Genomic DNA, 144,179 nt, shown 5'->3' with positions numbered 1-144,179 from the left:
GAAACTCCACAAACATTCAATATGCAACAGAAGTTGTGTGTGTCCACATGTCAACAGTGCTTGACATCTGATGATTTTAAACACTGTTTATCTCTAGCTTGTAGAGCTGTGTCCACTGTAGAACCACTCACAACCAGGAATACCCCAAAGAGAAGCACTTATGAACACAGGAATCATGAGTAGCTTCTTTTTGAAGTGATCCTAGATAGATATCCTCATGAAAATTGTTTCACTACATACAGTTGATTTAGTCAAACAAAACTGCCCTAAAAAGAAGCACTTACTGTAATCAACCATCAAGTTAGTGCTCAATTTAGGGTAATAATAATGACATACATTTGTATGAAATGACTTGCTTCATCCAACAAAAAAGAGTGGAAGTGGCAGTGCAAAGGAAATATTTCAAAGAAAGCTGTGGTAGTCACTGACATTGCCTCAACAAATAGCACTTGCTGCTTTCAAAACACGAGTCAGTGCTATTGTTCAGGCAATGTTGGTAACAATTTCTTGCATATTAGTCAAAAATGAGTTCAAACAGACAAACATCATACAATACGCAACAGATGTCGTGTGTGTCCACATGTCAACATTGCTTGACATCTGCTGAATTTAAACACTGTTTATCTCTGGCTTGTAGAGCTATGTCCACTGGAGTAATAATGACGATTAATCAATTAAACACTCAAGTGGGACAAATAATACAAACTTGTGATGGCATCCTTGCCGTAGTTTGGAATGTGCTCTTACACAAGACCCCTCTCTCTGGCAATTCCAGAGCTGTGTCCCCGTTGCAGAAGAAGTGGCATGTCTTGTTGAGGTCAGAAAAGTCTAGCTGGCAACATCCACTGAAGTGTTCGAGTTGCAGTAAAACTGGTATTTGCTGCAAAAATGTCCTATCCTAAATACACATGGCAGCCATTCCCAATTCCCAAACTCCACCTCCTGTTTGCATAGTTTCAATGGCGTTAATTACAGTAAACAATTAGATCATTGTGATTGATTAGCATCGCCTTCAATTCATATGAGTTGTTAAAAGTTGATGATGGCTCACTTGCACAACAATGAGTTTCCAGGTGGTATTGCCCAGAAGAAGCTCTTTTAATTCAATCTATGAGGAAAACAAAGAAACTCCACAAACATTCAATATGCAACAGAAGTGTTGTGTGTCCACATGTCAACAGTGCTTGACATCTGCCGATTTTAAACACTGTTTATCTCTAGCTTGTAGAGCTGTGTCCACTGTAGAACCACTCACAACCAGGAATACCCCAAAGAGAAGCACTTATGAACACAGGAATCATGAGTAGCTTCTTTTTGAAGTGATCCTAGATAGCTTTCTTCACGAAAATTGTTTCACTACATACAGTTGATTTAGTCAAACAAAACTGTCCTAAAAAGAAGCACTTACTGTTATCAACCATCAAGTTAGTGCTCAATTTAGGGTAATAATAATAATGACGTACATTTGTATGAAATGGCTTTCTTTCTGAACAAAAAAGGGTGGAAGTGGCAGTGCAATTCAAAACTTGGTAGTCACTGACATTACCTCAACAAATAGTTCTTGCTTCTTTCAAAACACTAGTCAGTGCTATTGTTCATAATGATTATATGCTCTTTGTTTGGCCTTTGCCACCTCTACCTTCACCTTACCCTGCATCTCCCTGTACTCCTGTCTACTCTTTTCAGTCCTCTCAGTGTTCATCTTCTTCTTAACTTCCTTCCCCGAATACATTCCTGAATTTCCTTGTTCCACCACCAAGTTCCCTTGTCCACTTTCCTCTTTTCTTATAACACAGCAAGTTCTTTTCTACCTGTCTCCCTGATCACATTAGCTGTAGTTGTCCAGTCATCTGGAAGCACTTCCTGACCAACCAGAGCCTTTCTCAGCTCCTCTGTGAAAACTAACAAAATCAACTTTATTTATATAGAGCCAATTTACAGCAAAGTCATCTTAACCTTAATCTTAACTTTACAGCATAAAGTCAAGACTATAATATGTATAGTGGAAAGGAAAAACTCCCTTTAACACAAGAAACCCACAGCAGAACCAGGCTCAGGGTGGGCAGCTATCTGCTTTGACCAGTTGGAGTGAGTGAAAAGTGGAGAAAAAAAGAGCAACAAAAAGCAACAACAAAACATCGGGCAGGTTGCTATGACCAGTAGCTGCACACGGAAAAACACACAGCCCTAAAGACACGTGCTGAAAAGGACAGGCAGGGAGACAGAGAAGGAGAAAGAAACTATGGGAGAAATAATAAAGTTAGAAGTTGTCATACAGTGGTGATAATGTGGGGTGAGAAGAGAGGATTGAGGGACAAGAGGAGGAAAGGAGCTCAGTGTATGGGGGCGTGTGTGCCCCAGCAGTCTAAGCCTATAGCACGATGACTATAACTAACTATAAGCTCTATTAAAGAGGACATAAGCAACATAACTATAACTAAGTATAAGCTTTATCAAAGAGGAAGGTTTTGAGCCTAGACTTAAAAGTAGAGAGGGTGTGTTCAAAACTTGGTAGTCACTGACATTACCTCAACAAATAGTTCTTGCTTCTTTCAAAACACTAGTCAGTGCTATTGTTCATAATGATTATATGCTCTTTGTTTGGCCTTTGCCACCTCTACCTTCACCTTACCCTGCATCTCCCTGTACTCCTGTCTACTCTTTTCAGTCCTCTCAGTGTTCATCTTCTTCTTAACTTCCTTCCCTGAATACATTCCTGAATTTCCTTGTTCCACCACCAAGTTCCCTTGTCCACTTTCCTCTTTTCTTATAACACAGCAAGTTCTTTTCTACCTGTCTCCCTGATCACATTAGCTGTAGTTGTCCAGTCATCTGGAAGCACTTCCTGACCAACCAGAGCCTTTCTCAGCTCCTCTGTGAAAACTACCAAACATTCCTTCTGTTTTAAATTCCACCACTTCATCCTCTGCTCTGCCTTTGTCCTCTTCATCTTCCTCACCAACAGAATCATTTCACACACCCCTATTCTGTGTTGTCTGGCTACACTCTCCCCTACCAATACTTTGCAGTCACTGATCTCTTTCACATTACAACGTCAACACAAGATGCAGTGCTTCTACCTCCACTCTTATACTTCACCCTATGTTCCTGCCTCTTCTGAAAGAAAGTGTTCACTACAGCCATTTCCATCCTTTTTGCAAAGTCTACCACTATCTTTCCTTCTGTGTTCCTTTCCTGAAGACCAAACCTGCCCATCACATTCTCATCACCTCTGTTCCCATCACCTACATGTTAATTGAAATCTGCACCGATCACCACTCTCTCACCTCTGGGGATGCTCTGCATCACTTTATCTACCTCACTCCAGAATTTCTTGTTCTCTTCCAACTCACATCCTACCTGTGGGCCATAACCACTCATAACATTGAACATCATGCGTTACATCCGAGTTTCAGACTCATCAACCTGTCTCATACTGTTTTTCAGCTCCAGAACAATCCTCACAAACCACTTCACCTGGTGTCCTGGACACAGAGTATATCCACCTTACTTTACTGCATCATGTCAACCAACTCTCTAGCCTTCGCTGTCATAGTCCCAACATTCAAAATCCCTAATGTCAGTCCTACACTCTTGGCTTTCCAATTCTTTCTCTGCCTACGAACACACATTCTTTCTCTTGTTGTTTGACCTGTGTTGTACGTAATGACGTACATTTGTATGAAATGACTTGCTTATCCAACAAAAAAGAGTGGAAGTGGCAGTGCAAAGGAAATATTTCAAAGAAAGCTGTGGTAGTCACTGACATTGCCTCAACAAATAGCACTTGCTGCTTTGAAAACACGAGTCAGTGCTATTGTTCAGGCAATGTTGGTAACAATTTCTTGCATATTAGTAAAAAATGAGTTCAAACAGACAAACATCATACAATATACAACAGATGTCAGGTGTGTCCACATGTCAACATTGCTTGACATCTGCTGAATTTAAACACTGTTTATCTCTGGCTTGTAGAGCTATGTCCATTGGAGTAATAATGACGATTAATCAATTAAACACTCAAGTGGGACAAATAATACAAACTTGTGATGGCATCCTTGCCGTAGTTTGGAATGTGCTCTTACACAAGACCCCTCTCTCTGGCAATTCCAGAGCTGTGTCCCCGTTGCAGAAGAAGTGGCATGTCTTGTTGAGGTCAGAAAAGTCTAGCTGGCAACATCCACTGAAGTGTTCGAGTTGCAGTTAAACTGGTATTTTGCTAACCCTAACCCTAACCCCTATCCTAAATACACATGGCAGCCATTCCCAATTCCCAAACTCCACCTCCTGCTTGCATAGTTTCAATGGCGTTAATTACAGTAAACAATGAGATCATTGTGATTGATTAGCATCGCCTTCAATTCATATGAGTTGTTAAAAGTTGATGATGGCTCACTTGCACAACAATGAGTTTCCAGGTGGTATTGCCCAGAAGAAGCTCTTTTAATTCAATCTATGAGGAAAACAAAGAAACTCCACAAACATGCAATATGCAACAGATGTTGTGTGTGTCCACATGTCAACAGTGCTTGACATCTGCTGATTTTAAACACTGTTTATCTCTAGCTTGTAGAGCTGTGTCCACTGTAGAACCACTCACAACCAGGAATACCCCAAAGAGAAGCACTTATGAACACAGGAATCATGAGTAGCTTCTTTTTGAAGTGATCCTAGATAGATATCCTCATGAAAATTGTTTCACTACATACAGTTGATTTAGTCAAACAAAACTGCCCTAAAAAGAAGCACTTACTGTAATCAACCATCAAGTTAGTGCTCAATTTAGGGTAATAATAATGACATACATTTGTATGAAATGACTTGCTTCATCCAACAAAAAAGAGTGGAAGTGGCAGTGCAAAGGAAATATTTCAAAGAAAGCTGTGGTAGTCACTGACATTGCCTCAACAAATAGCACTTGCTGCTTTCAAAACACGAGTCAGTGCTATTGTTCAGGCAATGTTGGTAACAATTTCTTGCATATTAGTCAAAAATGAGTTCAAACAGACAAACATCATACAATACGCAACAGATGTCGTGTGTGTCCACATGTCAACATTGCTTGACATCTGCTGAATTTAAACACTGTTTATCTCTGGCTTGTAGAGCTATGTCCACTGGAGAACCACTCACAACCAGGAATACCCCAAAGAGAAGCACTTATGAACAAAGGAATCATGACTAGCTTCTTTTTGAAGTGATCCTAGATAGATATCCTCATGAAAATTGTTTCACTACATACAGTTGATTTAGTCAAACAAAACTGCCCTAAAAAGAAGCACTTACTGTAATCAACCATCAAGTTAGTGCTCAATTTAGGGTAATAATAATGACGTACATTTGTATGAAATGACTTGCTTATCCAACAAAAAAGAGTGGAAGTGGCAGTGCAAAGGAAATATTTCAAAGAAAGCTGTGGTAGTCACTGACATTGCCTCAACAAATAGCACTTGCTGCTTTGAAAACACGAGTCAGTGCTATTGTTCAGGCAATGTTGGTAACAATTTCTTGCATATTAGTAAAAAATGAGTTCAAACAGACAAACATCATACAATATACAACAGATGTCATGTGTGTCCACATGTCAACATTGCTTGACATCTGCTGAATTTAAACACTGTTTATCTCTGGCTTGTAGAGCTATGTCCATTGGAGTAATAATGACGATTAATCAATTAAACACTCAAGTGGGACAAATAATACAAACTTGTGATGGCATCCTTGCCGTAGTTTGGAATGTGCTCTTACACAAGACCCCTCTCTCTGGCAATTCCAGAGCTGTGTCCCCGTTGCAGAAGAAGTGGCATGTCTTGTTGAGGTCAGAAAAGTCTAGCTGGCAACATCCACTGAAGTGTTCGAGTTGCAGTAAAACTGGTATTTGCTGCAAAAATGTCCTATCCTAAATACACATGGCAGCCATTCCCAATTCCCAAACTCCACCTCCTGCTTGCATAGTTTCAATGGCGTTAATTACAGTAAACAATTAGATCATTGTGATTGATTAGCATCGCCTTCAATTCATATGAGTTGTTAAAAGTTGATGATGTCTCAGTTACACAACAATGAGTTTCCACGTGGTATTGCCCAGAAGAAGCTCTTTTAATTCAATCTATGAGGAAAACAAAGAAACTCCACAAACATTCAATATGCAACAGAAGTTGTGTGTGTCCACATGTCAACAGTGCTTGACATCTGATGATTTTAAACACTGTTTATCTCTAGCTTGTAGAGCTGTGTCCACTGTAGAACCACTCACAACCAGGAATACCCCAAAGAGAAGCACTTATGAACACAGGAATCATGAGTAGCTTCTTTTTGAAGTGATCCTAGATAGATATCCTCATGAAAATTGTTTCACTACATACAGTTGATTTAGTCAAACAAAACTGCCCTAAAAAGAAGCACTTACTGTAATCAACCATCAAGTTAGTGCTCAATTTAGGGTAATAATAATGACATACATTTGTATGAAATGACTTGCTTCATCCAACAAAAAAGAGTGGAAGTGGCAGTGCAAAGGAAATATTTCAAAGAAAGCTGTGGTAGTCACTGACATTGCCTCAACAAATAGCACTTGCTGCTTTCAAAACACGAGTCAGTGCTATTGTTCAGGCAATGTTGGTAACAATTTCTTGCATATTAGTCAAAAATGAGTTCAAACAGACAAACATCATACAATACGCAACAGATGTCGTGTGTGTCCACATGTCAACATTGCTTGACATCTGCTGAATTTAAACACTGTTTATCTCTGGCTTGTAGAGCTATGTCCACTGGAGAACCACTCACAACCAGGAATACCCCAAAGAGAAGCACTTATGAACAAAGGAATCATGACTAGCTTCTTTTTGAAGTGATCCTAGATAGATATCCTCATGAAAATTGTTTCACTACATACAGTTGATTTAGTCAAACAAAACTGCCCTAAAAAGAAGCACTTACTGTAATCAACCATCAAGTTAGTGCTCAATTTAGGGTAATAATAATGACGTACATTTGTATGAAATGACTTGCTTATCCAACAAAAAAGAGTGGAAGTGGCAGTGCAAAGGAAATATTTCAAAGAAAGCTGTGGTAGTCACTGACATTGCCTCAACAAATAGCACTTGCTGCTTTCAAAACACGAGTCAGTGCTATTGTTCAGGCAATGTTGGTAACAATTTCATGCATATTAGTAAAAAATGAGTTCAAACAGACAAACATCATACAATATGCAACAGATGTTGTGTGTGTCCACATGTCAACATTGGTTGACATCTGCTGAATTTAAACACTGTTTATCTCTGGCTTGTAGAGCTATGTCCACTGGAGTAATAATGACGATTAATCAATTAAACACTCAAGTGGGACAAATAATACAAACTTGTGATGGCATCCTTGCCGTAGTTTGGAATGTGCTCTTACACAAGACCCCTCTCTCTGGCAATTCCAGAGCTGTGTCCCCGTTGCAGAAGAAGTGGCATGTCTTGTTGAGGTCAGAAAAGTCTAGCTGGCAACATCCACTGAAGTGTTCGAGTTGCAGTAAAACTGGTATTTGCTGCAAAAATGTCCTATCCTAAATACACATGGCAGCCATTCCCAATTCCCAAACTCCACCTCCTGTTTGCATAGTTTCAATGGCGTTAATTACAGTAAACAATTAGATCATTGTGATTGATTAGCATCGCCTTCAATTCATATGAGTTGTTAAAAGTTGATGATGGCTCACTTGCACAACAATGAGTTTCCAGGTGGTATTGCCCAGAAGAAGCTCTTTTAATTCAATCTATGAGGAAAACAAAGAAACTCCACAAACATTCAATATGCAACAGAAGTGTTGTGTGTCCACATGTCAACAGTGCTTGACATCTGCCGATTTTAAACACTGTTTATCTCTAGCTTGTAGAGCTGTGTCCACTGTAGAACCACTCACAACCAGGAATACCCCAAAGAGAAGCACTTATGAACACAGGAATCATGAGTAGCTTCTTTTTGAAGTGATCCTAGATAGCTTTCTTCACGAAAATTGTTTCACTACATATAGTTGATTTAGTCAAACAAAACTGTCCTAAAAAGAAGCACTTACTGTTATCAACCATCAAGTTAGTGCTCAATTTAGGGTAATAATAATAATGACGTACATTTGTATGAAATGGCTTTCTTTCTGAACAAAAAAGGGTGGAAGTGGCAGTGCAATTCAAAACTTGGTAGTCACTGACATTACCTCAACAAATAGTTCTTGCTTCTTTCAAAACACTAGTCAGTGCTATTGTTCATAATGATTATATGCTCTTTGTTTGGCCTTTGCCACCTCTACCTTCACCTTACCCTGCATCTCCCTGTACTCCTGTCTACTCTTTTCAGTCCTCTCAGTGTTCATCTTCTTCTTAACTTCCTTCCCCGAATACATTCCTGAATTTCCTTGTTCCACCACCAAGTTCCCTTGTCCACTTTCCTCTTTTCTTATAACACAGCAAGTTCTTTTCTACCTGTCTCCCTGATCACATTAGCTGTAGTTGTCCAGTCATCTGGAAGCACTTCCTGACCAACCAGAGCCTTTCTCAGCTCCTCTGTGAAAACTACCAAACATTCCTCCTGTTTTAAATTCCACCACTTCATCCTCTGCTCTGCCTTTGTCCTCTTCTTCTTTTATTCCTTCCTCTTCTATTTTTATTTGGATTTTGGGACAGGTTAGATAACCGGTAACTCAATGGTTTCTTTTTAGTGGGATACAAAGCCTAGGAGAGATTCAGTACTTTATATTGTCTACATGTAACCCATACACAACATGTATAAAATGAGCAGTACTCCTCCTGATTAAGGGTGTATTGTTCACAAGCAATTGATAGTTTTTGTTTCTAGTGTTTATTCTGTTCCTTGCAGAATCTGCAGACTTCATGTTAAAGACCTAACTACAAAACCAGTCCAAAGTAATTACTTCTGGTGGTTTCTGATGAGTTTGCTGTGGCTGCGGTGAGGTGAATTGATTCAAATCAACTTTATTTATATAGAGCCAATTTACAGCAAAGTCATCTTAACCTTAATCTTAACTTTACAGCATAAAGTCAAGACTATAATATGTATAGTGGAAAGGAAAAACTCCCTTTAACACAAGAAACCCACAGCAGAACCAGGCTCAGGGTGGGCAGCTATCTGCTTTGACCAGTTGGAGTGAGTGAAAAGTGGAGAAAAAAAGAGCAACAAAAAGCAACAACAAAACATCGGGCAGGTTGCTATGACCAGTAGCTGCACACGGAAAAACACACAGCCCTAAAGACACGTGCTGAAAAGGACAGGCAGGGAGACAGAGAAGGAGAAAGAAACTATGGGAGAAATAATAAAGTTAGAAGTTGTCATACAGTGGTGATAATGTGGGGTGAGAAGAGAGGATTGAGGGACAAGAGGAGGAAAGGAGCTCAGTGTATGGGGGCGTGTGTGCCCCAGCAGTCTAAGCCTATAGCACGATGACTATAACTAACTATAAGCTCTATTAAAGAGGACATAAGCAACATAACTATAACTAAGTATAAGCTTTATCAAAGAGGAAGGTTTTGAGCCTAGACTTAAAAGTAGAGAGGGTGTGTTCAAAACTTGGTAGTCACTGACATTACCTCAACAAATAGTTCTTGCTTCTTTCAAAACACTAGTCAGTGCTATTGTTCATAATGATTATATGCTCTTTGTTTGGCCTTTGCCACCTCTACCTTCACCTTACCCTGCATCTCCCTGTACTCCTGTCTACTCTTTTCAGTCCTCTCAGTGTTCATCTTCTTCTTAACTTCCTTCCCTGAATACATTCCTGAATTTCCTTGTTCCACCACCAAGTTCCCTTGTCCACTTTCCTCTTTTCTTATAACACAGCAAGTTCTTTTCTACCTGTCTCCCTGATCACATTAGCTGTAGTTGTCCAGTCATCTGGAAGCACTTCCTGACCAACCAGAGCCTTTCTCAGCTCCTCTGTGAAAACTACCAAACATTCCTTCTGTTTTAAATTCCACCACTTCATCCTCTGCTCTGCCTTTGTCCTCTTCATCTTCCTCACCAACAGAATCATTTCACACACCCCTATTCTGTGTTGTCTGGCTACACTCTCCCCTACCAATACTTTGCAGTCACTGATCTCTTTCACATTACAACGTCAACACAAGATGCAGTGCTTCTACCTCCACTCTTATACTTCACCCTATGTTCCTGCCTCTTCTGAAAGAAAGTGTTCACTACAGCCATTTCCATCCTTTTTGCAAAGTCTACCACTATCTTTCCTTCTGTGTTCCTTTCCTGAAGACCAAACCTGCCCATCACATTCTCATCACCTCTGTTCCCATCACCTACATGTTAATTGAAATCTGCACCGATCACCACTCTCTCACCTCTGGGGATGCTCTGCATCACTTTATCTACCTCACTCCAGAATTTCTTGTTCTCTTCCAACTCACATCCTACCTGTGGGCCATAACCACTCATAACATTGAACATCATGCGTTACATCCGAGTTTCAGACTCATCAACCTGTCTCATACTGTTTTTCAGCTCCAGAACAATCCTCACAAACCACTTCACCTGGTGTCCTGGACACAGAGTATATCCACCTTACTTTACTGCATCATGTCAACCAACTCTCTAGCCTTCGCTGTCATAGTCCCAACATTCAAAATCCCTAATGTCAGTCCTACACTCTTGGCTTTCCAATTCTTTCTCTGCCTACGAACACACATTCTTTCTCTTGTTGTTTGACCTGTGTTGTACGTAATGACGTACATTTGTATGAAATGACTTGCTTATCCAACAAAAAAGAGTGGAAGTGGCAGTGCAAAGGAAATATTTCAAAGAAAGCTGTGGTAGTCACTGACATTGCCTCAACAAATAGCACTTGCTGCTTTGAAAACACGAGTCAGTGCTATTGTTCAGGCAATGTTGGTAACAATTTCTTGCATATTAGTAAAAAATGAGTTCAAACAGACAAACATCATACAATATACAACAGATGTCAGGTGTGTCCACATGTCAACATTGCTTGACATCTGCTGAATTTAAACACTGTTTATCTCTGGCTTGTAGAGCTATGTCCATTGGAGTAATAATGACGATTAATCAATTAAACACTCAAGTGGGACAAATAATACAAACTTGTGATGGCATCCTTGCCGTAGTTTGGAATGTGCTCTTACACAAGACCCCTCTCTCTGGCAATTCCAGAGCTGTGTCCCCGTTGCAGAAGAAGTGGCATGTCTTGTTGAGGTCAGAAAAGTCTAGCTGGCAACATCCACTGAAGTGTTCGAGTTGCAGTTAAACTGGTATTTTGCTAACCCTAACCCTAACCCCTATCCTAAATACACATGGCAGCCATTCCCAATTCCCAAACTCCACCTCCTGCTTGCATAGTTTCAATGGCGTTAATTACAGTAAACAATGAGATCATTGTGATTGATTAGCATCGCCTTCAATTCATATGAGTTGTTAAAAGTTGATGATGGCTCACTTGCACAACAATGAGTTTCCAGGTGGTATTGCCCAGAAGAAGCTCTTTTAATTCAATCTATGAGGAAAACAAAGAAACTCCACAAACATGCAATATGCAACAGATGTTGTGTGTGTCCACATGTCAACAGTGCTTGACATCTGCTGATTTTAAACACTGTTTATCTCTAGCTTGTAGAGCTGTGTCCACTGTAGAACCACTCACAACCAGGAATACCCCAAAGAGAAGCACTTATGAACACAGGAATCATGAGTAGCTTCTTTTTGAAGTGATCCTAGATAGATATCCTCATGAAAATTGTTTCACTACATACAGTTGATTTAGTCAAACAAAACTGCCCTAAAAAGAAGCACTTACTGTAATCAACCATCAAGTTAGTGCTCAATTTAGGGTAATAATAATGACATACATTTGTATGAAATGACTTGCTTCATCCAACAAAAAAGAGTGGAAGTGGCAGTGCAAAGGAAATATTTCAAAGAAAGCTGTGGTAGTCACTGACATTGCCTCAACAAATAGCACTTGCTGCTTTCAAAACACGAGTCAGTGCTATTGTTCAGGCAATGTTGGTAACAATTTCTTGCATATTAGTCAAAAATGAGTTCAAACAGACAAACATCATACAATACGCAACAGATGTCGTGTGTGTCCACATGTCAACATTGCTTGACATCTGCTGAATTTAAACACTGTTTATCTCTGGCTTGTAGAGCTATGTCCACTGGAGAACCACTCACAACCAGGAATACCCCAAAGAGAAGCACTTATGAACAAAGGAATCATGACTAGCTTCTTTTTGAAGTGATCCTAGATAGATATCCTCATGAAAATTGTTTCACTACATACAGTTGATTTAGTCAAACAAAACTGCCCTAAAAAGAAGCACTTACTGTAATCAACCATCAAGTTAGTGCTCAATTTAGGGTAATAATAATGACGTACATTTGTATGAAATGACTTGCTTATCCAACAAAAAAGAGTGGAAGTGGCAGTGCAAAGGAAATATTTCAAAGAAAGCTGTGGTAGTCACTGACATTGCCTCAACAAATAGCACTTGCTGCTTTGAAAACACGAGTCAGTGCTATTGTTCAGGCAATGTTGGTAACAATTTCTTGCATATTAGTAAAAAATGAGTTCAAACAGACAAACATCATACAATATACAACAGATGTCATGTGTGTCCACATGTCAACATTGCTTGACATCTGCTGAATTTAAACACTGTTTATCTCTGGCTTGTAGAGCTATGTCCATTGGAGTAATAATGACGATTAATCAATTAAACACTCAAGTGGGACAAATAATACAAACTTGTGATGGCATCCTTGCCGTAGTTTGGAATGTGCTCTTACACAAGACCCCTCTCTCTGGCAATTCCAGAGCTGTGTCCCCGTTGCAGAAGAAGTGGCATGTCTTGTTGAGGTCAGAAAAGTCTAGCTGGCAACATCCACTGAAGTGTTCGAGTTGCAGTAAAACTGGTATTTGCTGCAAAAATGTCCTATCCTAAATACACATGGCAGCCATTCCCAATTCCCAAACTCCACCTCCTGCTTGCATAGTTTCAATGGCGTTAATTACAGTAAACAATTAGATCATTGTGATTGATTAGCATCGCCTTCAATTCATATGAGTTGTTAAAAGTTGATGATGTCTCAGTTACACAACAATGAGTTTCCACGTGGTATTGCCCAGAAGAAGCTCTTTTAATTCAATCTATGAGGAAAACAAAGAAACTCCACAAACATTCAATATGCAACAGAAGTTGTGTGTGTCCACATGTCAACAGTGCTTGACATCTGATGATTTTAAACACTGTTTATCTCTAGCTTGTAGAGCTGTGTCCACTGTAGAACCACTCACAACCAGGAATACCCCAAAGAGAAGCACTTATGAACACAGGAATCATGAGTAGCTTCTTTTTGAAGTGATCCTAGATAGATATCCTCATGAAAATTGTTTCACTACATACAGTTGATTTAGTCAAACAAAACTGCCCTAAAAAGAAGCACTTACTGTAATCAACCATCAAGTTAGTGCTCAATTTAGGGTAATAATAATGACATACATTTGTATGAAATGACTTGCTTCATCCAACAAAAAAGAGTGGAAGTGGCAGTGCAAAGGAAATATTTCAAAGAAAGCTGTGGTAGTCACTGACATTGCCTCAACAAATAGCACTTGCTGCTTTCAAAACACGAGTCAGTGCTATTGTTCAGGCAATGTTGGTAACAATTTCTTGCATATTAGTCAAAAATGAGTTCAAACAGACAAACATCATACAATACGCAACAGATGTCGTGTGTGTCCACATGTCAACATTGCTTGACATCTGCTGAATTTAAACACTGTTTATCTCTGGCTTGTAGAGCTATGTCCACTGGAGAACCACTCACAACCAGGAATACCCCAAAGAGAAGCACTTATGAACAAAGGAATCATGACTAGCTTCTTTTTGAAGTGATCCTAGATAGATATCCTCATGAAAATTGTTTCACTACATACAGTTGATTTAGTCAAACAAAACTGCCCTAAAAAGAAGCACTTACTGTAATCAACCATCAAGTTAGTGCTCAATTTAGGGTAATAATAATGACGTACATTTGTATGAAATGACTTGCTTATCCAACAAAAAAGAGTGGAAGTGGCAGTGCAAAGGAAATATTTCAAAGAAAGCTGTGGTAGTCACTGACATTGCCTCAACAAATAGCACTTGCTGCTTTCAAAACACGAGTCAGTGCTATTGTTCAGGCAATGTTGGTAACAATTTCATGCATATTAGTAAAAAATGAGTTCAAACAGACAAACATCATACAATATACAACAGATGTCATGTGTGTCCACATGTCAACATTGCTTGACATCTGCTGAATTTAAACACTGTTTATCTCTGGCTTGTAGAGCTATGTCCATTGGAGTAATAATGACGATTAATCAATCAAACACTCAAGTGGGACAAATAATACAAACTTGTGATGGCATCCTTGCCGTAGTTTGGAATGTGCTCTTACACAAGACCCCTCTCTCTGGCAATTCCAGAGCTGTGTCCCCGTTGCAGAAGAAGTGGCATGTCTTGTTGAGGTCAGAAAAGTCTAGCTGGCAACATCCACTGAAGTGTTCGAGTTGCAGTTAAACTGGTATTTTGCTAACCCTAACCCTAACCCCTATCCTAAATACACATGGCAGCCATTCCCAATTCCCAAACTCCACCTCCTGCTTGCATAGTTTCAATGGCGTTAATTACAGTAAACAATTAGATCATTGTGATTGATTAGCATCGCCTTCAATTCATATGAGTTGTTAAAAGTTGATGATGGCTCACTTGCACAACAATGAGTTTCCAGGTGGTATTACCCAGAAGAAGCTCTTTTAATTCAATCTATTGATTTAGTCAAACAAAACTGCCCTAAAAAGAAGCACTTACTGTAATCAACCATCAAGTTAGTGCTCCATTTAGGGTAATAATAATGACGTACATTTGTATGAAATGACTTGCTTCATCCAACAAAAAAGAGTGGAAGTGGCAGTGCAAAGGAAATATTTCAAAGAAAGCTGTGGTAGTCACTGACATTGCCTCAACAAATAGAACTTGCTGCTTTCAAAACACGAGTCAGTGCTATTGTTCAGGCAATGTTGGTAACAATTTCTTGCATATTAGTAAAAAATGAGTTCAAACAGACAAACATCATACAATATGCAACAGATGTCGTGTGTGTCCACATGTCAACATTGCTTGACATCTGCTGAATTTAAACACTGTTTATCTCTGGCTTGTAGAGCTGTGTCCACTGTAGAATAACTCACAACCAGGAATACCCCAAAGAGAAGCACTTATGAACACAGGAATCATCAGTAGCTTCTTTTTGAAGTGATCCTAGATAGATTTCTTCCTGAAAATTGTTTCACTACATACAGTTGATTTAGTCAAACAAAACTGCCCTAAAAAGAAGCACTTACTGTAATCAATCATCAAGTTAGTGCTCAATTTAGGGTAATAATAATGACGTACATTTGTATGAAATGACTTGCTTATCCAACAAAAAAGAGTGGAAGTGGCAGTGCAAAGGAAATATTTCAAAGAAAGCTGTGGTAGTCACTGACATTGCCTCAACAAATAGCACTTGCTGCTTTCAAAACACGAGTCAGTGCTATTGTCCAGGCAATGTTGGTAACAATTTCTTGCATATTAGTAAAAAATGAGTTCAAACAGACAAACATCATACAATATACAACAGATGTCATGTGTGTCCACATGTCAACATTGCTTGACATCTGCTGAATTTAAACACTGTTTATCTCTGGCTTGTAGAGCTATGTCCATTGGAGTAATAATGACGATTAATCAATTAAACACTCAAGTGGGACAAATAATACAAACTTGTGATGGCATCCTTGCTGTAGTTTGGAATGTGCTCTTACACAAGACCCCTCTCTCTGGCAATTCCAGAGCTGTGTCCCCGTTGCAGAAGAAGTGGCATGTCTTGTTGAGGTCAGAAAAGTCTAGCTGGCAACATCCACTGAAGTGTTCGAGTTGCAGTAAAACTGGTATTTGCTGCAAAAATGTCCTGTCCTAAATACACATGGCAGCCATTCACAATTCCCAAACTCCACCTCCTGCTTGCATAGTTTCAATGGCGTTAATTACAGTAAACAATTAGATCATTGTGATTGATTAGCATCGCCTTCAATTCATATGAGTTGTTAAAAGTTGATGATGTCTCAGTTACACAACAATGAGTTTCCAGGTGGTATTGCCCAGAAGAAGCTCTTTTAATTCAATCTATGAGGAAAACAAAGAAACTCCACAAACATGCAATATGCAACAGATGTTGTGTGTGTCCACATGTCAACAGTGCTTGACATCTGATGATTTTAAACACTGTTTATCTCTAGCTTGTAGAGCTGTGTCCACTGTAGAACCACTCACAACCAGGAATACCCCAAAGAAAAGCACTTATGAACACAGGAATCATGAGTAGCTTCTTTTTGAAGTGATCCTAGATAGATATCCTCATGAAAATTGTTTCACTACATACAGTTGATTTAGTCAAACAAAACTGCCCTAAAAAGAAGCACTTACTGTAATCAACCATCAAGTTAGTGCTCAATTTAGGGTAATAATAATGACATACATTTGTATGAAATGACTTGCTTCATCCAACAAAAAAGAGTGGAAGTGGCAGTGCAAAGGAAATATTTCAAAGAAAGCTGTGGTAGTCACTGACATTGCCTCAACAAATAGCACTTCCTGCTTTCAAAACACGAGTCAGTGCTATTGTTCAGGCAATGTTGGTAACAATTTCTTGCATATTAGTAAAAAATGAGTTCAAACAGACAAACATCATAAAATATGCAACAGATATCGTGTGTGTCCACATGTCAACATTGCTTGACATCTGCTGAATTTAAACACTGTTTATCTCTGGCTTGTAGATGGCCGTTGCAGAAGAAGTGGCATGTCTTGTTGAGGTCAGAAAAGTCTAGCTGGCAACATCCACTGAAGTGTTCGAGTTGCAGTTAAACTGGTATTTTGCTAACCCTAACCCTAACCCCTATCCTAAATACACATGGCAGCCATTCCCAATTCCCAAACTCCACCTCCTGTTTGCATAGTTTCAATGGCGTTAATTACAATAAACAATGAGATCATTGTGATTGATTAGCATCGCCTTCAATTCATATGAATTGTTAAAAGTTGATGATGGCTCACTTACACAACAATGAGTTTCCAGGTGGTATTGCCCAGAAGAAGCTCTTTTAATTCAATCTATGAGGAAAACAAAGAAACTCCACAAACATTCAATATGCAACAGAAGTTGTGTGTGTCCACATGTCAACAGTGCTTGACATCTGCTGATTTTAAACACTGTTTATCTCTGGCTTGTAGAGCTATGTCCACTGGAGAACCACTCACAACCAGGAATACCCCAAAGAGAAGCACTTATGAACACAGGAATCATCAGTAGCTTCTTTTTGAAGTGATCCTAGATAGATTTCTTCCTGAAAATTGTTTCACTACATACAGTTGATTTAGTCAAACAAAACTGCCCTAAAAAGAAGCACTTACTGTAATCAATCATCAAGTTAGTGCTCAATTCAGGGTAATAATAATGACGTACATTTGTATGAAATGACTTGCTTATCCAACAAAAAAGAGTGGAAGTGGCAGTGCAAAGGAAATATTTCAAAGAAAGCTGTGGTAGTCACTGACATTGCCTCAACAAATAGCACTTGCTGCTTTCAAAACACGAGTCAGTGCTATTGTCCAGGCAATGTTGGTAACAATTTCTTGCATATTAGTAAAAAATGAGTTCAAACAGACAAACATCATACAATATACAACAGATGTCATGTGTGTCCACATGTCAACATTGCTTGACATCTGCTGAATTTAAACACTGTTTATCTCTGGCTTGTAGAGCTATGTCCATTGGAGTAATAATGACGATTAATCAATTAAACACTCAAGTGGGACAAATAATACAAACTTGTGATGGCATCCTTGCTGTAGTTTGGAATGTGCTCTTACACAAGACCCCTCTCTCTGGCAATTCCAGAGCTGTGTCCCCGTTGCAGAAGAAGTGGCATGTCTTGTTGAGGTCAGAAAAGTCTAGCTGGCAACATCCACTGAAGTGTTCGAGTTGCAGTAAAACTGGTATTTGCTGCAAAAATGTCCTATCCTAAATACACATGGCAGCCATTCACAATTCCCAAACTCCACCTCCTGCTTGCATAGTTTCAATGGCGTTAATTACAGTAAACAATTAGATCATTGTGATTGATTAGCATCGCCTTCAATTCATATGAGTTGTTAAAAGTTGATGATGTCTCAGTTACACAACAATGACTTTCCAGGTGGTATTGCCCAGAAGAAGCTCTTTTAATTCATTCTATGAGGAAAACAAAGAAACTCCACAAACATGCAATATGCAACAGATGTTGTGTGTGTCCACATGTCAACAGTGCTTGACATCTGATGATTTTAAACACTGTTTATCTCTAGCTTGTAGAGCTGTGTCCACTGTAGAACCACTCACAACCAGGAATACCCCAAAGAAAAGCACTTATGAACACAGGAATCATGAGTAGCTTCTTTTTGAAGTGATCCTAGATAGATATCCTCATGAAAATTGTTTCACTACATACAGTTGATTTAGTCAAACAAAACTGCCCTAAAAAGAAGCACTTACTGTAATCAACCATCAAGTTAGTGCTCAATTTAGGGTAATAATAATGACATACATTTGTATGAAATGACTTGCTTCATCCAACAAAAAAGAGTGGAAGTGGCAGTGCAAAGGAAATATTTCAAAGAAAGCTGTGGTAGTCACTGACATTGCCTCAACAAATAGCACTTGCTGCTTTCAAAACACGAGTCAGTGCTATTGTTCAGGCAATGTTGGTAACAATTTCTTGCATATTAGTAAAAAATGAGTTCAAACAGACAAACATCATACAATATGCAACAGATATCGTGTGTGTCCACATGTCAACATTGCTTGACATCTGCTGAATTTAAACACTGTTTATCTCTGGCTTGTAGATGGCCGTTGCAGAAGAAGTGGCATGTCTTGTTGAGGTCAGAAAAGTCTAGCTGGCAACATCCACTGAAGTGTTCGAGTTGAAGTTAAACTGGTATTTTGCTAACCCTAACCCTAACCCCTATCCTAAATACACATGGCAGCCATTCCCAATTCCCAAACTCCACCTCCTGCTTGCATAGTTTCAATGGCGTTAATTACAGTAAACAATTAGATCATTGTGATTGATTAGCATCGCCTTCAATTCATATGAGTTGTTAAAAGTTGATGATGGCTCACTTGCACAACAATGAGTTTCCAGGTGGTATTACCCAGAAGAAGCTCTTTTAATTCAATCTATGAGAAAAACAAAGAAACTCCACAAACATGCAATATGCAACAGATGTTGTGTGTGTCCACATGTCAACAGTGCTTGACATCTGATGATTTTAAACACTGTTTATCTCTAGCTTGTAGAGCTGTGTCCACTGTAGAACCACTCACAACCAGGAATACCCCAAAGAGAAGCAATTATGAACACAGGAATCATGAGTAGCTTCTTTTTGAAGTGATCCTAGATAGATATCCTCATGAAAATTGTTTCACTACATACAGTTGATTTAGTCAAACAAAACTGCCCTAAAAAGAAGCACTTACTGTAATCAACCATCAAGTTAGTGCTCAATTAAGGGTAATAATAATGACATACATTTGTATGAAATGACTTGCTTCATCCAACAAAAAAGAGTGGAAGTGGCAGTGCAAAGGAAATATTTCAAAGAAAGCTGTGGTAGTCACTGACATTGCCTCAACAAATAGCACTTGCTGCTTTCAAAACACGAGTCAGTGCTATTGTTCAGGCAATGTTGGTAACAATTTCTTGCATATTAGTAAAAAATGAGTTCAAACAGACAAACATCATACAATATGCAACAGATGTCGTGTGTGTCCACATGTCAACATTGCTTGACATCTGCTGAATTTAAACACTGTTTATCTCTGGCTTGTAGAGCTATGTCCACTGGAGTAATAATGACGATTAATCAATTAAACACTCAAGGCGGACAAATAATACAAACTTGTGATGGCATCCTTGCCGTAGTTTGGAATGTGCTCTTACACAAGACCCCTCTCTCTGGCAATTCCAGAGCTGTGTCCCCGTTGCAGAAGAAGTGGCATGTCTTTTTGAGGTCAGAAAAGTCTAGCTGGCAACATCCACTGAAGTGTTCGAGTTGCAGTAAAACTGGTATTTGCTGCAAAAATGTCCTATCCTAAATACACATGGCAGCCATTCCCAATTCCCAAACTCCACCTCCTGCTTGCATAGTTTCAATGGCGTTAATTACAGTAAACAATTAGATCATTGTGATTGATTAGCATCGCCTTCAATTCATATGAGTTGTTAAAAGTTGATGATGGCTCAGTTACACAACAATGCGTTTCCAGGTGGTATTGCCCAGAAGAAGCTCTTTTAATTCAATCTATGAGGAAAACAAAGAAACTCCACAAACATGCAATATGCAACAGATGTTGTGTGTGTCCACATGTTACCAGTGCTTGACATCTGCTGATTTTAAACACTGTTTATCTCTAGCTTGTAGAGCTGTGTCCACTGTAGAACCACTCACAACCAGGAATACCCCAAAGAGAAGCACTTATGAACACAGGAATCATGAGTCGCTTCTTTTTGAAGTGATCCTAGATAGATATCCTCATGAAAATTGTTTCACTACATACAGTTGATTTAGTCAAACAAAACTGCCCTAAAAAGAAGCACTTACTGTAATCAATCATCAAGTTAGTGCTCAATTTAGGGTAATAATAATGACGTACATTTGTATGAAATGACTTGCTTATCCAACAAAAAAGAGTGGAAGTGGCAGTGCAAAGGAAATATTTCAAAGAAAGCTGTGGTAGTCACTGACATTACCTCAACAAATAGCACTTGCTGCTTTCAAAACACGAGTCAGTGCTATTGTTCAGGCAATGTTGGTAACAATTTCTTGCATATTAGTAAAAAATGAGTTCAAACAGACAAACATCATACAATATACAACAGATGTCATGTGTGTGCACATGTCAACATTGCTTGACATCTGCTGAATTTAAACTCTGTTTATCTCTGGCTTGTAGAGCTATGTCCATTGGAGTAATAATGACGATTAATCAATTAAACACTCAAGTGGGACAAATAATACAAACTTGTGATGGCATCCTTGCCGTAGTTTGGAATGTGCTCTTACCCATGACCCCTCTCTCTGGCAATTCCAGAGCTGTGTCTCCGTTGCAGAAGAAGTGGCATGTCTTGTTGAGGTCAGAAAAGTCTAGCTGGCAACATCCACTGAAGTGTTCGAGTTGCAGTAAAACTGGTATTTGCTGCAAAAATGTCCTATCCTAAATACACATGGCAGCCATTCCCAATTCCCAAACTCCACCTCCTGTTTGCATAGTTTCAATGGCGTTAATTACAGTAAACAATTAGATCATTGTGATTGATTAGCATCGCCTTCAATTCATATGAGTTGTTAAAAGTTGATGATGGCTCACTTGCACAACAATGAGTTTCCAGGTGGTATTGCCCAGAAGAAGCTCTTTTAATTCAATCTGAGGAAAACAAAGAAACTCCACAAACATTTAATATGCAACAGAAGTGTTGTGTGTCCACATGTCAACAGTGCTTGACATCTGCCGATTTTAAACACTGTTTATCTCTAGCTTGTAAAGCTGTGTCCACTGTAGAACCACTCACAACCAGGAATACCCCAAAGAGAAGCACTTATGAACACAGGAATCATGAGTAGCTTCTTTTTGAAGTGATCCTAGATAGATATCCTCATGAAAATTGTTTCACTACATATAGTTGATTTAGTCAAACAAAACTGTCCTAAAAAGAAGCACTTACTGTTATCAACCATCAAGTTAATGGTCAATTTAGGGTAATAATAATAATGACGTACATTTGTATGAAATGGCTTTCTTTCTGAACAAAAAAGGGTGGAAGTGGCAGTGCAATTCAAAACTCGGTAGTCACTGACATTACCTCAACAAATAGTTCTTGCTTCTTTCAAAACACTAGTCAGTGCTATTGTTCATAATGATTATATGCTCTTTGTTTTGCCTTTGCCACCTCTACCTTCACCTTACCCTGCATCTCCCTGTACTCCTGTCTACTCTTTTCAGTCCTCTCAGTGTTCATCTTCTTCTTAACTTCCTTCCCCGAATACATTCCTGAATTTCCTTGTTCCACCACCAAGTTCCCTTGTCCACTTTCCTCTTTTCTTATAACACAGCAAGTTCTTTTCTACCTGTCTCCCTGATCACATTAGCTGTAGTTGTCCAGTCATCTGGAAGCACTTCCTGACCAACCAGAGCCTTTCTCAGCTCCTCTGTGAAAACTACCAAACATTCCTCCTGTTTTAAATTCCACCACTTCATCCTCTGCTCTGCCTTTGTCCTCTTCTTCTTTTATTCCTTCCTCTTCTATTTTTATTTGGATTTTGGGACAGGTTAGATAACCGGTAACTCAATGGTTTCTTTTTAGTGGGATACAAAGCCTAGGAGAGATTCAGTACTTTATATTGTCTACATGTAACCCATACACAACATGTATAAAATGAGCAGTACTCCTCCTGATTAAGGGTGTATTGTTCACAAGCAATTGATAGTTTTTGTTTCTAGTGTTTATTCTGTTCCTTGCAGAATCTGCAGACTTCATGTTAAAGACCTAACTACAAAACCAGTCCCAAGTAATTACTTCTGGTGGTTTCTGATGAGTTTGCTGTGGCTGCGGTGAGGTGAATTGATTCAAATCAACTTTATTTATATAGAGCCAATTTACAGCAAAGTCATCTTAACCTTAATCTTAACTTTACAGCATAAAGTCAAGACTATAATATGTATAGTGGAAAGGAAAAACTCCCTTTAACACAAGAAACCCACAGCAGAACCAGGCTCAGGGTGGGCAGCTATCTGCTTTGACCAGTTGGAGTGAGTGAAAAGTGGAGAAAAAAAGAGCAACAAAAAGCAACAACAAAACATCGGGCAGGTTGCTATGACCAGTAGCTGCACACGGAAAAACACACAGCCCTAAAGACACGTGCTGAAAAGGACAGGCAGGGAGACAGAGAAGGAGAAAGAAACTATGGGAGAAATAATAAAGTTAGAAGTTGTCATACAGTGGTGATAATGTGGGGTGAGAAGAGAGGATTGAGGGACAAGAGGAGGAAAGGAGCTCAGTGTATGGGGGCGTGTGTGCCCCAGCAGTCTAAGCCTATAGCACGATGACTATAACTAACTATAAGCTCTATTAAAGAGGACATAAGCAACATAACTATAACTAAGTATAAGCTTTATCAAAGAGGAAGGTTTTGAGCCTAGACTTAAAAGTAGAGAGGGTGTGTTCAAAACTTGGTAGTCACTGACATTACCTCAACAAATAGTTCTTGCTTCTTTCAAAACACTAGTCAGTGCTATTGTTCATAATGATTATATGCTCTTTGTTTGGCCTTTGCCACCTCTACCTTCACCTTACCCTGCATCTCCCTGTACTCCTGTCTACTCTTTTCAGTCCTCTCAGTGTTCATCTTCTTCTTAACTTCCTTCCCTGAATACATTCCTGAATTTCCTTGTTCCACCACCAAGTTCCCTTGTCCACTTTCCTCTTTTCTTATAACACAGCAAGTTCTTTTCTACCTGTCTCCCTGATCACATTAGCTGTAGTTGTCCAGTCATCTGGAAGCACTTCCTGACCAACCAGAGCCTTTCTCAGCTCCTCTGTGAAAACTACCAAACATTCCTTCTGTTTTAAATTCCACCACTTCATCCTCTGCTCTGCCTTTGTCCTCTTCATCTTCCTCACCAACAGAATCATTTCACACACCCCTATTCTGTGTTGTCTGGCTACACTCTCCCCTACCAATACTTTGCAGTCACTGATCTCTTTCACATTACAACGTCAACACAAGATGCAGTGCTTCTACCTCCACTCTTATACTTCACCCTATGTTCCTGCCTCTTCTGAAAGAAAGTGTTCACTACAGCCATTTCCATCCTTTTTGCAAAGTCTACCACTATCTTTCCTTCTGTGTTCCTTTCCTGAAGACCAAACCTGCCCATCACATTCTCATCACCTCTGTTCCCATCACCTACATGTTAATTGAATTCTGCACCGATCACCACTCTCTCACCTCTGGGGATGCTCTGCATCACTTTATCTACCTCACTCCAGAATTTCTTGTTCTCTTCCAACTCACATCCTACCTGTGGGCCATAACCACTCATAACATTGAACATCATGCGTTACATCCGAGTTTCAGACTCATCAACCTGTCTCATACTGTTTTTCAGCTCCAGAACAATCCTCACAAACCACTTCACCTGGTGTCCTGGACACAGAGTATATCCACCTTACTTTACTGCATCATGTCAACCAACTCTCTAGCCTTCGCTGTCATAGTCCCAACATTCAAAATCCCTAATGTCAGTCCTACACTCTTGGCTTTCCAATTCTTTCTCTGCCTACGAACACACATTCTTTCTCTTGTTGTTTGACCTGTGTTGTACGTAATGACGTACATTTGTATGAAATGACTTGCTTATCCAACAAAAAAGAGTGGAAGTGGCAGTGCAAAGGAAATATTTCAAAGAAAGCTGTGGTAGTCACTGACATTGCCTCAACAAATAGCACTTGCTGCTTTGAAAACACGAGTCAGTGCTATTGTTCAGGCAATGTTGGTAACAATTTCTTGCATATTAGTAAAAAATGAGTTCAAACAGACAAACATCATACAATATACAACAGATGTCATGTGTGTCCACATGTCAACATTGCTTGACATCTGCTGAATTTAAACACTGTTTATCTCTGGCTTGTAGAGCTATGTCCATTGGAGTAATAATGACGATTAATCAATTAAACACTCAAGTGGGACAAATAATACAAACTTGTGATGGCATCCTTGCCGTAGTTTGGAATGTGCTCTTACACAAGACCCCTCTCTCTGGCAATTCCAGAGCTGTGTCCCCGTTGCAGAAGAAGTGGCATGTCTTGTTGAGGTCAGAAAAGTCTAGCTGGCAACATCCACTGAAGTGTTCGAGTTGCAGTTAAACTGGTATTTTGCTAACCCTAACCCTAACCCCTATCCTAAATACACATGGCAGCCATTCCCAATTCCCAAACTCCACCTCCTGCTTGCATAGTTTCAATGGCGTTAATTACAGTAAACAATTAGATCATTGTGATTGATTACCATCGCCTTCAATTCATATGAGTTGTTAAAAGTTGATGATGGCTCACTTGCACAACAATGAGTTTCCAGGTGGTATTACCCAGAAGAAGCTCTTTTAATTCAATCTATTGATTTAGTCAAACAAAACTGCCCTAAAAAGAAGCACTTACTGTAATCAACCATCAAGTTAGTGCTCCATTTAGGGTAATAATAATGACGTACATTTGTATGAAATGACTTGCTTCATCCAACAAAAAAGAGTGGAAGTGGCAGTGCAAAGGAAATATTTCAAAGAAAGCTGTGGTAGTCACTGACATTGCCTCAACAAATAGAACTTGCTGCTTTCAAAACACGAGTCAGTGCTATTGTTCAGGCAATGTTGGTAACAATTTCTTGCATATTAGTAAAAAATGAGTTCAAACAGACAAACATCATACAATATGCAACAGATGTCGTGTGTGTCCACATGTCAACATTGCTTGACATCTGCTGAATTTAAACACTGTTTATCTCTGGCTTGTAGAGCTGTGTCCACTGTAGAATAACTCACAACCAGGAATACCCCAAAGAGAAGCACTTATGAACACAGGAATCATCAGTAGCTTCTTTTTGAAGTGATCCTAGATAGATTTCTTCCTGAAAATTGTTTCACTACATACAGTTGATTTAGTCAAACAAAACTGCCCTAAAAAGAAGCACTTACTGTAATCAATCATCAAGTTAGTGCTCAATTTAGGGTAATAATAATGACGTACATTTGTATGAAATGACTTGCTTATCCAACAAAAAAGAGTGGAAGTGGCAGTGCAAAGGAAATATTTCAAAGAAAGCTGTGGTAGTCACTGACATTGCCTCAACAAATAGCACTTGCTGCTTTGAAAACACGAGTCAGTGCTATTGTTCAGGCAATGTTGGTAACAATTTCTTGCATATTAGTAAAAAATGAGTTCAAACAGACAAACATCATACAATATACAACAGATGTCATGTGTGTCCACATGTCAACATTGCTTGACATCTGCTGAATTTAAACACTGTTTATCTCTGGCTTGTAGAGCTATGTCCATTGGAGTAATAATGACGATTAATCAATTAAACACTCAAGTGGGACAAATAATACAAACTTGTGATGGCATCCTTGCCGTAGTTTGGAATGTGCTCTTACACAAGACCCCTCTCTCTGGCAATTCCAGAGCTGTGTCCCCGTTGCAGAAGAAGTGGCATGTCTTGTTGAGGTCAGAAAAGTCTAGCTGGCAACATCCACTGAAGTGTTCGAGTTGCAGTAAAACTGGTATTTGCTGCAAAAATGTCCTATCCTAAATACACATGGCAGCCATTCCCAATTCCCAAACTCCACCTCCTGCTTGCATAGTTTCAATGGCGTTAATTACAGTAAACAATTAGATCATTGTGATTGATTAGCATCGCCTTCAATTCATATGAGTTGTTAAAAGTTGATGATGGCTCACTTGCACAACAATGAGTTTCCAGGTGGTATTGCCCAGAAGAAGCTCTTTTAATTCAATCTATGAGGAAAACAAAGAAACTCCACAAACATTCAATATGCAACAGAAGTGTTGTGTGTCCACATGTCAACAGTGCTTGACATCTGCCGATTTTAAACACTGTTTATCTCTAGCTTGTAGAGCTGTGTCCACTGTAGAACCACTCACAACCAGGAATACCCCAAAGAGAAGCACTTATGAACACAGGAATCATGAGTAGCTTCTTTTTGAAGTGATCCTAGATAGCTTTCTTCACGAAAATTGTTTCACTACATATAGTTGATTTAGTCAAACAAAACTGTCCTAAAAAGAAGCACTTACTGTTATCAACCATCAAGTTAATGGTCAATTTAGGGTAATAATAATAATGACGTACATTTGTATGAAATGGCTTTCTTTCTGAACAAAAAAGGGTGGAAGTGGCAGTGCAATTCAAAACTCGGTAGTCACTGACATTACCTCAACAAATAGTTCTTGCTTCTTTCAAAACACTAGTCAGTGCTATTGTTCATAATGATTATATGCTCTTTGTTTTGCCTTTGCCACCTCTACCTTCACCTTACCCTGCATCTCCCTGTACTCCTGTCTACTCTTTTCAGTCCTCTCAGTGTTCATCTTCTTCTTAACTTCCTTCCCCGAATACATTCCTGAATTTCCTTGTTCCACCACCAAGTTCCCTTGTCCACTTTCCTCTTTTCTTATAACACAGCAAGTTCTTTTCTACCTGTCTCCCTGATCACATTAGCTGTAGTTGTCCAGTCATCTGGAAGCACTTCCTGACCAACCAGAGCCTTTCTCAGCTCCTCTGTGAAAACTACCAAACATTCCTCCTGTTTTAAATTCCACCACTTCATCCTCTGCTCTGCCTTTGTCCTCTTCTTCTTTTATTCCTTCCTCTTCTATTTTTATTTGGATTTTGGGACAGGTTAGATAACCGGTAACTCAATGGTTTCTTTTTAGTGGGATACAAAGCCTAGGAGAGATTCAGTACTTTATATTGTCTACATGTAACCCATACACAACATGTATAAAATGAGCAGTACTCCTCCTGATTAAGGGTGTATTGTTCACAAGCAATTGATAGTTTTTGTTTCTAGTGTTTATTCTGTTCCTTGCAGAATCTGCAGACTTCATGTTAAAGACCTAACTACAAAACCAGTCCCAAGTAATTACTTCTGGTGGTTTCTGATGAGTTTGCTGTGGCTGCGGTGAGGTGAATTGATTCAAATCAACTTTATTTATATAGAGCCAATTTACAGCAAAGTCATCTTAACCTTAATCTTAACTTTACAGCATAAAGTCAAGACTATAATATGTATAGTGGAAAGGAAAAACTCCCTTTAACACAAGAAACCCACAGCAGAACCAGGCTCAGGGTGGGCAGCTATCTGCTTTGACCAGTTGGAGTGAGTGAAAAGTGGAGAAAAAAAGAGCAACAAAAAGCAACAACAAAACATCGGGCAGGTTGCTATGACCAGTAGCTGCACACGGAAAAACACACAGCCCTAAAGACACGTGCTGAAAAGGACAGGCAGGGAGACAGAGAAGGAGAAAGAAACTATGGGAGAAATAATAAAGTTAGAAGTTGTCATACAGTGGTGATAATGTGGGGTGAGAAGAGAGGATTGAGGGACAAGAGGAGGAAAGGAGCTCAGTGTATGGGGGCGTGTGTGCCCCAGCAGTCTAAGCCTATAGCACGATGACTATAACTAACTAAAAGCTCTATTAAAGAGGACATAAGCAACATAACTATAACTAAGTATAAGCTTTATCAAAGAGGAAGGTTTTGAGCCTAGACTTAAAAGTAGAGAGGGTGTGTTCAAAACTTGGTAGTCACTGACATTACCTCAACAAATAGTTCTTGCTTCTTTCAAAACACTAGTCAGTGCTATTGTTCATAATGATTATATGCTCTTTGTTTGGCCTTTGCCACCTCTACCTTCACCTTACCCTGGATCTCCCTGTACTCCTGTCTACTCTTTTCAGTCCTCTCAGTGTTCATCTTCTTCTTAACTTCCTTCCCTGAATACATTCCTGAATTTCCTTGTTCCACCACCAAGTTCCCTTGTCCACTTTCCTCTTTTCTTATAACACAGCAAGTTCTTTTCTACTTGTCTCCCTGATCACATTAGCTGTAGTTGTCCAGTCATCTGGAAGCACTTCCTGACCAACCAGAGCCTTTCTCAGCTCCTCTGTGAAAACTACCAAACATTCCTTCTGTTTTAAATTCCACCACTTCATCCTCTGCTCTGCCTTTGTCCTCTTCATCTTCCTCACCAACAGAATCATTTCACACACCCCTATTCTGTGTTGTCTGGCTACACTCTCCCCTACCAATACTTTGCAGTCACTGATCTCTTTCACATTACAACGTCAACACAAGATGCAGTGCTTCTACCTCCACTCTTGTACTTCACCCTATGTTCCTGCCTCTTCTGAAAGAAAGTGTTCACTACAGCCATTTCCATCCTTTTTGCAAAGTCTACCACTATCTTTCCTTCTGTGTTCCTTTCCTGAAGACCAAACCTGCCCATCACATTCTCATCACCTCTGTTCCCATCACCTACATGTTAATTGAAATCTGCACCGATCACCACTCTCTCACCTCTGGGGATGCTCTGCATCACTTTATCTACCTCACTCCAGAATTTCTTGTTCTCTTCCAACTCACATCCTACCTGTGGGCCATAACCACTCATAACATTGAACATCATGCGTTACATCCGAGTTTCAGACTCATCAACCTGTCTCATACTGTTTTTCAGCTCCAGAACAATCCTCACAAACCACTTCACCTGGTGTCCTGGACACAGAGTATATCCACCTTACTTTACTGCATCATGTCAACCAACTCTCTAGCCTTCGCTGTCATAGTCCCAACATTCAAAATCCCTAATGTCAGTCCTACACTCTTGGCTTTCCAATTCTTTCTCTGCCTACGAACACACATTCTTTCTCTTGTTGTTTGACCTGTGTTGTACGTGATGACGTACATTTGTATGAAATGACTTGCTTATCCAACAAAAAAGAGTGGAAGTGGCAGTGCAAAGGAAATATTTCAAAGAAAGCTGTGGTAGTCACTGACATTGCCTCAACAAATAGCACTTGCTGCTTTGAAAACACGAGTCAGTGCTATTGTTCAGGCAATGTTGGTAACAATTTCTTGCATATTAGTAAAAAATGAGTTCAAACAGACAAACATCATACAATATACAACAGATGTCATGTGTGTCCACATGTCAACATTGCTTGACATCTGCTGAATTTAAACACTGTTTATCTCTGGCTTGTAGAGCTATGTCCATTGGAGTAATAATGACGATTAATCAATTAAACACTCAAGTGGGACAAATAATACAAACTTGTGATGGCATCCTTGCCGTAGTTTGGAATGTGCTCTTACACAAGACCCCTCTCTCTGGCAATTCCAGAGCTGTGTCCCCGTTGCAGAAGAAGTGGCATGTCTTGTTGAGGTCAGAAAAGTCTAGCTGGCAACATCCACTGAAGTGTTCGAGTTGCAGTAAAACTGGTATTTGCTGCAAAAATGTCCTATCCTAAATACACATGGCAGCCATTCCCAATTCCCAAACTCCACCTCCTGCTTGCATAGTTTCAATGGCGTTAATTACAGTAAACAATTAGATCATTGTGATTGATTAGCATCGCCTTCAATTCATATGAGTTGTTAAAAGTTGATGATGTCTCAGTTACACAACAATGAGTTTCCACGTGGTATTGCCCAGAAGAAGCTCTTTTAATTCAATTTATGAGGAAAACAAAGAAACTCCACAAACATTCAATATGCAACAGAAGTTGTGTGTGTCCACATGTCAACAGTGCTTGACATCTGATGATTTTAAACACTGTTTATCTCTAGCTTGTAGAGCTGTGTCCACTGTAGAACCACTCACAACCAGGAATACCCCAAAGAGAAGCACTTATGAACACAGGAATCATGAGTAGCTTCTTTTTGAAGTGATCCTAGATAGATATCCTCATGAAAATTGTTTCACTACATACAGTTGATTTAGTCAAACATAACTGCCCTAAAAAGAAGCACTTACTGTAATCAACCATCAAGTTAGTGCTCAATTTAGGGTAATAATAATGACATACATTTGTATGAAATGACTTGCTTCATCCAACAAAAAAGAGTGGAAGTGGCAGTGCAAAGGAAATATTTCAAAGAAAGCTGTGGTAGTCACTGACATTGCCTCAACAAATAGCACTTGCTGCTTTCAAAACACGAGTCAGTGCTATTGTTCAGGCAATGTTGGTAACAATTTCTTGCATATTAGTCAAAAATGAGTTCAAACAGACAAACATCATACAATACGCAACAGATGTCGTGTGTGTCCACATGTCAACATTGCTTGACATCTGCTGAATTTAAACACTGTTTATCTCTGGCTTGTAGAGCTATGTCCACTGGAGAACCACTCACAACCAGGAATACCCCAAAGAGAAGCACTTATGAACAAAGGAATCATGACTAGCTACTTTTTGAAGTGATCCTAGATAGATATCCTCATGAAAATTGTTTCACTACATACAGTTGATTTAGTCAAACAAAACTGCCCTAAAAAGAAGCACTTACTGTAATCAACCATCAAGTTAGTGCTCAATTTAGGGTAATAATAATGACGTACATTTGTATGAAATGACTTGCTTATCCAACAAAAAAGAGTGGAAGTGGCAGTGCAAAGGAAATATTTCAAAGAAAGCTGTGGTAGTCACTGACATTGCCTCAACAAATAGCACTTGCTGCTTTGAAAACACGAGTCAGTGCTATTGTTCAGGCAATGTTGGTAACAATTTCTTGCATATTAGTAAAAAATGAGTTCAAACAGACAAACATCATACAATATACAACAGATGTCATGTGTGTCCACATGTCAACATTGCTTGACATCTGCTGAATTTAAACACTGTTTATCTCTGGCTTGTAGAGCTATGTCCATTGGAGTAATAATGACGATTAATCAATTAAACACTCAAGTGGGACAAATAATACAAACTTGTGATGGCATCCTTGCCGTAGTTTGGAATGTGCTCTTACACAAGACCCCTCTCTCTGGCAATTCCAGAGCTGTGTCCCCGTTGCAGAAGAAGTGGCATGTCTTGTTGAGGTCAGAAAAGTCTAGCTGGCAACATCCACTGAAGTGTTCGAGTTGCAGTAAAACTGGTATTTGCTGCAAAAATGTCCTATCCTAAATACACATGGCAGCCATTCCCAATTCCCAAACTCCACCTCCTGCTTGCATAGTTTCAATGGCGTTAATTACAGTAAACAATTAGATCATTGTGATTGATTAGCATCGCCTTCAATTCATATGAGTTGTTAAAAGTTGATGATGTCTCAGTTACACAACAATGAGTTTCCACGTGGTATTGCCCAGAAGAAGCTCTTTTAATTCAATCTATGAGGAAAACAAAGAAACTCCACAAACATTCAATATGCAACAGAAGTTGTGTGTGTCCACATGTCAACAGTGCTTGACATCTGATGATTTTAAACACTGTTTATCTCTAGCTTGTAGAGCTGTGTCCACTGTAGAACCACTCACAACCAGGAATACCCCAAAGAGAAGCACTTATGAACACAGGAATCATGAGTAGCTTCTTTTTGAAGTGATCCTAGATAGATATCCTCATGAAAATTGTTTCACTACATACAGTTGATTTAGTCAAACAAAACTGCCCTAAAAAGAAGCACTTACTGTAATCAACCATCAAGTTAGTGCTCAATTTAGGGTAATAATAATGACATACATTTGTATGAAATGACTTGCTTCATCCAACAAAAAAGAGTGGAAGTGGCAGTGCAAAGGAAATATTTCAAAGAAAGCTGTGGTAGTCACTGACATTGCCTCAACAAATAGCACTTGCTGCTTTCAAAACACGAGTCAGTGCTATTGTTCAGGCAATGTTGGTAACAATTTCTTGCATATTAGTCAAAAATGAGTTCAAACAGACAAACATCATACAATACGCAACAGATGTCGTGTGTGTCCACATGTCAACATTGCTTGACATCTGCTGAATTTAAACACTGTTTATCTCTGGCTTGTAGAGCTATGTCCACTGGAGAACCACTCACAACCAGGAATACCCCAAAGAGAAGCACTTATGAACAAAGGAATCATGACTAGCTTCTTTTTGAAGTGATCCTAGATAGATATCCTCATGAAAATTGTTTCACTACATACAGTTGATTTAGTCAAACAAAACTGCCCTAAAAAGAAGCACTTACTGTAATCAACCATCAAGTTAGTGCTCAATTTAGGGTAATAATAATGACGTACATTTGTATGAAATGACTTGCTTATCCAACAAAAAAGAGTGGAAGTGGCAGTGCAAAGGAAATATTTCAAAGAAAGCTGTGGTAGTCACTGACATTGCCTCAACAAATAGCACTTGCTGCTTTGAAAACACGAGTCAATGCTATTGTTCAGGCAATGTTGGTAACAATTTCTTGCATATTAGTAAAAAATGAGTTCAAACAGACAAACATCATACAATATACAACAGATGTCATGTGTGTCCACATGTCAACATTGCTTGACATCTGCTGAATTTAAACACTGTTTATCTCTGGCTTGTAGAGCTATGTCCATTGGAGTAATAATGACGATTAATCAATTAAACACTCAAGTGGGACAAATAATACAAACTTGTGATGGCATCCTTGCCGTAGTTTGGAATGTGCTCTTACACAAGACCCCTCTCTCTGGCAATTCCAGAGCTGTGTCCCCGTTGCAGAAGAAGTGGCATGTCTTGTTGAGGTCAGAAAAGTCTAGCTGGCAACATCCACTGAAGTGTTCGAGTTGCAGTTAAACTGGTATTTTGCTAACCCTAACCCTAACCCCTATCCTAAATACACATGGCAGCCATTCCCAATTCCCAAACTCCACCTCCTGCTTGCATAGTTTCAATGGCGTTAATTACAGTAAACAATGAGATCATTGTGATTGATTAGCATCGCCTTCAATTCATATGAGTTGTTAAAAGTTGATGATGTCTCAGTTACACAACAATGAGTTTCCACGTGGTATTGCCCAGAAGAAGCTCTTTTAATTCAATCTATGAGGAAAACAAAGAAACTCCACAAACATTCAATATGCAACAGAAGTTGTGTGTGTCCACATGTCAACAGTGCTTGACATCTGATGATTTTAAACACTGTTTATCTCTAGCTTGTAGAGCTGTGTCCACTGTAGAACCACTCACAACCAGGAATACCCCAAAGAGAAGCACTTATGAACACAGGAATCATGAGTAGCTTCTTTTTGAAGTGATCCTAGATAGATATCCTCATGAAAATTGTTTCACTACATACAGTTGATTTAGTCAAACAAAACTGCCCTAAAAAGAAGCACTTACTGTAATCAACCATCAAGTTAGTGCTCAATTTAGGGTAATAATAATGACATACATTTGTATGAAATGACTTGCTTCATCCAACAAAAAAGAGTGGAAGTGGCAGTGCAAAGGAAATATTTCAAAGAAAGCTGTGGTAGTCACTGACATTGCCTCAACAAATAGCACTTGCTGCTTTCAAAACACGAGTCAGTGCTATTGTTCAGGCAATGTTGGTAACAATTTCTTGCATATTAGTCAAAAATGAGTTCAAACAGACAAACATCATACAATACGCAACAGATCTCGTGTGTGTCCACATGTCAACATTGCTTGACATCTGCTGAATTTAAACACTGTTTATCTCTGGCTTGTAGAGCTATGTCCACTGGAGAACCACTCACAACCAGGAATACCCCAAAGAGAAGCACTTATGAACAAAGGAATCATGACTAGCTTCTTTTTGAAGTGATCCTAGATAGATATCCTCATGAAAATTGTTTCACTACATACAGTTGATTTAGTCAAACAAAACTGCCCTAAAAAGAAGCACTTACTGTAATCAACCATCAAGTTAGTGCTCAATTTAGGGTAATAATAATGACGTACATTTGTATGAAATGACTTGCTTATCCAACAAAAAAGAGTGGAAGTGGCAGTGCAAAGGAAATATTTCAAAGAAAGCTGTGGTAGTCACTGACATTGCCTCAACAAATAGCACTTGCTGCTTTGAAAACACGAGTCAGTGCTATTGTTCAGGCAATGTTGGTAACAATTTCTTGCATATTAGTAAAAAATGAGTTCAAACAGACAAACATCATACAATATACAACAGATGTCATGTGTGTCCACATGTCAACATTGCTTGACATCTGCTGAATTTAAACACTGTTTATCTCTGGCTTGTAGAGCTATGTCCATTGGAGTAATAATGACGATTAATCAATTAAACACTCAAGTGGGACAAATAATACAAACTTGTGATGGCATCCTTGCCGTAGTTTGGAATGTGCTCTTACACAAGACCCCTCTCTCTGGCAATTCCAGAGCTGTGTCCCCGTTGCAGAAGAAGTGGCATGTCTTGTTGAGGTCAGAAAAGTCTAGCTGGCAACATCCACTGAAGTGTTCGAGTTGCAGTTAAACTGGTATTTTGCTAACCCTAACCCTAACCCCTATCCTAAATACACATGGCAGCCATTCCCAATTCCCAAACTCCACCTCCTGCTTGCATAGTTTCAATGGCGTTAATTACAGTAAACAATGAGATCATTGTGATTGATTAGCATCGCCTTCAATTCATATGAGTTGTTAAAAGTTGATGATGGCTCACTTGCACAACAATGAGTTTCCAGGTGGTATTGCCCAGAAGAAGCTCTTTTAATTCAATCTATGAGGAAAACAAAGAAACTCCACAAACATGCAATATGCAACAGATGTTGTGTGTGTCCACATGTCAACAGTGCTTGACATCTGCTGATTTTAAACACTGTTTATCTCTAGCTTGTAGAGCTGTGTCCACTGTAGAACCACTCACAACCAGGAATACCCCAAAGAGAAGCACTTATGAACACAGGAATCATGAGTAGCTTCTTTTTGAAGTGATCCTAGATAGATATCCTCATGAAAATTGTTTCACTACATACAGTTGATTTAGTCAAACAAAACTGCCCTAAAAAGAAGCACTTACTGTAATCAACCATCAAGTTAGTGCTCAATTTAGGGTAATAATAATGACATACATTTGTATGAAATGACTTGCTTCATCCAACAAAAAAGAGTGGAAGTGGCAGTGCAAAGGAAATATTTCAAAGAAAGCTGTGGTAGTCACTGACATTGCCTCAACAAATAGCACTTGCTGCTTTCAAAACACGAGTCAGTGCTATTGTTCAGGCAATGTTGGTAACAATTTCTTGCATATTAGTCAAAAATGAGTTCAAACAGACAAACATCATACAATACGCAACAGATGTCGTGTGTGTCCACATGTCAACATTGCTTGACATCTGCTGAATTTAAACACTGTTTATCTCTGGCTTGTAGAGCTATGTCCACTGGAGAACCACTCACAACCAGGAATACCCCAAAGAGAAGCACTTATGAACAAAGGAATCATGACTAGCTTCTTTTTGAAGTGATCCTAGATAGATATCCTCATGAAAATTGTTTCACTACATACAGTTGATTTAGTCAAACAAAACTGCCCTAAAAAGAAGCACTTACTGTAATCAACCATCAACTTAGTGCTCAATTTAGGGTAATAATAATGACGTACATTTGTATGAAATGACTTGCTTATCCAACAAAAAAGAGTGGAAGTGGCAGTGCAAAGGAAATATTTCAAAGAAAGCTGTGGTAGTCACTGACATTGCCTCAACAAATAGCACTTGCTGCTTTGAAAACACGAGTCAGTGCTATTGTTCAGGCAATGTTGGTAACAATTTCTTGCATATTAGTAAAAAATGAGTTCAAACAGACAAACATCATACAATATACAACAGATGTCATGTGTGTCCACATGTCAACATTGCTTGACATCTGCTGAATTTAAACACTGTTTATCTCTGGCTTGTAGAGCTATGTCCATTGGAGTAATAATGACGATTAATCAATTAAACACTCAAGTGGGACAAATAATACAAACTTGTGATGGCATCCTTGCCGTAGTTTGGAATGTGCTCTTACACAAGACCCCTCTCTCTGGCAATTCCAGAGCTGTGTCCCCGTTGCAGAAGAAGTGGCATGTCTTGTTGAGGTCAGAAAAGTCTAGCTGGCAACATCCACTGAAGTGTTCGAGTTGCAGTAAAACTGGTATTTGCTGCAAAAATGTCCTATCCTAAATACACATGGCAGCCATTCCCAATTCCCAAACTCCACCTCCTGCTTGCATAGTTTCAATGGCGTTAATTACAGTAAACAATTAGATCATTGTGATTGATTAGCATCGCCTTCAATTCATATGAGTTGTTAAAAGTTGATGATGTCTCAGTTACACAACAATGAGTTTCCAGGTGGTATTGCCCAGAAGAAGCTCTTTTAATTCAATCTATGAGGAAAACAAAGAAACTCCACAAACATTCAATATGCAACAGAAGTTGTGTGTGTCCACATGTCAACAGTGCTTGACATCTGATGATTTTAAACACTGTTTATCTCTAGCTTGTAGAGCTGTGTCCACTGTAGAACCACTCACAACCAGGAATACCCCAAAGAGAAGCACTTATGAACACAGGAATCATGAGTAGCTTCTTTTTGAAGTGATCCTAGATAGATATCCTCATGAAAATTGTTTCACTACATACAGTTGATTTAGTCAAACAAAACTGCCCTAAAAAGAAGCACTTACTGTAATCAACCATCAAGTTAGTGCTCAATTTAGGGTAATAATAATGACATACATTTGTATGAAATGACTTGCTTCATCCAACAAAAAAGAGTGGAAGTGGCAGTGCAAAGGAAATATTTCAAAGAAAGCTGTGGTAGTCACTGACATTGCCTCAACAAATAGCACTTGCTGCTTTCAAAACACGAGTCAGTGCTATTGTTCAGGCAATGTTGGTAACAATTTCTTGCATATTAGTCAAAAATGAGTTCAAACAGACAAACATCATACAATACGCAACAGATGTCGTGTGTGTCCACATGTCAACATTGCTTGACATCTGCTGAATTTAAACACTGTTTATCTCTGGCTTGTAGAGCTATGTCCACTGGAGAACCACTCACAACCAGGAATACCCCAAAGAGAAGCACTTATGAACAAAGGAATCATGACTAGCTTCTTTTTGAAGTGATCCTAGATAGATATCCTCATGAAAATTGTTTCACTACATACAGTTGATTTAGTCAAACAAAACTGCCCTAAAAAGAAGCACTTACTGTAATCAACCATCAAGTTAGTGCTCAATTTAGGGTAATAATAATGATGTACATTTGTATGAAATGACTTGCTTATCCAACAAAAAAGAGTGGAAGTGGCAGTGCAAAGGAAATATTTCAAAGAAAGCTGTGGTAGTCACTGACATTGCCTCAACAAATAGCACTTGCTGCTTTGAAAACACGAGTCAGTGCTATTGTTCAGGCAATGTTGGTAACAATTTCTTGCATATTAGTAAAAAATGAGTTCAAACAGACAAACATCATACAATATACAACAGATGTCATGTGTGTCCACATGTCAACATTGCTTGACATCTGCTGAATTTAAACACTGTTTATCTCTGGCTTGTAGAGCTATGTCCATTGGAGTAATAATGACGATTAATCAATTAAACACTCAAGTGGGACAAATAATACAAACTTGTGATGGCATCCTTGCCGTAGTTTGGAATGTGCTCTTACACAAGACCCCTCTCTCTGGCAATTCCAGAGCTGTGTCCCCGTTGCAGAAGAAGTGGCATGTCTTGTTGAGGTCAGAAAAGTCTAGCTGGCAACATCCACTGAAGTGTTCGAGTTGCAGTTAAACTGGTATTTTGCTAACCCTAACCCTAACCCCTATCCTAAATACACATGGCAGCCATTCCCAATTCCCAAACTCCACCTCCTGCTTGCATAGTTTCAATGGCGTTAATTACAGTAAACAATTAGATCATTGTGATTGATTACCATCGCCTTCAATTCATATGAGTTGTTAAAAGTTGATGATGGCTCACTTGCACAACAATGAGTTTCCAGGTGGTATTACCCAGAAGAAGCTCTTTTAATTCAATCTATTGATTTAGTCAAACAAAACTGCCCTAAAAAGAAGCACTTACTGTAATCAACCATCAAGTTAGTGCTCCATTTAGGGTAATAATAATGACGTACATTTGTATGAAATGACTTGCTTCATCCAACAAAAAAGAGTGGAAGTGGCAGTGCAAAGGAAATATTTCAAAGAAAGCTGTGGTAGTCACTGACATTGCCTCAACAAATAGAACTTGCTGCTTTCAAAACACGAGTCAGTGCTATTGTTCAGGCAATGTTGGTAACAATTTCTTGCATATTAGTAAAAAATGAGTTCAAACAGACAAACATCATACAATATGCAACAGATGTCGTGTGTGTCCACATGTCAACATTGCTTGACATCTGCTGAATTTAAACACTGTTTATCTCTGGCTTGTAGAGCTGTGTCCACTGTAGAATAACTCACAACCAGGAATACCCCAAAGAGAAGCACTTATGAACACAGGAATCATCAGTAGCTTCTTTTTGAAGTGATCCTAGATAGATTTCTTCCTGAAAATTGTTTCACTACATACAGTTGATTTAGTCAAACAAAACTGCCCTAAAAAGAAGCACTTACTGTAATCAATCATCAAGTTAGTGCTCAATTTAGGGTAATAATAATGACGTACATTTGTATGAAATGACTTGCTTATCCAACAAAAAAGAGTGGAAGTGGCAGTGCAAAGGAAATATTTCAAAGAAAGCTGTGGTAGTCACTGACATTGCCTCAACAAATAGCACTTGCTGCTTTCAAAACACGAGTCAGTGGTATTGTCCAGGCAATGTTGGTAACAATTTCTTGCATATTAGTAAAAAATGAGTTCAACAGACAAACATCATACAATATACAACAGATGTCATGTGTGTCCACATGTCAACATTGCTTGACATCTGCTGAATTTAAACACTGTTTATCTCTGGCTTGTAGAGCTATGTCCATTGGAGTAATAATGACGATTAATCAATTAAACACTCAAGTGGGACAAATAATACAAACTTGTGATGGCATCCTTGCTGTAGTTTGGAATGTGCTCTTACACAAGACCCCTCTCTCTGGCAATTCCAGAGCTGTGTCCCCGTTGCAGAAGAAGTGGCATGTCTTGTTGAGGTCAGAAAAGTCTAGCTGGCAACATCCACTGAAGTGTTCGAGTTGCAGTAAAACTGGTATTTGCTGAAAAAATGTCCTGTCCTAAATACACATGGCAGCCATTCACAATTCCCAAAATCCACCTCCTGCTTGCATAGTTTCAATGGCGTTAATTACAGTAAACAATTAGATCATTGTGATTGATTAGCATCGCCTTCAATTCATATGAGTTGTTAAAAGTTAATGATGTCTCAGTTACACAACAATGAGTTTCCAGGTGGTATTGCCCAGAAGAAGCTCTTTTAATTCAATCTATGAGGAAAACAAAGAAACTCCACAAACATGCAATATGCAACAGATGTTGTGTGTGTCCACATGTCAACAGTGCTTGACATCTGATGATTTTAAACACTGTTTATCTCTAGCTTGTAGAGCTGTGTCCACTGTAGAACCACTCACAACCAGGAATACCCCAAAGAAAAGCACTTATGAACACAGGAATCATGAGTAGCTTCTTTTTGAAGTGATCCTAGATAGATATCCTCATGAAAATTGTTTCACTACATACAGTTGATTTAGTCAAACAAAACTGCCCTAAAAAGAAGCACTTACTGTAATCAACCATCAAGTTAGTGCTCAATTTAGGGTAATAATAATGACATACATTTGTATGAAATGACTTGCTTCATCCAACAAAAAAGAGTGGAAGTGGCAGTGCAAAGGAAATATTTCAAAGAAAGCTGTGGTAGTCACTGACATTGCCTCAACAAATAGCACTTGCTGCTTTCAAAACACGAGTCAGTGCTATTGTTCAGGCAATGTTGGTAACAATTTCTTGCATATTAGTAAAAAATGAGTTCAAACAGACAAACATCATACAATATGCAACAGATATCGTGTGTGTCCACATGTCAACATTGCTTGACATCTGCTGAATTTAAACACTGTTTATCTCTGGCTTGTAGAGCTATGTCCACTGGAGAACCACTCACAACCAGGAATACCCCAAAGAGAAGCACTTATGAACAAAGGAATCATGACTAGCTTCTTTTTGAAGTGATCCTAGATAGATATCCTCATGAAAATTGTTTCACTACATACAGTTGATTTAGTCAAACAAAACTGCCCTAAAAAGAAGCACTTACTGTAATCAACCATCAAGTTAGTGCTCAATTTAGGGTAATAATAATGACGTACATTTGTATGAAATGACTTGCTTATCCAACAAAAAAGAGTGGAAGTGGCAGTGCAAAGGAAATATTTCAAAGAAAGCTGTGGTAGTCACTGACATTGCCTCAACAAATAGCACTTGCTGCTTTGAAAACACGAGTCAGTGCTATTGTTCAGGCAATGTTGGTAACAATTTCTTGCATATTAGTAAAAAATGAGTTCAAACAGACAAACATCATACAATATACAACAGATGTCATGTGTGTCCACATGTTAACATTGCTTGACATCTGCTGAATTTAAACACTGTTTATCTCTGGCTTGTAGAGCTATGTCCATTGGAGTAATAATGACGATTAATCAATTAAACACTCAAGTGGGACAAATAATACAAACTTGTGATGGCATCCTTGCCGTAGTTTGGAATGTGCTCTTACACAAGACCCCTCTCTCTGGCAATTCCAGAGCTGTGTCCCCGTTGCAGAAGAAGTGGCATGTCTTGTTGAGGTCAGAAAAGTCTAGCTGGCAACATCCACTGAAGTGTTCGAGTTGCAGTAAAACTGGTATTTGCTGCAAAAATGTCCTATCCTAAATACACATGGCAGCCATTCCCAATTCCCAAACTCCACCTCCTGCTTGCATAGTTTCAATGGCGTTAATTACAGTAAACAATTAGATCATTGTGATTGATTAGCATCGCCTTCAATTCATATGAGTTGTTAAAAGTTGATGATGTCTCAGTTACACAACAATGAGTTTCCAGGTGGTATTGCCCAGAAGAAGCTCTTTTAATTCAATCTATGAGGAAAACAAAGAAACTCCACAAACATTCAATATGCAACAGAAGTTGTGTGTGTCCACATGTCAACAGTGCTTGACATCTGATGATTTTAAACACTGTTTATCTCTAGCTTGTAGAGCTGTGTCCACTGTAGAACCACTCACAACCAGGAATACCCCAAAGAGAAGCACTTATGAACACAGGAATCATGAGTAGCTTCTTTTTGAAGTGATCCTAGATAGATATCCTCATGAAAATTGTTTCACTACATACAGTTGATTTAGTCAAACAAAACTGCCCTAAAAAGAAGCACTTACTGTAATCAACCATCAAGTTAGTGCTCAATTTAGGGTAATAATAATGACATACATTTGTATGAAATGACTTGCTTCATCCAACAAAAAAGGGTGGAAGTGGCAGTGCAAAGGAAATATTTCAAAGAAAGCTGTGGTAGTCACTGACATTGCCTCAACAAATAGCACTTGCTGCTTTCAAAACACGAGTCAGTGCTATTGTTCAGGCAATGTTGGTAACAATTTCTTGCATATTAGTCAAAAATGAGTTCAAACAGACAAACATCATACAATACGCAACAGATGTCGTGTGTGTCCACATGTCAACATTGCTTGACATCTGCTGAATTTAAACACTGTTTATCTCTGGCTTGTAGAGCTATGTCCATTGGAGTAATAATGACGATTAATCAATTAAACACTCAAGTGGGACAAATAATACAAACTTGTGATGGCATCCTTGCCGTAGTTTGGAATGTGCTCTTACACAAGACCCCTCTCTCTGGCAATTCCAGAGCTGTGTCCCCGTTGCAGAAGAAGTGGCATGTCTTGTTGAGGTCAGAAAAGTCTAGCTGGCAACATCCACTGAAGTGTTCGAGTTGCAGTTAAACTGGTATTTTGCTAACCCTAACCCTAACCCCTATCCTAAATACACATGGCAGCCATTCCCAATTCCCAAACTCCACCTCCTGCTTGCATAGTTTCAATGGCGTTAATTACAGTAAACAATTAGATCATTGTGATTGATTACCATCGCCTTCAATTCATATGAGTTGTTAAAAGTTGATGATGGCTCACTTGCACAACAATGAGTTTCCAGGTGGTATTACCCAGAAGAAGCTCTTTTAATTCAATCTATTGATTTAGTCAAACAAAACTGCCCTAAAAAGAAGCACTTACTGTAATCAACCATCAAGTTAGTGCTCCATTTAGGGTAATAATAATGACGTACATTTGTATGAAATGACTTGCTTCATCCAACAAAAAAGAGTGGAAGTGGCAGTGCAAAGGAAATATTTCAAAGAAAGCTGTGGTAGTCACTGACATTGCCTCAACAAATAGAACTTGCTGCTTTCAAAACACGAGTCAGTGCTATTGTTCAGGCAATGTTGGTAACAATTTCTTGCATATTAGTAAAAAATGAGTTCAAACAGACAAACATCATACAATATGCAACAGATGTCGTGTGTGTCCACATGTCAACATTGCTTGACATCTGCTGAATTTAAACACTGTTTATCTCTGGCTTGTAGAGCTGTGTCCACTGTAGAATAACTCACAACCAGGAATACCCCAAAGAGAAGCACTTATGAACACAGGAATCATCAGTAGCTTCTTTTTGAAGTGATCCTAGATAGATTTCTTCCTGAAAATTGTTTCACTACATACAGTTGATTTAGTCAAACAAAACTGCCCTAAAAAGAAGCACTTACTGTAATCAATCATCAAGTTAGTGCTCAATTTAGGGTAATAATAATGACGTACATTTGTATGAAATGACTTGCTTATCCAACAAAAAAGAGTGGAAGTGGCAGTGCAAAGGAAATATTTCAAAGAAAGCTGTGGTAGTCACTGACATTGCCTCAACAAATAGCACTTGCTGCTTTCAAAACACGAGTCAGTGGTATTGTCCAGGCAATGTTGGTAACAATTTCTTGCATATTAGTAAAAAATGAGTTCAACAGACAAACATCATACAATATACAACAGATGTCATGTGTGTCCACATGTCAACATTGCTTGACATCTGCTGAATTTAAACACTGTTTATCTCTGGCTTGTAGAGCTATGTCCATTGGAGTAATAATGACGATTAATCAATTAAACACTCAAGTGGGACAAATAATACAAACTTGTGATGGCATCCTTGCTGTAGTTTGGAATGTGCTCTTACACAAGACCCCTCTCTCTGGCAATTCCAGAGCTGTGTCCCCGTTGCAGAAGAAGTGGCATGTCTTGTTGAGGTCAGAAAAGTCTAGCTGGCAACATCCACTGAAGTGTTCGAGTTGCAGTAAAACTGGTATTTGCTGAAAAAATGTCCTGTCCTAAATACACATGGCAGCCATTCACAATTCCCAAAATCCACCTCCTGCTTGCATAGTTTCAATGGCGTTAATTACAGTAAACAATTAGATCATTGTGATTGATTAGCATCGCCTTCAATTCATATGAGTTGTTAAAAGTTAATGATGTCTCAGTTACACAACAATGAGTTTCCAGGTGGTATTGCCCAGAAGAAGCTCTTTTAATTCAATCTATGAGGAAAACAAAGAAACTCCACAAACATGCAATATGCAACAGATGTTGTGTGTGTCCACATGTCAACAGTGCTTGACATCTGATGATTTTAAACACTGTTTATCTCTAGCTTGTAGAGCTGTGTCCACTGTAGAACCACTCACAACCAGGAATACCCCAAAGAAAAGCACTTATGAACACAGGAATCATGAGTAGCTTCTTTTTGAAGTGATCCTAGATAGATATCCTCATGAAAATTGTTTCACTACATACAGTTGATTTAGTCAAACAAAACTGCCCTAAAAAGAAGCACTTACTGTAATCAACCATCAAGTTAGTGCTCAATTTAGGGTAATAATAATGACATACATTTGTATGAAATGACTTGCTTCATCCAACAAAAAAGAGTGGAAGTGGCAGTGCAAAGGAAATATTTCAAAGAAAGCTGTGGTAGTCACTGACATTGCCTCAACAAATAGCACTTGCTGCTTTCAAAACACGAGTCAGTGCTATTGTTCAGGCAATGTTGGTAACAATTTCTTGCATATTATTAAAAAATGAGTTCAAACAGACAAACATCATACAATATGCAACAGATATCGTGTGTGTCCACATGTCAACATTGCTTGACATCTGCTGAATTTAAACACTGTTTATCTCTGGCTTGTAGAGCTATGTCCACTGGAGAACCACTCACAACCAGGAATACCCCAAAGAGAAGCACTTATGAACAAAGGAATCATGACTAGCTTCTTTTTGAAGTGATCCTAGATAGATATCCTCATGAAAATTGTTTCACTACATACAGTTGATTTAGTCAAACAAAACTGCCCTAAAAAGAAGCACTTACTGTAATCAACCATCAAGTTAGTGCTCAATTTAGGGTAATAATAATGACGTACATTTGTATGAAATGACTTGCTTATCCAACAAAAAAGAGTGGAAGTGGCAGTGCAAAGGAAATATTTCAAAGAAAGCTGTGGTAGTCACTGACATTGCCTCAACAAATAGCACTTGCTGCTTTGAAAACACAAGTCAGTGCTATTGTTCAGGCAATGTTGGTAACAATTTCTTGCATATTAGTAAAAAATGAGTTCAAACAGACAAACATCATACAATATACAACAGATGTCATGTGTGTCCACATGTCAACATTGCTTGATATCTGCTGAATTTAAACACTGTTTATCTCTGGCTTGTAGAGCTATGTCCATTGGAGTAATAATGACGATTAATCAATTAAACACTCAAGTGGGACAAATAATACAAACTTGTGATGGCATCCTTGCCGTAGTTTGGAATGTGCTCTTACACAAGACCCCTCTCTCTGGCAATTCCAGAGCTGTGTCCCCGTTGCAGAAGAAGTGGCATGTCTTGTTGAGGTCAGAAAAGTCTAGCTGGCAACATCCACTGAAGTGTTCGAGTTGCAGTTAAACTGGTATTTTGCTAACCCTAACCCTAACCCCTATCCTAAATACACATGGCAGCCATTCCCAATTCCCAAACTCCACCTCCTGCTTGCATAGTTTCAATGGCGTTAATTACAGTAAACAATTAGATCATTGTGATTGATTACCATCGCCTTCAATTCATATGAGTTGTTAAAAGTTGATGATGGCTCACTTGCACAACAATGAGTTTCCAGGTGGTATTACCCAGAAGAAGCTCTTTTAATTCAATCTATTGATTTAGTCAAACAAAACTGCCCTAAAAAGAAGCACTTACTGTAATCAACCATCAAGTTAGTGCTCCATTTAGGGTAATAATAATGACGTACATTTGTATGAAATGACTTGCTTCATCCATCAAAAAAGAGTGGAAGTGGCAGTGCAAAGGAAATATTTCAAAGAAAGCTGTGGTAGTCACTGACATTGCCTCAACAAATAGAACTTGCTGCTTTCAAAACACGAGTCAGTGCTATTGTTCAGGCAATGTTGGTAACAATTTCTTGCATATTAGTAAAAAATGAGTTCAAACAGACAAACATCATACAATATGCAACAGATGTCGTGTGTGTCCACATGTCAACATTGCTTGACATCTGCTGAATTTAAACACTGTTTATCTCTGGCTTGTAGAGCTGTGTCCACTGTAGAATAACTCACAACCAGGAATACCCCAAAGAGAAGCACTTATGAACACAGGAATCATCAGTAGCTTCTTTTTGAAGTGATCCTAGATAGATTTCTTCCTGAAAATTGTTTCACTACATACAGTTGATTTAGTCAAACAAAACTGCCCTAAAAAGAAGCACTTACTGTAATCAATCATCAAGTTAGTGCTCAATTTAGGGTAATAATAATGACGTACATTTGTATGAAGTGACTTGCTTATCCAACAAAAAAGAGTGGAAGTGGCAGTGCAAAGGAAATATTTCAAAGAAAGCTGTGGTAGTCACTGACATTGCCTCAACAAATAGCACTTGCTGCTTTCAAAACACGAGTCAGTGCTATTGTTCAGGCAATGTTGGTAACAATTTCTTGCATATTAGTAAAAAATGAGTTCAACAGACAAACATCATACAATATACAACAGATGTCATGTGTGTCCACATGTCAACATTGCTTGACATCTGCTGAATTTAAACACTGTTTATCTCTGGCTTGTAGAGCTATGTCCATTGGAGTAATAATGACGATTAATCAATTAAACACTCAAGTGGGACAAATAATACAAACTTGTGATGGCATCCTTGCTGTAGTTTGGAATGTGCTCTTACACAAGACCCCTCTCTCTGGCAATTCCAGAGCTGTGTCCCCGTTGCAGAAGAAGTGGCATGTCTTGTTGAGGTCAGAAAAGTCTAGCTGGCAACATCCACTGAAGTGTTCGAGTTGCAGTAAAACTGGTATTTGCTGCAAAAATGTCCTGTCCTAAATACACATGGCAACCATTCACAATTCCCAAACTCCACCTCCTGCTTGCATAGTTTCAATGGCGTTAATTACAGTAAACAATTAGATCATTGTGATTGATTAGCATCGCCTTCAATTCATATGAGTTGTTAAAAGTTAATGATGTCTCAGTTACACAACAATGAGTTTCCAGGTGGTATTGCCCAGAAGAAGCTCTTTTAATTCAATCTATGAGGAAAACAAAGAAACTCCACAAACATGCAATATGCAACAGATGTTGTGTGTGTCCACATGTCAACAGTGCTTGACATCTGATGATTTTAAACACTGTTTATCTCTAGCTTGTAGAGCTGTGTCCACTGTAGAACCACTCACAACCAGGAATACCCCAAAGAAAAGCACTTATGAACACAGGAATCATGAGTAGCTTCTTTTTGAAGTGATCCTAGATAGATATCCTCATGAAAATTGTTTCACTACATACAGTTGATTTAGTCAAACAAAACTGCCCTAAAAAGAAGCACTTACTGTAATCAACCATCAAGTTAGTGCTCAATTTAGGGTAATTATAATGACATACATTTGTATGAAATGACTTGCTTCATCCAACAAAAAAGAGTGGAAGTGGCAGTGCAAAGGAAATATTTCAAAGAAAGCTGTGGTAGTCACTGACATTGCCTCAACAAATAGCACTTGCTGCTTTCAAAACACGAGTCAGTGCTATTGTTCAGGCAATGTTGGTAACAATTTCTTGCATATTAGTAAAAAATGAGTTCAAACAGACAAACATCATACAATATGCAACAGATATCGTGTGTGTCCACATGTCAACATTGCTTGACATCTGCTGAATTTAAACACTGTTTATCTCTGGCTTGTAGATGGCCGTTGCAGAAGAAGTGGCATGTCTTGTTGAGGTCAGAAAAGTCTAGCTGGCAACATCCACTGAAGTGTTCGAGTTGCAGTTAAACTGGTATTTTGCTAACCCTAACCCTAACCCCTATCCTAAATACACATGGCAGCCATTCCCAATTCCCAAACTCCACCTCCTGTTTGCATAGTTTCAATGGCGTTAATTACAGTAAACAATGAGATCATTGTGATTGATTAGCATCGCCTTCAATTCATATGAATTGTTAAAAGTTGATGATGGCTCACTTACACAACAATGAGTTTCCAGGTGGTATTGCCCAGAAGAAGCTCTTTTAATTCAATCTATGAGGAAAACAAAGAAACTCCACAAACATTCAATATGCAACAGAAGTTGTGTGTGTCCACATGTCAACAGTGCTTGACATCTGCTGATTTTAAACACTGTTTATCTCTGGCTTGTAGAGCTATGTCCACTGGAGAACCACTCACAACCAGGAATACCCCAAAGAGAAGCACTTATGAACACAGGAATCATCAGTAGCTTCTTTTTGAAGTGATCCTAGATAGATTTCTTCCTGAAAATTGTTTCACTACATACAGTTGATTTAGTCAAACAAAACTGCCCTAAAAAGAAGCACTTACTGTAATCAATCATCAAGTTAGTGCTCAATTTAGGGTAATAATAATGACGTACATTTGTATGAAATGACTTGCTTATCCAACAAAAAAGAGTGGAAGTGGCAGTGCAAAGGAAATATTTCAAAGAAAGCTGTGGTAGTCACTGACATTGCCTCAACAAATAGCACTTGCTGCTTTCAAAACACGAGTCAGTGCTATTGTCCAGGCAATGTTGGTAACAATTTCTTGCATATTAGTAAAAAATGAGTTCAAACAGACAAACATCATACAATATACAACAGATGTCATGTGTGTCCACATGTCAACATTGCTTGACATCTGCTGAATTTAAACACTGTTTATCTCTGGCTTGTAGAGCTATGTCCATTGGAGTAATAATGACGATTAATCAATTAAACACTCAAGTGGGACAAATAATACAAACTTGTGATGGCATCCTTGCTGTAGTTTGGAATGTGCTCTTACACAAGACCCCTCTCTCTGGCAATTCCAGAGCTGTGTCCCCGTTGCAGAAGAAGTGGCATGTCTTGTTGAGGTCAGAAAAGTCTAGCTGGCAACATCCACTGAAGTGTTCGAGTTGCAGTAAAACTGGTATTTGCTGCAAAAATGTCCTATCCTAAATACACATGGCAGCCATTCACAATTCCCAAACTCCACCTCCTGCTTGCATAGTTTCAATGGCGTTAATTACAGTAAACAATTAGATCATTGTGATTGATTAGCATCGCCTTCAATTCATATGAGTTGTTAAAAGTTGATGATGTCTCAGTTACACAACAATGACTTTCCAGGTGGTATTGCCCAGAAGAAGCTCTTTTAATTCAATCTATGAGGAAAACAAAGAAACTCCACAAACATGCAATATGCAACAGATGTTGTGTGTGTCCACATGTCAACAGTGCTTGACATCTGATGATTTTAAACACTGTTTATCTCTAGCTTGTAGAGCTGTGTCCACTGTAGAACCACTCACAACCAGGAATACCCCAAAGAAAAGCACTTATGAACACAGGAATCATGAGTAGCTTCTTTTTGAAGTGATCCTAGATAGATATCCTCATGAAAATTGTTTCACTACATACAGTTGATTTAGTCAAACAAAACTGCCCTAAAAAGAAGCACTTACTGTAATCAACCATCAAGTTAGTGCTCAATTTAGGGTAATAATAATGACATACATTTGTATGAAATGACTTGCTTCATCCAACAAAAAAGAGTGGAAGTGGCAGTGCAAAGGAAATATTTCAAAGAAAGCTGTGGTAGTCACTGACATTGCCTCAACAAATAGCACTTGCTGCTTTCAAAACACGAGTCAGTGCTATTGTTCAGGCAATGTTGGTAACAATTTCTTGCATATTAGTAAAAAATGAGTTCAAACAGACAAACATCATACAATATGCAACAGATATCGTGTGTGTCCACATGTCAACATTGCTTGATATCTGCTGAATTTAAACACTGTTTATCTCTGGCTTGTAGATGGCCGTTGCAGAAGAAGTGGCATGTCTTGTTGAGGTCAGAAAAGTCTAGCTGGCAACATCCACTGAAGTGTTCGAGTTGCAGTTAAACTGGTATTTTGCTAACCCTAACCCTAACCCCTATCCTAAATACACATGGCAGCCATTCCCAATTCCCAAACTCCACCTTCTGTTTGCATAGTTTCAATGGCGTTAATTACAGTAAACAATGAGATCATTGTGATTGATTAGCATCGCCTTCAATTCATATGAATTGTTAAAAGTTGATGATGGCTCACTTACACAACAATGAGTTTCCAGGTGGTATTGCCCAGAAGAAGCTCTTTTAATTCAATCTATGAGGAAAACAAAGAAACTCCACAAACATTCAATATGCAACAGAAGTTGTGTGTGTCCACATGTCAACAGTGCTTGACATCTGCTGATTTTAAACACTGTTTATCTCTGGCTTGTAGAGCTATGTCCACTGGAGAACCACTCACAACCAGGAATACCCCAAAGAGAAGCACTTATGAACAAAGGAATCATGACTAGCTTCTTTTTGAAGTGATCCTAGATAGATATCCTCATAAAAATTGTTTCACTACATACAGTTGATTTAGTCAAACAAAACTGCCCTAAAAAGAAGCACTTACTGTAATCAACCATCAAGTTAGTGCTCAATTTAGGGTAATAATAATGACGTACATTTGTATGAAATGACTTGCTTATCCAACAAAAAAGAGTGGAAGTGGCAGTGCAAAGGAAATATTTCAAAGAAAGCTGTGGTAGTCACTGACATTGCCTCAACAAATAGCACTTGCTGCTTTCAAAACACAAGTCAGTGCTATTGTTCAGGCAATGTTGGTAACAATTTCATGCAGATTAGTAAAAAATGAGTTCAAACAGACAAACATCATACAATATACAACAGATGTCATGTGTGTCCACATGTCAACATTGCTTGACATCTGCTGAATTTAAACACTGTTTATCTCTGGCTTGTAGAGCTATGTCCATTGGAGTAATAATGACGATTAATCAATTAAACACTCAAGTGGGACAAATAATACAAACTTGTGATGGCATCCTTGCCGTAGTTTGGAATGTGCTCTTACACAAGACCCCTCTCTCTGGCAATTCCAGAGCTGTGTCCCCGTTGCAGAAGAAGTGGCATGTCTTGTTGAGGTCAGAAAAGTCTAGCTGGCAACATCCACTGAAGTGTTCGAGTTGCAGTTAAACTGGTATTTTGCTAACCCTAACCCTAACCCCTATCCTAAATACACATGGCAGCCATTCCCAATTCCCAAACTCCACCTCCTGCTTGCATAGTTTCAATGGCGTTAATTACAGTAAACAATTAGATCATTGTGATTGATTAGCATCGCCTTCAATTCATATGAGTTGTTAAAAGTTGATGATGGCTCACTTGCACAACAATGAGTTTCCAGGTGGTATTACCCAGAAGAAGCTCTTTTAATTCAATCTATGAGAAAAACAAAGAAACTCCACAAACATGCAATATGCAACAGATGTTGTGTGTGTCCACATGTCAACAGTGCTTGACATCTGATGATTTTAAACACTGTTTATCTCTAGCTTGTAGAGCTGTGTCCACTGTAGAACCACTCACAACCAGGAATACCCCAAAGAGAAGCAATTATGAACACAGGAATCATGAGTAGCTTCTTTTTGAAGTGATCCTAGATAGATATCCTCATGAAAATTGTTTCACTACATACAGTTGATTTAGTCAAACAAAACTGCCCTAAAAAGAAGCACTTACTGTAATCAACTATCAAGTTAGTGCTCAATTAAGGGTAATAATAATGACATACATTTGTATGAAATGACTTGCTTCATCCAACAAAAAAGAGTGGAAGTGGCAGTGCAAAGGAAATATTTCAAAGAAAGCTGTGGTAGTCACTGACATTGCCTCAACAAATAGCACTTGCTGCTTTCAAAACACGAGTCAGTGCTATTGTTCAGGCAATGTTGGTAACAATTTCTTGCATATTAGTAAAAAATGAGTTCAAACAGACAAACATCATACAATATGCAACAGATGTCGTGTGTGTCCACATGTCAACATTGCTTGACATCTGCTGAATTTAAACACTGTTTATCTCTGGCTTGTAGAGCTATGTCCACTGGAGTAATAATGACGATTAATCAATTAAACACTCAAGGCGGACAAATAATACAAACTTGTGATGGCATCCTTGCCGTAGTTTGGAATGTGCTCTTACACAAGACCCCTCTCTCTGGCAATTCCAGAGCTGTGTCCCCGTTGCAGAAGAAGTGGCATGTCTTTTTGAGGTCAGAAAAGTCTAGCTGGCAACATCCACTGAAGTGTTCGAGTTGCAGTAAAACTGGTATTTGCTGCAAAAATGTCCTATCCTAAATACACATGGCAGCCATTCCCAATTCCCAAACTCCACCTCCTGCTTGCATAGTTTCAATGGCGTTAATTACAGTAAACAATTAGATCATTGTGATTGATTAGCATCGCCTTCAATTCATATGAGTTGTTAAAAGTTGATGATGGCTCAGTTACACAACAATGAGTTTCCAGGTGGTATTGCCCAGAAGAAGCTCTTTTAATTCAATCTATGAGGAAAACAAAGAAACTCCACAAACATGCAATATGCAACAGATGTTGTGTGTGTCCACATGTTACCAGTGCTTGACATCTGCTGAATTTAAACACTGTTTATCTCTGGCTTGTAGAGCTATGTCCACTGGAGAACCACTCACAACCAGGAATACCCCAAAGAGAAGCACTTATGAACACAGGAATCATGAGTAGCTTCTTTTTGAAGTGATCCTAGATAGATTTCTTCCTGAAAATTGTTTCACTACATACAGTTGATTTAGTCAAACAAAACTGCCCTAAAAAGAAGCACTTACTGTAATCAACCATCAAGTTAGTGCTCAATTTAGGGTGATAATAATGACGTACATTTGTATGAAATGACTTGCTTATCCAACAAAAAAGAGTGGAAGTGGCAGTGCAAAGGAAATATTTCAAAGAAAGCTGTGGTAGTCACTGACATTGCCTCAACAAATAGCACTTGCTGCTTTCAAAACACGAGTCAGTGCTATTGTTCAGGCAAAGTTGGTAACAATTTCATGCAGATTAGTAAAAAATGAGTTTAAACAGACAAACATCATACAATATGCAACAGATGTCGTGTGTGTCCATATGTCAACATTGGTTGACATCTGCTGAATTTAAACACTGTTTATCTCTGGCTTGTAGAGCTATGTCCACTGGAGTAATAATGACGATTAATCAATTAAACACTCAAGGCGGACAAATAATACAAACTTGTGATGGCATCCTTGCCGTAGTTTGGAATGTGCTCTTACCCAAGACCCCTCTCTCTGGCAATTCCAGAGCTGTGTCTCCGTTGCAGAAGAAGTGGCATGTCTTGTTGAGGTCAGAAAAGTCTAGCTGGCAACATCCACTGAAGTGTTCGAGTTGCAGTAAAACTGGTATTTGCTGCAAAAATGTCCTATCCTAAATACACATGGCAGCCATTCCCAATTCCCAAACTCCACCTCCTGTTTGCATAGTTTCAATGGCGTTAATTACAGTAAACAATTAGATCATTGTGATTGATTAGCATCGCCTTCAATTCATATGAGTTGTTAAAAGTTGATGATGGCTCACTTGCACAACAATGAGTTTCCAGGTGGTATTGCCCAGAAGAAGCTCTTTTAATTCAATCTGAGGAAAACAAAGAAACTCCACAAACATTCAATATGCAACAGAAGTTGTGTGTGTCCACATGTCAACAGTGCTTGACATCTGCCGATTTTAAACACTGTTTATCTCTAGCTTGTAAAGCTGTGTCCACTGTAGAACCACTCACAACCAGGAATACCCCAAAGAGAAGCACTTATGAACACAGGAATCATGAGTAGCTTCTTTTTGAAGTGATCCTAGATAGATATCCTCATGAAAATTGTTTCACTACATACAGTTGATTTAGTCAAACAAAACTGCCCTAAAAAGAAGCACTTACTGTAATCAACCATCAAGTTAGTGCTCAATTTAGGGTAATAATAATGACATACATTTGTATGAAATGACTTGCTTCATCCAACAAAAAAGAGTGGAAGTGGCAGTGCAAAGGAAATATTTCAAAGAAAGCTGTGGTAGTCACTGACATTGCCTCAACAAATAGCACTTGCTGCTTTCAAAACACGAGTCAGTGCTATTGTTCAGGCAATGTTGGTAACAATTTCTTGCATATTAGTAAAAAATGAGTTCAAACAGACAAACATCATACAATATGCAACAGATGTCGTGTGTGTCCACATGTCAACATTGCTTGACATCTGCTGAATTGAAACACTGTTTATCTCTGGCTTGTAGAGCTATGTCCACTGGAGAACCACTCACAACCAGGAATACCCCAAAGAGAAGCACTTATGAACACAGGAATCATGAGTAGCTTCTTTTTGAAGTGATCCTAGATAGATTTCTTCATGAAAATTGTTTCACTACATACAGTTGATTTAGTCAAACAAAACTGCCCTAAAAAGAAGCACTTACTGTAATCAATCATCAAGTTAGTGCTCAATTTAGGGTAATAATAATGACGTACATTTGTATGAAATGACTTGCTTATCCAACAAAAAAGAGTGGAAGTGGCAGTGCAAAGGAAATATTTCAAAGAAAGCTGTGGTATTCACTGACATTGCCTCAACAAATAGCACTTGCTGCTTTCAAAACACGAGTCAGTGCTATTGTTCAGGCAATGTTGGTAACAATTTCTTGCATATTAGTAAAAAATGAGTTCAAACAGACAAACATCATACAATATACAACAGATGTCATGTGTGTGCACATGTCAACATTGCTTGACATCTGCTGAATTTAAACTCTGTTTATCTCTGGCTTGTAGAGCTATGTCCATTGGAGTAATAATGACGATTAATCAATTAAACACTCAAGTGGGACAAATAATACAAACTTGTGATGGCATCCTTGCCGTAGTTTGGAATGTGCTCTTACCCAAGACCCCTCTCTCTGGCAATTCCAGAGCTGTGTCTCCGTTGCAGAAGAAGTGGCATGTCTTGTTGAGGTCAGAAAAGTCTAGCTGGCAACATCCACTGAAGTGTTCGAGTTGCAGTAAAACTGGTATTTGCTGCAAAAATGTCCTATCCTAAATACACATGGCAGCCATTCCCAATTCCCAAACTCCACCTCCTGTTTGCATAGTTTCAATGGCGTTAATTACAGTAAACAATTAGATCATTGTGATTGATTAGCATCGCCTTCAATTCATATGAGTTGTTAAAAGTTGATGATGGCTCACTTGCACAACAATGAGTTTCCAGGTGGTATTGCCCAGAAGAAGCTCTTTTAATTCAATCTGAGGAAAACAAAGAAACTCCACAAACATTCAATATGCAACAGAAGTTGTGTGTGTCCACATGTCAACAGTGCTTGACATCTGCCGATTTTAAACACTGTTTATCTCTAGCTTGTAGAGCTGTGTCCACTGTAGAACCACTCACAACCAAGAATACCCCAAAGAGAAGCACTTATGAACACAGGAATCATGAGTAGCTTCTTTTTGAAGTGATCCTAGATAGCTTTCTTCACGAAAATTGTTTCACTACATATAGTTGATTTAGTCAAACAAAACTGTCCTAAAAAGAAGCACTTACTGTTATCAACCATCAAGTTAATGGTCAATTTAGGGTAATAATAATAATGACGTACATTTGTATGAAATGGCTTTCTTTCTGAACAAAAAAGGGTGGAAGTGGCAGTGCAATTCAAAACTTGGTAGTCACTGACATTACCTCAACAAATAGTTCTTGCTTCTTTCAAAACACTAGTCAGTGCTATTGTTCATAATGATTATATGCTCTTTGTTTGGCCTTTGCCACCTCTACCTTCACCTTACCCTGCATCTCCCTGTACTCCTGTCTACTCTTTTCAGTCCTCTCAGTGTTCATCTTCTTCTTAACTTCCTTCCCCGAATACATTCCTGAATTTCCTTGTTCCACCACCAAGTTCCCTTGTCCACTTTCCTCTTTTCTTATAACACAGCAAGTTCTTTTCTACCTGTCTCCCTGATCACATTAGCTGTAGTTGTCCAGTCATCTGGAAGCACTTCCTGACCAACCAGAGCCTTTCTCAGCTCCTCTGTGAAAACTACCAAACATTCCTCCTGTTTTAAATTCCAACACTTCATCCTCTGCTCTGCCTTTGTCCTCTTCTTCTTTTATTCCTTCCTCTTCTATTTTTATTTGGATTTTGGGACAGGTTAGATAACCGGTAACTCAATGGTTTCTTTTTAGTGGGATACAAAGCCTAGGAGAGATTCAGTACTTTATATTGTCTACATGTAACCCATACACAACATGTATAAAATGAGCAGTACTCCTCCTGATTAAGGGTGTATTGTTCACAAGCAATTGATAGTTTTTGTTTCTAGTGTTTATTCTGTTCCTTGCAGAATCTGCAGACTTCATGTTAAAGACCTAACTACAAAACCAGTCCCAAGTAATTACTTCTGGTGGTTTCTGATGAGTTTGCTGTGGCTGCGGTGAGGTGAATTGATTCAAATCAACTTTATTTATATAGAGCCAATTTACAGCAAAGTCATCTTAACCTTAATCTTAACTTTACAGCATAAAGTCAAGACTATAATATGTATAGTGGAAAGGAAAAACTCCCTTTAACACAAGAAACCCACAGCAGAACCAGGCTCAGGGTGGGCAGCTATCTGCTTTGACCAGTTGGAGTGAGTGAAAAGTGGAGAAAAAAAGAGCAACAAAAAGCAACAACAAAACATCGGGCAGGTTGCTATGACCAGTAGCTGCACACGGAAAAACACACAGCCCTAAAGACACGTGCTGAAAAGGACAGGCAGGGAGACAGAGAAGGAGAAAGAAACTATGGGAGAAATAATAAAGTTAGAAGTTGTCATACAGTGGTGATAATGTGGGGTGAGAAGAGAGGATTGAGGGACAAGAGGAGGAAAGGAGCTCAGTGTATGGGGGCGTGTGTGCCCCAGCAGTCTAAGCCTATAGCACGATGACTATAACTAACTATAAGCTCTATTAAAGAGGACATAAGCAACATAACTATAACTAAGTATAAGCTTTATCAAAGAGGAAGGTTTTGAGCCTAGACTTAAAAGTAGAGAGGGTGTGTTCAAAACTTGGTAGTCACTGACATTACCTCAACAAATAGTTCTTGCTTCTTTCAAAACACTAGTCAGTGCTATTGTTCATAATGATTATATGCTCTTTGTTTGGCCTTTGCCACCTCTACCTTCACCTTACCCTGCATCTCCCTGTACTCCTGTCTACTCTTTTCAGTCCTCTCAGTGTTCATCTTCTTCTTAACTTCCTTCCCTGAATACATTCCTGAATTTCCTTGTTCCACCACCAAGTTCCCTTGTCCACTTTCCTCTTTTCTTATAACACAGCAAGTTCTTTTCTACCTGTCTCCCTGATCACATTAGCTGTAGTTGTCCAGTCATCTGGAAGCACTTCCTGACCAACCAGAGCCTTTCTCAGCTCCTCTGTGAAAACTACCAAACATTCCTTCTGTTTTAAATTCCACCACTTCATCCTCTGCTCTGCCTTTGTCCTCTTCATCTTCCTCACCAACAGAATCATTTCACACACCCTTATTCTGTGTTGTCTGGCTACACTCTCCCCTACCAATACTTTGCAGTCACTGATCTCTTTCACATTACAACGTCAACACAAGATGCAGTGCTTCTACCTCCACTCTTATACTTCACCCTATGTTCCTGCCTCTTCTGAAAAAAAGTGTTCACTACAGCCATTTCCATCCTTTTTGCAAAGTCTACCACTATCTTTCCTTCTGTGTTCCTTTCCTGAAGACCAAACCTGCCCATCACATTCTCATCACCTCTGTTCCCATCACCTACATGTTAATTGAAATCTGCACCGATCACCACTCTCTCACCTCTGGGGATGCTCTGCATCACTTTATCTACCTCACTCCAGAATTTCTTGTTCTCTTCCAACTCACATCCTACCTGTGGGCCATAACCACTCATAACATTGAACATCATGCGTTACATCCGAGTTTCAGACTCATCAACCTGTCTCATACTGTTTTTCAGCTCCAGAACAATCCTCACAAACCACTTCACCTGGTGTCCTGGACACAGAGTATATCCACCTTACTTTACTGCATCATGTCAACCAACTCTCTAGCCTTCGCTGTCATAGTCCCAACATTCAAAATCCCTAATGTCAGTCCTACACTCTTGGCTTTCCAATTCTTTCTCTGCCTACGAACACACATTCTTTCTCTTGTTGTTTGACCTGTGTTGTACGTAATGACGTACATTTGTATGAAATGACTTGCTTATCCAACAAAAAAGAGTGGAAGTGGCAGTGCAAAGGAAATATTTCAAAGAAAGCTGTGGTAGTCACTGACATTGCCTCAACAAATAGCACTTGCTGCTTTCAAAACACGAGTCAGTGCTATTGTTCAGGCAATGTTGGTAACAATTTCTTGCATATTAGTAAAAAATGAGTTCAAACAGACAAACATCATACAATATACAACATATGTCATGTGTGTCCACATGTCAACATTGCTTGACATCTGCTGAATTTAAACACTGTTTATCTCTGGCTTGTAGAGCTATGTCCATTGGTGTAATAATGACGATTAATCAATTAAACACTCAAGTGGGACAAATAATACAAACTTGTGATGGCATCCTTGCCGTAGTTTGGAATGTGCTCTTACACAAGACCCCTCTCTCTGGCAATTCCAGAGCTGTGTCCCTGTTGCAGAAGAAGTGGCATGTCTTGTTGAGGTCAGAAAAGTCTAGCTGGCAACATCCACTGAAGTGTTCGAGTTGCAGTAAAACTGGTATTTGCTGCAAAACTGTCCTATCCTAAATACACATGGCAGCCATTCACAATTCCCAAACTCCACCTCCTGCTTGCATAGTTTCAATGGCGTTAATTACAGTAAACAATTAGATCATTGTGATTGATTAGCATCGCCTTCAATTCATATGAGTTGTTAAAAGTTGATGATGTCTCAGTTACACAACAATGAGTTTCCAGGTGGTATTGCCCAGAAGAAGCTCTTTTAATTCAATCTGAGGAAAACAAAGAAACTCCACAAACATGCAATATGCAACAGATGTTGTGTGTGTCCACATGTCAACAGTGCTTGACATCTGATGATTTTAAACACTGTTTATCTCTAGCTTGTAGAGCTGTGTCCACTGTAGAACCACTCACAACCAGGAATACCCCAAAGAGAAGCACTTATGAACACAGGAATCATGAGTAGCTTCTTTTTGAAGTGATCCTAGATAGATTTCTTCCTGAAAATTGTTTCACTACATACAGTTGATTTAGTCAAACAAAACTGCCCTAAAAAGAAGCACTTACTGTAATCAATCATCAAGTTAGTGCTCAATTTAGGGTAATAATAATGACATACATTTGTATGAAATGACTTGCTTCATCCAACAAAAAAGAGTGGAAGTGGCAGTGCAAAGGAAATATTTCAAAGAAAGCTGTGGTAGTCACTGACATTGCCTCAACAAATAGCACTTGCTGCTTTCAAAACACGAGTCAGTGCTATTGTTCAGGCAATGTTGGTAACAATTTCTTGCATATTAGTAAAAAATGAGTTCAAACAGACAAACATCATACAATATGCAACAGATGTCGTGTGTGTCCACATGTCAACATTGCTTGACATCTGCTGAATTTAAACACTGTTTATCTCTGGCTTGTAGAGCTATGTCCACTGGAGAACCACTCACAACCAGGAATACCCCAAAGAGAAGCACTTATGAACAAAGGAATCATGACTAGCTTCTTTTTGAAGTGATCCTAGATAGATATCCTCATAAAAATTGTTTCACTACATACAGTTGATTTAGTCAAACAAAACTGCCCTAAAAAGAAGCACTTACTGTAATCAACCATCAAGTTAGTGCTCAATTTAGGGTAATAATAATGACGTACATTTGTATGAAATGACTTGCTTATCCAACAAAAAAGAGTGGAAGTGGCAGTGCAAAGGAAATATTTCAAAAAAAGCTGTGGTAGTCACTGACATTGCCTCAACAAATAGCACTTGCTGCTTTCAAAACACGAGTCAGTGCTATTGTTCAGGCAATGTTGGTAACAATTTCATGCAGATTAGTAAAAAATGAGTTCAAACAGAAAAACATCATACAATATACAACAGATGTCATGTGTGTCCACATGTCAACATTGCTTGACATCTGCTGAATTTAAACACTGTTTATCTCTGGCTTGTAGAGCTATGTCCATTGGAGTAATAATGACGATTAATCAATTAAACACTCAAGTGGGACAAATAATACAAACTTGTGATGGCATCCTTGCCGTAGTTTGGAATGTGCTCTTACACAAGACCCCTCTCTCTGGCAATTCCAGAGCTGTGTCCCCGTTGCAGAAGAAGTTGCATGTCTTGTTGAGGTCAGAAAAGTCTAGCTGGCAACATCCACTGAAGTGTTCGAGTTGCAGTAAAACTGGTATTTGCTGCAAAAATGTCCTATCCTAAATACACATGGCAGCCATTCCCAATTCCCAAACTCCACCTCCTGCTTGCATAGTTTCAATGGCGTTAATTACAGTAAACAATTAGATCATTGTGATTGATTAGCATCGCCTTCAATTCATATGAGTTGTTAAAAGTTGATGATGGCTCACTTGCACAACAATGAGTTTCCAGGTGGTATTACCCAGAAGAAGCTCTTTTAATTCAATCTATGAGAAAAACAAAGAAACTCCACAAACATGCAATATGCAACAGATGTTGTGTGTGTCCACATGTTACCAGTGCTTGACATCTGCTGATTTTAAACACTGTTTATCTCTAGCTTGTAGAGCTGTGTCCACTGTAGAACCATTCACAACCAGGAATACCCCAAAGAGAAGCACTTATGAACAAAGGAATCATGAGTCGCTTCTTTTTGAAGTGATCCTAGATAGATATCCTCATAAAAATTGTTTCACTACATACAGTTGATTTAGTCAAACAAAACTGCCCTAAAAAGAAGCACTTACTGTAATCAACCATCAAGTTAGTGCTCAATTTAGGGTAATAATAATGACGTACATTTGTATGAAATGACTTGCTTATCCAACAAAAAAGAGTGGAAGTGGCAGTGCAAAGGAAATATTTCAAAAAAAGCTGTGGTAGTCACTGACATTGCCTCAACAAATAGCACTTGCTGCTTTCAAAACACGAGTCAGTGCTATTGTTCAGGCAATGTTGGTAACAATTTCATGCAGATTAGTAAAAAATGAGTTCAAACAGAAAAACATCATACAATATACAACAGATGTCATGTGTGTCCACATGTCAACATTGCTTGACATCTGCTGAATTTAAACACTGTTTATCTCTGGCTTGTAGAGCTATGTCCATTGGAGTAATAATGACGATTAATCAATTAAACACTCAAGTGGGACAAATAATACAAACTTGTGATGGCATCCTTGCCGTAGTTTGGAATGTGCTCTTACACAAGACCCCTCTCTCTGGCAATTCCAGAGCTGTGTCCCCGTTGCAGAAGAAGTTGCATGTCTTGTTGAGGTCAGAAAAGTCTAGCTGGCAACATCCACTGAAGTGTTCGAGTTGCAGTTAAACTGGTATTTTGCTAACCCTAACCCTAACCCCTATCCTAAATACACATGGCAGCCATTCCCAATTCCCAAACTCCACCTCCTGCTTGCATAGTTTCAATGGCGTTAATTACAGTAAACAATTAGATCATTGTGATTGATTAGCATCGCCTTCAATTCATATGAGTTGTTAAAAGTTGATGATGGCTCACTTGCACAACAATGAGTTTCCAGGTGGTATTACCCAGAAGAAGCTCTTTTAATTCAATCTATGAGAAAAACAAAGAAACTCCACAAACATGCAATATGCAACAGATGTTGTGTGTGTCCACATGTTACCAGTGCTTGACATCTGCTGATTTTAAACACTGTTTATCTCTAGCTTGTAGAGCTGTGTCCACTGTAGAACCATTCACAACCAGGAATACCCCAAAGAGAAGCACTTATGAACACAGGAATCATGAGTCGCTTCTTTTTGAAGTGATCCTAGATAGATATCCTCATGAAAATTGTTTCACTACATACAGTTGATTTAGTCAAACAAAACTGCCCTAAAAAGAAGCACTTACTGTAATCAATCATCAAGTTAGTGCTCAATTTAGGGTAATAATAATGACGTACATTTGTATGAAATGACTTGCTTATCCAACAAAAAAGAGTGGAAGTGGCAGTGCAAAGGAAATATTTCAAAGAAAGCTGTGGTAGTCACTGACATTGCCTCAACAAATAGCACTTGCTGCTTTCAAAACACGAGTCAGTGCTATTGTTCAGGCAATGTTGGTAACAATTTCTTGCATATTAGTAAAAAATGAGTTCAAACAGACAAACATCATACAATATACAAGATATGTCATGTGTGTCCACATGTCAACATTGCTTGACATCTGCTGAATTTAAACTCTGTTTATCTCTGGCTTGTAGAGCTATGTCCATTGGAGTAATAATGACGATTAATCAATTAAACACTCAAGTGGGACAAATAATACAAACTTGTGATGGCATCCTTGCCGTAGTTTGGAATGTGCTCTTACCCAAGACCCCTCTCTCTGGCAATTCCAGAGCTGTGTCTCCGTTGCAGAAGAAGTGGCATGTCTTGTTGAGGTCAGAAAAGTCTAGCTGGCAACATCCACTGAAGTGTTCGAGTTGCAGTAAAACTGGTATTTGCTGCAAAAATGTCCTATCCTAAATACACATGGCAGCCATTCCCAATTCCCAAACTCCACCTCCTGTTTGCATAGTTTCAATGGCGTTAATTACAGTAAACAATTAGATCATTGTGATTGATTAGCATCGCCTTCAATTCATATGAGTTGTTAAAAGTTGATGATGGCTCACTTGCACAACAATGAGTTTCCAGGTGGTATTGCCCAGAAGAAGCTCTTTTAATTCAATCTATGAGGAAAACAAAGAAACTCCACAAACATTCAATATGCAACAGAAGTTGTGTGTGTCCACATGTCAACAGTGCTTGACATCTGCCGATTTTAAACACTGTTTATCTCTAGCTTGTAGAGCTGTGTCCACTGTAGAACCACTCACAACCAGGAATACCCCAAAGAGAAGCATTTATGAACACAGGAATCATGAGTAGCTTCTTTTTGAAGTGATCCTAGATAGCTTTCTTCACGAAAATTGTTTCACTACATATAGTTGATTTAGTCAAACAAACCTGTCCTAAAAAGAAGCACTTACTGTTATCAACCATCAAGTTAATGGTCAATTTAGGGTAATAATAATAATGACGTACATTTGTATGAAATGGCTTTCTTTCTGAACAAAAAAGGGTGGAAGTGGCAGTGCAATTCAAAACTTGGTAGTCACTGACATTACCTCAACAAATAGTTCTTGCTTCTTTCAAAACACTAGTCAGTGCTATTGTTCATAATGATTATATGCTCTTTGTTTGGCCTTTGCCACCTCTACCTTCACCTTACCCTGCATCTCCCTGTACTCCTGTCTACTCTTTTCAGTCCTCTCAGTGTTCATCTTCTTCTTAACTTCCTTCCCCGAATACATTCCTGAATTTCCTTGTTCCACCACCAAGTTCCCTTGTCCACTTTCCTCTTTTCTTATAACACAGCAAGTTCTTTTCTACCTGTCTCCCTGATCACATTAGCTGTAGTTGTCCAGTCATCTGGAAGCACTTCCTGACCAACCAGAGCCTTTCTCAGCTCCTCTGTGAAAACTACCAAACATTCCTCCTGTTTTAAATTCCACCACTTCATCCTCTGCTCTGCCTTTGTCCTCTTCTTCTTTTATTCCTTCCTCTTCTATTTTTATTTGGATTTTGGGACAGGTTAGATAACCGGTAACTCAATGGTTTCTTTTTAGTGGGATACAAAGCCTAGGAGAGATTCAGTACTTTATATTGTCTACATGTAACCCATACACAACATGTATAAAATGAGCAGTACTCCTCCTGATTAAGGGTGTATTGTTCACAAGCAATTGATAGTTTTTGTTTCTAGTGTTTATTCTGTTCCTTGCAGAATCTGCAGACTTCATGTTAAAGACCTAACTACAAAACCAGTCCCAAGTAATTACTTCTGGTGGTTTCTGATGAGTTTGCTGTGGCTGCGGTGAGGTGAATTGATTCAAATCAACTTTATTTATATAGAGCCAATTTACAGCAAAGTCATCTTAACCTTAATCTTAACTTTACAGCATAAAGTCAAGACTATAATATGTATAGTGGAAAGGAAAAACTCCCTTTAACACAAGAAACCCACAGCAGAACCAGGCTCAGGGTGGGCAGCTATCTGCTTTGACCAGTTGGAGTGAGTGAAAAGTGGAGAAAAAAAGAGCAACAAAAAGCAACAACAAAACATCGGGCAGGTTGCTATGACCAGTAGCTGCACACGGAAAAACACACAGCCCTAAAGACACGTGCTGAAAAGGACAGGCAGGGAGACAGAGAAGGAGAAAGAAACTATGGGAGAAATAATAAAGTTAGAAGTTGTCATACAGTGGTGATAATGTGGGGTGAGAAGAGAGGATTGAGGGACAAGAGGAGGAAAGGAGCTCAGTGTATGGGGGCGTGTGTGCCCCAGCAGTCTAAGCCTATAGCACGATGACTATAACTAACTATAAGCTCTATTAAAGAGGACATAAGCAACATAACTATAACTAAGTATAAGCTTTATCAAAGAGGAAGGTTTTGAGCCTAGACTTAAAAGTAGAGAGGGTGTGTTCAAAACTTGGTAGTCACTGACATTACCTCAACAAATAGTTCTTGCTTCTTTCAAAACACTAGTCAGTGCTATTGTTCATAATGATTATATGCTCTTTGTTTGGCCTTTGCCACCTCTACCTTCACCTTACCCTGCATCTCCCTGTACTCCTGTCTACTCTTTTCAGTCCTCTCAGTGTTCATCTTCTTCTTAACTTCCTTCCCTGAATACATTCCTGAATTTCCTTGTTCCACCACCAAGTTCCCTTGTCCACTTTCCTCTTTTCTTATAACACAGCAAGTTCTTTTCTACCTGTCTCCCTGATCACATTAGCTGTAGTTGTCCAGTCATCTGGAAGCACTTCCTGACCAACCAGAGCCTTTCTCAGCTCCTCTGTGAAAACTACCAAACATTCCTTCTGTTTTAAATTCCACCACTTCATCCTCTGCTCTGCCTTTGTCCTCTTCATCTTCCTCACCAACAGAATCATTTCACACACCCCTATTCTGTGTTGTCTGGCTACACTCTCCCCTACCAATACTTTGCAGTCACTGATCTCTTTCACATTACAACGTCAACACAAGATGCAGTGCTTCTACCTCCACTCTTATACTTCACCCTATGTTCCTGCCTCTTCTGAAAAAAAGTGTTCACTACAGCCATTTCCATCCTTTTTGCAAAGTCTACCACTATCTTTCCTTCTGTGTTCCTTTCCTGAAGACCAAACCTGCCCATCACATTCTCATCACCTCTGTTCCCATCACCTACATGTTAATTGAAATCTGCACCGATCACCACTCTCTCACCTCTGGGGATGCTCTGCATCACTTTATCTACCTCACTCCAGAATTTCTTGTTCTCTTCCAACTCACATCCTACCTGTGGGCCATAACCACTCATAACATTGAACATCATGAACACAGGAATCATGAGTAGCTTCTTTTTGAAGTGATCCAAGATAGCTTTCTTCACGAAAATTGTTTCACTACATATAGTTGATTTAGTCAAACAAAACTGTCCTAAAAAGAAGCACTTACTGTTATCAACCATCAAGTTAATAATAGGGTAATAATAATAATCGCCCCAGCAGTCTAAGCCTATAGCACGATGACTATAACTAACTATAAGCTCTATTAAAGAGGACATAAGCAACATAACTATAACTAAGTATAAGCTTTATCAAAGCGGAAGGTTTTGAGCCTAGACTTAAAAGTAGAGAGGGTGTGTTCAAAACTTGGTAGTCACTGACATTACCTCAACAAATAGTTCTTGCTTCTTTCAAAACACTAGTCAGTGCTATTGTTCATAATGATTATATGCTCTTTGTTTGGCCTTTGCCACCTCTACCTTCACCTTACCCTGCATCTCCCTGTACTCCTGTCTACTCTTTTCAGTCCTCTCAGTGTTCATCTTCTTCTTAACTTCCTTCCCTGAATACATTCCTGAATTTCCTTGTTCCACCACCAAGTTCCCTTGTCCACTTTCCTCTTTTCTTATAACACAGCAAGTTCTTTTCTACCTGTCTCCCTGATCACATTAGCTGTAGTTGTCCAGTCATCTGGAAGCACTTCCTGACCAACCAGAGCCTTTCTCAGCTCCTCTGTGAAAACTACCAAACATTCCTTCTGTTTTAAATTCCACCACTTCATCCTCTGCTCTGCCTTTGTCCTCTTCATCTTCCTCACTTACAGAATCATTTCACACACCCCTATTCTGTGTTGTCTGGCTACACTCTCCCCTACCAATACTTTGCAGTCACTGATCTCTTTCACATTACAACGTCAACACAAGATGCAGTGCTTCTACCTCCACTCTTATACTTCACCCTATGTTCCTGCCTCTTCTGAAAGAAAGTGTTCACTACAGCCATTTCCATCCTTTTTGCAAAGTCTACCACTATCTTTCCTTCTGTGTTCCTTTCCTGAAGACCAAACCTGCCCATCACATTCTCATCACCTCTGTTCCCATCACCTACATGTTAATTGAAATCTGCACCGATCACCACTCTCTCACCTCTGGGGATGCTCTGCATCACTTTATCTACCTCACTCCAGAATTTCTTGTTCTCTTCCAACTCACATCCTACCTGTGGGCCATAACCACTCATAACATTGAACATCATGCGTTACATCCGAGTTTCAGACTCATCAACCTGTCTCATACTGTTTTTCAGCTCCAGAACAATCCTCACAAACCACTTCACCTGGTGTCCTGGACACAGAGTATATCCACCTTACTTTACTGCATCATGTCAACCAACTCTCTAGCCTTCGCTGTCATAGTCCCAACATTCAAAATCCCTAATGTCAGTCCTACACTCTTGGCTTTCCAATTCTTTCTCTGCCTACGAACACACATTCTTTCTCTTGTTGTTTGACCTGTGTTGCCCAATTTCCACCAGCACCCTGGAGGTCAACAGTACTGGTGGCGTTTGTAACCTGGGCCCTGACCGATCTGGTATGGAAATCATGATTTGCATGTTTAATTTGGCATGTGTTTTGCTGACACAACCCTCTGCATTTATCCAGACTTGGGACTGGCACAAGAAGACACTGGGTTGTGTCCCATAGCGGTTGCATTACTTATCCTACTTTGGTAAGATAGCTTCATCTATCTAAATCTAACGAAATTAAGCTTAAATTGAGCTAAAATGTTGGTAATAAACCAACACAGAAAACAGCGCAAGTGGGTTTTAGTTATTATTGTTTCTTCACGCTTGATGGAGAAACTACTGTTGACGATGATCCAGTGGTTTGTCACCTCCTTCCTCTTGCTGGAGGGACAAAAGAATAAAATAAAGAACATTTGTAGGTTTTTGGGAAAAATAATGTTTAGGGACTGATTTATTTTTAGGGGCAGATTTATTTGTTATTTTTATTTGGATTTTGGGACAGGTTAGATAACCGGTAACTCAATGGTTTCTTTTTAGTGGGATACAAAGCCTAGGAGAGATTCAGTACTTTATATTGTCTACATGTAACCCATACACAACATGTATAAAATGAGCAGTACTCCTCCTGATTAAGGGTGTATTGTTCACAAGCAATTGATAGTTTTTGTTTCTAGTGTTTATTCTGTTCCTTGCAGAATCTGCAGACTTCATGTTAAAGACCTAACTACAAAACCAGTCCCAAGTAATTACTTCTGGTGGTTTCTGATGAGTTTGCTGTGGCTGCGGTGAGGTGAATTGATTCAAATCAACTTTATTTATATAGAGCCAATTTACAGCAAAGTCATCTTAACCTTAATCTTAACTTTACAGCATAAAGTCAAGACTATAATATGTATAGTGGAAAGGAAAAACTCCCTTTAACACAAGAAACCCACAGCAGAACCAGGCTCAGGGTGGGCAGCTATCTGCTTTGACCAGTTGGAGTGAGTGAAAAGTGGAGAAAAAAAGAGCAACAAAAAGCAACAACAAAACATCGGGCAGGTTGCTATGACCAGTAGCTGCACACGGAAAAACACACAGCCCTAAAGACACGTGCTGAAAAGGACAGGCAGGGAGACAGAGAAGGAGAAAGAAACTATGGGAGAAATAATAAAGTTAGAAGTTGTCATACAGTGGTGATAATGTGGGGTGAGAAGAGAGGATTGAGGGACAAGAGGAGGAAAGGAGCTCAGTGTATGGGGGCGTGTGTGCCCCAGCAGTCTAAGCCTATAGCACGATGACTATAACTAACTATAAGCTCTATTAAAGAGGACATAAGCAACATAACTATAACTAAGTATAAGCTTTATCAAAGAGGAAGGTTTTGAGCCTAGACTTAAAAGTAGAGAGGGTGTCTGCTTCCCCAATCTGAACTGGGAGCTGGTTCCACAGGAGAGGAACTTGATAGCTAAAGGCTCTGCCTCCCATTCTACCTTAGGAAATTCTGGGAACCACAAGCAGGCCTGCATTCTGAGATTGAAGTGGTCTACTGGGATGATATATAATGATGAGGTCTTCTATATATGATGGAACCTGACCATCCAGAGCTTTATATGTAAGAAGCAGGGTTTTAAATTCTATTCTAGATTTTATGGGAAGCCAATGGAGAGAAGCTAGTGAAGGGGAAATATGATCTCTCTTGCTAGTTCCAGTCAGGACACACAGCATTTTGGATTAATTGCAGGCTCTTTAGGGAGTTACTGCGGCATCCTGAAAGTAGGGAATTACAGTAGTCCAACCTAGAAGTAACAAATGCATGGACTAGATTTCAGCATCGTTTTGAGACAGGATGCTCCTAATTTTGGAAATGTTCCGTAGGTAGAAGAAGGCTGTCCTATTTGTTTTATATGTGAGGTGAAGGACAAATCCTGGTCAAAAAATAACTCCAGGGTAGTAGTACTGGAGGCCGGAGTTATTCCATCTAGAGTAACAATATGGTTGGACATCATATTTCTGAGATTTTTGGGCTCAAATACTATGACTTCAGTTTTGTCTGAGCTTAGAAGTAAGAAATAGTGGCACATAAAGGCCTTTAAGTCTTGTAGGCATTTGAAGCTTTATTAACTGATTTTTCATCTGGTTCATTAGGTAGATATAGTTGGGTATCATCAGTATAGCAATTGATATTTATGGAATGTTTTCTAATAATGTTGCCTAAAATAGACACACATAAAGTAAAAAGTATTGGTCCTAACACAGAGCCTTGTGGAACTCCATAGCTAACCTTTATGTGCATGGAGGATTCATCTGTCAGGATCTCAGTGCACTTCCTGTTCCTGAACCTTTATTTTGTGGCCCTTCTCCCTACTTCCTGTGCCTTGGTTTCTTTTCCCCAGCTTTGCTTTTGTTTGTCCCTGATGTTTTGCACCTGTTCCCTTCTCTATTTAAGTTCAGTCTTCCCCTCACTCCCCTGCCAGATCCTCATCGTTGTTACCGCCGTCATTGTCATCGTTATTACCCTCACCAACCCCACACCTGTATGTATGTTTCATGGATTCTTGCATTCGGGGACTCTTGTTTCTTGGACATTTTCTCTGCCTGTTGCTCCCAGGTTTAGTGTTTTAGGTAGGCCTTTGTATTCTTTATTGGCTAACGCTTTTTGTTCAGTTTGTTTATGTCTGCCTCCCCTGAGTTCCCGTATTAGTTTTCTGTGCTCCCCCCAACTCTGTTACTTTAGTCTGCATGTTCATTTATTCAGTAGTGTGTGTGTGTGTGTGTCTTGGTTTTCCAAACCTGTTTAGTTTCCTGTTAGTACCCCTAGCCTGTCCTTGGGGGTCTCGTTTGTTAAACTTTTAGGTTTCTTTTGATTTAAAAATTGTCCGGTGTTTATTACCCTTCCTCCTGTTTGGTAGTTGAGCTCTGTGTTTTCTAGTTTAGAGTATTTATGTTAAGATAGTTTTCCTTAGCCTTCCCCTTGTGTTTACTAGCTTTAGTTGTCTATGTTAACCCGTGCCTTATTTATTTAGTAGTTTAGTGTTTTTCCCGTGTGTTCATTTAGGTTTTATTTCTGTATCTGTTCTCCCTATAGCCTGGGTTTTTTGTTACCTCCTGTTAGGCGCGATTCTGGTTGTCGTTATACATCTGTCAAATAAAACGCTTTTTCATTCATCCCTCGCACTCTCTCCTCTCTTGGGTCCATCCCTAACAAAAACCGTGACATTATCATTAACATGAACAAATTGAAATCTATCAAATAAGATTTAAACCAACCTAGTGCAATTCCTTTAATCCCAATTTCATGTTCCAGTCTCTGTAATAAAATGTTGTGATCAATGGTATCGAATGCAGCACTAAGATCTAACAGAACAAGTATAGAGACGAGTCCATTATCTGATGCCATGAGAAGATTGATGGTGACTTTTACCAGGGCTTTTTCTGTAGTATGATGACCTCTAAATCCTGACTGAAAGTCAACCTCGGAACTGTAACTGGAACCGGGCAAGCGGCTGTCGTCCTCGGCACCCGGACAGGACCTGAACGATCAGAGACAGGACAAACAGAGACCGGACAAAGGGCAGCCGACCTCGGCGCCGGGACAGGAACAGAAACTGGGCGAGCCGGAGCAGGAGCGCCAGAGGCCGCATCCAGTCTCTAAGGAAGCTGGAACAGGAGCTGACGTGGTGGCATTGACCCGCACCGGAACAGGAGCTGACGTGGCCGTGTCAACCGGCTTGAAGGCAGCAGGTCAAGTGGCAGCATCGATCCGCCCGGAGACGGAGACAGAAGCTGACTGAACTGGCGGGGAGACGTGGACAGGTAGGGGAAAATGGAGTGAGGACTTATAACTACGAAGGGAGAAGGGATGAGGTTTTGAGTTTTCCTTGCGGCGGGGTCCCACTCCTGGAGGACAAATAGCCAAGCAGGTACCCTCAAAACAATTAAAGAGAACGGGCTGATGTTTGGTCTGAGGCTTGGGTTTTCCGTTTGGCGGGGTCCCACTCCCGGAGGACAGATTGCTAGATGGTCCCCTCATAACCGGTTAAGACTCGGGTACAGTTATGAGCCTAGGGTCTGTACCACAAGAAGGACATGAAAGCCTCTGAGTCATTCGTAGGGAAAAAAAAAAGAAAAACCACTTGCACGTTTTTGGGACGTTTTTAGGACCCAAAGGAGGAGACAAACGAACACTCAAACATAAACCCAGGGCCAAACAAGCAGAGATAAAATCTAAACACTGAAACAAACAGGAAATCAAACCTCAGACCAAAACGCAAGAGGTAGAGTCCAAACACGAAGATCAGTTAGGGCATGGAAGGGGGAAAATCCAAAGAGCATAGGATATCCACAGGTAAGCTAAACTACTAAAGCAGAAGGAGAGACAATTTTGCAGCAAGCAGCGGGAAAGGCTGGGTATAAATACAAGTGGGCACAGGTGAAAGCAATCAGGGTTAATAGGAAACAAGAAGCTAAAGAAAAACACTGGGAAGTGATGCTGAGGGTTTAACAAAATAAAAGTCAGGAGCAGGAAGAAAAACTAACCAAAACTGGGGACTGTGACAGGGGGAGGATGTGGCGAATTCTTTCTTTAACAGCTACAATTTTATTCATAAAGAAAGTCATGAAGTTGTTGCTCAGAGTAAATGGAATACCAGGCTGAACAGAACTATGGCTCTTGGTCAGCCTGGCTACAGTGCTCAAAAGAAACCGGGGGGTTGTTCTTATTTTCTTCCATTAATGATGAATAATATGTTGTTTTGGCATCACGTAGAGCTTTTTTGTACATTTTTAACTGTTTTTCCAGGCTACATGAGATTTTCAGAAATTTCTGGAATGCCACTTCCTTTCTAACTTTAGTGTTGCCTGTTTTAAGTTAGCATGTTTGCAAACTATACCATGGACATCGCCTCTTCTGATTTACTGCTTTCTTTTTCAGACTATTGAATGTAGTGAGACTGCGGAATTATCACGATAATCAACTTCTGCAGGAGTAATATGAAGGTAGCTACCTTCCATTGTATTAACATGGTGAAGCAAATGATGAATGACTCGTTTCTTTAAATTTGTAAATTTCACTTATGCATCTGCTGGTGTGAAATTTTTTCCAACTGCTATATAGTCTATTATTGTGATGGCCTTTCCCTGTGTGTGTGGCTGTGTTTTTCCCTGTTTTCCAGGAAGCCAGTGGGTGGAGCTGAGATTTAGGCACTCTGTACACCTGTGTCAATTGGCTTGAGGTTCCTATAAAGGAGGCCTTAAAGCACATTCAAGTTCTTCGCTCTGTGAAAAAGAGTGTGGTTTGGATTCTGAGTTGCATTTACCAGATTCTTTTTCTGTTTCCCAGCAGGAGTTGATGGGTGAGCAGCGACTTGATGCTTCTTTGAGTAAGTTATTTCTGGTGAGGAAGCCCGAAGTGCTGTCTGCAGGTATTTCTTGCAGGATCAACTATTGGTCCGGAAGTGGGTACCACAGAGCCCTGAATACCTTGGTGATCCTGTGGTCCAGATTGTGGTTCCAGCTAAGTACCGCAATGAAGTGTTGAAGTGCTCATGACCAAACGGGTCATTTGGGAGTGAATTAAACTTACACTCATATTTTGCGTTACTACTTTTGGCCCCGTCTTAAATGTTGCGCCTATATTAAGACTTGTCATACATGTCAGTTGACAGGAAAGCCAAATCAGACTCTTAAACTGGCTCCGCTTTATCCAATTCCTGTGGCGGACAGCCCGTTTGAACATTTGATAATTGACTAATTAATCAAATTAATCAAATTTACTGTCATGTGTCAAGTAACTCACTATCCAACTGCATGTCCTTTGCGCTCAATTACAGCAAAGTCAGTTGTTAAAGCCTTGACTCAGTTTATCTCGTTATTTGGAATACCTAAAATCATTCAAAGTGATCAAGGTTCTAACTTTTCTTCGCATTTATTCTTGCAAGTCCTCAAGCAATTGAATATTAAGCATAACAAAGCGCCTGCATATCACCCGCAAAGTCAGGGGGCTTTAAAGCGATTTCATCAGACCCTTAAATCTTTAATGAGAGCGTATTATACAGAAATGTAAAGGGATTGGGAGGAGGGTTTGCCCTGGCTTTTGTTAGCTGCCAGAGAAGTGTGTCATGGTATTGGCTTTAGTCCTAATGATTTGTTTTTTGGTCACAACGTACGTGGTCCCTTGGGAGTCCTTCAGGATGAATGGAAAACCAAACAACCCCCTCAGAATTTGATAGATTATGTAAAATGGTTTTCGACACGGGCTCTTCATGGCAGGTCAGTTAGCAAAACAAAAACTGTCAATATCTCAGTCTAACATTAAACACTGGTATGATCGCCATTCAGAGACACGTCAGTTTAGTCGGGGTGATCAGGTTCTTGCTTTATTGCAAGTAAGCATCTTCATTTCAGGTAAAGTTTATGGGACCATGTACTGTAATTAGTCAACTGTCATACCAGAACTACCTTATTGCTACTCCTGATCACAGGAAAAGGAACCAACTCTGCCATGTGAATTTGTTGAATCCATACTATGCATGTTCAGCTTCTCAGGATGTGCCTGAACAGTTGACTTCATCTTCCCCAGAAGTGTATCCGGCTGCAGCCGCTTCTATAGTAATGCAGCCGTTATATTCTGGGGGGGAAGAGGTGGGCGTGCCAGATGATTCTTTGCTGCGTGGTTGTTTGAAAAATTCTGACTTTCGTCAAAATTTTGATTTCTATTTGGCTCATTTACCTGAGGAAAAGCGTTCAGAGTTGGGGAATTTAATTAAAGGTTATCGATCTCTTTTTGGTGACACGCCTTCTAAAAACAACTTGCTAGAGCATGATATTGATGTTGGTGATGCAGAACCAATTCACCAGCGCTACTATAGGGTTTCAGAAGAGAAAAGGAAAATCATTGATGCTGAAGTGAAATACATGCATGATAATAATATTGCTGTGCTTTCTTCTTCAAGTTGGGTATCACCCTGCTTGTTGGTGGAAAAAGCTGATAAAACACCACGCTGTTGCACAGGTTTCTGCTACCTTCCAGCGTCTGATGAACATGGTAGTTAATGGCCTTGAGGGTTGTGCTGTGTATCTGGACGATGTGGTGATATATAGTGATACCTGGGAAGAGCATGTGAAACGTATTAGGGCTTTGTTCCAACGAGTAGCTGATGCTAATTTGACAGTGAACTTGGCTAAGTGTGAATTTGCAAAAGCCACTGTAACATATCATGGTAAGGTGGTGGGTCAAGGGCAGGTACGGTCTGTTCGGGCTAAGGTTGTAGCTATTGATGAGTTCCCTGTTCCCACAACTAAAAAGGAACTAATGAGCTTCTTAGGTTTGGTTGAATATTATCATTGTTTTTGCTGAAATTTCTCCACAGTTGTAGCTCTGCTAACAGACTTGCTTAAAGCAAAAGCAAAATTTATTTGGTCGGAAATTTGTCAAGAAGCATTTGCTAATGTGAAGGCTTTACTATGTTCTGCTCCGGTTTTGCTGGCTCCCCGTTTGGATCAGTCCTTCACACTTCACGTGGATGCTAACCAGGTTGGAGTGGGTGCGCTTTTACTTCAAGGTGGTCCACAGGGTATTGATTGTCCTGTTAGTTTCTTTTCTAAAACGTTCATCTCTTATCATCTGAATTACTCAGTGATGGAAAAAGAACCATTGGCTTTAATTTTGGCTTTGCAGCATTTCCATGTTTATCTTGAATAAGCAAGGCAAATAGTTGTATATACTAACCATAACCCACTTACATTTTGAACTGGTTATTATACATATTAAGGGTAAAGATAACATCATGGCAGATCCTCTTTCCCGTGCACCTATATAACTCCAAGGTGCAAGGGTTGCTGAGGTAGGAAATGCTGATTCTTTTAGAATCGGGAGTTGTGGGCGTGTGTGGGAAGATTGTCTCAGGTAAGCTCTATTAATTCTTGTGTTAAATTGCCTTGAGTTTGTGTACCTGATTAAATCAAGAGTACCCTGTTCAACTGTTAATTTATTGCAGCTAAAAATACAATGGTAGTAACGTTCAGGGTAGGAAACCTGTCTTATGGGGGGAGTATGATGGCCTAGGTCAGATCTGGGTCCTGTCTTTCTCCGCATGTGTGGCTGTGTTTTTCCCTGTTTTCCAGGAAGCCAGTGGGTGGAGCTGAGATTTAGGCATGCTGTACACCTGTCTCAATTGGTTTGAGGTTCCTATAAAGGAGGCCTTAAAGATTGGCTCAGTTTCTTCCCCTGGGCCTGCTTGCTGAGTTCTCTTTTGATTTTGTCTGTGTCTTTTACACTTTCTATCCAACATGGCATATAACACTGATTCGCTCACAAACTGAATTTAAATCTTTGTATTACAATATGTTGAGTTTATTGAGAACCTTGTGTGCCCTCCCTTCTTTGTCCCATACTGTTGAGCCAGGTTGTGACAATTATTGTAAATTCAAATGTTATTAGAAAATGGTCAGACAGAAGAGAGGTATGAGGAAATACTGTTAAATTATTAGTTTCAATGCCATATGTAAGGTCTAAGGTGTAACTAAAACAGTGAATAGTTTTCTTCACATTTCACCACACAACAGGGTGGTGAGAGCAGATGAAACTGATTAGTTAGTCAAGGAAAAATGTGACGAGACCAGGAACAAGAAGTGGCTGTAAAATAAACAGGAAGGAGGAAGTGAAGTTGGTGATCCTGACAGGATTACTATCATGATGTGGAGCCGCACTTCTAATTCTGCGAGCCTTGCCTCCAAAGCTGCAAAAACCATACACTTCTTTCAGATATTATTATTGCTTAAGGAGGCAGAGGAAAAACTGAACATGAGACACACTAAGCAAGTGAAAGAAGGAGGGACAGAGGGAGACAGAGAAGCCATTGCCAACGGATAAGAGAATACCATGGATATGTTAAATTAAGAAGAGTCAAGCAGCTCTAACACAAATCTGTCACACCTCTCCCATTATTATTACTATGATATGAATGTGGGCACTTCATAAAACTGCATATAACACAAATTCTAAATCCAAAGTCCAAGTAAAAACAATTAGGATTATAATAAATGTATTCTTAAAACTTTGCAATGACATGCTGCAACTGACTACAAATTAATGATTAGTGGTTTTCTTTTATTCTTTATTGTCCTGTCTCCTGGAATACCCAATGAGATGTCATTCTATTCGTACATTCATTAATGTTATTGTAGTGTAAATCTGGGTCTGATCTGTAACACGCATGAATATGAAAAGGCTAGATGTTAGATCGCTCTGGCCAAAGTTATTGGCTCATTAAAGCAGTTTTAAGTGGCTAGTAGAGATACAGTTTTACCCCACATTAAGAAGTTTGGAATTGCAAACGAGAAACCTGTGAACTAAGAGAGCGAAGCTTGGAGGAGAGCGAGATGGTTCTAAAGTTTTGGTCACCTCATTCATTCTAAAAAGCGTGGCCACAACATAAGAACCACCTCTTCTAATAATGTACACTAGTATGACTGCACCAGCCACTATGACCTTAATAATAAATACAGAGTAGAATTATCACCTTTCTGACCATTCCCATCTAAAAACTGAGAAATTATAACATTGTGAAAGCAGAATTTCTTAAAACTACTCAGTTACTCACTGGCGTGTATGTTTGGACACAAACTATCAAATAATGTCTATCCATTCTTTTGTGTTTATACCCCAGTCCAGTGGGTGGCGGTAATAATCGACAGAGCTGGTGCGCAGCCTCTTGTAAAATCCACAGAAGAAGGAGAAGCAGAAGAAGTTAAACGTGGATCAGCTGAGGTGGCTGATGTGAAAACCCTATTTCATATTATTACATTTTAAAACACAACTGTAGTTAAGTGGGATGGAGAATGACATTATCGTCTCTCTTGAAGATTTAGGGTAAGTTAAATACCTAACATATCTCTGTTCTCGGAACATTTTGTGCAAGGGTTGACGAGCCAACGACTAGCCTTGTTTGGCTTTAACGTTAACGTTACTATTTTAGCCAGCGCAAGCTGACTTCACCCAAGGAGCCTCGGTCACCACGCTGCTGTTACAAATGTTAGTCTCACAATGATGTAGTTTACGATGCTTATGCACCGCAGTTACCCATGGGCGTGTGTGTTAATGGATAAAATTTGCATGTTGTGCCAAAAACTGCGTCAGCAGAAGCCGCTCCCGTCATGGCTCGTTTCAGAAAAGCTCTTATTCACACATTCACACATTAACATTTTCGAGCTAGTTGCAGAAAATGCACAAATAATTGACTAAATGTTTCTTGGCGTGTTATTGAAATATATATAAAATTCTTAAAAGTAGTCGGGCGTTGAGCCAGTTTCTTGGGAGCACGGATGTTTGGACATTTTTAAACGAAAAGCTACATTTAAAAATAAATTGTTGTCTAAATGACCCATATGCGGTAACAACTAAAATAGCTCTTACTCTACTCATGTTAGTATGATAGGATGGTGTTTGATGTATTTGTGAGTAAATAATTCTCCCAAGCAATTTAAAGAAGGTACATGGTTGGTTTCATTACCTTCAGATAGATAAAAAAAAAAAGTAATGTAATGTAAAGAGTTTACGTATCATTTGAGTGCCATTTCTTTGGAAGAAAACACACACAAACCGGGCAACTCTGCCTCTTACCAATAACACCATGGAGTTAAAATACAGGATTGTTTGAGATCAATGAGGCAATTTAGTAACACTGGGGCTTGGTAGAGTGGCCGCCTACCTACCATAGGGTCAGAGGTTCACTCCCTCTCTTCCCAACTACATGTCGAAGTGTCCCTGGGCAAGACACTGAAGCCCCAATAGCCCATCCTCATCTCCAGGCCCGCAGTGCTGGTCCGAGCCCGGTAGAAATTGGCAAGGGTTGCGTCAGGAAGACATCCGGCGTAAAAACTGTGCCAAATCAACATGTGGACAAATTAACCGCTGTGGCGATCCTGAACTCTCAGGATAAGCTGAAAGGACAAAAAAACCCAGGAAATAATTCAGTAACACCTTAGCTTTGGTAGGGGACATGTCCATATGCAAACCTATCTGTTGCAAAGAGTTGTGGCTAACGTTCAATATTATTTGATGTTGTTTTATGTTAACTGTGTGTCACTGCAGTTACCAAGGCCCACTGTTGGAAGAAGGAGCTCTTGATTCTGCTGTTAGTGGTGGAGCAGCTTCACCTGAGTTTACTAAGCTCTGTGCCTGGATTGTCTCAGAGCTTAGACTCTACTGTAAACTGGAGGAGAATGTCCACGCCACAAACTGTAAGATATAATTTATCACTGTGAAGTGAAGTTGCTGCTGGTGAAGAATTGATATATTGTATTAAATAGTTACAGAAGCACTTCGCAGAAAAAGGTTCTCTTTATTTGACAGCTAAAGTTTGATGGCAAATGCAAGTAAGTGTAAAATAAAATTATTTTACACAAATATAATAAAATTATATGTTTTATTATTAGATATAGACTTGTTTTAGTTTTTTCTGTAATTGTTACACTGTTTTGTTATTGGTTACGAAAGAGATTTGGTTTACGTTTTGGCGTCAGCGTTGGAAATTCCACAGTGAAATTTTTTTACTTTCATTCTGCAAAGTTATAGTCATTACTGAGATTAAACCAGGCTATTTGTCTGTGCTGTGTCTTGGTGACTGTGTGTTGACTGTGTTCGTCTTTCTACCTATCTCAGGTCCAAGCGAGGCGGAGAGCTTCCAACTGGAGATGAGTGGCCTGCTGTCAGAGCTTGCCTGTCCTTACTCCATCCTCAACAGCGGAGACATCACCCAGAGGCTCCTGAACCGGACCGACTGCCTTCTACTCCTCAGTATGAATACAGACTTTTGCGGACTCTCTACTTGAAAAGCAGCATTGCTGCATTGACCTGGGGGCTGAAAGATTTTAAAAAAATGTGCTATACTACATTGCTCTGTGATAAATTGTTGCACAGTCATACATTTGAAGTGCAATATTCACAGGGTGAGGACATAACAGCCTCAACTAGATGGCATCATTAGCAGCCTGTTTGCAGCTTCTACATACCCACATCAAGTGCTGTCAGTTATTCTGGCAGATTCTAAGCGTGGGATAAATTATAAAGCTAAGCTCATTAAACTACATGCATTTCTGAATATGAGAAAGGATGAAAATCTAGCACAGGCTGTCCATACACATAGAGCTAGAAAGGAATTTAGTGAATTCAAACAACCTGTGTGGATGGGTGTGCAGGTGCTTCAAATGCCCCACACCTTAGTTATGTGTTTTTCTTTTGTGTACTTTTTTTTTGTGATGTTTGAGCCCACTTAATTCCAAGGTATAACTGTCTAATCTCTGCAGATGTCTTCATAACTGATAACACTTTAGTGTGCAGGTTCTTTACTACGTGTTTTTTATAGTAGACATTTTGACTGGTCAAAATAGAGGCATTAATAGTTATTGTTGGCTCTATTCCTGTATTATAATTATTCTAAGCAAGCATGCACAATATCTAGAAATATACCAATTCCTTCATAAGTCTGTTTGAAAGCATGTCCTTTTTATTTATTTTTTTATTTTTTTAAAGTGGGTCCATAGTTTTATCTATTTTATCACTTTCTGAATCCAGCCTTCCTGATATCAGAGTTGGAGGCTTCGAGGATGGTCCTGGTTAACAAGCCCCAGAAGAAAGCTCAAGAGTCAGGCAGCCCTGTGTTCCAGGAACTGAAAGGCATCTGCATGGCGCTGGGCATGTCTAAACCTCCTTCCAACATCACCATGTTTCAGTTTTTCAGCGGAATTGAGAAGAAGGTCAGTTGTTCTAGTCACAAAGACACATTGTGTATCTCAAAACACAAACTTAGTTTCTCGTAAGAAGTACAGTGTATTTGAAACAGTGAATTTTTATTTAATTTTAGAGAGCTACTGAACCCCCCCACACATTTAGTAATAGCTCCTGTAACAGTGTGAGAATAAATGTTATTTTACATGTTTGTCCTTTATCACTGTGGTTTAATAAACAGTATCCAAACATTTTTTTCCCTCAGCTGAAAGAAGCTATAAGTCGAGTTCCACCAAATCACGTAGGAGAGCCTTTGATGAAGAAGACGCTTGGGCCTGTGCACTTGGTGAATACTAAAAAATGATGAGGAATTTAAATTCAGTTGGGAACACTGCATGAGTAAATGAGTTTTTTTTTCCCCATTTGGTAGGAGAAAATTGAAGCTATAAACCAAGCGCTAGTAAATGAGTACGAAGTGAGAAGAAAGATGTTGCTGAAACGTCTTGATGTGACTGTGCAGTCTTTTGGGTGGTCTGAAAGAGCAAAGGTACTTGGAAACATTCTTAAGGATGTGCAGAAACAAAAACACACACAAAAACATGTTTGAGCAGGGCTTTGTACACACGGTGTCATCTCATGCAACTCAGCATTTTAAAATAATAATTGATAAAATGTCAAATCTAATAACACTGTTGCTATATGTTTCTCTTAAGTGTTCCATGTTGCTCTAACTTTCTGTATTATGAATTAATTTCTTGTTTCTACATCATACCAGTAAAATGGTCCAAAGATAAACAGATCATGTTTCTCACCACTATCTATCTATCTATCTATCTATCTATCTATATATAGATATATCTATTTATAGATATCATTCCCCACTTCACCTGCTCTTATTTCCCCCATTCAAGCTCTGATCCTCTACCTAAGGCCTTGGCGCTTGAGGGTCCTGCGCAGTATCTTAGATGTTCGTAGGAATGCACTCTTCTGGACAGAGGTCTCAGATGTTGTTCCTGGAATCAACTGGGGCCACTCTGTTTTCTAACTTCTTTTTTGGCCTTGTTCTTTTGTTTGTCCAAAACTACTGTGTCGGGTTGGTTGGACATTACCCGTTTGTCAGTCTGTATCTGGAAGTCCCACAGGATCTTAGCTCCGTCATTCTTCACCACCTTTGGAAGTGTATCCCATTTTGACTTTAGGACTTCCAGCTTGTACTTGGCACAGATGTTTCGGTGCACTATGCCAGGCACTTGGTTATGGCATTCCGTGTATGCTCTGCCAGCAAGCATCTTGCACCCTGCTGTTGGATTGTCTTGGGGCATCTTAACACAAGTAGTTTCCTTGTTTTAATGTCAGTAGCCTCTGTCTCCACTTTTGGCCAGCTTATTATGCCAGCGGGGTACCTGATGACCAGGAGGGCATAGGTGTTAATCACCTGGACTTTGTTCTTCCCATTCAGCTGACTTCTCAGGTCTTGCCTCACTCTTTGTAGGTACTCGGTAGTAGCTGCTTTCCTTGTGGCCTCTTCATGGTTGCCATTTGCCTGTGGGATCCCGAGGTATTTGTAGCTATCCTCAACATCTGCTGTCTTGTCTTCTGGTAGAACAATCCCCTCAGTTCTGACTACCTTTCCTCTCCTTGTTACCAGCCGACAACGCTTAACCATTCCGAATGACATTCTGATGTCTTGGCTGGATATCCTGGTGGTATGGATCAGTGAGTCACTCCTGGCATACAGCTTGATGTCATCCATGTAGACGAGGTGGCTGATGGTCGCTCTGTTCCGCAGTCGATATCTGCAACCACTCTTGTTGATCTGGCTGAGGGGGCTCAGGCCTATGCAGAACAGTAGCGGGGATAGAGCATCTCCTTGGTATATTTCGCACTTAATGTTGACTTGTGCAATTAGCTTAAAGTTGGCCTCTAGGGTTGTTTTCCACTTCCCCATTGAGTTCTTGATGAAGACTCTTAGAGCCCTGTTGATCTTGTATATTTTCAAGCATTCCAGGATCCATATGTGAGGCCTTGAGTCATATACTTTCTTGTAGTCAATCCAGCCAGTGCGCAGGTTGGTATGTCTGGTCTTGCAGTCTCGAGTGACTCCTTTTATCTACTAGCATCTGGGGCTTTGCTCCTCTGGCGTTACTACAGATTCCCTTCTGGGCTCCGCTCATGTATTGATCCATGCGCCTGCTCATCTTAGCCGCTATGATGCCTGACATAAGGTACCATGTGGTGTGAAAGCAGGTGTGAGTGTGGTAATTGGATGGGACTGCTCCCTTCCAGGGGTCCTTCAGGATCAGGACTGCGTGGCCTTCAGTTAACCAATAAGGATGGGTTCCATCCACTAGTAGCATGTTCATTTGTGCCACTAGGTGCTCATGGAGTGAGCTCAGCTTCTTTAACCAGTAGGCATGGATCATGTCAGTGCCTGGAGCTGTCAAGCTCTTCATTGTTGAGACCTTCTCTTGGATGTCTGTCATTGTGATGGTTACTGGATCTTTTTGAGGAAGGTTCCTCCTCCCTGAGAGCTTGAGGATCATGGTTGCTTTTGGCCTTGTCCCTCTTTTACAGAGACTTGTCTGGATATGTGAATGTTTTAATTATAGTATGTAACCTTGATGATCCTCAAATTTGATTAAGTTGTTGAAGTATTTGCAAACAGTGTTTATTGAACGCCAGTGATTTCTACAGTTATTTTTACATTTGTTGTTTGTTTTTTTGTTTTTTTTTAGCATTACAAAACTTTTGGTGCCTTTGCTGAACTTTTTTGGCATCAAATTTAGATTAAGCTTAAATAAACCAGCATATATTAAATCTAATAATTTTCATATTTGATAGTATTAGGCGGCTTATTAAGGTGAGTTAATTAGCTGGATATGGATATGAAGTAAAAAGATTTTTATTTATGTCTTTACAATTTACTTGTCCTAACTTCTTTGTGTTTAACATTGCTTCCTAAAAATGACTACAACTTCCTTCTGTATGTCTTAATACAGACACATGCTGAAAAGTTGGGCAAAGTTTACCAGCCACTGCGATCTGCTCTCAGCACCAAAAGTAAAATATCCATTGCCCATCTTTTTGCTGCTCGACAAGACTTCTCAAAAATCTTACGCACAAGCAGTGGCAAGATAAGGGAGAAGACTGCCTGTGCCATTAATAAGGTGGGTTAATTAATTATTTTTTTTTCTGTTTCAAGTGTTGTCCATTTTATTTCTGTGACACAGATGTGTGCCTTTGATGACAGGATAGTGCATCATTCACAGTTTTCTTCATAAAAATATCATAAACATAGCATCAAATTCGGCTAGTTAGTTTCTTTAAAGGCTTATTGTGTATTCTTTCCTCAGGTTCTAATGGGCAGAGTGCCCGATAGAGGAGGCAGACCATGTGAGATTGAGGCCCCACCTCCAGAGATGCCTTCTTGGCAGAAGCGTCAAGATGTTCCACAAGGTGGAGGACACTACGGTGGAGGTGGGCAGGGAGGAAACAGGGGAGGCTATGATCACTACTCCCAAGGTGGCCGTGGAGGCTATGAGAGAGGGGGACATACAGACAGGGGAAGTAGAGGAGGCAGCAGAGCGGGGAAGGTGCAGGGAGGCTGGGGAGATGGAGGTGGGGGAGGAAGAGGGGGTTACAATCAGGGCCACTATCAGGATGCAGGAGGTCATCAGGGAGGAGGAGGGAGAGGTGGTTATGGAGGAGGAGGAAACAACAACGGAGGCTTCCAGGATCCTGGATATCATGGAGGAGGAGGTGGTTACCATGACATTTACCACCAAGATGGAGGCTGGCATCAGGAGAGAGGTGGTGGTCGAGGAGGTCGGGGGGGCCGGGGAAGGGGAGGTAGAGGTGGAGGAGGAGGCCAAGGGGGAGGTTGGGGTGGTAGAGGGGGGCAGAATTTTAACCACGGAGGACATTTTGAACAGTTCTTCCAACATGGTGGGCAGCACTACAGCCAAGCTGGCTTTAATCAAAGCAGACACTACACTAGTTGAAGATGCAGTGTGGGTCATTGCAGCAGGGTCCACTCAGATTGACTACTTGTGATGGGTGAATGCATTTCTAATGCCTAATCTAACCTTAAAATGTTAGCATGGCTAATATTTGACAAAAATTTTAAATGATGACCTGGGAAATACACGTACTGTATCCAGTCAGCTGTCAAGACGGTTTTGGGAATGCTTTGCTACAGTCTTTCATCCTGGTGTGTTCATGTTTTCTTTGCCTTCTCATTTTGAGTATTAAAGCCAACAGCTCTGCTACAACGCAGTTTAGTTAGTTGATTTGTCAGACTCTGCTGTGTTGACCCTATTTTGAGACTTGACAAGCATTATGTTGGACATTTTTTTAAAGACATGAAAAGTTTCCAAGATGTCAGTGTTGATGCACCCACTGTGTATCTGACAAAGTGAAACCCCATCATTTCATGTAGGATTCTTGAAACTATTAGAGTAGAATTTACAGACTTGAAAATGGCTTCATCTTTCCAGTCTTTATTTTGTTTCATTAGGTTTGACTGGAATCTCCTTTGTTGCTTATTTAAAAAGATGTGATCTTGTGCTCATGGAATATTGTGTGCATATAAATATGGATGTTTGAAGGTTTACACAGATGTTTGAATGAGCAATAAAATCTAAAATAAGAATAAAATCACTTTATTTAGTGGTGTTATCTAAGTTAATAAAACTATGTAATCTCTTGTTTTAAGCAAAATGAAAGTTCAAAGAGCTGTGCAGCCCCAAATGATCAAATTGACGATTTTTACTAAGTCTCTAGTCTAAATCGCGATCTAATTGAACAAAGGTTGATTTATTTATGTAGACACATGCTCTAAAGCATTTTAGATAAAACAAAAATATATAGATTACAATATATTACAGGTAAAAATTTCCTTTATTTTTGAAAGTCGGTTTGTAGAAATATCCTTGTCCAAGGACATCTGAATTGTTTGTACTTATTGTTCATGTTATTCTACACTTTCCTGTGTAAAATTTGCATGTTTTTCATGTTCTTGTGTGGATTTTCCTCTAGGTACTACTCTTTCTTTCCACTGTCCAGAGGAAAGTGAAAAGAAAGGTACAGTTAGGTTAACTGGCCGTAGGTGTGAAGGCGAAAGGGAATGGTTGTCTCTCTATATATGAGATATAGACCGATCCAGGCAATACCCCATCTCTCGCCTAATTACAGCTGACAGCTCCTGGGACCAATTGACAGTAGTCATTCTGTAATTGGAGACACATTTCACATCAACACAGCACAAAAGAGATGGACCACTTCTTGTTTTCATGAAATAGGACAAGTTAATACAGTCAGTATAACATCCAGTAGTTTCTGAGCTTAAGCAAAAATAAGTTTTTATGTTTTAACAGGATATTTCCTCCAATGCATTTCTCAACTATGATGCGGACAAGCTGTATGCATTTATAGACTGCTTTCTAAATTTTTCACCAAATATTTTTATTTTGTCATTTGCAGTCATTACATTTTTTATTACATATATTTTCAATGATGTAATTAACAGTAATCTGCCTTTTGGGCTATTTGGGAGTTTTAGAAGATGTCATGATCTGAAGCAGTATTATAGCTATTTTAAAGGTAAAAATACATATACTAAGAATTTAATAATTAGTAAGTTAATTAGTTTAGTGCTTAATTTTACATTTTCTCACAGGCAAGTCAAACAAACACATATTAAATACATTACTTTTTACATATTGCGTTCTAAGAATGCCAGCAGCACAGGATCTGAGTGAAACAATCTAGTAAATGCAGCAGTGACCTAGAACAAGCCAAATGCACCCAGTTATGACCAGTATCCTACCAGCTTTACTTTTACAAGCCTGAAGATTTCTTAAAATGCTTAGATTGCAAAGAAACTATCAATTCAATTAAAAAATACAAATGTTTTGTAGTTAAAATTTAAATGTCTTTGACATAAGTAGAAATGTAAATTAAGAAGCATGACAGTTTCAAGCTAAAGGAAAAAATTGGTGCACATAATGTAAGCAATGACATGCTTTTCCTAATATGTAAAAAAAAAAAAATTACTATAAGAAACATCTGAGGTAGTAAGTAACTTCGTTCATCCAAGGTAAGTAAGGGATGAAGAGACTATAGTTGCTGCTGGATGTATGTGTTTTTTCTTTTTTTTTTAAATTTATTGTTAACTTGATTGATGTGGAGGTAGAAAAAGCTAATGGTATTCTGTAGGAAGAGGAGCTGATGATAGAGTTGTATTTGTTAGGAATGCGAAGTAAAGAAATTGGAAGAGAATGGGCTGTTGGGGGTCAGTGTTTTGCCAGGGGCACATGTGGTCGGGTAGAGCTGGGTCTAACCTCTGATCCTATGGGGAATAAGTTTTAAAAACAAGGGAAATTAATTATTTAAGTCAGGTGGCCAGTAAAGTGAGATATTTTAAAATTAAGGTTCATCAGCCGGCTGCCAAAATATGCTCCGAAAAAGACCTTTATTTTGAATGAATTACTCCGGATGTTTTCCTTTGTCACTGTTGCGTTTCCGAGGGCATCTATAGTCGCTGCAAACACTGGAAGCATACTCGCTAAATTGTGTGAGAAAAGCGTCTTAGTGAGACTCTACATTTTCACCTTCGGTTTGTTTTTGTAGTTCTAGGATACAGGAATTTGTTTACACTTTTGAACACGACCATGTACCGCCCAGGTAAACTTCCACACTATTCGCCACCGTTCGGACCTCCACCACCCCATGGTTCTCCTTTCAGACCCCGAGGGCCCTGTGGCGTTCCCCCTCCTGGACCCCCTCCTCCTGGACCGTGTGGACCATTTTCGGTCTCGGCACCGAATAGCCATTTTCACCACAACAGAACACCGAGTGGGCATTTCATCAATGTACGTACCCAACAAAATAATAAAGCTAGCTTTACCTGGGCTTATGTTCCATGATTAAGCAAGCTAGCTAGCAAACATGAGCCAAAATCAAAAACCACTGTGAGTAGCAGTTATCAGTGTGTCGTTGTCTGAGTGCATACCATCACGTTAACTACATGACTACGAAATCATATATGAAACAATTGGCCACAGGTTATCAACGTCATTGACAACGGACATCTCACTGGCTTTACTGTACTGGTTATTATAGGTCAAAGTGACGGTCTTATTATTGCAAACTGGTTTATTATTCACACCTGACCTTAACGTTTCCTAGTCATAGTATTTATTATAACGTTAAGCATGTTCACCTCGCATCCAAGTTTCTGACACTGCAATAACTAGTAATTGTAAAGCTTCATGTTGTGTTGTAATTAAACTCTAACAGTTATTTGATAAACAGAAAGTTGTGTTATGTATAAAATACTGGCTACATGGTCACAATAAAGAGGGTGAAGTAACAAGAGTAATCGACATCTCAGCTGTCTTTTGACTCAAAACAAGGAGACATATGTTATACTGGTTAATGGTGACATGTTTATGCCAATTATTACAAAACCAGGCAAAATAACCTATTAAACTAATAATGTAAGTCCTCATACTTAAATCCCTAAGTACCACTGAGTAGAGTATTCTGAGTATACAACTCACTGTTTCTGAGTTTCCAGATTATTTTTTTTAATATAAACTATTTTCAATATTTGTGTTTCAACTTATGCTTAGACACCTAACAGTACTTAATGTTGAACTAGATGTGCCACATTTGCTTGTACTGGCAGTGCATAGCTGCATAGCCTGAATCTGTTCTTGAGTTTTCTTAATTAATAAACTTTATGTTTCAAAGTGAAACTACAGTTCACACACAATTTGCCTGGAAAACATGGATCTAAAGGCTGCTACATTTCCTCTGTAAGCACTACTTGATATTCCTCTATATACAGGGCTTATGTTGACTGATGTTTTACTTGTTTTTTTAGCATAAAAGTTAAGTTTAATTTACAGCTCAGAGGGCAATGGAGCGGAATTAGTGGTTTGGGATGCAGTACACTGAGAAAAAGCTAATCTCTCTTTTTTTTTTATTTGATTAAGAATCCTATTGATGAATTAGTTGTGCATTGAATTGTATCACCTATATTGAATTCTAAGAATTAGTTACCACAGTTAGTTGCCACAGTGCCACCCCTGGAAAACCATCAGGGTTGATGAGCTTGAGCGTTCTTGCTACAATTAAAAGCTCTGATTAAATGTGTATTGAAATTTGGCTTGATAGTACTTCTCTGAATCCATAATGTATGAAACTGGTCAGTGTTATGTGTTGATAGACAGCAGTTGTCTGCATGAAATTTTGAAGTAAATTTCAGTTTAGATGTTTTTGTCAACACTAAGGTATGTTGAATGTAAAAGAGTCACTGGCGTATTTATGTTCATATTTTTACCATTCTCATACTTGTATAAACACAGGATGAGAGGGAAGTTAGACTGCACGTTTCATCAATCAGCCTGTGAGTACACACAGTTTTCTAGAGGCAGTGTGAATGAGATAATATGGAGATTAAATGGAAGATAAAATATCATTAGAAAATTGGGCCTCATTTACTAGTATGTGTGCAGAAAGGTTCTTACTTTGTGAAAAAGAAGAAATTAGTGCACAGGCAAATTCAGATTCATGACACATGTACAGCAGCTAATTTGCCTCCATGTGTATGTTAATAAATCAAAATAATTCTATTAAAAGATGTGTGTCCACTGCTCAATTACTCTATATTAGGAAATATGCTACCCGTGTGTCTAAAGCAGAAAAGTGTATCACGAGAAAACGGATACAGTAGCAAGTGAGAAAGAAAAATCAATGAGAGACTCTGCAAATGATGATTAAAAAGTCTAAACACGATTAATCCCACATTGTCTTAAGTTAATTGCGGTTAACTCACAAATTAATTGCATATGTTTTATTTGACCACAATTTACTTTAAACTCAAGTTTTAATACTCAGGAGTGGATACATGGTATCAAAGGTGCTGACTAGGTGAAGCAAGTGAAATGAATATTTTTTTAATTAGACCTAATTCTTTTCTACATCTGCTAAGTCACAGAGTTATTTATTTATAGTCTTTCATTTTGAAATAGTTGTCCTGATGTTAATCACTGGATGACGTTTAAACTGAATATAGAAATTTGTCACTATCCCTCAATTAACCTATTTTATTGTCTATCTGCTATCTATCTAAGATTCATCTGGGAGAAGAATGAGAGGCTGGTTTAGTTTGGAGCACATGCACAATTGCTAAATTATCCACGCAAACCAGATTAACATAACATACAGGCATTTTACTGTCTTCATAGCTGGTAGAGATTAGACAAACTCATTATGGTTAACACATAGGCAGGCAGAGCCTACATTACTGTTTTGAATTTATTCTTGTTAGATGTGTTAATTTCTTTTTGTTTGTTTTTTCGCTCACATGGTATTTTTGTGGATAATGTAAAGATTTCCACCTGAAAGAATCAGCTAGATTCTGTTTCACTGGATGATGGATGCAGGTGTTTGTGTGTGTGTGTGTGTGTGTGTGTGTGTGTGTGTGTGTGTGTGTGTGTGTGTGTGTGTGTGTGTGTGTGTGTGTGTGTGTGTGTGTGTGTGAGAGAGAGAGAGAGAGAGTCACTCCTACTGTCAAGCCCTGTGTCAGAGAGGCAATGGGTCAGAACAGAACTTTGGTGGTGTTAAAAGGAATTTATGTTAATGTTTTGACAGCCCTAATAATTATTATTTTATTGTGCATAATTAATAAACCTATCGTAAAATATGCCAATTACTGGTTATATTACGTATGTTACATAATATTTTTGATGCACGCTATTTATTTACTGGAAAATAATTTATCAAAAAGAGTGAAAACCCTCAGTTGATGCAAACAATACAGTTCAGCAACCTCCACCGGCTACCATCAAAAAGCATAAGTCAGTAAAAGCATTCTTTGCTCATTTAGAAACGCTAGTCTGTTATGAGCTTTACTTTTTCTATGACATTTATTATTATTATCATATTTGTCATGGTATTTCCACATAGAATACTTTTGTACCGACTGGTACTGGTTAGTACATATATTATTATTATTATTATTATTATTATTATTATTATTATTAATATTATTATGTAAATTTTAAGTTTTTGCATTTACTTTATATTTAGAACAAATTATGACATATAGCTATTATAATGAATATAATATCAAGTCCACATGTTTTAATGCTGTTAAAAAATTATTTTACATATTTTACAGGAAAAAATGTAAATCGTGGAACACTGAAGAAAGATATTTAAAGGAGCAACCTTGTAGCTGGACAGCAAAATCAACTTGAAATACAGAAATACAAACTTAACTACTGATTAACTGTAATTTGTACACCACTTTGAAGAAAAGCTCTTGCCCAGTGAATAAATGTAAATATTGAAGTTAAAAGGTAAAGTGCATGGGTGTCCAACCCTGGTCCTGAAGAGCCACAGCCCCGCTGTTTTCCTACTATCCTTGTACTACCCACTGCTGATTTCTTGAATCAAGTTTGAAAAAAGTTTGTTTGGTCAATCAGAAGCTTAAAGAGGCCATCTTAAATCCCTCTCACAAATGCACTGGAATTCGGAGTATGTAAGAACGCAAATGTCCATGTGAGACGCTCCTGATATTATCTGGACTTTATCTTGCAAGTCCCTGAGCTTGTGTCTGTAGCATGCTGCTCTGTTTGAAGTTATTTGGGGGATTTAAAGCAAACAAATGAGCCATCTCCCGCTGTGTTTTAAATGATATTGCGATACTAAACATTTTGGTAGTCTGTATCAATATTACCAAAATCTCTGATTCTCTGATCCACAATTCACAACATCTAACATTGAACAGCACCCAGCTAGCATTAAAAAGTATAGATTTGTTTGCCAAAACAAATGTGTGCTTTTGTGAATGTAGCTGTAGCATTTCACAAACACATATAAACCTTTGATGACATGTTCACACAAAATGCTCCAGTTACACCTGTTGCTAGACTTGCTGACTCAACCAGCATTCCACGTGTTGTAGCATTACCTTTCTTCTTGACTACATTAGAAAGGTTATTTTACTCCACAGTTGCATTTTTAGTTACTATGGACTTAGTAAAGGAGAACTGGTTCTTCCCTACTGTCTACATGCTCAACATATTAAAACCATGAAGGGATTATTAATTTTGTTGCATCTTTTCTGTCTTATTGTGTAAAATTAGACCATTGACTCCTTGGCCTTGAAAGGGTGTGACTCTTAAGTAGGTTTGTGACACACTAAACTGTTGTTGTTGGCCAAAGTCTGCCATGTCATGAAGTGGTGTGTCCCACATCATCTGTGGCTTTTCAGTCAATTTGAGATGTTCCGTCCAGTAGGGAGAGAGACTACACTGACAGGTTGTTCAGCTTAGTAAATGAGTGCACAGGAAACAACCACGTTATAAACAATGCCACTACATTTTGTAAGATCTAGTCAGAAATACAATGGAAATAAGCAAAAATCAACCCCTTGGAAGTTTTCACCTTTTAAAATTTTGCAGCCCTAAACTTTGTAATTGATTTTTTGTCTAATTTTTTTTTGACAAGACTTTTAAAAGGACTCCATGTCAAAGTGGAAACTGGTCATTACAAAATAATAAAAATGAATCAATATAATACTTTTAATAATGAAATAAATGACTGCATAAATACTCACCCCGTTTACATTAACTCACCTAAATTATCACTGGTGCAGCCAATTAGATTCCAAAGTCACACACTTTGTTAAATGGAAATCGCCTAATTGCAGTGAATGTTTAAAGGATTTTACTACTTATGATTCAGTATCCTAGCCAAAGGTTCCACCACTAAGGTAGAAGAATAATCCAATAAGCTCTCTAATAGGATTGTTGAAATGCAGACGTGAGGGCATGGATATAAGAACTTTTTTTAGTCATTAAATATCTCTTGGACACCTTTAAACTCATTAGTAAAATATGAATGGAATATGGAACATGCCTAGAGTGACGAAGGGAACTAGTGAGGAAGGCCGCCAAGACACCTACAGTATGAGACTGTCAGTCTCCCACATGGGTTCTTACAAATTCTACCTGAGATTCAATTTGACCTTTTTTCTCTCTGCCATTCTCCCATAAAGCTTTAACTACCAAATAACCTGTAAAGCATGGTGCATTTGTACAGCTGCCACGTCAAAATATCATCCCGGTGTTTCTCCTGGCAGACTCACACATGTATTGAAAGATAAGCTACAATTATGAATTCAAATAGACTCAAGCAATGATGTGGTGCATTGTACAACATTTTAAGACATTCGGTCAGATTTTGATTAGTTTGGGGGCGGCTATAGCTCAGTTGGTAAAGGCAGTTGCTTACGGACCACAGGGTGAGTGGTTCGGCCCTGCATATATGTCGAAGTGTCCCTGGGCAAGACCCTGAACCCCTAACAGCCCATTCCAACAGCCCGGTAGAAATTGGGGAGGGTTGCGTCAGGAAGGGCATCCGGCGTAAAAACTGTGCCAAATCAACATGCGGACAATGATCCGCTGTGGCGACCCCGAACTCACGGGATAAGCCGAAAGGAGAGTAGTAGTAGTAGTAGTAGGTCAGATTTTGATTAGTTTGCTCACATTTGGACAAATGAGGTCAGCTACTTTTTGTTGTATTGCGATGATTATACTGACCTCAGCAGTACTACAACCCTGTAACCAGTTACTTACATTAGAGCTGCCATGATAGCAGTCCTTAAACCCCTCCCTGTTTTCTTCCTAGATATGTCGTATTAAACAAGTGTGTTTCCAGTGGGACATTGAATTGGTGACTAGCATTAACAGGTTCTGTTTCGTTTCGAATCAATTTCAATCAATTTCATCGAATCAATTTCATCATCAATTACATTGTCATGTTAAGCATTTCAGTTCTAATACCCGGGGTCTGGCAGCTTTTCTTTCAAAGAACACAAGACAGTATTTTACCAACTTTATTAGAGTTTGGTGTAAATAGGCAAAGCCATCATAAAAAAAGGTCTACTTAATGTCAGTATACCAGGCTCTTAGTTGTAGGCCGAAATAAAACAATGACCATCACACCCTGATTACTCCATAATTGGCACATTTTTGTGATTGTTTTTTTTTTATTGTTTATTTTTTTTGATGCATAGCAAATACCAACAGTGCCAGTTATTACCTGCGTTTTATGTCTGTTGATGATTCAATTGGCAGTAGATGCGATCAACATGAGGATATTACACGATTCATTGAGTAACTGTAAAACTTACTTTAACGTTTTCAGTGTTGTAACCCCAATTTTTAAAATTTGCATATTCTGATCACTTTGTAAATGTTTGCTACACCATTTTTATTCTTCAAAGATTTTAAAACTAAAACAGTGTTTTCAACTATTTCTTTTAATGCACACAATTTCTGTAAAATAGAAGAATGTAATATTCATTTTATATTTACAAATGTAACCATAGAAATAAAAAATAAAAAAAATTCAGGCTTTTTTTTGTATAGTACTGTAACATATACTGTGAACACTCTCAGCCCCATTGTAGCAGCTTCTCCGTAGACCATAGTACAGTGATTGCTTTGAGAGGCAACCAGCAGATCGCCCCTCCTGCAGAACCACCACACCTGCCAGTACCACAGTGGAACGCCACGTCCGTGGAACATCATCCTTCAGATAATAGGTACAGTATGTTTGTATGCATTTAAAAAAATATTTCTATGTGTAGACTAAGCTAGAACAGTTCCTGCAATGTATATTTAGTTTATTTCTTTTGAAAGTCATGCATTTTGATTTTCAGTGACAGAGCTAGTGAGGAATTCTTGAGATGTATTGCAGCCAACAAACCTCTCCCAGACTATCTGAAGGGGAACATGAGTTACAATCTGGCTGATGCAATGAAGTCAAGTAACATCCTGAAAGAAGCAGTCAGATCAGACCTTAAGTTCCATAAGCATGTGACCAGGAGCAAAAGCCATAGTCGGAGCAAAAGTCGGGGCAGAAGCCGTGGCAGAAGTCGAGGCAGAAGCCGTGGGAAATCTCAAGCCAAGAGCCTAGGGCGAAGCAAAAGCAAAGTGCGTAGCCGAAGCAGAGGAAGGGACAAGAGTCGTGCTCATGGCAAAAGTTTTGCTAGAAGCAAAAGCAGGGCTCGCAGTAGGAGTCGAAGTCGCAGCAAGAACAAGAGTCGTGTACGTAGCAAGAGCCGGATAAGGAGGTCCAAGTCACGAAGTAGCAGTGGTGAGAAGAGGAATGTCAAAAAGAGGAAGAGGAGCCCCAGCTGCAGCAGCAGTGTTAGCAGCAGTAATAATCTGACAGGAAATGGTCTGTTAGAAGGACTGAAGCTTGTCATGAACAGTAAAGAATTGGAAGAGCGGTTACCCACTCTCAAGGATGCCATTCTCACTATTCAGGTACTTAATTTTTATTCTACTTGTGATGCTTGTTATGATGTCTTTTGTACACTGCATTCATACCACAATTTCAATAATAAATAACTAATCCATGAGTATTTAGAAAGCACAAAATCTATGGGCGGTACCAGACTTTATCAAGTATCATAATTTTGTTGGAAGAAAAATATATACAAAAATGCGTTTATAACTATTTTTGGAGGTTATAAACAGAGGTAGACAGAGGTGTCCAACACAGAAGAACCAGCTAATACAGTTTGCATACTGGATGCCAGAAATGATCCTAGTTGGAGGCATTTCACTCTGGCTTTAGTGTCTGTACATGGATTATGGAACATATAATTTATTTAGAAATTGACCAAGGAAATGCTGGGCAAGTTTTAGTTTTTTTAGTAAATAAGTAAGCAAGAACACATTAGACCTGGATTGCAAGGAATGTGTGTTGTAACTGTGCATTTTTAGTTAATACTTCTAAAGCTCTATAACAAAGTGAAGTAGCTGCTATCTGTTAAGTTTTTGTCATTGCATTCTCTTCTGAACAGGCCTCCGATGAAAGCAAAAAATTGGAGAGTGTCCCAGATGAATACAGACCTCAGAAACTTGACACTCTGGAAAGTTTAACATCATTTGAAAATGACAGTATGCTTCTTCCCCATGATAGAGTAGGCAGTGACTTTTCATGGCTCCATGTGCACAGTCAAGAGGATTCCACAGTCCAGAAAACCAATGAGCTTGAAGATGAAGAGTCATTCTTGTATGGAAACGAAGACACTAGTGGAAAAGAAGATAAATACCCTGCTGCCCTTTTTGCAACATTTTCCCAAATAGAAGAACGTGCCAAATTACAGAATGTGTCTGCTCTTTGCAATCAACAGAATTGTCAAAACAAGAATATATTCAATAGTTATAGAGATATTCTCGATGTGAAGCAACCCCTTCAAGTGACTTCCTCAACTATTGGCTCTACTTATTTGGACAGTAATGAATGTGAGAAGATCAAGAATATATTAAAAACTTTGAGCACAACAGACATCAGTAATATAAAAATGCAGGGGTGGAAGGAAGAAAAGCAGCAATCTCCTGCACCTGGTTTAGACCCAATGGCAGCAAGCTTGGCAGTGCCAGCACTGAGCAACCCGAATGTGCGGCAAGCTCTAGAGTCTCTTCAGTCTCTTATCAAAGGTGAGAATCCCACATTGAAGATTTAATTAAACATTAGTTGTTCTAGCTATTTTTTTATATTTACTATCCTAACCATCACATTGCAATCAACTTTTAACAGTTACCAATTAGTTAGTTACTTACTTACTACTCTCCTTTCGGCTTATCCCGTGAGTTCAGGGTCGCCACAGCGGATCAATGTTCGCATGTTGATTTGGCACAGTTTTTACGCCGGATGCCCTTCCTGACGCAACCCTCCCCAATTTCTATCGGGCTTGGATCGGCACTGCAACGCTGGGGAGGGGGAATGGGCTGTTAGATACTTACTTAAACTTTTGAAATGTTCTACTGCATTTTTGTTTTCATTATGGGCACATGTATTTTCATAGTACGTTATAGAATCTTATGGGGGGGGGAAAATCACATAAATTACATAATCATAATCACAATCATATAAGAATTATGATTCATGTCTTTTCTGATTCTGAATAGATTTACAAACATCAATTTTTGCAGTATTGTTGATAAGAAAAAATGTTGAGACTCAATGATATACAGCACACACGTATTATGCTTAGGTTGTAGTTAATTTTCACCTTCAGGGCAAACATTTGAGTACATTTTATTTGCTTGATAACCTTGGGCAAAAGAAAGTGAATAATTTTGTAAATACTTTGTACCCCATCATCAGCAGATTAATGTTTGTGAAGAACCCTCACAAAAAATCTTTACAAAAAATATTTAAGAAGTAATGTAATTGATTTACATGTTTAATTACATTTTCTAATTACATTATTTACATAAAGGCAATATGTTAATACCATTTATAATATAAGAAAAGTTACATACTCATCACACCTTATTTCACTTCTTTTTTAAATGACTCATCAAAACCAGTCAGTTCCATTTTATATATAGCTTAGTGGGCAAAGGATCAATAATTTGGCACACAGTGCGATAGAATAAGGGTTACAATAGCATGCCTTTTCTGTTAATTGGTTCAAATTGTTTTTGAATTGAGAATTATCATGAATATCATGATACTTTCTATCACAAGTTTGCCAAAGATTCAAACCCCTAGTATATTGAGTTTAAACCATGATTTGATAACTTTATTTCATAACTGCTGTGTAAATTACTTAAAATGTAATCAATTACCCAGCATTAGAATAAAATAAATACTTTAACTTCTTTTTTAGCTGCATTTTCTAAAATGTTGCGATATAATATATTTTTCCACCTGAAAACAAATCAAATGAGAAGCTCTCCATAATGAAGCTGTAATTTATGTCACTCCCATGCCTTGCTCCTGTAAACACTTTCCAAGTAAATGCATATAATTTCACTGCTATGACTCACTCCCACAGATGTACAGTTTATTCCTATTCCAGTAATGTTAAAGTACTATGATTTTTGTGTATCTGAAATTGTTGGAGTCACTGTCTTTTATACAAAAGCACAGCCTTGTTCTGTTTGTTAAATTGAGTTTTGTAGCAGCATTCTGTATAAGAATATAGAACAGTGCGCATGCATTATACTTGTACTATAAAGAATAATACAGTATATTCAACTTTGTGTATCATGTTCTACTTAACTCAGTATGTTAAACTGTAAAATTCAATTTGGAGGCATGGTAAATGTCTAAAATGGTTAATGTCTATTAATATCTAATAATTATTTGCAGCATTTTTTTTCATTTTTTGTTTTTTAATGTGCTTGCCCAATTCCATGGTTTCAGAATCATCAGATATGTTAAGTTTTCGATCTGTTTCTTTCAAGTTGTCAAGGATAAAGTTTTGTGGCAGCCAGACGTGCAAGTATACCCAGTCAGTTGAAAACTGGCCTAATGACTTTGTATTGTTTAATGCATTTCATGTAGAATACATGATATATTCTGTGTTAACACTTCCTTTAGCAACAAAGGAAAAGCGAACAAAAAGTGATGGCAGTGGCATATCTCAGACCTCTGATAAACAGAAGGTAAATTATTTCTAAGCTGTGTATCATTGACTGCTCAACACCTGAATGCAAAATGTAAACACACAAAAAAAAGGTAATTCATTTTGAAATTTGTAACTTGTTTTTACCAGGCTGGTGAAAATGTGGAAGGGAAGGGAGAAAAACAAGCCAGAATAAGTAAAATGGAATCATTGATGAAAGAACTGGAGGGATTGTTGAAACAAGATGGTAAATAAGTTTTCTTCATTTTCCTTCTCATAAGTCTTTCACACATTAAAATGTTCCATTTGATTTACTGCTTTTTTAAACAATATGCAGGATTGGATTTTCTGATACCAGTGATTGGGTTTTACTGCCAAAAATGTGAGGAGTTCATTGGAGATTTGAATTCTGCTGAAAACCATGCAGCCATCCACCGACATAGTAACTCTAGCAGTGTGAGTAGTACATCAGTATCTTCATGTGGGGTTCATTTTCTTTTTTGGCCTATAAATATAAAGTAAAAAGAATTTATTTCCCAAAGAAAGTGCTAGCTAGCATCTAGGAAGAAACAAACAAACAAAAAGACAGTCACTAACCCTAACTCCCTAATGTGAAAACAAGAGGAAACAGTAGAAAGAAAATGGCAGTTTAGCCCCACAGCTTCAATACAGTTATGTACAAGATGGCTTTATAGTGAGGAGCAATACTATTTACAGGAAAAAAAAAAAAAAAAAAAAAAAAAAAAAAAAAAAAAAAAAAAAATATATATATATATATATATATATATATATATATATATATATATATATATATATATATATATATATATATATATATATATATGTATATGTGTGTGTGTGTGTATATATATATATATATATATATATATGTATGTGTGTGTGTGTGTATGTATGTATATATATATATATATATATATATATATGTGTGTGTGTGTATATATATATATATATATATATATATATATATATATATATATATATAAATTATGGCACAAGGCCAAACAATCCAATAATCCAAAAAAAATACTTCAAATAATACCCTTACAACGTTTACAACACTCAAAACGTTTGGAGGCTGAGGACAGAAAACAGGCGCTGATGCTATAGAACCAAGTCTGGCTGGTGGGAACCAAACTTTTTAAACTTCAGGAAATGTTGTATGGACTAGTAGGCCCGTAACAGTCTCACAAATTAGGACAGGGGCAACAAGAAACTATATATATTGTTAAAACACCTGTAGACACATAAAACGACCAATAAAAACTGTGGCAACTGTGGCAATCCAATTTAGCTTAGCTTCTATCATAATTGTACACAATAATCTTTTAAAACAAACAAATAACCACATGGAACAGGAGTCCAAAATTGGAAAGAAATTAAGAGCCTTCACAACAAGGATTATTTCCCAGAATGACTACACAGAACTGAACTGAACTGAACGTATAGTTAATTTTGCTTAAGTGTTATTAAAGTGATAAAAGTTATTAAGTCATAGTGATCACTAACTCTGAATGTTTTTTTGTCACCAAGATAGGGGGCAGAGATACATGATTGACTCAAAGTTTTGTATGGGTTTAATGTCTTGGCAGTAAATTTAGCTCTGCAGCAGAACGCCAATGAACTGAAAAAACTCTAACATGCGGTTAGCTACATTAAATATTTATGCAAACAGCCTATCATTAACCATCAGAGGTTTTGTGCTTCTGCATTACTTGTTAATGTTACTTAGTAACTAATTGATCTCTGGCATCAGAACCAATGTTAGATCTATCAATACTGCAGCTGGGGCTGTTGTCAAGCTGTTTTGAGAATAATGGAGGAAAATCCAACTCTAGGGTTTACAGACAACAGTCTGAAAAACAGAAAATATCCAGCGAGTGGCGGTTTTCTGGGCAAAAAAAACCCTCTAGATGCCAGAGGTGGGAGGGGAGTGACTAAACTGGTTTGAGTTGATGGAAAGATAACAGTAACTCAACTAATCACTCAGTACAACCAAGGTATACAGTGGAGCACACATCATGTCAAACATTAAGCATTGTTCAAATACAGCCTACCTGAGTATTGTGAAGTTGCCATTAAAAATTATTTTTTTAAAAAGCATAATAAGGCCTCTAAAAAGTCAAATAACTGACTCAAAATTGTCTATTTAGAGACTTGTTTATGTATTAGCATTTTCATAAGTTTGCTAATGCTGCCTTGTATTATCCCAAGCTGCACCTACCATGGCTTTGACTTTTAAAAGCAATTTAATGTACTGTAAAATGCGATTGCACTGACAACCACTAGATGGTAGTTTCAAAATATCCTGCCTCCAATTTAATCTTAAAAGAGTCTGGAATAGGCAACAACAAAACTTCATATTTGGAGGGGCTGGTCACCAAGCAGAAAACATGGTGCGGACCAAAGCTGCATCTGTGCTTGAGCTTAGCCACCATACTCTACTGGCACTTCTTCCCTAAGAATAAACATGTTCTTTTGATAGACAATTCTGGCTGAGTGTATTGTATTCATGATGATTCGTTAAATGAAGCTTTGTGTTGTGTTTTTTTTTTTTAAGTTGAAAGTTCTTACTTTATTAGCCAATTTTCCTTGATCATTATTTTTCCAGTGGGTATAAATTCTGTGAAGGGTAAACTTTACATTATGTCCTCATTAATCACAAGGCCCTTTGAAATGCAACTAGTCCAGCACTTTTAGATGAGTCTTTCAGTAAGCCTGTATTCTTCAGAGTCAAGTTAAGTTTTTAACTTAATGTTGGCAAAATTATCTTTCTCTGTTTTCTTTTTTAGCTTAAAGTGCATATGGACAAGCATGCTGAAGAAAACCAAGGGTACTCCCACTATACAAGCAACAGCAGTAACCGACATTCACTTCCCTCCGATAGGAAAGATCAAACAGTTCATGGCTACCAAGGAGATTCAGGAGACCACAGGAATCCCAGAGACTACCAACGAGACAGGAAAAATGAAAGAGATCACAGAAGCAAACACAATGACGATTTCAGCAGTCACAGGCACAAGCAGGATAACATACTCTTGAAAGATGAGATGAGAAAGGAGAGGATGCTTATAACAGTGTCCCGTGGACTGACACCTCCTCCAAACATTAGGGTAAAGGCGAAGTTAAACGAACAGGGCAGTGGAAGTCATTGCAAAGTCAAAGTTGAAGACATAGACAGTAAGGGAAAACCCTCCAAGGACAGCAAAGAAGGAGATGAAAGCAGTGGTAGTAGTGACAATGAGAAAAGAAAAACCCCAAAAGGAAAATCACTTAAAAAGAAAAAGAAGAAGAAGGAGAAAAAGAAGAAGAAAGAAAAAGGGGATAAACCATAGTCAGTATATTATGCTTGTCAGTTTCCCTAATAATATGATCACTGATGATGTTGGTAGCTTGTTCTCCAAGTTATTAAACTGCTGGTCTTAAAAGAAAGTAATATTTATGCCTCTTACTGAGCCTCTTGGTTGCTAGTCTTTCTGCTTTTCACATTGTTTGCAAATGTTTTCAACCAGAATGCAACTACAGTGTTTGAAATTAGGGCCATGCCATTACAGCCCTAGTTCTGGCTAAAACAAAGGTTCAGCTGAGACTCATGTATAACGGTAGTAGTCGCCATTTTCTGTTCTCCGATAAAAGTGATATCAACTACCTGCATTTTACTCGTGGTTGCAGAGAGATTAAGAAATGTAATACAACATGTCCTTTTGACCTGTGATCACCAGGAACAGCTTCTTCTAGGACTTCTCTGGGAATCTGTGGAGCACTTTTTCCTATTGCTTGTTTCTTTCAAAACAACAGAGATAAAAACGAGGGACCCATGTTAGCAGGAACTAATGCCGACTGGGAGTGAGTTTAATCAAATTATCTGCATGAATTGGCTTTCAAGTTAACTCCATTCACAACTTCTGAAGGAAGTTTGTCACGGGAACAACAACAATGGAAGCATGACTTTAATATTCATACACCCACCCCCTAAACTATCCCTTTAAAGGTTTGAGTTTTAATTAAATTACACTTCATGGAACCTTTCATTCTTCTGATTATACTTTGCATATTTTTAGTTGGTGTTATCAGAAGAGCAAAGCACACATTCAGGAGTAAATCTTCATTGTGTTTTAAAAAAATAGTAATTTCAGGAAGTGTATTTGTTTACTGTCAACCATAGTCATGAACAAAGATTAATTATAATCTTTCTGCATCTGACATCAAGGTTGGCAGCAGAAGCTTCCATTGTCTGTGCCAACCACATATATACCCCATCTAGATCAGTGGAGAAAAAAAGCCTTTTTTGCCATCTCCACATTTTCATCTAGTTGTATCTTATAAGAATGAACAAGTATGTTGGCAGATTGGCTACCTACAGAACAGATTTTTAGATAAAACATGAATACATTTCAAACATGTCCTTACATTTTTTAATTAAATGGTTACCGAATTAAACAGTGGATTATTTTTTGTTGACAAATTAATTTTTGTCTAACGCTGCTGCTGTGTGCATATTGGACCAACAGCATTTTACTGTTAAAGCTTTTATATGTGTAGAGTTAAGTTCCTTTTACTAATGAAGTCTACAGTTTGACCCCAAATACTAGACACACATTTGTCTCCTATGGTGTCATTTCAAGATCAAACCAGAAATACGTGTACAATTTAATAAAACATGTTAGCAAGGTAAACATTTGATCTCATTTTTTAAAATGTATTCCCAGAAAGTTACAGTTTATAGGAGTGATGGGTATTTGACACCTTATGGAGCGTATGGCACATTTACCTAACTGTGTCGACCGTGTTGACACTGTGTTTGTGTAGTGCTTAATAGCGACATCTGTTGGATTACAAAAAACATTGCAGGCAACGTGGATAAAGCGTGTGGAGACTGAACTTGGTTCATCCCTTCTGACACGTGGATGAATGGCTCTGTTAACATAACCAAATGATAATAAAGTGCTAACTGAATGAAATAGAATGAATATATATTCTAATTAGTTTGAAAATAACCAAATAATGTCCATGACTTATAGTATGCCAAACGCAGAATGTACAAAAATCTTTTTTGCAACGAAGTATAAGAAATTTCTGTTGTCATTTATGAAAAATAAGTGAAGTGGGAGTGCTTGTGAAGGGAAAAGGCAGGGTTTACACATCTTTATTAAGTAAGATTGTTTTGTAGCATGTTTGAGCCAAGGCAGTTTTGTCTCTTGAGACCAGATCTGCTACTTTGGGGAAAAATTCTTACACAAGGTACAGATGAGGCAGGAGTACATCAAAATTGTAATGCAAGTTTTTAGAGGTGCATTGACGAAGAGCTCCTGTTTATGTAAGACGGCTCTGTGGAGCAGAGCCCACATTTTAACTGTAAATAAAATTAAGTTAATTAATTTGAGTCCTCCAGAAAGGAATTTGAACGTAATTAACTTAAATAAAAACTGAGCAAAAGAGGAAACAGGGAAGTAAAACTTTAACGTTATTTAGCGTAGAGACTGGAGAAAATGTCTTTTTCCTCAATGCTTCCATAAGTTTCCATCAGTGGAAAATTACAAAACAAAAACTAATACAAACGGCATCAAACAAAGTCTCCTCTCCTCCTCTCAAAAAACCATTAAAAGCAATGTGGCGCTACACTTCCTGATGATACAGCAGCTGTATCTGTCACGTGACCTTTCTCAAAGCAATGCACACATTGATACGGGGTTTCGCTCTTTGTGCTTGATACATGCACCTACGCTTCAGTATTGTTTCATCCATCACTAGTTTATAGGTAGGTCTTGGTGCCATAACTGGCTGTTGAGAGAAAAACAGAATTTTACACATTTTTACATTTGTATATAACAGTGCCAGAGGCACCCAACCCGCATCAAAGAAATCATTGTCTTATTATTTTAATAAATAATGTACATTGTTGTACAATGTTGTAATGTTCATTACATTTTTACTAATTAACATTAATTATATATAGCAGTTTGATATATAGCTGTAATTTCTAGAGTAGACTTTTTTTACTATTAATGTATAACTATTTATTTCTGTTAATTAAATGGTGTAAAATAACTTTTCTAGTACATTCAGATATGAAATCTCAAGGGACCTGGCAATAAACATGGTGGGTCACTGAGTTTGTGGACAGGGACACTAATATAACTGTTTTGAGTCATTTACTAATTTGGTCCTTGGATTTCTTTGACCTAATTCTGGATATGATGTTTACATGAAATCCAGGTTTCTGATCATTATCGTGTTTCCCTCTGTCATTAAGTACTAACACAGATTTCAGAAACCTGGTTAACGTCTTTATAGGGAGCAGCACACATTGGGAATGTTTCAAACTTTTCATAGCCAGGAGACAGTATATGGGGAAACAATACAAATGAAATTGAGTTCAAATGTGTTTCACCTGTGCTTCTGACAAGTCAACATAGTGAACCATGACCAAGAAAAACAACATGTACACATGCTGTAAAATGTCATGTCAGAAAAGGCTCTCAGTCATCCACTTGTAGTTATCTGGAAGTTGAGTCATGTCAACTGGCCTTCTCTCTTGGATATTCTAAATATATATTAAACTAATTTATAATGATAATGATTTCAAAGAAAATCTGTTGATCAGTTGATTAATTTTAAAATATTTAAAATAAATATATTTTACAAGTCTGTTGGGCTTAGTTGGTGGTAGCATTTAATGGGAAAGGGTCTGGTTATTATGCCCTTTTATCCAAAGGGTGGCTGTAGCTTAGTTGGTAAGGCAGTCGTCCACGGACCACAAGGCCAGTACCCCTCCCCAGCTGTGAAGTACCGCTCAAAGCCCGGAAGAAAATGCGCGAGGAACGGCATCTGGCGTAAAAAAAATAAAAAACCTCTGCCAAATCATTATGCAGACAATGATCCGCTGTAGCGACCCTGAAGTCACCGGATAAGCCGAATGGGCAAAAAAAACAAAGTGCTTTACAGTGTTGCTTCTCATTCACCTATTCACACGCCAATGACAGTGACTGCCAGGCAGGGTGCTCACCTCAACCACTGAGAGAAACTTAAAGTTCCGTGTCTTGCCCAAGGACACTTTGACATATAACCAGGAGCCGCTGACCCTGTGGTCTGTAGAGACTGCCTTACCATCTGAGCCATATTTGCATAAAAGAGGTTAAAGGGTTTACAGGATTAATAATGCTGTATTTTGTGCTGTATACGCTTCTAGATTAGATTAGTGTTGGATTTCTTTCATAGAACCAATGTAGAGTAATACAATATATAAAGACATTTAAAAATATTTTTTACTCTTGTAGGTTCAAATTGATGCCAATGCAGCAAAACATACACCTCCATCTTCTAAGGTGAGTACTTTCTTGTGTAAAGGGGACACTGAATACAAAATAGAGGTGACCATGTACATATTTAATAACACTGACATCTTATACGCTGCAGATTGTCAATAAAGTGAAGATAAACCACAGTCTGACCTTTGTCCTTTATCTTTTGCATTTACTGTATGTGTCTTATAGGTATCATCACCACCACAGACAGAACTGCAGTTTTCTTTGTTGAAATTTCTTCAGATAACAGCATAACAACAGACTTTACAATATAAAACTATATATATATATATATATATAATATAAAAAAGACAAAAAAAAAGAGTGTTAGTCTTGCCTCTTTGAATGTTATATATTGGGAGTTAAAGTAATTGTCTATAAAATTATAAATAAATAAAATAATGGGTCCTAATGAGAAGTCAAGAAAAACACTGGCCAACTTAAAGCAATTGGTGGATGCCCTTTAGTTGGAAGAGCATCTGTTGTTGGTCACATGTCTAAAGTGTCAACTGAAAACCCTGGAGTAGCACCATCATATACTGTATGTGCAGTTGTTTCCTATGGAGGTCAATAAAGTCTGTCAAAGGAAAAAAAGATTTCACATGACATCATGACGTAAGGGACACAAAATCGTTACAAACAAGTGATATTTTCCAGAATACTGAATCCTTTTGTGACTACACAATCACGAGGCACATGCACGCACAAACACACTCTCCTGGAATGAAGGGTTTGTTACGAGCTGTTACACCCAGAGGTGCACAGCAGATGGAGACAAACTCTCATACATGTGCATATGGTACCTACAAAGTGGACTGTAGCATGAAAAACCAAAGTAGGCAAAAACCAAACTTCTCACAAAAGGACACTGGCAAAACTAATTATCATTGTAATGAATAAATCAAGTGAAAATCCTTTGTTTGTTATCATGTGTCTGGGTGGTACTTTTCAGACAATCTGACCTTATTTATGTAGTTTAAAATGGAACATCTCAAATAGATTTTTCATGTTTACCACAGTGTTGCACCTCTTTTGTAAAAATGTTGTCTTTCAAATGAAGTTAATCTTTCACTAATGCATCACAACAAATTGCAATATTAAAAAAAAAAAAAACTCCTGATGATGAATGTTACCACATATGACAGTCTTCACTCCTGGAGCCGCACTGAGGTGAAATCTGATTAAGAGGATGCAGTTTCTCCATGACATATCATGGGGGTGTATTCAAAAGTCATTGCTTGTAATACAGGCTATAAGTAAGAAAGGAGAGCAGTGGTGCAAAAACGTGGAAAAAGAAGGATTTGTGAAAGAGCGTTCATGTCATGTGTAAGAAAAAAATCCCATCATGGCCTTATATGGACTCTGCAGACAGTACTGATGAACTACAGTAAAAACATTTTATTACAGCTTTGTGGAACAATTTACCAGAATTAAAAACCTTCTTTTTAATGTTCCCAGTCTGTGCTGGCAGTGCAGTGTAAAGGCCCGATCATGTTTTCCTGCTCAGACTTTAGTTAGAGATATGGACACATTTCACACATCCTCACTGAAACACAACAGTGTCAAGGACATTGAAATAGATGTTACATACCTTCAATATATGAAATCAGTAGCTGGTTTACTTTTCTGACACTGCACTGCTTGCAGTCATCCACAGACACGATCATGGTGAACTGGGGAGATCATGAAAATTACATCATGGAACCAGGAAGATACTGTATGAATTAGGCTTAAGTAATTAGCTCCTGACTGAACTATATGACCTTGGCGTGTGGACAGTTGGGGTGGACATGCAGGCACCCGAGACAACAACAGTTCTTCCCGGATTTAGAAAAAACTTTGTTTATCTCATTCATTTCAGCAGAATTAGTTTGGTTGGACTTTATTAAAACAGTTAGAGAAGAAGAGAAAGATGATCTCTCACACCCTTCCCCGACTACGTTACCTGGCACTTCAGGTGAACTCAGAGCACGGCAAACATTCCAGTGCAAACAATCATCCTCAGTCGTCCTGGGCCTGTCCTCAGCCAACACACCCACAGACCCAAACACACAAACACACAAAAACACACACACACACACACACACATACTTGTTTACCTCCCTTGCGGGGCCCGCTAGTTTTTTACCCACTGGTAGGGTCCACCCTATCCAGTGGTTCTACACCGCTATAAAAAATCACACAAATCTAAAAAAAAATTAGAATTAAAAATTTCACTTTTAAATCACAGAATATAAAACTTAATTTTTCATGCCCGTTTTTTTGTTGCTTGTGGGGTCTCTTTCTAACGGTCAGTATTTATGAGATCCACCTTCACACACACATGCATATTTCCAGTTTACGTATCTTAGCAGGGAACAAAATCTTCATCTGGAGAAATTAGTTCTGTTATTTTTCCTTTACCTTGTTTTTAAAGAAAATGCAGGGCAGTATCAGGGATTTATATTCTACTTTACATTCTCTCTATTCCACATCTGTTATTCCTTTACACCAAACATTTCACATTTTGCCACTTCAAGTTAATGAAAGATAAGAGCATTATGAAGACGACGATATTAGAATACTCAAACTTGAATCTCTTCTCAATTACCAAACCACGCGGTATAGGGATTTTCCCTTTTATTTCTGCAGTTTGCTGTTTTACACAAAACATTTCAGAAAAAAAAAAAAAAACTCAAGGATTTGAGCTTATGGAGCACATATTAACATAGCTGGATGCAAAAACTTGCATCCAACTTATTTTGAAAGAGCAAAAATTGGCTTATACAAATCAAATGTTAATCACTTTATTACCATTTTTACCATTTCAAAATAAGGGAATGTAAACTTCTGCTTTTGCATAATGAGAAAAAACAAAAGAGACTGCAGAACAGAGGACACCAACTGTAAACCAATAACATAGCCATACTCTTGAACTAAAATTCTGTATGTGTGTGTAGTGTGTTCTTGCTTCATAAATGAAAAATATTTGAGATCTGTAGGGTAGTGGGAAGAATTTTGTGATAAAATGTCATAGCTGAACAGACACCAAAGAGGGCATGGTGAAGGAACTGAGAAAAACATGATTACCTTCAAACAGGCATCAACAGAAAGTATAGAACAAAGGACCAGCCTTGTGTTTCTACCCGTTCATTAAAGCTCTTCTACTGTACCTTTCTTCTCATGGTAGTAATTCGATTTTTTATGAAGTATTTAACTGCTTTCCAGTCTCGGTTTCCCAGAGCTTGAGGTTCTGCAGCAATGCAACGTTCACAGTCCACCTTACCTGGAACTTGTTTCATCACTATACATTTTCGTAAATGCTTTTCTACTGCAGCACATTCCTCTGGTGTCCAGCTTCTTTTCACTGCAGTTTGATTACCTAAATGTGCATAAGAAGATCATATTATATTTTAGATTTAAAAACTTCAAATCTTAACCTGAAAGGAAACACAACTAGATTAATCACATATTCACTGCAGTACTGAATTGGTTCAAAGGCCATAAAGGACTCCTCCACAGTCATTCAGTTTTGGGAAAGACTATGTTAAACCCAAACTGCTGTATACTTACAGACCTCCAAATGGGGACATTATACCCCCTACACACAGAAACCATGTATGATGTGTATCATCTTCCTCTCCATCCCCCATCTCGCACATATCCATTCTTCACTCCACGAGTAAACTGATTGTGCACCCTTCAAAGCCTTCCATAGTTAATGCAATTGTTACCTAGAGATTTAAAGTTCATATACTTCACTTAATGCCCAACTCCACATTGGTTATAAACAAGACCAAAATATACTACGTCACTGAAGTGGGTGATGCCCACGGATGCCCTTCAATGACCTGCATTTTTTGAGCAGTGCACTTTAAACGTTTTGTGATGGTGATGTCCTAGTCTAGTAATATCTGCTTGTGTACTAACTGGAAGTGCTGGTAAGAAACTTGGAAATCGAAAGGGCCTGCTGGTCCAAGAAGGAACCACTATTCTAAGCTGACCTCTCCTTTTAGCCAACTTCCTCTGGTTTTGGCCACTTGATGAGGAGGTACATTCTTGTAGGGATGTCACACTGACCTCATTCTCTGAAACCAGTGCCATACTGGTATCTGTGTACAGAAAATAAAGAGTTAGATATGCAAGATTAATAGATCAATCAATAGATTTACATTGCTCAAAAGAATAGCTAGTATAAATTAATATAATTTAATATGGCAAGTGTGTCTCTTAATGATGAGCTAACTCCATGATGGTACCTTCTTGATGGGATGCCACACTGTCCACATGTTTGGTCCCCTGTTCTTCTGGAATACCGTAATCTGGGTACAGTAAAAAAAAAATTACTACAAGTACTTAAGACAGTTATTTAGAACTAACATATGAAGTAGCTATTAGTAAAGCTGACTGGAGCTATCATGCATAACTGATCATATGGGATTGACAATTTCTATTTCTCCATTTTGCCATGGTTTTGTGTGCTGTGCTAAATCAAATTTACATGTTAGCAACCTACAAGGGTTAAAAAGTCTGGTTCTGCATGAAGGGGTGAGATTTGCACATGCCCAGACCACTCCTATATTGTATAAGTTTGAAAGATAATGTGAAATTACTCATTGTTCCTCTTTAATTTTGGTGCAGTTGTTTGCTAATTGGGGTGGGAGAATAATTTTGTGGTCAAATCCTTCAAGCAGCAGGTCCACAGCTTAAACACCAAAATATTGAGCACACAAACAGTACTACATACCAACTAACCGCTCACTCTTCATTTGATAAAAGCTAAACAAATGTGATTTAATGTAATCTATATATAACAAAACTATGACGACAGTTACAGCATAACAAATATATAAGCACTGCTGCTGAGATTAACATAGAAATTACTTTATTTTGTTAATTACTAATGATACTATAAGTTTATATTTTTTAGCTTAATTTTCTCAACAGGTTGGATTTCCATATCCCACACCTAGAGAAGCTCAGTTGGACTACACAGAAAATGCAACTTGATATATGGGCAAAAATAAATAATTAAAACAGGCTTGGATCCACACTACTTTATAGTTGTAAGTTGTAAGAATTCTTTTGAACTTTGGAATATGTGTGAAAAGCTTTTTGACTTCACTAGAACTGCACCCCTACAGGGAGTTTACAGCTTTTTTCTATTGAGTGGAAAACAGCGGTGCCTTAATATTAATTCCCACTGACAGTTTCCCATGATTAAAAACTTGATAAGGACACCCCAAACAAAAGAATTCTCATATGTACTATTTTACATTATAGAAAATAGATGCTGGCTTTAAAAAAATAGCAAAATTATTCCTAAATGTGGTCAATAGCTACAGAAACCTGCCAGCATTTAATCGTCCAAACAAAATCCACATGCACTAGTCAAAAGTATTCATATCCATTGAGAAATCATTCATTCCAACCACTTAAGATAAAACAACATACATACCTTCTATTTCCTCTTGTGAACACTCCTCCATGTCAACAGTTTCTAAAATGTTAATTGATAAAATGAATTAGAAAGCTGAAAACTGATGTGATCAAGAGTGTAATAAAGTACTGCATAAATTGCTGACTGTAGATAAAGTTAATCTACAAAACTCGCCCTTTTCATAAGTCAATTAGTTAAAGTGAAACATTTAAAAGTAGGATTAGACAGAAATTGTCCTTTTTAAATGTTTCTTTTTTTTACATTGACATATAATAAGTCTTAATACCATTCACATCAAGGTGAATTTCATCCAGACTCTTCCCTTTGTACTCTCCTAGCCGTCCCTGTTCCATTGCCAGGAGAACTTTACTTATTTTTGCTAGCTGTAGGGTGCCCTCTGGAAGACGGTAGTGCTTTCTGTGTACTTCAATGTTATGCCCAAGAAAATCTGCCAACTGGTCAAGTTCTGTAGTCTTGAGATTGAGAACGGTGGATAGGGTAGCAATGTGTTTCCTGAGTTTTGTTGAGGTTAGTGCTTTGGGAGTTTTTATGTCATCACATTCATTCACAAATTGTCTAATGCAGTCTGAACCCCTGAGGTAATGGACAGATTGTGGTAATGCAAACAAGTATCCATTTTCATTAAACACTCCACATTCTTCTCGCTTTTCAGTCAGAGTATCAAGTGATTCTCTCATGTCTGGAGTGAGGAGAACAGGAACTTTCCTTCCTCTCTTTCCTACTATGGTTATCCGAATAAAATGTTTGCAAAGCTTCTGCTCGAGTGCTGTAAGGGCCAAGTTAACATCTTCATGTGTTTCTGATGTGTCTCTTGATAAGTACACTGACAAAGGCATTCTGGATACCTCTCCTGCTCTCCGGCGGTTAAAGAGAATAACTTGTGCCAGTGTCACTCTAGCAAGGTCTTTCCAGTTTGAGGGTGAAGGCTCTTCTTTCAGGGCATTCAATTGTTTCCGCTGTTTTCCAGACAAGTAGCAATGAAGATTCTGGACATCCTGTGTGAATGGTAGAAGTTGAGGAGAATTCCACTTGGTCTGGTCAAGCTGGGTTAGTGCTTGGCTTGCAATGTCAAATTTCCAACTCTCTTGGTATAGCTGTGCAAAATCCTCAGCATCCTTGACAGTTTGTTTATCTTTGTTCTTTAATCCTTCAGACTTGAGAAACATGGCCAAAGAATGCAAGCTGTGTCCCACTTTGCGAGCAAGAGATGGACGTTGATATCTGCCAGTTTCATCACTAAATCCAGCCAGGCATCTTGCAGCAGTGACAACATGATTGTACTTTTCAGGTTTTATGAGATCTTTGATAGTCTTCACAAGTGCAATCTTTTTTGCTTCCAATAGCAGTCTACCAAGCTCTCTCAGCTTTTGTCGAATGTACTGATGTTGGCTGATTACCTTCTCATTCTTCATAAACAGCCTGTAACCATACTGTAGAATGCAGTTGTCTTCTTTAACTGCTACTGCAATCTTGTCTTGATTCATATCACTTAAGAACTTCCAGTATGCTTCACTTAATCCAGGTGGAACAGGTTCAGCAAAAGCACACAATGCCTGGACTCTTGTTTTTCCTGGTTTAGATGGCTTCCCCTGAGGCTTGAACCTGCAGACCTTGAAATGTCGCCACATCACTGTTTTTGTGAACAATCCATAGCAGTACACACAATGTGTATATTCCTGTCCTTCTTTTCTTTTCTTTGGTTGTTTCCATGGGATGAGTTTGCCTTTGTGGCTCTCCAAAACTTCAGTGTTGTGCTCAAAGTTCCCCTTATTTCGGATATAATCTAATTGCAGTCGCCTTTCTTTTGAGTTCTTTGGCAAACTAAAAGCTTTGGCAACATCAATCATATTTTTGTGTTTACGCATCAAATGTCTTGACATTTTCTGAACTACTTGTCCACAGTACAAGCACTGATGTTTTTTATTATATCTCCTTGACCCATCCTCCTTTTTCAAAACTGGATTAACAAAAACAGATGGCTCTTCAAGGAGTGCAGTTTCATCCTCATTTGCATCAGCTGTGCCTTCAGGAAATCTTTGTGTGGAATCACAACTTGCAACAACTATGTTTCTGCTCTGACTAGACTCAGACTGGGTCTGACTAGAAGACTTGCTTCTTCTCTGACTAGTAGATCCAATGTTGTTCTCTCTCTTTTTTTCAAGGGATAATTCCAAGCTACCATCACTGTCTGTGCTTTCTTCCCTGGGATTTGGAATATACTCCTCTTCGCTTTCTCCACTTGCTTCATCTGATTGTATAAGACTATCTTCAATCTTTTAAAGAAAAAAAAATGTTGTTAATATCTTTCCCTACAAATTATTGTGTTATTGTGACAACTTGGCTACACTTTTGTCAACTGCCTGTTAGAATAGTATACTCTCTATAGGGGCATTAAGTGAAATTACTTTCATTCAAAGTAAATTCACAAATTTGAGATATGTTAAACTATTGGGACAAAAAAAATTGCAAACTATTTGAATCTACAGCATAAAACTGCGCAGGCGTAGTTTAAAAAATGACTTCTCCGGTAAAAGTGCAAAAGTGTTTAAATTATGCAAACATATTCACAAAGGCACAATATTATAATTCTGAGTTTGAATTGCACTGCCCACTAACTAATAGCATTAAAGGGTAAGATAAAAAATAAAATAGACTTACAGGATGGCAACACCTTCTTCTTGGCCTTTGGAAAGCCTTTTTAGATTGTGATGATGAAGGACACTCTGTGCTGTCATCACTTGAATCATAGAGTGCATCAGAAAAATGTGGTATTCTATTCATCTGCAAAAACAGTTATGTTAAATAAAAATCATTACAGGGGAAATGCTTGGAAATTGCCTTATCCACTTAGTTGGTATTAACAGAACTGACACGATATTTTGTCAGAGACATACCAGAATGCTTTTTGTTCTTCTAAGCTTAGGAACAGCATTATCCTCATTATCAGTTTCATCCACTACAGTCTCACTCTTTGAATCTTGGAGAAAATCAGAATGATCTGGTACACTATCCTGCAAAATGGGTGTAATGTTAAGGTATGGCAATCAATTTTTGTTAATGTTTTATAAAAATCAATCACAGGACAAGGATTTTAACACTTGATGCTACACACATGCTATACACTTGACACTATGAACATTTTACTGGAATTTAAGACATACCAGAATGTTTTCTGTAATTTTGTTAATTTGGATGACTGTATGAGAGCCATCGTTTATATAGCCTTCGTCTGTATCATCAGTTTCAGAATAGTCCACTAGGGAAAAACTATTAACAGTGAAAACCTAAATGTAATAAAACAAATAATTAGAAAGGAAAAAAATATTTTAAAAAAGTAGAATAGACAAAAAACAATCATCTAAATTAGCACGTTAGTTATATTTAGGACACAGCTACAGGCATCAACAAGTCTCGCAAAACAACATAGAGGCTGACATGAATTACATTAAAAATATAATTTTAAAAATGCATCAAATAAATACGTGTTGCATTATATATACTTTAATTTTGATACCAACTGCTATTGAGCCAATTGAATAAAATTACAAAGAGTTGGAATTCATCTCTTCATAAGAGAATTACACAAAGTACAGGTCAACAAAAGTGATTTGTAACTAATGGCTAGTGTGACTAGTGACTGCACCTGGATTAAGTGAACTTGAGGATCCCGGGAGGGAAAGACTAGAAACTCATGCATATGACCAAATGCATCTCTCAGATTAACAGGGTGCATAAGAACTAGAAAAAAATTGTATTTACTCTTTTACCTCAACCACATGCACTCATGGTACCCAAACAGTAATCCTGACTCAAAAGCTGTTTTGAAAGAGCAGTGAACAAGTCCCTATCTTCATATGAGAATTACACAAAGTACAGGTGAACAAAGAAGGTATGTGAATAGTGTGTGCATTACTTTATTACCTGTGTGCTGGGATCATTTTTGTTTGAATCCTCACACGTAGGATGATCTATAGGAGATGTATCAGTCTCAACTGCCAAAGTAGGAGTCTGCTTGTTTTCCACCTGGTATTCAGACCAAAATCAAAAGCACATCAAGAACTGCCAGACATTGGTTATTTACAGATTCACAAGTTGTCTAAGATAGCTCAGCTGTCAGCTATTTCTAAAATAGCATTTAGCATAAAGAAATAACCACATGCTATGGCCTTTCTGCATGACTGACAACAGCATAGAAGTGGATGCAATGGATAACATTCAAAATACCTTCTGAAGACATGAAGCCCCTAAAGAGGTGTAGCATTATAACTATAATAACTTGAGGTTTGACCCTGGCAGGTATTAAGGCAATGATGTAAAATAACTATAAGTTAGATCCATACGGGAGGACCCCATAAGGGGAGAAACTATTAAATTCTGAGTGTGTGAGATTCACAGATTACTTGAGGGCCCCATAAGTGGAAGACTAGAAACACAAGCGAATGAGCACATGAGTCACTTAGGTTAACTGGATGCAGGAGGGCCCCATGAGAGAAAGACTAGGAAGATTTGTCAGGTTTACTCTTTTCCATCAAAAAGTTGTTTTGGAAGAGCAGTGAACAAGTCCATATCTTCATATGAGAATTACACAAAGTACAGGTGAACAAAGAAGGTATGTGACTAGTGTGTGCATTACTTTATTACCTGTGTTCTGGGATCATCTTTGTTTGAATCCTCACTCGTAGGATGATCTATAGGGGATGTATCGGTCTCAACTGCCAAAGCAGGAGTCTGCTTGTTTTCCACCTGGTATTCAGACCAAAATCAAAAGCACATCAAGAACTGCCAGACAATGGTTATTTACAGATTCAAAAGTTGTCTAAGATTGTTTAGCTGTCAGCTATTTCTAAAACAGCATTTAGCATAAAGAAATAACCACATGCTATGGCCTTTCTGCATGACTGACAACAGCATAGAAGTGGATGCAATGGATAACATTCAAAATACCTTCTGAAAACATGAAGCCCCTAAAGAGGTGTAGCATTATGACTATAATAACTTGAGGTTTGACCTTGGCAGGTATTAAGGCAATGATGTAAAATAACTATAAGTTAGATCCATACGGGAGGACCCCATAAGGGGAGAAACTATTAAATTCTGAGTGTGTGAGATTCACAGATTAATTGAGGGCCCCATAAGTGGAAGACTAGAAACACAAGCGAATGAGCATATGAGTCACTTAGGTTAACTGGATGCAGGAGGGCCCCATGAGGGAAAGACTAGGAAGATTTGTCAGGTTTACTCTTATCCATCAAAAAGCTTTTTTGGAAGAGCAGTGAACAAGTCCCTATCTTCATATGAGAATTACACAAAGTACAGGTGAACAAAGAAAGTATGTGACTAAGTGTGTGCATTGCTTTATTACCTGTGTGCTGGGATCATCTTTGTTTGAATCCTCACACGTAGGATGATCTATAGGGGATGTATCGGTCTCAACTGCCAAAGTAGGAGTCTGCTTGTTTTCCACCTGGTATTCAGACCAAAATCAAAAGCACATCAAGAACTGCCAGACATTGGTTATTTACAGATTCACAAGTTGTCTAAGATTGTTTAGCTGTCAGCTATTTCTAAAACAGCATTTAGCATAAAGAAATAACCACATGCTATGGCCTTTCTGCATGACTGACAACAGCATAGAAGTGGATGCAATGGATAACATTCAAAATACCTTCTGAAAACATGAAGCCCCTAAAGAGGTGTAGCATTATGACTATAATAACTTGAGGTTTGACCTTGGCAGGTATTAAGGCAATGATGTAAAATAACTATAAGTTAGATCCATACGGGAGGACCCCATAAGGGGAGAAACTATTAAATTCTGAGTGTGTGAGATTCACAGATTACTTGAGGGCCCCATAAGTGGAAGACTAGAAACACAAGCGAATGAGCATATGAGTCACTTAGGTTAACTGGATGCAGGAGGGCCCCATGAGGGAAAGACTAGGAAGATTTGTCAGGTTTACATCAAGAACTGCCAGACATTGGTTATTTACAGATTCACAAGTTGTCTAAGATAGCTCAGATGTCAGCTATTTCTAAAATAGCATTTAGCATAAAAAAATAACCACATGCTATGGCCTTTCTGCATGACTGACAACAGCATAGAAGTGGATGCAATGGATAACATTCAAAATACCTTCTGAAAACATGAAGCCCCTAAAGAGGTGTAGCATTATAACTATAATAACTTGAGGTTTGACCTTGGCAGGTATTAAGGCAATGATGTAAAATAACTATAAGTTAGATCCATACGGGAGGACCCCATAAGGGGAGAAACTTTAAAATTCTGAGTGTGTAAGATTAACTGACTACTTGAGGGCCCCATAAGTGGAAGACTAGAAACACAAGCGAATGAGCATATGAGTCACTTAGGTTAACTGGATGCAGGAGGGCCCCATGAGGGAAAGACTAGGAAGATTTGTCAGGTTTACTCTTATCCATCAAAAAGCTTTTTTGGAAGAGCAGTGAACAAGTCCCTATCTTCATATGAGAATTACACAAAGTACAGGTGAACAAAGAAAGTATGTGACTAAGTGTGTGCATTGCTTTATATACCTGTGTGCTGGGATCATCTTTGTTTGAATCCTCACACGTAGGATGATCTATAGGGGATGTATCGGTCTCAACTGCCAAAGTAGGAGTCTGCTTGTTTTCCACCTGGTATTCAGACCAAAATCAAAAGCACATCAAGAACTGCCAGACATTGGTTATTTACAGATTCACAAGTTGTCTAAGATTGTTTAGCTGTCAGCTATTTCTAAAACAGCATTTAGCATAAAGAAATAACCACATGCTATGGCCTTTCTGCATGACTGACAACAGCATAGAAGTGGATGCAATGGATAACATTCAAAATACCTTCTGAAAACATGAAGCCCCTAAAGAGGTGTAGCATTATGACTATAATAACTTGAGGTTTGACCCTGGCAGGTATTAAGGCAATGATGTAAAATAACTATAAATTAGATCCATACGGGAGGACCCCATAAGGGGAGAAACTATTAAATTCTGAGTGTGTGAGATTCACAGATTACTTGAGGGCCCCATAAGTGGAAGACTAGAAACACAAGCGAATGAGCATATGAGTCACTTAGGTTAACTGGATGCAGGAGGGCCCCATGAGGGAAAGACTAGGAAGATTTGTCAGGTTTACATCAAGAACTGCCAGACATTGGTTATTTACAGATTCACAAGTTGTCTAAGATAGCTCAGATGTCAGCTATTTCTAAAATAGCATTTAGCATAAAGAAATAACCACATGCTATGGCCTTTCTGCATGACTGACAACAGCATAGAAGTGGATGCAATGGATAACATTCAAAATACCTTCTGAAAACATGAAGCCCCTAAAGAGGTGTAGCATTATAACTATAATAACTTGAGGTTTGACCTTGGCAGGTATTAAGGCAATGATGTAAAATAACTATAAGTTAGATCCATACGGGAGGACCCCATAAGGGGAGAAACTTTAAAATTCTGAGTGTGTAAGATTAACTGACTACTTGAGGGCCCCATAAGTGGAAGACTAGAAACACAAGCGAATGAGCATATGAGTCACTTAGGTTAACTGGATGCAGGAGGGCCCCATGAGGGAAAGACTAGGAAGATTTGTCAGGTTTACTCTTATCCATCAAAAAGCTTTTTTGGAAGAGCAGTGAACAAGTCCCTATCTTCATATGAGAATTACACAAAGTACAGGTGAACAAAGAAGCTATGTGACTAGTGTGTGCATTACTTTATTACCTGTGTGCTGGGATCATCTTTGTTTGAATCCTCACTCGTAGGATGATCTATAGGGGATGTATCGGTCTCCACTGCCAAAGCAGGAGTCTGCTTGTTTTCCACCTGGTATTCAGACCAAAATCAAAAGCACATCAAGAACTGCCAGACATTGGTTATTTACAGATTCACAAGTTGTCTAATATTGTTTAGCTGTCAGCTATTTCTAAAACAGCATTTAGCATAAAGAAATAACCACATGCTATGGCCTTTCTGCATGACTGACAACAGCATAGAAGTGGATGCAATGGATAACATTCAAAATACCTTCTGAAAACATGAAGCCCCTAAAGAGGTGTAGCATTATGACTATAATAACTTGAGGTTTGACCCTGGCAGGTATTAAGGCAATGATGTAAAATAACTATAAATTAGATCCATACGGGAGGACCCCATAAGGGGAGAAACTTTAAAATTCTGAGTGTGTAAGATTAACTGACTATTTGAGGGCCCCATAAGTGGAAGACTAGAAACACAAGGGAATGAGCCTATGAGTCACTTAGGTTAACTGGATGCAGGAGGGCCCCATGAGGGAAAGACTAGGAAGATTTTGTCTATGATAGCTCAGCTGTCAGGTATTTTTTGCATCATTGTATTACTACTTTACCTTTGAACTGGCATCATCTGTTTTTGAATCTTTATGGGAAGGATGGTGTATAGGGGAAGTCCCAATTACCACAGCAGGGGCCTTCTTGTTTTTCACCTAGAAATCAGATGAAAAATAATTACTTTTAGGGATATCACTTAATCTTAAAAGAACATGGATACACACATAAAGTTACAAAACAATGGAAAAATATAAAAGTTGTTACATTAGTCAGTACAACTTCACACGCAAGTTAGTATGCCCTATTTAACCAACTCACCTTTTTACGCCATGGCCATTTTGAATCACCATAGTTGTAATCAATTTCCTCTCCTATCTCTATTTTCCTAACTGCAAAGAGGCACAAATGTGGCTTGCCATCTACTATGATTTTTTTCATGATGCAGTTTGGAGATTTGCCATTGTCATTTACTAATCTTCCAAGAGAGCCATCTTCCTTGGATGCATCAATACTAAAAGGTATAAAAGGTAAAACATTCAAATGTTAGTTATTTTACAAAAATCAGGCTTCACAGTGTAAACATATTTAAGAACCATAAATAATGTGTGATAACAGAAACTTCTAGACTGGCTCAGTCTAGTTTAAAATATCAATACTTAGAAGTGATAGCTTGAATAAGATTTCTCCTTCTTTTTGTAATTCATCAACTATTCGAAACTTTCAGCTCTTAAAGACTTTCTACATTTCTTCAAAAGATGTTTTGTTATAATCTTACCACCAGTGATGATTTTGCCACTCAAATTCAAACAGAAATGTACTCTCTATCTCTGTGTAGTGTCTTGACTGGCATTCTTCCACTGATATAAGTTGACCCCTGTACTCCAAGACAAAAGCACCTGGGTCGACGGGCTGGCTAGCGAACACTCCTCTTCCTATAAGGTTATTTTAGATATACATTTGATTAACAGAAACAATGAGCTGTCTTAACCTTTAACATACAGCATGACCCACCTCTTGTCACTTAAATGTGGTGCAACAATAACAAGAAAGAGTATAGCCTACTTCCTTTACAACCAACAGCTAGACCTATTGAGTATCAGCACAATGGCTTCTCTGGAAATGCCAATATATATCTGTTTCTAATATGTAGCATAAATATTTGCTTTAATATATGTATGAAATTAATAGTAATAGTAAAAGACCTGCTATCCCTGAGGGAGGACATGAAGTTAGTTGGTGTGAGTGAAGAGGATGCAGAGGATAGAGTTAGATGGAGGCACATGATTCGCTGTGGCAACCCCTGAAAGGGAGCAGCCGAAAGGAAAAGAAGTAAAAGACCTGCTATCCCTTACCTTTGTTAGTGTCAATATATCTTTCTATAAACCCAGGCTTGTCCCTTGAAGATTGAATGTAAGACTTTGCATCCTCAGCAGGCTGTAGTCTTGAGTTCCGTTTACTCATTATGGCTCTGTGAAACAGTTTTTAAGTCATAACACAAGTTATCTTATTAACTAATCACCTGAGTATTTGAATATTTCATGGTATATGGTCTATGTAGATTGCTCAACAGAAACCCAGGAATATTCAAAATAGCAGACCATAAATATAAAACACGAGGTATATTCAAACAAACAATAGTCAAACAAATTACTCCCTCTCCTTCTTTGCTAACCTGTCCTTTCCTAACCATATTCCTTGAGATAGGAAAAAACTACTGTGATGCTTAGAGAAGAGAACCCAACAATCCAATGTTCCAAAGATGATCTACAAAAGGTTTATTCAGGACACCTAGCGAAACATATTACTTCATTAAAGCAGGGATTTCAGCATTTAACATAAAACTATTTTCATAAATGAAATACAGCAAAAAAATTGGATTTAATGTAAATTAAGTAAAGGTTATGTTCCAGCGTTAATTTTACTGTTATCATTACAGGATCATCTTTATATATGGAGGACTTTAGTGCTTTCTACAAGATATTATGAAAATCCTGGAGCTTAATGGTAGGAGGATTCATCTCCAAGAAGAGAGAACTGTATGCATTTATACACATAAATCATTATTAAAATGTATTGATTAGGCCATTTATAACTTATTTCTGACATGGAGACAGTATAAACAAACAGAATCTAATATTTATTATTTACCTACCCTTTGCACAAGTGACATGCCAGATTCACACATTATATAAATGGCATTCTAAATATTACATAACATCCATCTTTATCAAAGCTGTCATATTTATTTTCTAATAGGTAAAATTTAATTTGTTGACCAAGGTAAAAATATATTTTTTTGTCATGAGTTTTCTTTTTTACACAGCAGGCTAAACTTATGAGGTTATTTGTGGATAATGAATAAAAAGAAGTGAAAAAAGTCAGCTAAAAACCATCACCTTCCCCTCTACTTCTCAATGATCCCCTTGAGCAAGGCCAAAATCTGAATCCTACTAATTTTTACACATTACCATAATAAATATTACGCACTTGTACTTCAAAAAGGGGAAAATTTGCTCCTACCCCCATTTGCAGTACAGTTCCCACCCCTTAAAGTCCAAGTGAATATTGTCCTGAAGAAACACCGAACAATTTTATCAGTGTTATCATTTACTTAGCTAACGCTAGCGCTAATGCTAGCGCTAATGCTAGCGCTAATGCTAGCGCTAATGCTAACGCTAGCATCTTGCATGAGATGGCACTTTACAAACGAGTTAAAAACGCTCATTACCAGCTCTTTGTTAGCATTGATAGTATTTGAGGTATAAGTTGACTTACATTTCTTTATTGTCTTGTATTACTGCCGTAGTGATTTTGTCCTGTTTAGTCCAAAAGAAGCATGCGGTCTTCACCGAGCTGCAGTCATGGTGCATTCAAAGCCCGCAACAGTGTGGGTCTTTTCAGCATGTATTTCTTTTCAATGTATTTCTAACTAAACATGATCCTTTAACAAAAAAGCCTCTTCCCATGATTTGAAGCAAATTGATTGATTCTTTTATTTCCTTATGGATCAATATTTGTCATACATGTAATTTTATGTATTTTGAAAGTTTAAAAGTAAGATTTTAGTGACATGTAGATGTACAACATGTGTGACGTACGTGCCTTAAAGGCAACTAATCTCATCTAGCTACGATCCAAATGAATATCTTATCTTATAAAATCAATTGTATTTTAACCTTCAGAGAAAATGTGCTAGATATGTATCTATAACATTACAGCAGTAGCTACCGAGCTATAGATCACTTTACAAGCTGTAAGCTATAACATAGCTAACATTAGAAGGTAGTATGGTGTTGCTAACATTACCAGCCAACATGCTGTAGCTAACTTTAGCAACTATAAATTTATATTACAACTTCACTTTGTACCCTGCTTGCAACTATGCAGAGGATAAAAAAGTTAAAAACTGTAAAAAAAAAATCAGAAAAGAAACGTACCTGCTCCCTTCATGAAGTTTTCATACTGGTAAATGGCACAATATTCTGTGGTTTGAGGAAATGGGCGTGTATCCCAAATTGGTGACGGTGACGGTGAAGTAGCCAATCAAATGTCTTCTTATCATCAGGGCTGTACTCTGATTGGTTGAAATGTTACACACTTCCGAAAGTGTGTATCTTTTGCAATACCAAGCCCCTAGCACTAGTTGGCAGTACTGAGGATAAATTTTACACACACTTCACACACACTTTTCCAAAATTTCTGACCTTGTGGGCCAAATGAAAAAAAAGCAAGAGCAACATTAGGGGAGGCTCCTGAGCTGCTTTTTGAATGAAATCTTTGTGGGGCCCAGCATTTTGGGCCCCACAAAGGCTTTGGGCCCCACGCTGTTGGTGGGCTCCTTGCCACTGGGCCTCACCAAGTAAGAATTGCAAGTGCACACACACACACACACACACACACACACACACACACACACACACACACACACACACACACATAACCTGGTGTCTACACTGTTCTCTGATTCCTTGACTTGCAGTTTTGCACTTACCAGCTAAAGCTGTTGTGTCTGTGTGTATGTATGTGCATGTTTATGTCAACACATGCATCTCACACACAACACATCTCATTCTTATCAGAAAGCGAAAAAGGCTTCACAGCCATAAAGATTTCATGGGAACTAAAAGCTTATGAGTGGCCTGATGATGGGCTTTTAACAGGAAGTCCAGTGATGATGATGGGAGAGCTTTTATGCTGTAGTCAGCTGCAGACATATAGAGAAACGGCACTAGACTCCTCTGTAACACCCCCAGCAGAGAGAGAGCAACACAGGCAGCAGATACATTGACCTCTCAGTGAATCATTTCCTGTAATCCCTGAGTGCTGATAGTAACTGAGCAGGAACAGTTGGCCGAGCATGTCTGCATACACCCTGCTTCACTTCTTCACAATGTCCCTGCTCACATGTGTCCACTTACTGTACGTCCAAGAAACGTCTCATCAATAGATGCTTTCTGTCCCCTGAACCATTGTGTCTGTCTAAACCCAGCCTTGGTTATGTGTCTACAGGGTGGTTGAGGTTGGACGACTCAAATGAATGTCAATTATCATGAAAACTCAGTTTGAACAGTCACACCAGGTAAGTGATTTGCTCTATAGGAGAAAAAGATTGATCCTCTCAAATATAAATCTACATACTTGTATGATGCAGGATGTCGAAAACTGCTTTTTTCACATTGCCAAGCATCGATTACATGCTAGTATTAAGGCAGATAACAAATACTGGTCTCGTGAAGTTACCAGGGACTGGACACACATTCAGTAAATCTCAGTTGCAGTTATTGTTTTCCATGATCCCCATGTGGGAGCTGTTGCCATTCTCTGTCCAACAAATCTTCCATTCCAGTGTATTGATAAGACCAAGGAGCCAGATGGAAGGTGAACTGTATGTGGGTTAATGCAATCTCTTAAAAATTATATCGTTATATAGATGACACAGCATTATTAAACAAACAAATGTGGAATTTTAACTGACCTTTTGATCTCTCCCTTAATAAGTGAATATAATTCTTAAATAGTAAGGAATTCACTCCCAAATGCTGTAAACATTTAAAAATATCATCATTTATTATGTTACATTTTAATTATGAGTCCATATTTACAAAAGGATTAAGTAAATAAAACTGTCAAATAACTGTAACGTTCATTACTCCAGGAAGGAACAATTATCTCCAAATTGTACTTGAGTACTTGAGTAAATGTACTTGGTTATTCACCACCTCTGTTTAAGTTGAGTGCTAGATAGTTCTGTTGCTTCCAACAGTTTCTATGTGTCCTCACATAGACATTGACCTGGCAGTTAATAATTGACATGATGTCCCTGGAGCAGCCACCACTAATGGCCTTGACTCTGGGAGAGAAAATCTACTTCAGTAACACAGACAAAGGAGCACAGAGTGTATTTCTGACACATGATCAAATAAGTTCATGTTTATTTGCAACCAAGGAGTTTTTAATAAGTAGCAGCAGTAAATGTTCTGCACTTATATGGCGCTTTTCTACCTATTGCCACTCAAAGCACTTTACACTGCTTCTCATTCACCCATTCTCACTCTCACAATAACACACACACTCATACACTGATGGGGGAGCTGCTATGCAGCTGGCCAATGCTCACTGGGAGTAACTAAGTTGGGGTTCAGTGTCTTGCTCAAGGACACTTCAACATGAGAGAGAGCCAGGGATCAAACCTACATCTGCGCGATTGGTGTACGACCGCTCTACCATCCTGCGCCACAGTCGCCCGTACTAATGTCCAGTAGAAAACATGCTGAACGTATGGAGCAAACTAAAATCAAACCTTTACCTGATCAGTTCTAATTTGGTTTTATTTGCTGATCATAAGCTTTAGTTTGTGGGTTTTTATACACAAGCAGTTCTGTGAGGTTACACACAGACACAGTTCTGCTTTAATGCGGTCACATTACAGTAGTGAACAGTAAACACTAATCTTAATGCCTCACCAGTAAAACATGAGTCCATTTCATTAGACCTGTTCTCTGTGGCTTGTCTTGAGTCTTGGTTACTATGTTAAATTCACATTGTATATATTCTGTTTCCTTAAAATCAGCTTTACAAGCTTTTTTATACAGATATAACATTCATCCACCTTTCTCATTCCCACTGCATGTCTTTCTCCAGCAATTAATCAGATCCAAGTTCATCTTGAGTTTGGGAGCTTGTTAAACATTACATTGATAGTAGAAGGACACACTGCTTGTTTGTGTGAGAAAGTGGATGAGATAGAGCAAATATTTTGCTCGCAGAAATTTCACAATGGATAAAAAATCTGGTTAGAATAAACTTTGTCTTTTAGCTGACACACATAAACGCAGTCAGGTGATAGAGGGCTAAATGGCTTCAATGTGAATCTAAAGATCAGATTATCACTGTAGAAATGAGTGAGTGTTTTTTTTTTTTACAGATTGATGTGACTTCTTTAATTCCTTAACCACATAACCTAGGCTGGTTCATGCTTCAATAAACAGGTTTTATGTGTGCATAAAACAATAGACTGATTTGTTACCCTGCTATGAAAAACCTGCAAAAATATTTGAACAGTAACTCTGTTACTGTTCATGTTACTAACTCTTTGAACTTTCTGCTGCTCTCATCTTCACATCTTGCTAAATATGAAGCCACACTTGTCCAGCTCAGCTTGGCACAAAGATCAGAAGGACAGAAGAGCAGCTAGCCTGGCTCTTCCCACAGGTAACCTAATCAAACAGCATCATCTACAGACTGACATGACCTATATAACACCTCTCAAAACAGTTGTTGCATTTTACTTCCATTAATTTAACCAACTAACATGTTTTCACCACAAAGATTCACTGATTTAATATTCCAATTGAAACTGAAAAAGCTTCCTGTGAAATAATCTGTATATGCTGCATGTCGTATATTCTACTGCTTCTTTATATCCACTTTTTGAGTCCAATGTATGTGCAAGTTCAATGAATCGGTAGTAATATGACAAAGAATCGAGTGTTGAACACAGAAATTAGAGTTCTGGTCACACCCACAGTCACACATAAGGAAGTGAATCACTCACTCTTCATCCTAAAGGAAACTGTAATCTGAAACTCCCTCCTTCACTCAATCTCTTCCTCCTCTTGCTTTTCTGCTCTCTTCCTCTCTGTCGTAACTGGGTAAGTGCTGGTCACTGTAAACTGACCACTCTTTCTGCTGCCCCCACATCCCTCGATGTTTCTGTGACTGATGGAGGGAAGAGCAAAAAATAACATCACTTAATTGCTTTTAGAAAGACGCCCATTTTTTATGATTGTTCACAATGAAGCTGTGAGAACCTTAGATTATAGATCAAGTATCTAATCTCTTTACATGCAAATATTTTATAGAAACATTTTACACTGTAGACCAGTGTGCTAACAGTGGTAATGTTTTCTATGTTTTTATGGCAAATATTAGAATTTGAAGCCTAGCGATAGACTAGGAACCTGTCCAGGGTGGATCCCTCCACCCACCCAGTATAAATTAAGATAGTAATTAGATATTAATAGCTATGCCTTGCTAACCAGAACAAGTACAGTACCAGTACTGCACACAGTGGAAGTAATTCCCCACAGTTTTTATAGGTAGAGTTAAAAAAGTTGTATTTGCTAAGTAATGTAAGAAAATCAACATATGTGACTGTGTACACATTGGAAAATAAATAGTTGAATGAGGAGAAATGGATGTAAATTATATACTTCTTCAATGAAAATGCTCCTTTAAATTTGCTTCATGTTAACTTTAAACACTGCTGGCAGGGAAAGAAGGAAAATGCCAAAGTTTCCCTTAAAATGAACTGACTGGGCTCTTATGGTTGCATCTTTGTTGTAGTTGTGTTTTAATTTATATAGTTTTATTGTCTAACATTTTTCTCTTTTTGTACATTTTGTAAAGCACTTTGTGATTTTATCTGTGAAAGGTGCTATATAAATAAATTTTACTATATATATATATATATATATATATATATATATATATATATATATATATATATATATATATATATATATCTCCCAGATATATATCTCCCAGATATACACACACACACGTAGAATATATACATACAGAGCTCCCCTTACTTTCTGTAATGGCAATGATTTTACTTAGTGTTATAAGATAACAGCACCATTAGCTATACGTTTACCACCTAGCGGGAATCAAAAGCAAACACGTGACATAGGTATATTAAGAGTTTCCCACAAGCCTGTTCAATTATTTAATTGATATAAATAATAAATATTCTCATTTTGGGTGGTATAACAGGCCATGGAAGTTATTAGGCAATATGTAGTGACTTAGACTCAGGAGACTGCAACTCGGTTCAGAGTACAGGCACTTCGGTCAGCTGATGTCCAGATAGACTGGGAAGAAAAGTATGGATTGATTAAGAAAGTCCTCTTTTGTTATGGATTAATCATTGTTTTTACAACTGTACAGAATGGACTTTAATGAGTACCTTTGCAAAATGGTTACTACAACCTATGAACAAGGGATTTAGAAATATTGCATAGGCAAGTGACACACTGAATATACAAGATTACAAAGAAAGTGAAGTGGAAACATTGTGAAATCAGCAACAGCCAAAATACAGACTGTGTATCCTCACTGACAGGCAGGTCTTTTTGTGCCCTGGTGTCTAGTAAATCTACCTGTGTACTGTGTATACACAGCATGATATCAGATCATGCCTTACAGTCTGATGCATGAATTTCCAAATCTGTTCTGTCTGTCTCACATTTTTTTTAGATGTGTACAGATCTCATTTAGTAGTATGAAGATGAGGAACTGACTGCCACTGATTGGTTTTCAGGCTGGATTCAATATAAAACGATTCACATTGAAGCCATTTAGCCCTCTATCACCTGACTGCGTTTATGTGTGTCAGCTAAAAGACAAAGTTTATTCTAACCAGATTTTTTATCCATTGTGAAATTTATGCGAGCAAACGTGTTTGTTTTGCCGATACTTCCAGTGTGTTCTTGTTTGTATTAGAGAGAGAGAGGGGGGGGGGGGTTGCACAAAGGTTGGGGGTTGGTTATTGATTGTCAGTATAAGGAAATCAGACAGATAGTGGACCAGCAAGCAATATACCTAGAATTTATCTGGCTGACTTAAAAATTGTGATTGAGAGTGTTAGGACAGAGATGAGGACCGCTTGGTTTGCAGTCTGGGGCCTTTTAGTCCTTGTTTTTCAGGTGAGTGTTTCTTTTGTCGTGTTTATGTTCCGTTAATGATGTCGCCAGGTTAAATTCCAACGATTTTAAATTCGATTTGGTCTCATGCGAATAGTAGGAAATGTGTTCATATCAGTCGATTTAACCCATATCTTATTTGTCCAGTCATGTTTTGATAGACATTATTTAAAACATTTTTATTTGCCTTTTTAACGCTGTCAGCAATCATCAAGTTAGTCTTCAGTGAATAACGTTAGATCTTAAAGTTTGGGATTAGTGGGTGACGCGCAGTCTGATACCCAAAATGCTCGTTCCTATTAGATTAATGCGAACCTAATCTTCCCTCTACCCCCTGAGCAGTCATGTTTGATGATGCTTCCCCACGCAAACCAGTTAACTTTGGCTCTACCAAAGTTTTTGGAATGAACAGTTTTTAGAATTAAGACCTAAATGTGAACTCTTTTCACGTTTGTATATTTGCAACTTTGTCTTTTAATTTTAAATTGAATATCTTTCACTTAAGTGCTAATGCTAAATGCTTATCATCCACTTAACATTTAATCTGAAACGGTATTCACAGATTAATCTGTAATTAAAATGTTGTTTTTCCAGTTATTTTCCATTTTCCATTCTTCTAGGTCTTAGCTATAGAGACTGCAGAAGAGGCAACATGTGTATCTGGGTTTGAGTCAGATTTCTTGATTTTCAAAGTAACCAGAAAGTACCTGAGGCCGGGCACAAGACTGGGCAAAGGTAAGAACAATCCAGGAAGCTACTCTCTTACTCACTGTCTAATGGACAGACCTTAATGAAACTATGTAGTGTTAATATTTTTGTAATATTTTGTCTCATTGTACTGTGTGAATTATTTTAGTGTTTTCCATCTTGGAAGGAGGGTTTTCAGCTATGGGTGCAGCTAGACCCAAGCAGTAGATGAAATTCCTTAGCATTTGCTAGCACTGCTCTTACTCAGATGTCCTTCTGAAGATAAGCTGTTCACACTGTTCTCACATTTAGCCTACACAACCCAACATCTCAACTACGGCATGGTGTCTGCAGGTATCACCACTTCCGGAGCAAGATGGTGCCTGTGTTCAGCTTTGCTGTCGCTCCTTCCCTGTTTTTTATTGCATTTGTGATATTTCTTGTGTTATTTGTTGCTGCATTAGCCCTGTCAGCTAACAATTGTGTGTCAGCTGCTATTACGTAAGATTGGCACACATTGTTTCACATCAAAGAGCTTATGGAGGACTATATTACCTGGACCAGGTACATCCCGTTTTTTCCGCTCTTCTTTGAGAGCTCGATACTGGGCATTTCCATTTATGCCGAGTGGGACGGGACCGGAACAGGTAGAAGTGGTGCCTACGGCATGTTTCATTCTACATGTTGGGACATGGTGCAGTCGTAGCTACATCACCTCTCTACAACCTACACTACAGCCAAGCTTTTCCAACTCGACAGGCCCACGGGAGCGGGTTCTGCATTCCATCTCTCTTTGTGGGGGAAGTAATGGGCCAGAACCTCTGACCAATATGCTCCAGTCAGCTGGAATTGCTGTAAACCCGATTCGGCTCTGCTGAACGCTCGCTCCATAGCGAATATATACTGAATGATGTTTTATCAAGGAAAGTTTAGAATTCATGTGCCTGACCGAGACCTGGCAGCATGAGTCACAATACATTCATTTGAATGAACTCCATGAACTCCCCAGGACTGCCCCGATTTTGGTACAGCCCGAAAAACAGATCTTGGAGGAAGGGTTGCCATTCGGGACTGTAGCGCAGGAAGGTAGAGCGGTCAGCCACCAATCCTGCAGTTGTTGGTTCAATTTCCGGCTCCTCTGGTCACATGTTGAAGTGTCCTTGGGTAAGACACTGAACCCCAACTTAGTTGCTCCTGGTGAGTGTTGGCTTGCTGGATAGCAGCTCCCCCATGTGTGGTTGTGAGTGCAAATGGGTCAATAAGAAGCAGTCTAAAGCACTTGGAGTGTCAATAGCTAGAAAAGGGCTATATGACTATTTACACCGTGACTGTTTCTCCTGCAGGCAATCGAATCAGGACTCTTTCAGCTAGTTTTGGAAGCCCAGTATTTATCCACTATTATCAAATTGGAGTCTGTGTTGATAGTTGGTGATTTCAACATCTACATTGATGATTAATATCTTTGACCAAGTCCTTTAACTTCACACAGCATGTCTCTGGTCCCACACACAAAGGGAACAGATGGACCTATGTGTGTCGGCCATACATTGGAATTAGTTTTCAGTTCAGGCTTCTGTGTTGAATAAATATCTATCAACGATATTCAAGTAAGTGATCACAGTTCTATTTTCTTTCATTTGTCCTTTTATATGGAGTCTTCTCCAGCTAAGGTCATCACTCGGCGTATTGGGGCGACTGTGGCGCAGGAAGGTAGAGCGGTTGTCCACCAATCTCACGGTTGTTGGATCAATCTCCACCTCCTCCAGTCACATGTTGAAGTGTCCTTGAGCAAGACACTGAACCCCAACTTAGTTGCTCCTGGTGAGTGTTGGCCAGCTGCATAGCAGCTCCCCCATCGGTGTATGAGTGTGTGTGATTGTGAGTTTGAATGGTTGAATGAGAAGCAGTGTAAAGCGCTTTGAGTGCCAATAGGTAGAAAAGCGCTATATAAGTGCAGAACATTATTATAAATCAAGCTGCTGTTGATAAGTTTTGATCTTTATTTGATCCACGTTCTTTTAATGAGTGTAATGATGCTGAGTCATTAGTTCAGGCATTTAATAATCATTATGTGTCTGTTTTAAATAATGTGGCACCACTTAAACATGGTCTTATTTCTCCTTAATGAAAGCATCTTTAGTCTGAGAAATTGTGGTAAAGTAGAGCGATTGTGGAAAACCTCCAAACTTGAAGTAAACAGATTACACCTCAAGGAGCTGATCACATCTCTTAATGTCAGGTTAAAACATTTATTTAAGGTTATTTCTCCAATCTTTTATCTGTCCTGTTTGATACCATTAGAAATATTGTCTCACCCTCAGCTCCACAAATGCGTTTATACTCATCAGCTGACTGTAACAGATTTTTCAATTTCTTTGTCAGTAAAGTTCAGGACATCAGGGACAGTATTTCTCCTTCTTTGCACACCTATACTAGAGGTTCTCCTCTCCACTCTTAGTCCTGTTTTTCTCCTGTCAGCCTACAGGACATTAAGGTTTTATTAAAAAAAGATGAAACCTTCTTCTTGCCCTGTTAAAATTGTTCCGGCCACTTTAATGTTAAACGCTACTGTTTCGCTTTGTCCTTGTCTGGTAAATATGATAAACTTGTCTCATTTTTCTGGCATGGTCCCCTCCTTTTTTAAACAACTTGCAGTTAACCCCATTCTTAAAAACCAAACCTGGATCCTTCTGACCCTATAAACTACAGGCCCATATCTAGGGCCAGTACACAGTGTTGGTTTTACTGGATCTAACCTCAGCGTTTGATACAGTTACATAAAATACATAAAATTTTGCTAACTTATGTCCAAAATTGTATTGGTTTATCTGGGTCTGTAATTCAGTGGTGTTCTGCTTATCTTACTGATAGAACTTTTTCTGTTGCAATAAACCAGATCATGTCTAACACATTTCTGTTCATACTTCCTACTGGGAGCACTAAACCAGTGTATCTCATATGTTCAGATAGAGTAGCTCTAATTAAAAGTGCCAATGTGAAACGCCATTATTAGACAAAACATAAAGGTTATGAACAAACAAAGCCACTGAAATCTGAAGTGAGATCACAGATGTTCTCTCAGAGCTGCTTGGATTTTGGGTCAACACAAAAAGCTATTTACTGAGTGGGCGGCTGTAGCTCAGTTGGTAAAGGCAGTCATCCACGGACCACAGGGTCAAATGTTTTAACCTGACATTGAGAGCTGTGATCAGCTCCTTTAGGTGTAATCTGTGTACATCAAGTTTGGAGGTTCTCCACAAATACTCTACTTTACCACAATTTCTCCTACGACTAAACTTGCTTTCGTTAAGCCAGGGACAATCCTTAACCCTGGCTATATTTCGAAGTGTCTCTGGGCAGGAAACTGAACCCCTAACAGCCCATTCCCCTCCCCAGCTGTGCAGTTCCGGTCCAAGCCTGGTAGAAATTGGGGAGGGTTGCGTCAGGAAGGGCATCCGGCGTAAAAACTGTGCCAAATCAGCATGCAGACATTGATCCGCTGTGGCGACCCTGAACTCGAGGGATAAGCCGAGAGGACAAACAAACAAAAAGCTATTTACTGATGGAGGGGTTGCCAAAGAATGCATGAGTGCAGTAGCTGAAACACTACTTGAGGGTAAACAAAAACAAGAGCTTTGTGATAAGATAAAGCAAATACCCCTGTCAGCATCATTTGCCACAAAGAGAGGTGAAATATTAACTCATTTTTGATATGCAGCCCTACTTTTATTTAGTTAATGAGAGAACATTATACATATCTACAGTCATTTATACTGTATGTGTTCAGTTCTATGTTACGTGACAATAAATATTGTCAAAAGGTTTTTTTTTTAATTGTACTGAATTGATTTGATTTGACAGTCAGGTATTGATTACATGCAGATGTTCATACAACTACTAGGCTACTTAACTATTTAGTGTGATATACATTTAAGACATTATGATCTTCCGGACTTTTGCTTCAAGAAATTTTCTCTAACTGGACCTCTTTAAATTTTAGTTGAATACCCCTGGTATATGACATCTCTTGCTCAGATAATTCAGTGTTTTAAGCATGTGTCTTATCACTTATATACTGATGATATTTAGTTTTCTTGTTCTTTCAGGGAGTCTGAGTTTCACTTGTTGTCTAGCTTGTTGGAATGTCTGTCTTGTATTAAGGAGTGATTGGGCAGTAACTACCTTCAACTAAATCCAAAAAAGACAGAAACTTTGATTGTTGCCCCACATTCCACAAATTCCACAGATCAGGCAACATCTTGCTTCTTTGGGCTCCGCTGTTCAGTCCTTAGTCTTTAGATCAAAATTCAGGACAGATGGTCAAAAACTGTTTTTATAATTTACGGAATATTTCTAAAATGAGGAAAATGTTGTCCAGTGTATATGTAGAGATGATCTTACGTGCTTTTATTTCATCTCATTTGGACTATTGTAATTCACTCTTCACTTGTCTTAACAAGACAAGTTATTGTCTTAACAAGACAAGTGAAGACTGACACTTTTAAGAGGAACCAATAGAGGATCCCACAGCACACCGGCTTTATATTCTCTTCACTACTAATCAATATGGAATTGATTTTAAAATTCTGGTGCTTACTTATAGAGCCCTTCATTACAATGCTCCGTATTAAATTTCTGTCCCCTTATGGCTTCTCTAGAGCATTGAGGTCATCAGGTCAAAATCTGCTCATGGTCCTTAAAACCCATTTTAAAACTTGGGGGGGTTCTTTCTTTACAGTCTGTGGCTCCCAGTCTGTGGAATGCAATGCCCCTGACCGTGTGGCTGATTCTGCTGATGATTTAAAAAAGCAACTGAAGACACTCTTCTTCAGACAAGGTTTTAGCTGACTGGGCTCTTATGGTTGCATCTTTGTTGTAGTTTTGTTTTAATTTATGTTTGAAGTTTTATTGTCTGTACTATTTTCTTTTATACATTTTGTAAAGCACTTTGTGATTTTATCTGTGAAAGGTGTTATAGAAAATAAACTTTACTTACTTACTTAACTTGCAGTAACTCCATGGAGTCCATGGAGCAAATAAATGTCGCATTAACTAGTGTATTGTATTTATTTAATGTATAAACGGGTAGCTCCTTATGAGAGACAGCTGGAACTAACATTAACTGGATGAGTCTGAAACTGCTATTGTATGGGAGTAGAATAGTAGCAAAATTATTTTTATGTGTACAGGGATTTGTGTGTGGATTCTCAGACTTGTGTGTCTGTGCTGGGATTAGTATTTCAGTCTGATTGTGTGTCTTTACTCAGATTTGTGTTTTTGTACACAAATCTTTAAAATTTGTGTGTATGTAAAATAATGTGCAAATGTATTCACTCAAAAAACTCAATGTAAAAGTCTAATTATCTGAGAAAACACTAAGGTTTTAACTAAAAGGGCTGGACAGCCTCACAATATTCTATCTTTTTACGGGTAAGATTTGTGTGTGCGTGTATAGGGATTTGTTTAAATTGGAAGGTTTTCCTTGCCCTCAGCTCGGGCTCCCAGGCTCATCCTCACAAGATGAGTACGGTTCAGTTTAAAGTGTGCCTTACAATCCGCGCTCAGGCAACAGGGAAGAATACTGAAGCTCTGACGCGCCAGTGCATAACGGAGGAGTGCAGAGCCGCCGCTAAAGTCCCTCAGGTGAGTCTCACCTTTACCTGTCTTTGAGGCCGGGGTGTTTTGCTCTTGACTTTCTTCTGCTCAGCCAATCAGCGTTTCTAGTGTTTCTGTTGCTGACAGCTGAGCTAACTGTTAACTACAGCAGATAACGTTAACCGATGCAGCCAGGTAAACAGCAACAGCTAGTGCAGCTAACAGCGAACAAACAGCGTGTGCTAACTTTACTCCTAAAACTCCTGTTCGGCGCCAACTGCATTTGTGCTTGAGCAAGCCTTTCAGAGAAGAGGGGAAACAACTTAGAGAACTACAAGCAGAAGTCCAGTTTCACTGAACAGCACTTTTGGATAACCATGACCTAGATGACTTAGAATCCCCACAGTTTGTTTAAAGTTTTGCACATTTGATTGACTATGTCAGGGAATTTTTTTTGCCACCTCACACATGAGGCTTAATAGACAAAACTCATACACACACACTCGCACACTCGCACACACACACACACACACACACACACACACACACACACACAAAAGAGGTAAGTGAAAAAGTGTGTAGTAAATTTACCTCAGATGCTTGTACATGTTGCCAGCATAGGAGACTGGGACTAAATCATAGTGCAACCAAATAGACCTGTGAAACACAAAGGCGACATTCCCTGAAGAACTGCAACATGATCTGCTCCAGCAGTCACATTGTAATGAAGGCTCTACTAAACAAGAAATAATAACTTTTCATGAGTAAAGCTTTAATAAGGCCAGACTAATAGGTAAAAGTGGTCCACACCCACAGCTCTGACGTTAATCTTACCTGTCTTGATTGAAGGTTTGGATTCACATATGAACAATGGACTGTCGCCATAGATTTTATAAGTGATGATACTAATAGGTTTAGTAGAGCAAAGATAATTTCTCTTTCTTCATTTCAATTCTTTCATTCATGGAAGCTCAGAAGATACTTGGTAAGTTTAGCCATCGGCCTGTATGCACCTGTACAGCTGGACTGAGGTCAGGTGACCCAGGAAGTGAAGGTCATCCCACTGGTGGGCCATATCAAACCACCTGGCAGCATTACCTGTGTGTAAAATAGCCTAAAGCCAGTGTTTTAATCTTCTTTCATGTTAAATACAATAAACCACACAGGCAAAACAATAAAAATGTGTGACTGGACAAGTTATAGGCTGTACTGTCTTCTAACCTGTTGCCAGTATTATCCTGTCGGTTATCAGCAGTTTATTAGGTGCAGTTGTGCGCAGCCTCAGTAATCCATCCTAGATGATGACGATGTCAGGGTGAGCCAGTTTCTGCTTCAGCTTTCCCATGAAGCAACCGCCTTCAAACAGGACACAAATCAATTGTTACATTAAACATTTATTTTGGTGTACAACCTGCATCCACAAACACAATCTTGGCAGAGTACACTTTTGTAACCCCAAACACTACACTAAAGCTTAATAAATCAAAAAATACAAGTCCAGTCACCCTATAACTACATAGAAGTCTTTTCATCATGAAGCCTCGTGATCAGATGCACTACACTTGCATTACAGATGCATTACTAATACTTTATGCAGCTATGAGGGACTGTAGCGACGGCTCTGCACTCCATTATCTACTGGCCTCTGACCTTCAGTCTTCCTCTCTGTTGCCTGAGCGCATACTGTAAAGTACACAGTGAGCTGAATCGTATTCGGCCTGTAAGTGTGAGCCTGGGATCCCGAGCTGAGGGCAAAGAAAACCTTCCAATACAGAGAAATCGTTTTACATACACACAAATCTTGCAGATGACAGAACAGTAGCAAAAGAAAATTTGACATTTACAGTTAGTTTTTTGAGTGAATACATTTCCACAATATTTTACATACACATAAATATTATTTACAGTTACAGAATTGTGTACAGACACACAAATCCAAGTACGAACACACAAGTCAATGTAGTTTTATTATTATTTAATAATAAAAAATGTAAATAAAAAAAAAGTAAATTATTTTTTAAAATAGCATTAAGTGCATAGGAAGATGCGGAAGAGTTCTGTTTTCAGCTGTTTTTTTTTTAACATTGGGAGAGAGTTTGCTGATCATGCAAAGTTTGGTAGCTCATTCCACCATCGTGAGATCATTGCGGTGAAGAGTTTTGCTTGGTGTTTTCTGTGCGGTCCTGGGACGACCAGACGTTGTTCGTTGGCAGACCGCAGCAGGCGGGAAGGATTGTACACTTGAATGAGTAAGTTGAGGTGAGCAGGAGCTGTTGATTTAACCACCCTATAAGCAAGAGGCTGAGCCTTGAACCTGATGCGAGCAGCTACAGGAAGCCAGATCTGAAGTGTTGTGTGTCATGGGTCCTTTTTGGCTGATTAACAATGAGGCGAGCTGCTGCATTTTGGATCATCTGCAAGGGTTTGATTGTGGATATTGGTAACCCCATTAACAAAGTGTTGTAGTAAGACAAAATATTATCCGCGCCTGTCCAATGAGTTGGGTTGTATATTGTGTAAGGTAGGGTCTGAACTTTCTGATGTTGTATGTTGATGTTGAGGGTAAATCTGCTTGCCCTAGAGCCTGAGGAGATGTTGTCCTTAAAGCTCAGTTGGTTGTCGATGATGACCCCCAGATTTCTGGCCGACTTAGTGGGGACAACCACTGTTGATGCTGATGTTGTGTTGCATTGAGGGTCTGGCTGGGAAGACAAGGACTTCGGTCTTGGAGAGGTTGAGCTGAAGATGTCTCTTTCTGATCCAGGTAGAGATGTCCGAGAGACAGGCAGACATGCGTGATGAGACCGTGGAGTCGTCCGGTGGAAAGGACAGGAAGAGCTGTGTGTCATCAGCATAGCAGTGATAGGAAAGACCCTGTGAGTGAATGATAGAATTCAGGGATGCAGTATAGACCGAAAAAAGAAGAGGACCAAAAACTGAACCCTGCAGCACACCGGTAGAGAGGCTATGAGAGTGAGAAACATGCCCCCGCCAGTATACCTTGAAGATTTGTCCTGATAGGTAAGAACGAAACCACGCTAGAGCTGATCCAGAGATGCCTAAGTCAGAGAGTGTGGACAAGAGGATCTGATGGTTCACAGTGTCAAAGGCTGCAGATAGATCAAGTAGGATTAAGATAGAAGACCGACCTGTGGCTTTTGCAGCTCGAAGAGATTCCACGACAGCCGTTTCTGTAAAGAGAGAGTGACCCCTCTTGAAGCCAGACTGGTTGACATCAAGGAAGTTGTTCTCGGAAATAAACTCAGAGTTGATTGAAGACTGCTCGTTGCATTGTCTTGGCCAGAAATGGAAGAAGGAAGACAGGCCGGTATCTCTACAACAGAGGGATCAAGAGAAGGCTTCTTGAGCAGTGGGGTAATCTGGGCCTGCTTGAATGAGGTTGGAAAAGTCCCTGTTGTGAGAGATGTGTTGATGACTTGTGTAACTCTGGCATTAGTGCGGGTGCAACTGTTTGAAGGAGAGTGGAAGGGATCGGATCCAGAGAGCAGATGGTCGGATGGTTAGAGAGGAGGAGGGTGGATACGTCATCCTCAGTCAGAGTTGAAAATGATGAGAGCAGTGCAGTGTTGGAAAAAGTTAGCCGGATGTCATCGTCTGGAGGAGAGAACTGCGAGCTGATGGCTGCCACCTTCTTAGTAATGATGTTGGCAAAGTCGTCAGCAGTGAGGGAGGTAGATGGCCGAGGTGGAGGTGGGTAGATGAGTAATTTAAAAGTGGAGAACAGTTTTCTGGTGTCTTTGGTGTTCTACTTCCATACAACTACTGGCTGTCACCTCTGAACATTGTAACAGCTCTACTTTTTGTAACATTGCATCCCTACTTCAGAAACTTGCATTTTATTAACACTGACCAGCGACTCAGGCTACATAGGAAATAAAAAGGCTCTAAGGACCATTTTCTGGGAATCTGAGTTAACTAGAAGGAAACAACATCCTATAGTAACTAGACCAGAAAGTAAAATAATTTTAACCGTTCGGTTTATCACATTTAGACATTTTTTTTCTTTGGTACTGCAATTGTATTGGAAAACTATTTCCTTTTTCCTATCACAGTGGGTTTCACTGACTGCACAGACCGCACAAGATTTCTTTTCATCAGTGATGACAACCGTTTCATGGTACAGACAGATGGCCTGTTAAAGGTGCGTGTTAAAGCAGTTGATTGCAAAATTAATTAAAAGCAGTTGATTGCAAAATGCTCACTTCTTCAAAGACCTCATGTGCTTTTCTGCCTCTAAATTAAAATATTTTGTAACAATGCTTTGGCAATAAAGTAGTAAGAGGAGTGGGGAAATGTTTCTTTTAGTCCTCAGAATGTCGTAACAATTGGCCATTATAGATCTATAGTTTGATATTTAGGGAACAAAATACAAGATCTTGGTTTAGGTGGTTTCTATGAATGTGCTGTAACAAAACGCAATTTCACACATCGCTTGGTAGCTATGAGCAGTATTTTGTGTCACACTCTAGTGTTTCTTTAATTTTGGTAGGACCCAAAAAGGAGGAAACGCAAAGCAAAGGGGTTATAAAAAAAGTTTTATTAAGGTTTATTTAAAGAAAAGCAACAACAGAAAACCACTCAGTGAGGAGGACGGGAAAAGAGACCCAGCAATAACTAAAGTAAAGTAAAACAGAACATCAATTTAAAGACTCTGGAGGGGGATGATAAGCTAAATAATGGCACATGGAATAAACTCAGTAACTAAGGGGAGGCAGACAGGGACGAACAGAACATTAGGCACTGCCAGACTGAAAGGGGACAACAACGAACATTCCAACATAAGACCAGGGCCCAGCAAACAGAGATAACCAGAAACAAAACCAAACAATTAAACAAACGGGAAACCAAACCTCAGACAAAAATACACAGGGAGCAGGTTGGGAATCAGGGGGGGGAAGTCCAAAGAGGTAATTCACAGGTACATTATCTGGGGAAACTAGGAAGACAATCTGGCAATGAGCAGTGAGGAAAGCTGGGTATAAATACCAGGGGCCACAGGTGAAAACAATCTGAGTTAATGGGGAACAAAAAGCTAAGGAACCTAACAGGGAAATGGAGCAGGGGAATTAACAAAATAAAAGCCAGAAACAGAAAGTAAAGTTAAACAAAACCAGAGTCCAAAAACGGGGACTGTGACATTTTGAGTATATGTCTTTACATGTTAGCAAAGAATATTTGCCTCAAATTGCCTCAGAAGTTTAGTTTGTGCTTTTTTTTGTTACCAGCATTATTGGCTATAACTGAGTTGTTTTTTTTTTTTTTTTTTTTTTTTTTTTTTTTTTTTTTTTCCCTCTTCCAGGTAAAGAGAGCTGTAGATCTTCATGAGGGACACAGGGATTTCTTCATCAACTCATGGGATTCACAAGGTCGAAAAATGACCCTTCCTGTCAGGGTACTGTACCAAAGGCATCACAATGCTCATCAGCATGAGGATCACAATCAAAATGTTGAGGATCGTGATGGAGACCACAACCATCAGCACCATCTTATTGAAGTGGACTCCACTAAGTACCCAGAGGTAGGACTGGAGACACTATTGACAGGGTATTGAACAATCATACAGTGCAATTTAGTTAAAATATAATGAACAAGAATGGATTTTGTCTCACGTGCCTAATTCCTGGTATTTCAGGGTACTGGAATAATAAAGACTTTTACTGAACTAAGTTGACAGTGAAAAGGCTCTGAACACAGACTTTAACAAACACTGCCCCTTTGTGGTTGTGTGTGAATAGGAAAAAATGCGTGGCTCCATTCTGTAGTGTTCTGTTCATAGCAGGTTATATTGCTTACATTAAATGCTTACATTCAGCCCTTATATTGAAGGGCTGAATAGGAGGATGTCCCAGAGAATATCAGAGGAACCTTACCCCTAAAAATATCTCAAGTAAGAGGAGACAAAGCCCATCGTGACTGAGAATTTGATATGGAACAGTATTTTAAGTATTTGTTTCTGCATATGACTTCCCCAGTTTTATACAGTCTACAGTTTAAAGCTTTAGAGCTTTGCATTTTATGAACTATATGAAACAGTTTATGACAGTAGTTAAATGAATTTGGTAGTTCAGTTGGTAAGGCAATTGACCATGGACCACAGGGTCAGTGGTTTGATCCCCGCTCCCAGCTACATGTCGAAGTGTCCTTGGGAAAGACACTGAGCCCCAAGTTGCTCCCGGTGGGTCAGGTGAGCACCTTCCATAGCAGCCACCGGTGTGTGAGTGTGTGTGTGTGAATGGATGAATGGGAATCAACATTGTAAAGCGCTTTGGATAAAAGTGCTATATAAACAACTATTTAATGTGATGATACAACACTGTTACCCAGTGATCACAAGAAAACTAGTTTTTACTTTTAATTCAACCGTTCACTGGCTAAATGTGTGTATGTTTTTGTAGCGTGCAGATGATCCAGAGGTGCCTGTCCTGAATTTACCAAAGTCTAGTGGAGGGCTAAAGAGAAAGAAGAGAGAGTGGGTTATCCCTGACATCAATGTTGCAGAGAATACCAGAGGACCCTTTCCTTTTAAAATATCACAGGTAAGAGTAGACAAAGCCCATTGTGACAGAGAATTTGATATGGAACTGTATTTTACGTATTTCTTTCTGTATGTAATGTGTTTGCTTCCACTGTGTAATTTAATCTGTCTACAGTTTAATTAAATAGAGCTTTGAATTTTCTTTTATGTGTCTCTTTCCCTCCCCCTCATCAATCATTTGCAAAACCTTTATTGTCAAATGGAAAATATTTGGACATATTTGATGCACAAACATTACAAATGTTTCTTCATCAGAAATTAGTTTTTTAATTAAAATGTAACATGGTTCAAAATAAGGGGGTAATAAGTTATGCACATGAATTTGTATTAACCCTGTGATATGTGAACTTGGAATAAAGTTATTTATGTTGTTTGTTTTGAAAAGTTAATTCCTTATGACAGTAGTTAAATAAATGCAAGATCTCGGGGCACTTTACTGGTAACTATCTATGTGGTCAGTAACAATAGTACTGTTTTTTTTTTTTTTTTTAGATTCGCTCTAGTGAAGACAAACTAAAGAAGATCTACTACAGCATCACTGGTCCAGGAGCTGATCAGCCGCCTATGGGCCTTTTCACCATGGATAGAGGCACTGGTATCTTGTACGTCACACAACCACTGGACAGAGAGAAGCAGGCCCAGTACAAAGTAAGCAACCTGTTTCATGGATGTTTTCTCTACATGACCAGAATTTGATGGTGTGCTGCTGTTTAATGTTGAAAGTTAAGAGAAATTCAACCCATATTGAGTCAAATTCTGCAACAGTGCATATGACATACAGTTGGCAAACACAATCCGTTGTTTTGAATTAACTTTTGAGTTCTGCTCTTTTGTATTTTTTTAGACTAGAAAATCACCTTATTTTTACACGTGAACAAGGACTTTACAGTAATTCAGCTGAAAACAACTGAATGTGTCCTGGCACCTGCATGCTGTAGTAATTGCTGCATGCTTTATTTTTTCAAATACCACTAATGATACAAATGTTTGTCTTTGTGCAGTTTCAAGCGCATGCTGTGGCAGAAGGTGCCGGAAATGCTGAGGCACCCATGGAAATTGTAGTGAATGTAATCGACCAAAATGACAACAAACCCATATTCACTCAAGATACCTACATGGGCCAAGTTGCTGAGGCCTCACCACTGGGTATTTAGTGGATTTATTCCATCCGTCCATCCACTATCTGTAATCCTTTATTTTGTTCAGGGTGGGCTGCAGGGGGCTGTAGTGGATTCACTTTCAGCAAGAAAAGTGTTCTCAAGGAAATAGAGAAGGATACAGCTAGAGCTGCTTAATTATGGCAATAATTTTAATCACTCATCACCCGATCCAATAAATAAGAACCTGTAACGCAAAGAAGTTATCTAATGCTAACATTAAAAGAATGGAAGAATTTATTATAGTCTGTTCTGTTATTATGTTAAGCCTCAACATTTGTTTGTGAATTCCTTCTTTCCAGGATTTGAGGTTATTACAGTTGTGGCCAAAGATGCTGATGAACCAGGTTCTGACAACTCAGACCTCATCTATAATATTATGAGCCAGGACCCGCAGTTTCCCACTGACTCAGTATTTACCATCAACCCAGTCACTGGGGTCATCAGAGTCAATGCTTCTGGGCTTGACAGAGAGGTGGGTCAGTTATAATTAGGTGAAAATTCCTATGTAATGCCCCACAGTCTAAGTCTTTTGCCTCTAATTCTAAATGGTTAAAAACTGAGTTTCTCTCTTCCAACAGAAATGGCCAAAGTACACTCTGACAGTGCAGGCAGCAGACATGAAAGGAGATGGGTTGCGTGGAGAAGCCAAAGTAATTCTTACTGTAACAGATAGCAACGACAATGCTCCAGTTTACACTGAATCCACTGTAAGTACCTCCCCCCCATACAGAGAGAATGTAGCTCACAAGTTTTGGGTCTTAATGGGTTGTTGCCAGTAACAACTGAGCAGGTCTTGGCTTGAAGCAAGTGGCCCATATTTATTCTGTAGTTGCACAGAAATTACATTGTGTTTGATCTTTTTGGATAGTAGGCACAGTCTTTTGTGGTTTTGGTTATTTCTAATTGTTTATCTCTTTCCCTTAATACATCCTTTGCATTCTCTCAGTATGAGGCAGCAGTAGATGAAAACAAAGTGGATGTTGTGGTCATTAAGATGTTGGTAGCTGATGGTGATGAGCCATATACCCCAGCTTGGAATGCCAAGTTTAGGATTGTGGCTGGTGATCCTGGAGGACTTTTCAACGTGACCACAGGAAGTAACAAACAGGAGGGAATCATTACTACCACTAAGGTAGGAAATGAAGCAGAAGTTGTCAGTTGAACCACAGTCGATAAATATTGAGTTAAATCCTTAAATCCTTCATTTCATCCAGGGTCTTGACTATGAGAAGAACAGCGGACACACTCTGTTGGTTGCGGTGGAAAATGAGGTTCCTTTTGCTATTCCGCTGATCACGGCCACAGCTACAGTGACTGTGAATGTACTGGATGTTAATGAACCTCCAAGATCTATTTGAAAGGTTATCAATGCTTTGTCAATGTTTTAGGTAAACCCTTCAATTCTGTACCCCCACAAGTACAGAGGGCCCGTTTTTATTAACAAAACCTTTAACTTTTAGTGGTGATCAAATGTAAAATTTGAGGTAATGTGGTACAACTGCATAGACTACTAAAGGTTTTGTTCTTATTGTTAGCATATTCTGTCAACGCCTCGGTGCTTAAGTTCTCATCCCTCATCAACAGATGAGTATTTAAGATGGATCGAAGTGCTACATTAAAATATAAACTAATTTCCAAAAATGTAAATTAAAAATTGCATCTTTTCCAAACAATTTTAAACCTCTTTCTAATTGAAAAGAGTAGTGATGGGTAAGTGGCATCTCATGGAGTGTATGGTACTTCCCTAACTGTGCTGACATAGTGTCAATATATCACTTAATAGCAACATCTGCTGGATTACATAAAACATTGCAGGCAACGTGGATAAAGCGTGTGGAGACTGAACTTGGTTTATTCCTTCTGACATGCGGATGAATGGTCCTGTTAAATAACCACCTGATAATAAAGTTTTAAAGCAAGTTTGTAGAGTTGCATTGATTGGGGTGACTGTGCACGAAGGTAAAATGGTCATCCTGTCATGGCAAAAATGACAATATCTGGTCTTAGACACCTCAATTGTAATCAATAAAAAAGCTTTAACATCCAGGATGTCTTTCAGGGTTTTATTCTCTTGCAAGAGAGAAGTACATCCACAGAGTTTCAAGTCTCCATTCTATGCAGTTCTAAACTTCATACAACACACATTAGTTTGTTTAACCTGTTTCGGGGCAGAACAGAACATTCTCCACCCTCAGGCTACTGCTCCCAGCCCTTTTCTGCTTTTCTAGAAACCTTTTCCCTTTTCAGTTCTTTGATAAGCACCTGTGAGCATGGAGGGACTGAGGGTCACTACAGTGTGGGATGGTCTGCTGTTAGACAATAACTGACCTTGGAGCAGTTCTGCAAACACTTGTATATGAGAC

At 38.7% G+C, this 144,179-nt stretch overlaps 5 protein-coding genes across 9 annotated transcripts; 3 read left to right on the top strand and 2 right to left on the bottom strand.

The window, feature by feature from the left end:
- Nucleotides 1–77,061: 77,061 nt before the first annotated feature.
- On the top strand, nt 77,062–84,733 carry fam98a (family with sequence similarity 98 member A). Its single transcript, XM_067476171.1, has 8 exons — nt 77,062–77,218; nt 78,440–78,588; nt 79,010–79,144; nt 79,922–80,103; nt 80,340–80,420; nt 80,505–80,621; nt 83,074–83,241; nt 83,428–84,733. The coding sequence occupies exons 1-8, from the start codon at nt 77,181–77,183 to the stop codon at nt 84,073–84,075; spliced, it is 1,518 nt and encodes a 505-aa protein (XP_067332272.1). The 5' UTR covers nt 77,062–77,180; the 3' UTR covers nt 84,076–84,733.
- Nucleotides 84,734–86,010: 1,277 nt separating this feature from the next.
- si:ch211-195b21.5 (uncharacterized) lies at nt 86,011–100,976 on the top strand. Its single transcript, XM_067476157.1, has 8 exons — nt 86,011–86,946; nt 93,553–93,698; nt 93,816–94,425; nt 94,968–95,607; nt 97,502–97,566; nt 97,677–97,773; nt 97,864–97,982; nt 100,337–100,976. The coding sequence occupies exons 1-8, from the start codon at nt 86,746–86,748 to the stop codon at nt 100,877–100,879; spliced, it is 2,421 nt and encodes an 806-aa protein (XP_067332258.1). The 5' UTR covers nt 86,011–86,745; the 3' UTR covers nt 100,880–100,976.
- Nucleotides 100,977–106,910: 5,934 nt separating this feature from the next.
- On the bottom strand, nt 106,911–115,767 carry LOC137099383 (uncharacterized). The gene is made up of 11 exons (XM_067476144.1): nt 115,651–115,767; nt 114,930–115,031; nt 114,210–114,311; nt 113,450–113,572; nt 113,183–113,299; nt 112,947–113,069; nt 110,554–112,561; nt 110,286–110,327; nt 109,087–109,149; nt 108,832–108,939; nt 106,911–108,209 (listed from the first exon to the last, which is right to left on the bottom strand). Exons 6-11 carry the CDS (start codon nt 113,067–113,069, stop codon nt 107,992–107,994), a joined length of 2,562 nt encoding a protein of 853 aa, XP_067332245.1. The 5' UTR covers nt 113,183–113,299; nt 113,450–113,572; nt 114,210–114,311; nt 114,930–115,031; nt 115,651–115,767; the 3' UTR covers nt 106,911–107,991.
- A 682-nt stretch (nt 115,768–116,449) lies between these two features.
- On the bottom strand, nt 116,450–122,530 carry LOC137099364 (N-lysine methyltransferase KMT5A-A-like). 4 transcript variants are annotated; one of them, XM_067476112.1, is made up of 6 exons: nt 121,388–122,040; nt 119,965–120,080; nt 119,388–119,544; nt 118,931–119,123; nt 118,672–118,767; nt 116,450–116,942 (listed from the first exon to the last, which is right to left on the bottom strand). In XM_067476112.1, the coding sequence occupies exons 1-6, from the start codon at nt 121,480–121,482 to the stop codon at nt 116,694–116,696; spliced, it is 906 nt and encodes a 301-aa protein (XP_067332213.1). In that variant the 5' UTR covers nt 121,483–122,040; the 3' UTR covers nt 116,450–116,693. The 4 variants fall into 4 exon arrangements, 3 of the variants coding, with proteins under 3 accessions (XP_067332213.1, XP_067332223.1, XP_067332231.1); XM_067476122.1 differs by lacking the exon at nt 121,388–122,040 and adding an exon at nt 122,050–122,530 and having other exon boundaries at nt 116,451–116,942; XM_067476130.1 differs by lacking the exon at nt 116,450–116,942 and adding an exon at nt 117,315–118,130.
- Nucleotides 122,531–127,663: 5,133 nt separating this feature from the next.
- LOC137099351 (EP-cadherin-like) lies at nt 127,664–143,862 on the top strand. 2 transcript variants are annotated; one of them, XM_067476091.1, is made up of 12 exons: nt 127,664–127,821; nt 128,439–128,553; nt 133,244–133,342; nt 138,174–138,262; nt 139,421–139,639; nt 140,517–140,657; nt 141,149–141,304; nt 141,658–141,802; nt 142,116–142,288; nt 142,395–142,523; nt 142,763–142,948; nt 143,031–143,862. In XM_067476091.1, the coding sequence occupies exons 1-12, from the start codon at nt 127,771–127,773 to the stop codon at nt 143,172–143,174; spliced, it is 1,647 nt and encodes a 548-aa protein (XP_067332192.1). In that variant the 5' UTR covers nt 127,664–127,770; the 3' UTR covers nt 143,175–143,862. The 2 variants fall into 2 exon arrangements, with proteins under 2 accessions (XP_067332192.1, XP_067332202.1); XM_067476101.1 differs by lacking the exon at nt 133,244–133,342.
- The last annotated feature ends 317 nt before the right edge of the window (nt 143,863–144,179 follow it).

This window comes from Channa argus, chromosome 1 (genome assembly GCF_033026475.1).
Source record: "Channa argus isolate prfri chromosome 1, Channa argus male v1.0, whole genome shotgun sequence".
Taxonomy (NCBI): Eukaryota; Metazoa; Chordata; class Actinopteri; order Anabantiformes; family Channidae; genus Channa; species Channa argus.
The sequence above is the reverse complement of the archived record's forward strand: the minus strand, read 5'-3'. Positions and strand labels throughout refer to the sequence as shown.

What these genes read in the sequence shown, in the direction of transcription:
- fam98a (XM_067476171.1), top strand. Translation starts at nt 77,181, where the DNA reads ATGGAGAATGACATTATCGTCTCTCTTGAAGATTTAGG. An exon ending in CGACTGCCTTCTACTCCTCA is followed by an intron (nt 79,145 to 79,921) that starts GTATGAATACAG and finishes TTCTGAATCCAG; the next exon opens with CCTTCCTGATATCAGAGTTG. An exon ending in GGTGGTCTGAAAGAGCAAAG is followed by an intron (nt 80,622 to 83,073) that starts GTACTTGGAAAC and finishes GTCTTAATACAG; the next exon opens with ACACATGCTGAAAAGTTGGG.
- si:ch211-195b21.5 (XM_067476157.1), top strand. Translation starts at nt 86,746, where the DNA reads ATGTACCGCCCAGGTAAACTTCCACACTATTCGCCACCGTTCGGACCT. An exon ending in AGACCTCTGATAAACAGAAG is followed by an intron (nt 97,567 to 97,676) that starts GTAAATTATTTC and finishes TGTTTTTACCAG; the next exon opens with GCTGGTGAAAATGTGGAAGG. An exon ending in GACATAGTAACTCTAGCAGT is followed by an intron (nt 97,983 to 100,336) that starts GTGAGTAGTACA and finishes TTTCTTTTTTAG; the next exon opens with CTTAAAGTGCATATGGACAA.
- LOC137099383 (XM_067476144.1), bottom strand. Translation starts at nt 113,069, where the DNA reads ATGAATAGAATACCACATTTTTCTGATGCACTCTATGATTCAAGTGAT. An exon ending in TTCACAAGAGGAAATAGAAG is followed by an intron (nt 109,150 to 110,285) that starts GTATGTATGTTG and finishes TACTGTACCCAG; the next exon opens with ATTACGGTATTCCAGAAGAA. An exon ending in TGTGGCATCCCATCAAGAAG is followed by an intron (nt 108,940 to 109,086) that starts GTACCATCATGG and finishes TTCTGTACACAG; the next exon opens with ATACCAGTATGGCACTGGTT.
- LOC137099364 (XM_067476112.1), bottom strand. Translation starts at nt 121,482, where the DNA reads ATGCACCATGACTGCAGCTCGGTGAAGACCGCATGCTTCTTTTGGACT. An exon ending in AATGGCCATGGCGTAAAAAG is followed by an intron (nt 118,768 to 118,930) that starts GTGAGTTGGTTA and finishes TCTGATTTCTAG; the next exon opens with GTGAAAAACAAGAAGGCCCC. An exon ending in CAGATGATGCCAGTTCAAAG is followed by an intron (nt 116,943 to 118,671) that starts GTAAAGTAGTAA and finishes TCTGAATACCAG; the next exon opens with GTGGAAAACAAGCAGACTCC.
- LOC137099351 (XM_067476091.1), top strand. Translation starts at nt 127,771, where the DNA reads ATGAGGACCGCTTGGTTTGCAGTCTGGGGCCTTTTAGTCCTTGTTTTT. An exon ending in TTTTAGTCCTTGTTTTTCAG is followed by an intron (nt 127,822 to 128,438) that starts GTGAGTGTTTCT and finishes CCATTCTTCTAG; the next exon opens with GTCTTAGCTATAGAGACTGC. An exon ending in CTTCTGGGCTTGACAGAGAG is followed by an intron (nt 142,289 to 142,394) that starts GTGGGTCAGTTA and finishes CTCTTCCAACAG; the next exon opens with AAATGGCCAAAGTACACTCT.